This window comes from Hermetia illucens, chromosome 3 (assembly GCF_905115235.1).
Source record: "Hermetia illucens chromosome 3, iHerIll2.2.curated.20191125, whole genome shotgun sequence".
Classification (NCBI taxonomy): Eukaryota; Metazoa; Arthropoda; class Insecta; order Diptera; family Stratiomyidae; genus Hermetia; species Hermetia illucens.
In genome coordinates, this window is record NC_051851.1 from 112,740,345 (window position 1) to 112,884,523 (window position 144,179).

Here is a 144,179-nt window from a genome sequence, read left to right on the forward strand (position 1 = left end):
AAACGATGTTGTACTTGTAAAATAAATAAATACGACCGACACCCTAATAAACCCTTACTAAACGCTACTCCTATCCCCGCATACGCAGGTCATACAATTCATATCGATCTCTTTAGCACTGAGGGACATAGAGTTCTAACTGCCGTCGATAAATTTTCTAAATTTGCCCAGGCTAAAATAATTGCTTCAAAATCCATCGAGGATATTAAACAACCCCTTACAGACTTACTTTTCTTTTACTGTGTGCCAGAAATCGTTGTCATCGACAACGAAGGAGCGCTTAGGTCCGCCTCCATAACCTCCTTATTAGAAGATGACCTTAAAATCCGAATCTATAAGACTCCCCCTTATAAAAGTGAGATAAATGGCCAAGTTGAACGCTGGCACAGTACGCTTACTGAGATTATGCGATGCCTAAAGGAAGAAGGACCACCTAGATCCTTCGAAAATCTCTTGCAGCGTGCTGTTTACGAATACAACCTTACTATTCACTCCACTACGGGAAAAAAACCAGTTGAGCTACATTTCGGCCGAACTCCAAGAATAGACCCAGACGAATTAGAACGAATTCGGCTATCAAATATTGAGAAATTAAGACAGAAACAACAGACGGACATAAAAAACCACAATAAGACGAGACAGCCCACTAAGCAATACGAAACTGGAGAAACTATCTACGTAAAACAAAACAAAAGAAAAGGATCAAAATTGACAGCACGATACAAACAAGAAATTGTTAAAGAAAACAATAATACAACCGTTTTAACTGAATCTGGAAAAATCATACATAAAAGCCACATACGTAACTAGTCTTCCCTTTTCAGGATCTTACCCTACTTGGTAAACGCCAAAATTGAGATTTTGGACTTCTCGAACTCCCAAATCGTCTTGTTTCACACAGGAAGAGCAAAAATACAAGACGGAAATTTTAAATTGATCCACACTATCAACATCGATCAATACGAGCGCTTCGTAACAGATATTGAACCTGTTCTTAATCTCCCAGAAGTCAGGCACTATTCTTTCTCATCTCATTTATCTTACGAGCTCAAGCAAATTCAGGAATTTATTCGAAATCTAAAACCACGAAAAATTAAAAGGTCACTTGATTTTATCGGCAGTACTTGGAAATGGATTGCAGGTAATCCAGATCACGAGGACTTTGTCACTATAAAAGCAAAAATTAACAATATGTTAGAAAATAATAATAGACAGGTTCTAATCAATCAAATGTACACTGAAAGAATCAATAATATTACACAAATTGCAAACGAAATTCAGAAATTATTTAAGGAAAGCAACAAAACAAATTATGATATGATATTAGATGTTAAATTCAGATTGTCAATAATTAAAGAAGAATTGAAAAATATAAACCTAGCAATTCATTGGGCAAAATTAGGCGTCGTTAACTCAATTATTTTATCAAAAATAGAAATGAAATTAGCTACTGACATTTTAGATAAAGAATTTGTACCGTACTCCACAATAGAAGAAGCTTTAGATTTCGCGGAAGTAAAAATAATAACAAATTTGTCATGTTTACTGTACATTATAAATATTCCTTTGACGACTAAGCCTATCTATGAAACATTATTAATTAAAGCTGTAAAGAAAAAACATATTATCAATTTCATCGAATTTAGTAAAATTTTGAAAAATGATGAACAAGTATTTGGCGTAATTGAAAACTGTAAAAATGTAAATTCTTTAACCATTTGTAAATCGGATGAAATTTTGGATATCTCAAACACCTCTTGCATACCAAACCTGATGAAAAGCCTTACAGCCACATGCAAGACAACCAGCAATGCGCACATACCAACCATTGAAGAGATTGCATCCGGTACCATTTTGCTGAACCAATTTACTGGTACAATCGAAGCTGAGCAGATAGCCCATAAACTAAACGGTACCTATTTAGTCAAAATCCATAACACGAGCTTAACGGTAAATGGAAGGACCTTTGTCAATCGCGATATAACAACGATGAATGTGCTACCTGCCATATTACAACCATCTCCAGAAGTTAACACTTACCAGGAAGTACTCTCACTACAAATGATGAAGAATCTCCATATAAACAACACCAGCGAGATTCAACTTATGCGTACCGAAACTAGCATCCATCGAATAACAACATACTCAACACTTACCATAATTGGCGTTTTTATCGCTTTCATCATTTCCTTCCAGTTATGCTTAAAATTCAAAACTAAGAATATCGTTTCAGAAATAAAGGTTAAGCAATCGACGGAACTACCATCACCGGTTCCGACATCATCGTCGTCTTCGAAATCCGATCCAGAACCGCCAACATCAATTCCAACATCAGATCCACGATCAGCAACTACCAAGGTCAGGTTCAACGACATACGATTCTTTTAGCGATTGGGGACTATCGCATTTAAAGCCGGGCGAGTTAACCCGAACGGAAATGCTGCACGCGCAAACACACCTGTGTCAGCACCACATCCAAAAGCGACGTCTGCAACTATTGGGGTCATCGGTGCAATCGAGGAAATCGCATGATTGCACATTAGGCAAAATCAAATTAATTTCTTTTATGTTTCAAAAAATTGTAGTTAGTTGTAATTAGAATGCCAAACAGGCATGAAGCAATAAATTGTTTTTTTTTAATATAACAACCCGATATTTTTATTAACTTATATACGGATAGAAAAATGTGCGTTGAAATTTCTTAGATAAGATGAACACAAAACCTTTATACCCGAAGCGCGAGCTTCCGGTATTCCGACTTGTTGAACTTTAAAAAAAGTGCAAATAGAAAACTCTTTTTTTTTTGCCAAAAAATGTTTTTCCTTTTAATTAAAAATTATTAAGGTGCTTTATGCTCGCTTATGTTAGAATTCGTCCCGAACCTCATCGGAGACTTCAGCCAGAAAGTGAAGAAAAGTGCTTCGGCGGGTACTGGAACTATTACCTGCTATATGGCGTGGTGTTATTGATGCCGTCGCCTATGCACGCATCGACTCTTGATCACCAGTTTCCTCGATAACTTCAGGCTTAAAGCTAAGGATAGCTGTAATCATCATCATCATCATCAACGGCGCGACAACCGGTATCCGGTCTAGGCCTGCCTTAATAAGGAACTCTAGACATCCCGGTTTTGCGCCGAGGTCCACCAATTCGATATCCCTAAAAGCTGTCTGGTGTTCTGGCTTACGCCGTCGCTCCATCTTAGGTAGGGTCTGCCTCGTGTTCTTTTTCTACCATAGGTATTACCCTTATAGACTTTCCGGGTGGGATCATTCTCATCCATACGGATTAAGTGACCCGCCCACCGTAACCCATTGAGCCGTTTTATCCACAACCGGACGGTCATGGTATCGCTCATAGATTTCGTCATTGTGTAGGCTATGGAATCGTCCATCTTCATGTAGGGGGCCAAAAATTCTTCAGAGGATTCTTCTCTCGAACGCGGCCGAAAGTTCGTATTTCTTCTTGCTAAGAACCCAAGTCTCCGAGGAATACATGAGTACTGACAAGATCATAGTGTTGTACAGTAAGAGCTTTGACCCTCTGGTAAGACATTTCGAGCGGAACAATTTTTGTAAGCTGAAAAAGGCTCTGTTGGCTGACAACAAACCGTGCGCGGATTTCATCATCGTAGCTGTTATCGGTTGTGATTTTCGACCCTAGATAGGAGAAATTATCAACGGTCTCAAAATTGTATTTTCGTATCCTTATTCTTCCTGTTTGACCAGTGCGGTTTGATGTTGTTGGTTGGTCTTCGGTGCTGACCTTGCCACCATATATTTTGTCTTGTCTTCATTGATGTGCAGCCCAAGATCTCGAGCCGCCTGCTCGATCTGAGTGAAGGCAGTTTGTACGTCTCGGGTGGTTCTTCCTATGATGTCGATATCGTCAGCATAGGCCAGTAGTTGGGTGGACTTAAAGAGGACCTTACCTCTTGCATTTACCTCAGCATCACGGATCACTTTCTCGAGGGCCAGGTTAAAGAGGACGCATGATAGGGGATCCCTTTGTCGTAGACCGATAGCTGTAAAACTACTGAATATTCCACAACCGATATTAATATATTTTGTATCTTCTAAGGATATCTTCCGTTTTGTAAGTGATTCCTATATCAAAGATTCTTGTAATGTATTCAATAATTGATTTTTTGATCCGGCTAATGAATCTGTATCAAATAGACTTAAGGCCATAATAAAAGTTCAGTTCGTGACTAAAAGCAAAGACTTTTAATTATATCGACGTTAGGACAGGGGTAGAACTTTTGGAGCTCCCCTGTTAGCGTGGACAACGGCTTCCGAGCCGTCCGCCCCTAACTATTCCCATTGCACCGCTATTAATAAAATGTCGTATGAAATGTCATGTCATCTCATTCCGTCATTTACCCAGAAGTTGTCTGTTCATGTAGATGAATTGCTTCTTGTTATATTTAAGCTAAATTTTGTTATTAAATTTCGTCTGATAGTTCATGTAGCATGTATTTTGTCTATGCTAGATTTTTTTTTCGATTATGATATATATATTATATTTTTCGGTTTGTTCATACTCTTTGATTCGTTTTATTTTACTTTGATGTATTTTATTTCGAACTTTATTAATTTTGATTAATCCTCCTTTCACCTTTCATTTATTTAATTCTTTGTAAAAGTATAATCCTCTTCCTTCTTCTTACTATGATAATCTATCGACTTTTGTTTCTTTTCCTTTGTTAGTTCTAGTGTCTTGCGTTTATCCTTCCTTTCTTGTTGAATTTCTAATGGTTTAGATTGGTTAACGAAATGGATGGTGTTGTTATAATATTCTACGGGGTCTAGTACAGGGTGCGGCAGCATAACTTCCTTTTTTAAAATGCGCGCCACTCAGTTAGTTGATGTCATAGCGGAGCGCTGGTGGTCTCGTTCAAGAGGGGATACTGTAAAGTTTTGTCCCGACACGATTCAGTCGCCATCATGCGTTGGAATAGTGAGGAGCCTGCCTTTGCCCTTGAGGTTCACTTTTCAAGCGGATGTTCGGTTATTGCAACACAGCGTGCATTTCGGAATCGCTTTAATTTAGCCCCGTTGGCTCCCGTCCCCGACCGCAACATGTTACATAGGTCACTACATTCAGACAAACTGCAAGTGCGACAAAAGGAAGAACTGGAGTCCCTCGGCCCGTTAGATCACCTGAGAACATTGAAGCAGTGAGAGCGTCACGGCGTTCTGCGCGCAAACACGCATCTGCCCTTGGACTATCCGATCGTTCTGTGAGAAGAATTCTTCGTGATGATCTTCATTTTCATCCCTATAAGATGGCGATAGTGCAGGAACTTTCAGAACGTGACTTCAATTCTCGGATGAAAGCGTGTGAGCTTCTTCTGGGTCTCGTTCCCGAGGGTGCTATTGTTTTTTTAGCGATGAAGCCCATTTTCATTTGTGTGGGTCGGTTACAAGATTTGAAGACCAGCATCCAAGAAGAAATTGCCAACATAACACCTGCTATGCTAACAAGAGTCATGACAAACGCCAGAAATCGGTTTACGCAATGTATGGAGAATGGGGGACGTCACCTATCAGATTTGATCTTCAAAACAATGTAAATAAAAACTTTAGACATGTACCTACATTATAAAAAATAAATAAATATTTTCCGATGCATACAATAATTTTTATTGAGTTTTGAAGAAAGGAAGTTATGCTGCCGGACCCTGTACTTTCTCTTCTCCCTCTAATTCCGGTTCTGTTAGGGTTAAAGTTTGAATTTATTCTAATAGTGAACTATTACATCTGTTCATGGCTGCGGTTCCCGTATGTACCTTTGGTGATGTAAAGTGCTCCTTTTTCAAATAATCCTTTACTTTAATCATAATCAATTCATTTCCAGCGATTATAGGTTTACCCATTGTTGCATTTCTCTCAGTCTTCAAGTTAATGAATGTTATATAATTTTTATTTGCAGTTACTTTAGTGAGTTTGGAAAGAGAAAGTGAAATATGTCAATGTGCACTATTCGATTAATGTTATCTGATGTCTAAGTTATTTTAAATTCTGGCTTTACGGGTTTTCTGTCTGTTCAAATCACAAAAGAATAGCTACGTCAGTAGTAAGCTAAATTAATAAGTGCATCGACACCATGATCTAGTCATAAGCATTTTCGCACAAAACATATTAATTATTACAACAGAATATCAGTTCAAAAAAAATGCTTAACATGCGCTTGTGCCACAATAAATGAATAGGTCATGTATACATAATAGGTAAATTGTAAATTGCTTAGTTATAAGATTTTTTGTATAAAAATAAACGAATAGGAATAAAGGGTCTCATTACAAGCAAAGCAGAGCCGAAACCAGTGTGTTTTCTTCTTGCTTCTTTCGGTGTGCAATAATCTAAGGATTATTGTACTTATCCCGGCAGATAGCAAGCTCATCCTAGCACCACGAAATTTTGCAACAACAGGCTATAAGCATGATCCTAACGAGTTTGGTGGAAATTGCACAATTACTGACAAAGTTATAATAATTTAAAGTTGTTGCTTCTTTGCAAATTCAAGACTTTGATTGTCAATATCATCCGAAAATGGATATTCTCATATAATATTATATATGCATATTTTATGTGGGACAAACGTCTTTATAAAAAAAATACCTGAAACATCCTGCTTCCGGTTTCCCGACTTGCTTCATGAATTTCTTTCCTTTTCTCAAAGCATGCTTCCTTGCTTAGTAAATCGATTCCATGATTAGTATATTTCACAAATTTTATACTTAATTCTTTTAGGTTTCGTGCCACTAACCACCTGTTTCTGATTTGTAAGGTTTTGTGCAAAATAAAACCTTGCCAAAATTGGTTTACTGTTTGTCCGTCTTTCAGTCTGTCACACGCATTTTTTTCGGAAACGGTTATAACGATTGACACCTAATTTGGTGGAAAAGTGGGAATTATGAAAGCTCACGCATACAGTAAGTTACATCATTTTGCGGCGAATTTAAGGGGGGACCCCATACATGCAAAAGGGGGTGTGGGGTGAAAAGGTGAGGAGTGCGGGGTTTGAAAATGATAATTTCTTTAACGGACCCATTCGCAGAAACTACGCAAATGAAAAATGTGAAAAAAATCAAGAGGCTGCCGCTATATGGTGCTTAGGCTACGAAATACCCTCCATACTGATGTCTGTTCAAGAAAAGTTAATAATAGCACATTACTATAATTTCTAGTAAATAACTGTGAAACTCCCTAAGTTCATCCTAGAATCGCGAAAACAATGCTGTAGTGTAGGCTATTTACATTGAGCATGATCCTACTAATTTGCGTGGAAGTCACACTATTATTAATAAAGTAATGTGCAAATTCAAGATTTTGAATTTCAGCATCACTCGAAAGCGGAAGTTATCACATAATATATGCATATATTGCGTGGTAGGTGCTAATGGGACAAATGTCCACCGAAATGTTTTTATAAAAGAATTACACGAAACCTTTCATACCGGAAGCGTGTATCTTCCGGTTTCCAGAGCAGTTTAAATTAAAATCTATGCCATTTAGTGACATTTGTTTGAATTATTATAAAAGTTGGAATAAGGTTTGACATGGTGCGACCAATTAGACCAATTTGTTGAACGAATGACAGTTCAATTGCGTTGCTTAGAATATTGTGTAATGTTCTCCGAAACGCGTATGAGCTAAAAAAAAAGCGAAACGGCCAAGTAAGCTTTTTTTATGTTTTTAGCCAGTTTATTCTCATATAAACTATTTCATGCATGTTCACGTCATAAAAGTGCTACTTTAGTGTTTTCAATGTGTAATCACAACGAAAATATCGGTATTATTATAGTAAACTAACCAGCGTGACTGTTGTGGGTATATGGTGATAATCTACATGAAACTTTTGCATGTAACTGTAAGTGACTTTTTCGTATTTGTTACAGTATGTCATGTCGGATAAAAAATAGAGAAATAGAATTCTTGTTAGAAGACATTCCTTCAATTAACTAGAGTATTTGTAGCGACAATGGTTTTGAGCGATTTGATAGGAGAAGTGTAAACAACCGATGATGACTCTCTTTTGTTAGTACGCTACGATGATTCTATTGATCCCGTAACACCGTAAATTGGGTGGGAGTAATAATCGTTGGCGCAACAATCCACATTCGATCAGAGCCTTGAAGTGTATTAGAGCACTTCATTGAAGACCGTAACGGTACACTCCAGTACACAGTAGGAGGCAATGTGTTCAACATTGCGCTTGCCCGAGATTATTATCCTCATTTGACTCAGGTACTCATTCACAGGTGGGTCGACTGGTATCCGACATCCAATCATGATAATAAATCCCTCCGTCACCAATGAAATTTGAACCGCGATCTTCCGCTAGGACAGTCCAGTGCTCTAACACTTGAACCACCCGAACAAGTGTTTGAATAACCGATGAAACTTTCAAACTGGAGAATTTTACACCTCTTTGACTATTTCGCTTCTTTTGGACACAACATTTACAGGACGTTTTATGTTTTCAAACTAACCTTTACGCTACCCAATCTGGAAAACCTTATACACCTACCATAACAGAAGAACTTGATATTTTTTTGCTTTGGACTTGGAGATAGGCATAAAAATTACCAAGCTGCAGATGTTGCGGGACTTCAGTACCTGATTTGCATGACAAAGTTCAGAAGCTTCAATAGATTTACTTGCCTTTTGAATAACTAACTAACATATAAATTACAATATTGTAATGTCCAAACAGAAACAGAATTACGAAGATTTTGACAAAATTTAAAAACTTAGACCTCTACTCGACATTCTGCATACTAAGTTTCCAAAAAATGACAAGTCATCAGAAAAAGTAACGATTGATGAAAGCATGATCAAATTCAAAAGCAGGAACTGTTTGAAATAATATATGTCACGAAAACCGACTAAACGAGTATACAAGATCTGGATGATGCGTTCACAGTCAGGTTATTGCCTAGATTTTGATTTTTAAACAAGCTAGCAGGGTACGAACGTTGAAATTAACTTAGATGGGAGGGGGATGGCCAAGGATTTTTGAAAAAATGTGAAAGGTAAAAACCATAGTCTATTTTGACAATTATTTTAACAGTCACTCTTTGCAAGTAAAATTACAAGAGGACAAAATTTCCGTCTGTGGATTTGATTGTGATTTTTTTCATTGCCTTGATTGTTGTGTTGTCAATGCTTTTCTAATTTATAAAGAACTAATGTCGTCTTCACAACTGGATTAAGCAAATTGACTTTGGAAGAATTCAGACTAAACGTATGCCAAGGTCTAACCAAGAAAAGCCTGAATCAGTAAGCAGGAACCGTAGTTCCACGGCTTATTTTCCTGGACCTGTATTTATGAAACGTCACAAGCCTACAATCCCTCAGGAAATTCACGCAAAAGGCAGTCGTCGTAAACCTCAGGGAAGTACTTCGAGAAGCTGCTGTAAATGTAGCACTAAAATAGTTTCACTTCCTCCCATATAGCAATACAATACAGCCCCCGTTTGCCTACGTAAAGGAAAAACATGATTTTCAGATTTCCATAAAAAGTATTTTTTATTTTAGTTTTGCCTGTGCAAAAGTTCATTAAAACTTATAACATTAATAAACAAGACACATACTTCACCAAACTCCGCCATGTTATTTACATAACATGCTGGTCCCAAGCCCAGGTAAAATAGAGGCAACGTACTTTGTACTATTCTCAGTGAAACAGAGAAAAAACGCTGAGATCAGGGAAAGAGGTAAATAAAGTATAGTTGGAGTTATTCCACAATGCTAAATCCTGCTTGATCTCTCTTGGTAACAGCTCTCGCCACGAGAATGGGTCCCGCTCCCGTCGAGAAATGAGCAAGAGTTCTTGACTCACTGAAGGCAAGACGTTAGTAAGTTAGTTCGAGCAAAACAAATAGTTGTCTGCATGCTAAATATTAGGGCCCTGGGTATTATGCCCTCATTTAGCTGGACAACCATTTACTTTCCCCTATGTTTGTGGTGAGGGAACAGAGTGGTAACAGTTTGTTTCAGTAGGCGCGGACAGGTCACCTGGGGTGTCTCCGCAGCTTTTTCATTAGCACCCTGTAGGTCTCGTCCCAAGGGTTTATGTCGGCATGCTCACACAACTGTTTAAAGCAATTCTTTTTACTCCTCCAGATGGTTTGCTTTATGCGGCTACGCCTGCCTGTGTGCCTCCTCTTGACCATGATACCGGGCTTTCCCCAGAGTTTCTGGTAGAACCTCCTTGCCCGCAAACCTGTTGCTCGAAAACTTGTAATTTCGTTGTTCGACCAATAGTTGGGTTGCCTACTGGGGAGCAAACGCCTTCTGGGCATAGTAGCATCGCATGCTTCCGTTACCTATCGGGTGGTTTGAGTGTTTTTTCTTTAGCCGTACGATTCAGTGATATGTCGGATTTGGGTGCCGCGAAGAACGTGTCCCCCTCAAAACCTTTCACTATCCAGGCAGGTATATCATCCGATATTCTGCGAGAACTCTTTTTCCAACTGGATCTGCCCTTGTTTTCCATGAAGATTGCCTGGTGGTCGCTGTGAGTGTAGGCTTCATTGACATGCCAAGCAACTTTACTGACTAAAGCGGCACTTACGTATGTCAGGTCCACTACAGACCCCAGGCCCCTTCGCTTGAAAGTGTACGAGATCCCAACATTCGCCATTAACACGTCTAGCTCTGCGGATGCTTTGAGGGAAAGATGTCTCCTCCCCCCAACATTCGTTGTCCGGCTGCCCCATTTAAGAGCCCACGTATTGAAATCGCCTGCTATTATGTTCGGCCAACGTCTCCGTGCTGCTCTGCTCATGCTCGGCAAGTGTAGCGTTGGATGGAGCATAGCAGCTGTAGGTGCAGACCCTTTGCACCTTCGCTCTGATAGAGCCTTCTTCCGGGGGCTCCATTATTTCCTCAAAGGCTTTTTCTCCACAAGCTCATAGTGTTGCTTGGCCCGTTTGGTGCTTGATTCAAATGCTACCACGGTAGTTTCGATATGGCTCACTAATTATGGCCCCCCGATATTTGGCTCAGCAGCTTCAGTCGTAGTCGCCTTGTACCCCGCCTTTTTAATAGTTGATTTTTCGGGGTTTACGGGTTTGAGTCGTTCAGCCTTTCGCGCAGCTTCTTTCCCGGTTTGTGCCCTTTTGTATTTTGAACAGGCGTTACTTGAGTAGCCTGGTTCATTTCATTCACCACCTTCCCTCCTCAAGGGGGCAAGATGTAGTAAAGGTAATGGTATCCTTATCAAGGTATACAACCCAAGTTTTGTTTGTGTATGTACTCAGAAACTTCTTTTATCATTCTTTGGAGCGTTGCTGGGACGTTTTTGAAGCCAAAGGAAATACGATTAAACTCGTAACGTCCTTGTGATGTTGAGAATGTTATTTTTAGTCGATCATGTTCCTTGATCTCTGTTTGGTGAAGGGCTGTGGAAAGGCTCCCCAATTTTTCCAAGATAACTTCTTTGTTAGGTCTAGGAAATTGATCGCCGATTATCTTTTCGTTCAATTTCCTATAGTCTGTCACGATTCGCCATTTAGTTTTACTTGGGTTGTCCATTTTCACTAGTACAATTTATATTAGTGCTTTGTATGGTGAATATGGCCTAGTGATGTTTCATTCTAACACTTCGGAAATTAGTTCTTCTATTTCTATTTCATGGTTCTGTATTTTACAGAACCATACCATACCTCCATTTTCTCTTATGATCTTTTTTTCTCTCCCTGTCGTTTAAATTTTCGTAAAATAGCTCTCTAGATTTTATATTTTCTTCTAATTCTGTTTATGTATTTATTTCTTTTCCGTAGTTTAACATGAATTTTATGTCATTTACTATTATGCATCCACATCATACATTTATTATCCAATTGAGGAGATGTATTACATTGTGGCAAATAATTGCCCTGAACTGTTTGTTTGAGAAGTTCATTAATTAAAAAAAAAATATTTTATGAGAAATTCGGAAGGCATGTTTGACTCGAAGTTTTGAACTTCGTAATATGTTCCAGCTAAACCGTTGATAGGAATTAGATTTAATAATTTTATTTTTTCTTTATTTAAAAGACAATTTTTATCTAGATTTGAAGTTGAAACCATTCTCAGATTTATTACCAGCAAAGTGTTTTCGAGGCATTTATTTGAACATTCGTATCTGTGGGGTTAGGATACTCTTCTCTTTAGCCTTCGTCCCATCCACAGGCGGGGTCGGTTCTTCATGATTGGTTTCGCCATTTGGTTCTATCAAATGCACGATCTGGATGCAACGAGAGGCTTTAAAATACGTTGTGAAACGCCACTTCATCCAGGTTGTGCTGTGAAGTTATTTCATAGCGCAGTTCTCCATTGGCTGATAGCATTGGCCCAAGATATTTAAATGATTCAGTTGTGGGACGCGAAGCAATATTGGTACACCTGTTACATTTCGGACTTTACCTGGTAGATCATGGTAAACCTCTCTCTTACCAATACGATTCGACGAAGGTTATGGTTTCTCCCTCTTTAGCACCGATCATATGTACGGATAAGTTTTCGCAACACATTTGCAAGTCGGGGCCTTTTAGTGTGGGTACTGCCTATTAAATATGCTGTGATCAAATCGTATTGGTAAGAGAGAGATGAAAAGAATATGTCAGCCATGACACTAATGCATGCTCGCCCATATAGCCAAAAGTAGTTTCACGTATTTACTTATGAATAGACAAAAATGTGCCGATCTCACCAACACATTAGCAGGTCCGGGTGGCATGTCAAACGCAGCTGATTCGGTTTTCGTTATATTTCGCTCATGCTCAAGAGCAGAGCAATTTGAAATCGTGCGTACTTGCATTCATTTCCCTTCTTAAGGGGCAAGGGGGAGTATGGTAGCTGTCTAATATCGACCTGTGGTAAAGAGGGCGATGCTTCTCACGGTGTTTCACCATGAGCAATCGGGCAGCGTGTATTGCGTCAGTAATTCCACAGTTCTTGACAAACCCCGCTTGATTCACGGTTATTTAAACGATTCCGCGAATACGGTTGTCGAGAATGCGTTTACAAATCTTCATGATATGGGGAAGTAACCGGATCGGACGGTACTTTGAACATTTTTTTAGGTTTTGTGTGAAACAAAACCTTATTAGAATCGAGACGGTGTCTGTCTGTCCGTCTGTCCGTCCGTCCGTCTGTCCGTCTGTCCGTCTGTCTGTCTGTCTGTCTGTTTGTCTGTCTGTCACATCCGATTTATTCGGAAACGGCTGAACCGATTGTCATGAAAATTGGTGAGAGTATGTAATCTGGTGTTCCCTTTACATGCAGTAAATGGCGCCATCTTGTGTTAAGTCTAAGGGGGGGCTCCCCATACATGTGAATAGAGGGTGCAATTTTTTTTTTCACAGAATGTAGCCATGTGGGGTATCAAATTAGTACTTTCCAAAACTGGTTCAATATTTCATATTGGGTGAAATATGGGGGAGTCAGGGCTCAAAATATGACCCCCAAAAAGTGTAACAGGTCTCGTTCTCAGAACCTATCCAACCGAAAAATCTGAAAAAAATCACAGTGGTGCATCTCTACGAAATCTAGGCCTCCAAATATATCCGGTTCCGATATTTGCACAAATAAAGTTAATAATAGTATATTTCCACATTTAAGAAATTTACCCGGCACCCCCCTTATGTTCATCCCAGAAGTAGTGGCACGCGTGTAACGAAGTACATAATGCACAATTTGGTCAAGTTTGAAGAAAATCCAATTATTATTAACAAAGTTATAGGGGGTGAAACTTTAAATTTTTTGTGAATTTCGTGCACTCTACAACCTGCATGACGTCATCATCAGATATCAATTCGTCAATACCACAACGAAATGAATTCTTGTGAATTGGGTCGCAGAGAATTATTTTGTTTTAGTTTTTTTTTAGTTATTTGCAACCAGACATGTGTGCATGTAGGTATATAATATATGCGTGCTAATGAACTTTGCGGGTAGTGCCTAATTCAAATAGATATAAGAAGTAAATCGGAAATATGGGTACGATCAATTTATATGCGTGCATACATGTGTACAGTATTCGGAAATAGGCAGTTTGTTTGTTTAGGGTGAGCGTAATATCTATGGCTGTAATATGTAGGTATGTCTCGTAGTTTGGAAAAATATGAAAGAGTATGTTGGATTTGTAGCTATATACAGATAGAAAAATGTGCGTTGAAATTTCTTACATAAGATGAACACAAAACCTTTATATCCGAAGCGCGAGCTTCCGGTATTCCGACTTGTTTCTTTCTTTTTCCATATTGGAACTGTGATACTCTCTTCCCAGTCAGATGGTGCTCTGCTTTCAGGTTATTCATGAACGGCGCAACAACCGGTATCCGGTCTAGGCCTGCCTTAATAAGGAACTCCAGACATCCCGGTTTTGCGCCGAGGTCCACCAATTCGATATCCCTAAAAGTTGTCTGGGGTCCTCACCTACGCCATCGCTCCATCTTAGGCAGGGTCTGCTCCGTCTTCCTTTTTTTTTTTTTTCTACCATCCATACGGATTAAGTGACCCGCCCACCGTAACCTATTGAGCCGGATTTTATCCACAACCGACGGTCATGGTATCGCTCATAGATTTGGTCATTGTGTAGGCTATGGAATCGTCCATCCTCATTTAGGGGGCCAAAAATTCTTCGGAGGATTCTTTTCTCGAACGCGACCAAGAGTTCGCAATTCTTCTTGCTAACAACCCAAGTCTCCGAGGAATACATGAGGACTGGCAAGATCATAGTCTTGTACAGTAAGAGCTTTGACCCTATGGTGAGACGTTTCGAGTGGAACAGTCTTTGTAAGCTAAAATAGGCTCTGTTGGCTGACAACAACCGTGTGCGGATTTCATCATCGTAGCTATTATCGGTTGTGATTTTCGACCCTAGATAGGAGAAATGGTCAACGCTCTCAAAGTTGTATTTTCGTATCCTTATTCTTCCTGTTTGACCAGTACGGTTTGATGTTGTTGGTTGATTCCTCTTCGGTGCTAACGTTGCCACCATATATTTTGTCTTGCCTTCATTGATGTGCAGCCCAAGATCTCGAGCCGCCTGCTCGATCTGGATGAAGGCAGTTTGTACGTCTCGGGTCGTTCTTCCCATGATGTCGATATCGTCAGCATAGGCCAGTAGTTGGGTGGACTTAAAGAGGATCATACCTCTCCCATTTACCTCAGCATTTACGGATCACTTTCTCGATGGCCAGGTTAAAGAGGACGTATGATAGGGCATCCCCGTCTTGAGAGCGATCGTGCTGCTTTTATCAGGCCTCGCACAATGGTCAGGGTCAGCTTAGTCAGTCTTATTAGTTTCGTCGGGATACCGAATTCTCTCATGACCGCGTACAGTTTTATCCTGGCTATGCTATCATAGGCGGCTTTAAAGTCGATGAACAGATGGTGTAACTGTTGTCCATATTCCAACAGCTTTTCCATCGCTTGCCGCACAGAGAAAATCTAATATGTTGCTGATTTGCCTGGAGTGAAGTCTCTTTGGTATGGACCAATGATGTTCTGGGCGTATGGGGCTATCCGGCCTAGCAAGATAGCCGAGAATATCTTATAGATGGTACTCAGCAACGTGATACCTCTTTAATTGCTGCACTGTGTGATTTCTCCCTTTTTATGTATGAAACAGATAATGCCTCGTTGCCAATCGTCAGGCATTGATTCGCTATCCCATACGTTGAGCACAAGTTGATGATCCACTTGGTGTAACTGGTCGCATCCATATTTAACCGAGTCGGCTGTAATTCCATCGGCTCCTGGCGACTTATGATTTTTTAGCCGATGAACTGCACGGAATGTTTCTCCTAAACTTGGTGGTGGCAGTATTTGTCCGTCGTCTTCAGCTCCAACTCGCCGATGTTCTGGTTGTTCAGTAGTTCATCAAAGTACTCAAACCCATCGGTCCAATATGCCCATTCTGTCGAGCATCGAGGTGTATAAGGCTTGGTCCTGCTGACTTGTTGTAAAACTTGCGCGTCTGGTGCGGTTGCTCCCTATACTTTTCTAGTTCATAGACTTGTTGGTTCTCCCAGGCTTCCCTTTTCCGTCTGTGAAGTTGCTTCCCCGCTCGACGCAGTTCGTGATAAGTTTTTGCGCGTGCCGGCGTTCTTTGAGAATGCAGCATTACTCGGTAGGCAGCATTCTTCCGTTCCGTTGCTAGCTTACATTCATCGTCAAACCAGCCGTTCCGACTCCTTTTGCGGCTGGGGTTAAGTAAGTTTGTGGCCGTATCCATGATAACGTTCTTCAGATGGTTGTGAAGATCACTTGTTGATGCTTCATCTCCAGGTCCTCTGTTGGCTGCGGTTATTGCGGCATGCATTTTCCTCTTATAGGTGTCGCGGAGGGTTGTGTTGTGGATGGCTTCAGTCAGTGTCAGTGTCAGAGGGGATTCTAAGTGGTATTGTTATTCGAGCTCGGAGCACCATGCCAACGAGATAATGATCCGAGTCTATATTGGCCCCCCTATATGTTCTGACATTCATCAAGGCTGAGAAGTGATGGCGTTCGATCAACACGTGGTCAATTTGGTTGAAAGTGGTCCCGTCTGGAGAGGCCCACGTATGTTTGTGGACCGCTTTCCGCACAAACCAAGTACTTCCAACAATCATTGCGTGTGACCCTGCTAATTGAATAATCCGCAGTCCGTTATCATTTGTATTTTCAGGTTATTGGCTGCTATTATTATTATTTTTTCGAGTTTCAAATTTATTTTTCCAATTCAATAACTTGTACATGGAACTTTATTATACAGATCACACTTATGATTCAGAAGTCATATCAGAATGTTTACAAATCAGGTGTCATTTACTCATATCTATTTTACTTATATTCAAGGTGAGTGTATCAGAATGAAAAATGCTACATTGGGAGTCAAGAATTTGTTTTAAAATTCGAAATGCGTGCGCGTGTGATAATGAATGAATGAAATTGAAAGTTGCAGAGATCAAGAAATTTGTCAACGAAGTAGTTTAAAAATATTGTGATTTAGTATTCAAGTCAAGTTAATGAAAATAAAATTTCACTTGCTTACGAACATTTCCAAGATGTTATCAGTAACGTATTGAAGTCATATCACCTGTACTAAGAATTGATGATTCAAAACTAGCCAAAGGATTCTATATCCGACTTGTAGTCAGATATATTCGAAGAGTCATACTCTAATCATCGTCTGTATGTCTGTCATATGCATTTTTCTCAAAAACGGTTATGCCGATTGGCACCAAAGTTGGTGGGAAGGTGAAAACCGTGAACACATATAAGCTGAGTTACATCGTTCTATTTTGAACTGAAGGGGCGTCTCCATATAAGCAAAAGCGGGGTGTACATATTCCATATCGGATATTAACCGAAAGGTCTCGACTAGTACTTTTCAAATATGGCCTCAGTTCTGGCATTTGATGTACACAGGGGATTCATTCTCAGAACCTATCCAACCGAAAAATCTAAAAAAAATCACAAAGCTGCCACTATACGGTGCCTACCTTGCGAAATTCTCTCCATACCAATATCTGTACGATAACAATAGTATATTACTATTATTTTTAGTAATTCACGTAAGGCCCCTTAAGTTCTGATCTGACTAGACATTCTTAAGTTCACTTGACAATCACGAAATTTTGCACTAACATAAAGTCTAATACCGAGTTTCGGTAGAAGAGATCGCTATGATAATAAGCGAATCATTTGGGTAACATATCCGCAAACAATTATGGATCTACCAGTCATCAAATCGGAATCGGAATGAGATGATGGCAAGAATTGGTATAGAGGTCTCTACATAGTATCCAATCATCTTTCATACTGCATCCCATAAGGTGGACCTGGGAGCGCGAAAGCAGTGGGAAATATCTGGTCATGTTCAAACGAAAATACCAACGTGGAAGGGTTTTGTAGAGTTCTCGGAGCGAAAATGCAGGTCGCTGGAAATTATTGGACGCGAAAACTCACCAAAACGAAAAAAATATATCGTTGAAAAGGCTAAAGCTTAGCATTTACACAACCGCTCAGAAGATCAATGAATGTCCACTTTGCTAAGACATTGATATACAAGTGCGAAAAATCCCAGAAAAGCAACGTTGAAAATCGAATAGAATTCGTGAAATTCCACAACTTATTTCAACTGCCTTAAAAATCTTCGAGTGTACGAGTTCAAATCAACCACTTAGTGAAAAATATGTAATAAAATGGACAATTAGATATTACATTTGTAATGACGTAATCGGGAAAAAGTTTCTACGTCGAAGAGGTGACTACACCCAAGCAAGTCGAGATATAGACTAATCACATCAATCATTCAGCTTTGGACGTTAATAGATCAGGGATCCCAGTATTCTTTCGTGATTGAGGAAGCAGTGAAAATATTGGGAATAAAACGGGATTACCCCAATGTCGTCATAAGAGGCATAGGCTCATCAGCGAGAAAATTTTATGGATAAATCTCATTGATATTACAGGATAAATTTGGAAACTATCAGTACCAGCGCATTCATATTGAGTCGACTGATGTCCGCTTTGCCGTCAACGACCATCAAGGAGGTTAAGTTGCATTGCTGTACTGATGAACTCGCTGATTCTTACTATCATATCAGGGCAAAAATTGACATATTATTAGGAGCCAATGTTCATGGACACCTCATAGAGAAGGATTTTCGGCGGTTACCCTACCGCGCAAAAAACTAAACTGGGATGGATTTTAAACGGCCCGATTACTAACAGAAAAGCCTCACTCCGAAAATGTTGGGAACAAGAGGAAGCAGAATGAAAAAGTTTCCGACTGAAGAAGAACAGAAAATGGAGGACCATTATCGTAGAATGACTAAACACTTGAGGATGGAAGGCATCAATTTGAGCTACCATTTAAAGCAGACCCGTGTGCACATGCGTGCGATGGAAAAGCGATTAATAGCAGACCCAAAGTTGATAGATCAATACAATAAATGCCTACAGGACTATTTGGATCTAAACCATATAGAAAACCGCACCGAGAACTGAAAACAACAATCTGTCTTACTATCTACCCCATCATACAATTATCAAGCAAACAAGTTTTACTTCAAAAGTACGTCGTTTTCAACGCATCCGCCGGAAAATTCAAGTCAATCCTAAGAGCGCAGAATTTCAATGAATCCTCTGGCCTCCACACTCAGTGGACATCATTAGGCAATACCGATTAAGAATGCTTACCTTTGGAACAGCAAGTACTCCCTTCCAAGCAATTCGCATTTTAAAACAATTGGCGGATAATGAACGAGAACGTTTTCCAAAAGCAGTGACGTACTGGACTGACGACTTCTATGTAGACGACTTGATGACTGGGGCCGATACACCTGATGAATTGACTAAACTTATTATGGGTGGATTCAATTGAAGGGAGTGGAATTTGAAACGTAACGAAGTTTTACGAAAGATTTCGGTAAACGCCAGGGGAACCGACTATCCATTGAGTCTTGAAATGGAGGATACAACATAACCTTCTGGAATTCAATGGCACCTGCAACGAGGAAAATTTAACTGGGAGGAAGGATTATCAAAAGCACAGTAGCATTCATAGCGGGTAGGCGGGAAGGCAAAACATTTATGCAAGAATAATCAATGCAGTTTTTCAGTAAGAAGAACTCCCAGCGATCATTACATGGTGGTGGCTCCCTCGATGATTACCTACCTTAACGTGGTAAGGGAGCTCAGTAAGGAAGATCCTCCAGGAAACGGGAGGTGACACCTGAAGCCAAGCGGTAATCAAAACCCCAAGCCAAGGTGTGACTACCGTGCCGAGGGCTGAATGGTCACAGGGGTTAAGATGTGGCCGTAAACGGTGAACTCTGGGTACCAGGCGACCCCCAGTTTCAACTAGCCTTGTCTCGGCAAAAAGGGGCTCTGCCGAGATCGACTTACTTTCCCCGGAAAAATTTAGGCCATGGCAGCCAACTATGAAAAAACAAAAAAACAAAAACATAAACCTACTAAGCAAACACAATTAAACTTCGATCGTGACGATCCAACCCCGAGTGAAGGGGCAACCCTGAGCTCATCGATGGGGAACCTGAGTCTAGATTCAGATTCCTCATTTATTCAAGTGGGAACCAATTCAATTGGGACCCAGTCCTTAACGGACGAGCCGAAGCAGGCCCCTTCTGTCAGTACTCCTGACCCCAGGCTCCAATCGGCGCCACATTACACCTGCTGAGGCTGAAGTCTTGCCCAGGGGTAAGCACCTGTCCACGGACAGCAAACTGCCTTCGGGCAAACCGCCTTCGGGCAAACAGCCTCCGGGCAAACCGCCTTCGGGCAAACCACCTCCGGGCAAACCGCCTCCGGGCAACGCACAACCAAAGAGCTGTGCCAAGGTTCAGGGGAAAGGAGCGTTCGGGGCACCTGCGGCTAAGGGGAAACCGAAGCGGCAGCGGTCCTCGGACGATCCTAACTCTTCGACACAAAAGGCGGCAAAGAGGGCTCGGTCGGCAACGGCTAGGCCTTCATTTGCAGTCAAGGCTTTCGAAGCCGATGGATGGGTAGTGTATGACGACTCTAATCCATCCGGCCACGATTCTGAGCAGTGCGAACAGCTTAGGAGGAAACTCCTCCTAGCTGTAAGGACTGCGTCCGCGCAAGGCATTAAGCTTTGCTTCGAGTCGGTAGGTGTATACCGTAAAATGTTACGGCTGAACTTTGCCGACGAAGACACGAACGAGTGGCTCAGGCAGTACTGCTCCTCCCTTAACGATGTGTGGGAGGGTGCGCGACTAACCTTGAAAAGGGTCTCTGAGTTTCCATCGATTAAAAAGTGCTTTCTCTGGCTTCCAGAAGAAGAGCGAAATGGTGTCGGGGTTCTGGAACAACTTGGTGTACAGAACAACCTTAACACTTCCACCTGGTTGCTGCTAGGCAGCAAAACAGGAGAGAGAAACGATAGGCCGGGAACTTTTCTCACTATCGGCGTTCCCGAACCTGATGTTAAGAAAGTTCGGGAAAAATCGGGTTGCCGGCTCAACTATGGGCTGGGGACCGTCACGTTACAAGTGTCGGCTCCTAAAACCATTGAAGGGGACATGCAGCCCCCGACATCTACATCTGAAACGTCAATGAGGTGCCACATTTCCCAAGTAAATTTGCAGCATTGTAAAGCGGCGACCGCACTTTTCAGTCGTCGGATCAATAGCTGCAAGACTTTTATATACCTCATACAAGAACCGTGGGTTGTTGGTGGGGCAGTCAGGGGCCTAAACTTCCAACATGCTGACCTATTGTATGCCAATGGAAGCGATCGACCCCGCACCTGCATGGTAATCTCCAACGACTTCCAGGCTAACCTGGTTAACGACCTATGTGATGGCGACACCACATCGGCTAAGTTAACCATAAAAAGTCAGCAGGGAGATCAAGAGATATTATGGTGCTCTGCATATTTCCCCTACGACGCAGAAGACGTTCCCAATGGAACATTCATCAGAGCTATCCAATATGCCAAAAGTTGAGGCATGGGGGTAATAGCAGGATGTGATGTCAACGCTCACCACATATGCTGGGGAAGTTCGAACATCAATGCAAGAGGATCGAGACTACTGGAGTATCTAGTAGGAACCGATTTGCAGATCCTAAATGTGGGTAATAAACCCACTTTCTTCAACGTGGTCAGGCGAGAGGTCATCGACATCACGGTGGCATCTCTTGACATCGCGGCTCTGATCGGAGAGTAGAGAGTATTAAACGATATCACAGACGCATTGATTTCGTTATCGGCATGGATCTACCTCCACCCGCTTCATTTCGGAATCCGAGGAAGACAGATTGGGTAATGTATCAAACAGAATTGAGCGCCCGAGTCACGATCCCTGGGAGGCGCATCAAATCCATTGCTGGAAATGAGAAGACAACCCAGATGATCACAACTAGCATGAGAGAAGCTTTCGAAGAAAGCTGTCCACTCAAGATGCCAAAGAAGGGTAAAACACCATGGTGGAACTCGGATTTGGCAAAGCAGAGGAGAACGACAAGGATGCTCCTTAATCGTGCTCTGCAGGGTGAATCAAGCACTAGCTGAAATCGCTATAAAGAGGCACAGAAGGCTCTAAAGAAGAACATAAGATCGACTAAACGATCATCTTGGAGACGCTTTTGCGAAGAGACTAGCTCTCTTGAGGCAACCTCAAAGCTGAAGCGGATTCTGGTCAAAGAACGTAGCCAGAAACTGGGTTATTTACGTTTACAGAATGGGAAGTACACAGATAGCGATGAAGAAACGGCAAACCATTTGCTTGAAGTACAATTCCCAGGCAGCAACCAAAATCTAATCTCGGGGCCAACAGGTGCATACAGCCCTCAACCGAGAGACTGGAATCTGGCATGCAAAGTAGTATCACCGGAGCGAGTGAAATGGGTATTTAACTCGTTCCATAGATACAAGTCTGCAGGTCCGGATGGCATCATCCCTGCGCTAGTATACATTCGGAATATATATCGTGCATGCCTAGCACACGGGTATATTCCAATTAAATAGCAGGATGTGAAGGTGTAGTTCATTCTCAAACCAGGAAAACCCACCTACACAGACGCAAAAAGCTTTCGACCGATCAGCCTAACGTCCTTTCTGCTAAAAGGACTAGAAAGATTAGTAGATCGGTTCATAAGGGATACACACATTCCTAAATGGCCACTTCACCATAGGCAACACGCCTACCAGAAAGGCAAATCCACGGAGACAGCACTCCATGAACTTACGGCAAAAATTGAAAAGGCGATGTCCGATAAAGGATACGCCTTAGGCGCATCCATGGACATCGAAGGTGCCTTCAATTATGCCTCATTTGCGGCAATTTTTGATGCGGCAAGACAGCATGGAATCGAACCGCTGCTAATCAGTTGGATCCTTCACATGCTAGAGTGGAGAAAAATCCACATATCGGTCGGCCAGAAGTCTATTGAAGCAGGATGTCTTAGGGGCTGCCCACAGGGAGGGGTCTTCTCTCCACTGTTATGGCTCTAGGTGATGGATACCCTGCTGTGGCTCCTGGAGGACAAAAAAGTCTTCGCGCAAGCATTTGCGGACGACCTAGCCGTAATAATTACCGGCAAGTTTGCGGACACAGTATGTGACCGCTTGAATGCAACTCTGCATGTAATCCACAGCTGGTGCCTCCGCAATGGACTCACGGTGAACGCTACGAAGACTGGACTAGTTATGTTCACTAGGAACGTCAGGTGGGGCAGCTATGCGCTACCCATCTTAGCAGGGCGGCAGCTGGCACAAACAGTCAAGTACTTAGGAGTACATTTCGACTCCAAGTTAACGTGGAAGCATCATATCCAGGAATAATACCAGAAATCCTGCAGATTGCTCTGGTGCTGTAGGAATGCGATAGGTAAGACCTGGGGACTTTCACCTAAATGGATATATTGGATGTATACATCCATAATAAAACCCATTTTGATGTATGCATGCATCGTCTGGTGGCCAAGACTGAACTTTGCTAACAGCAGGAAGCTGCTAACGCAGATTCAGAGACTTGGTTGCCTAAGTATTACTGGAGCAATGGGTACTACGCCGACTGCGGCACTTGAAGCTATCCTAAATTTACCCCCCATTCACTTGGATGTGAAACGGAAAGCAGCCAACGACGCATATAGGCTCGATACCATTGGGGCGTGGAAAGGCGGCCAATCCAACGGGCATGCGTCTATCTGGAAATTCCTTGAAAAACATCCGGTAGCCCTGATGCCGACCGATCATATGGTTTCCAGATTCGTCTTTGAAAAGACACTTTCGTAATCACCGAAAGAGAAGAATGGTCGACAAGTGGCCATGAGTCTTTTCAGATTACAGACCTAATAATCTTCACCGACGGGTCAGTCACGGAGGATGGATCGGGTGCAGGTGTGTTCTCGGAGAATCCGATTATAGAACTGGCCCAACCCCTCGGAAAAATGACGACCATATTCCAGACGGAGATATATGCCATTTCATTGGCAGCAGAAGAATGTCTGCGACAAAAATGGAGGGGTTGCACCATTCGAATCTGTTCCGACAGTCGGGCGGCATTATCAGCACTAAATGGCAACAACATATCAAGCCAGTTGGTGTGGAGTTGTCATCAGGCGCTGCTGAAACTTGGCCGACTGAACGAAACATTCCTGATGTGGGTACCGGGGCACTCTAACATCGCCAGTAATGAGGGGGCTGATAGACTGGCTCGCCGAGGGTCTGGATCCACAATGGCGGGCCAGAACCAGCTCTTGGAATCCGACCATCTACTGTCAAGTCTACTCTGAAGGGTGAAATTGCAAGGATTCACGCAACCGAGTGGAGAAATTTGGAATTGCCGGCAAGCGAAAATCCTTGTGAAGGAGCCTAGGGCCACTAGAGCGGTATTCTTGTTGGCCATTGAGAAGTGGGACATGAAAACCCTAGTAGGGCTTTTGACGGGACACTGCCCCTTGGTTTCGGCTGTGTGCAGCCAATGTGAGGAGGAGGAGGAGACAGCCCTGCACTTTTTATGCAGCTGGCCGGCATCCTCAGATCTCAGACGAAGACACCTTGGCAAGGTTTTCTTCAATTAAGAACCTGCACACTCTCTGCCTCTTGAGAATGTTCTCAGATTCGCTAAAGCCTGCGAACACCATAGGCGGGAAGCCATTGAATAGGCAACTTACGGGGATAGTACAATGGGCCTAATAATGGCCTGAGTGCTCGGAGCTGCGGCTCCCCCCATTTAACTAAACTAAACTAAACTAAACATGGTGGTGGAGAAAGGGTTTGGTAGTAGAGTTGTTGGTGTTGGTTCAGCAGACGTTTCCCAGGTTTTTTGATCCATCGTAGGTATCAATCCACGTTTCATCCTGGGGCCTATACCACCTTCTGGCTGCTAAAAGAAGGTTCCATAGGAAAAACCAATTGTCAAATTATTAAGTTGAAAACAAAGGTAACACTCCCTGCAATTCAGACCATTTCCCGTTTTGAATTGGCTAGTGTCTCGTTGTTAGTGAAACTACAAGATCATCCTTCACAAGGGCGCTGACATTCCATCATACTATTGAACTGATTTAAGTGTCGTTCTCTCTTGGTTTGGTAATCACCTGGGTCGTTGGAATACATACATTGCAAACTGCGTAAGTGATATGCTTTCAATCGGCGCTGTCGCTCAATGGCACCATATTTCATCAAATAATCAAGCTGATTGTGCACCCCGTAGACTCTCACCGAATCAACTTAAGGATTACCATCTGTGGTGAACTGGCCCAACTACTTTATATTCCCACCAATTTCATTCTCTAAACCACCCCAAAATCACATTACTCAACTGGGAATGAGAAAATCTATTCTCACAAAAGTTTCAAAAGGAGCCGCTAACCTAATCCATCAATTTTCAAGCTATTCCAAACTCATAAGAGTTGTAGTTTATTGCTGACGATGTGTGCCACCTCATCGAACAAACCGGAGTAGATTTGAACATTTCCTGACGGCAGAAGAACTGCAGGAAGCCAAATTGGTATATGTGAAAAATGCGATCAATAAAAACGAAACCAATTGACTCAAAATCATGAATTTTGCAGCTAAACCCTAGTTAGACACCGAGGATACCCTCAGGGGACGGACGGTTGTAAAGTTCGGCTGTTGATACCGCAAAAAAACATCCAATAAAATTGAGCCACCACGGCAAGATGTCTGAAACGATAATCAGCTATTTTCATCGGAAAGCATTACATGGCTCAGCACAATTAACCATCGATGCCTCAGCACAATTAACCATCGTGCCGAATTCTGGATAGTAGGAGCGCCAAGAATAGTAGGAATATCGATTCATAAGTCCATACCGTGTGGTAGAATCAATGCAATCATTAGTGGTGGCTTTAAATAACTCGTTCTGATCCACTGTTCTGGATTTTGTCGGCCCAATTATGTCTTACTACTGCAGCATGCATCGCAGCTAAGTGATTGTTTCCCCCGAAGAGGAAAATGCAAGCATGTACGTATAGAGTGAATGGAGCACTGAAGCGAGACAAAAGCATATTTATCCATTGAAGACATCAGCTAGCATCATATCCTCCCAGCAGAAGATGTCGACTCGATCCAGAATTCTTTTTATTCCGAGTTGTCACAATCTCAGCAGATGCCGGATTTTGCCTAATACTAGCACTGAGTGCCAAGCATTTAGGTTCGGACGATCCTACCTACTTAAATTACAAAGAGAATCTGTGGAGAACTCCCCACAATATCGAGCACGTGTACAGAATGGTATGTTTCTGCATGGTTTGAACCAGCCTGTATGAGAGGAGTACCAGAATATCTAGGGAAGGCGTGAGGGATTTAGGTACAACACCTGGAGCTGACAATATTAAGGGTACTATTACCACCCGCTCGAGACGCCAAATTTCTTTGACTTCCCGAGCCAGTGGCTCAAAGTTCACCTTCTTCCTCACGTATTTCCGTTCAATGGGGGATAGTAATATCAATAGCAACCCGTCTTGTCAACTAACAGCAGGTCAGGCTTGTTGTGCGGTATGTGGCGATCAGTTAGAACTTGCCGGTCGCAATACATGCTGTAAGCAGAACTATCAAGTACTACCTGCCGCTCATATCGGTAAACCGGACATGCTCCCGTGATCAGTCGATGCCTGTATGCAAGGTTGTGATGGATCACCTTACATACTGCATTATGCCTGGTGATGTATTACACCGGTATCATAACAGTACAGCCAGAAATAAGATGGTCCAACGTCTCTAAAGCTGAACCACACATTCTGCACTGGTCGTTCTCCGCCCGTTCTTTCATTATGAGCACTTTAAATGGCACACATGAATCCCTCCGCCTCAGGAAGGAGCTCCTGAACACAGCCATCCAGCCAATTCACGTGTTTATTGCGCATTGTCTTCGATTTTCATTCATCGATACGCTCTTGGTCTGACTTTACCCCACTCAGAGGATTAAAAGATCAATCCTTCAAGTTAAGTGGAGTCAGCCCACAGTCTGCCATACAGACAGCCGCATGCAAGGGACTCGCCTGCTTTTTGTTATGAAAATAAACATGCAGTGAGTCGACTTGGCAATGATGTTGTGCCGCCACGTCAACCACGGGGCAGGTTCACCCGCTCCTGTTCCATGCCATAAAAATTTTTGAACGCATTGTTGAAAACTGCATTCGCGACATCGTGAACCATGCCGAGTTTGTCGATTATTCATGAAGAAACACAGTGAGAATCGTCGCCCTATTTATATCGCATTTCTGGATCAAGAGAACTTATCTACTATGCTCTGCGGCAACACCTGATACTAGGAAAACTCGTGCGCTGGGTTTAATTGCCCCACCACGATCTGTAAAGTAAAGTTCGAAGTGTGGCGGGTGTATCAAAACCGCTTCGTGTTCACCAAGCAAGCGCCTTATTACCAGTCCTCTTTGTTCTCGTTATGGATTCTGTCACAGGGGACATTCAACGTGCGGCGCCCTATGCACTGCTTTACGCAAATAATGTCTTCCTAGCGTCTACTAGCAAAGACGGTCTTGAGCAAGTTGTGCAAAAATGGAATGATCGCTCCATGCAACACGGCTTCAAATGAACTTTTGATAAAACTAAATTTTTAATTACCGGTCCCGCGAAATAGGCGTTATCACTGTCAATGGGAGTGACCGGCCCAGAACTGAACGATTCAAATCTCTGCGATTAATGCTATCAGCCAATGGAGAACTGCGTTGTGAAATTGCTTTGAGAATTAGGGCAACCTGAATGAAGGGACGTTCCATAACCGAAGTCTCAAATTTACCGCAGTGTCATGTCACCCTCTGTGGTTAGTGTGAGTGTTAGCTGACTATAAGAGATTATGAATGGTGTCTGAATTAGTGGCGTAACACACCTTGATCACATTCGGATGTCCGCAATCGATATGGGGTTGCACCGAACGTTCACACTAATGAGAACCCTTTTTCCAAGATTGGTCTAAACATTGAAGTCAATGGTTAGCGACCAAAAGGATAGCCCAAAAAACGGTGGCTTAATATGCTGGATAGGGATTTAAAAGCCTCGTGATTGCATCCAGATTAGGCATTTGACAGAAGAAAATGGTACAACCGATCACGACAGGCCGACCTCGGTTGTGAACGGGACACAGGCTAAAGAAAAATAGAAAGGCAGAGAGATCTAATTTGATGGTATTGGTGTAGGTTATGTGATCCAGTGGAATGGTGTGCGCCGACGTATTGCTAGCTCAACTCAGATGATCACGCAAATAATTTTGTACTCGCCCATTTTCGGTGGGTTGAAGACAAACACCAACATATACGTCAATCATATTTTCTTTACTGGGCAAAACATCGATGGTAATGACGTAAAGTTGCAAGTGGGGTTGACTCCTTCGAATTGATAATTGGCGTTTTTTAAAGTTTTGTGAGAAACAAGACCTGATTAAAATCGGTTTACTGTTTGTCTGTCTGTCACGCGCATTAGAAAAGGTTATAGCGATGGACACCAAATTTGGTACTGAAAAAAGGAGCTGTGAAAGACCACGCATACGGTGAGTTACATCGTTCTATGTGAGATTTAAGGGGAGTCTGCATAAATGATAAATCAGGGCATGTAATACTTTTTTTTAAAAAATATAGGCATGTGGGGAATCAAATAAAAAGTCTCGATTAGTACTTTTCAATGCTTGCCAGTTTTGATATTTAATGCAAAAGGGGGAGTTGGATGGAAAGTGGTCATTTCTTTCACGGACCCATTCTCAGAACATTCCCAATCAAAAAGTATCAAAAAATCATGAAACTGCCACTATACACTGCGCGTCATACCGATAATTGTTTAGATAAAGTTAATAATATAAAACCCCCCTCAAGTTCACCCTAGGATAATGAAATCACAGTAATATAGGTTCCACATATTAGCATGATCGTACCAAATTCGGTGGAAATCGCATCATTTTTAATACGTTTACAGTAGCTTCAGTGTAAATTATTAGTTGTGATTATGTAAATGCCAGTATCATGATAAAGTGAGTAGTTTGACATAATATGCGCATATACATACATCAGGGGGGTAGGTGAATGCATTTACGCACAGAGTATTGGACTCCCGCAACGGTGCGTCGTCGGACTACCAAGTAAACACTTCTCCATCGTCGGAAAGCTACCCTGGCACCGTTTGTCACATTACTTCGGGCTAGTCCCCGAACTCTCCTGCTGCTATATCAGGGAATCCCTTTCACCAACATTAGGCGAGAGGAGAACGGGAACTGTTAGTTCAAGGAACCCCCTGCCATCCGGCTCCTCCATCGGTCGAGCTCTATTTCCTTAGCAACGAGAAGGACCCACATGTAATGGGCAACACGGCTTCACCTCTCAACACTCCTCAGTATCTCTTCAACAATGTTGTCTGGAAGGAGATCCCCTGTGTTTAAATAAAGCTGCTGATGAATCCCACGCCACCATCCACAAGAAAAAAAGTGTGATGGCCATCGTCCATAACTCTATTGCAAAATACACAATCCAGAGATCGGGCGTTTCCAATCTTGTGCAGATAAGACTGAAACTCTCCAATCTACTTAAAAATTGAGTAAATTGAGTCTGCCTCACCATACTTCCGATTCAACCACGCACCTGAGTTTCCAATGAGCCGCGCAGTCCATCTAACTCTAGTTTCATTTTGCCAAGAGCGTCAACCTATACCTCTGCACCGTAGAGCAGGACAGACTGTGTTGAACTCATCAGGAAACGTCACCTGCCAGACGTAGTACCCCCAATGTTTGCCATTGGCCTACTTAATGCCGAAATTCCAGCTGCAGCCTTATTCGCTACTCTTTTGATTTGCTCAGAAAAGCCATCTTTGAGTCAAAGTTAGCCCGAGGTACTTTGCTTCGATTATCGACTCGCCGACCGATATGGGACGCAGGGTCGGAATTCTCTTTTAAATCAGGATGAACACTTCGGTTTTTTTCCAGTACAAGGCTGAAATCACGAATAGTCATCCATCCGCTTACCGGTCGCTTCAATATGCCGAGCCTGCTTTGCGCCTGTTAGACAGTGCGTCCAGCAACAATCGCCGCGGCATCATCTGGGCAACCAACCCGACTTCGACTATTCTAGCATGCCGACTATCATAGGTATCGTTCCAAGGGTTCGGCCCTAGGATGGATCTGTGGCACAGCGGGGTTTCGAATGTTGTTAATTCGATTGACAGTGGCCACCATCGGTGTTCTTCGTGGCGGAGCAGCCCGTGGTTTGAAGAAAAATAATTAAATTTTAAAAATGAATTAGTGAAATGTTAATTTTAAAAAAGAGAGTATACACGAAGTTTTTAGTTCTTCTTCCATTTTCTATGTAGTAAAGTTATTTACATTCTCAAATCAAATAAAGTTTTATGATTGATTTCCTTCTGCGGTTTTAACCCAAAAGCAACAAGTTTGTAGACTTTATTAAAGGATTGGCGAAACCTAGAAGCGTGGCTAGATCGAAACCATATTTATCGCTACCAAGCTGTACTCCTGAAGAAAAGGTTTGACGAATCGAGTTGCATTGAAGTCTTGCGGAAAGCTCAAAATTTCCTCGAGCGAGTTGCATTGAAATCATGCGGAAAGCTCAAGATATCCTCGAGCAAATCGCCTGGAAGACTTACGGAAAACTCAAGAGTGTCTCCAAAGATCCCTGTGCTACCCCGAACGTGACCTTCATCTTCCTCTGACCCCCTGGCATTTCATAGAGCAGGGAACGGTTCCTCAGATAGCCCCTCAATATCCGCAAGAGATAGTTCGGCACGTGGAAAGTATTGTCTAGTGTGCTTAGAATGTCTTTCCATCATTTGGAATTAAAGGCGTTTCTAAAGTCAAGCGTTACGAAGAGCACCACCCGTCGAGTTCGGCGGCTATGTGCCTCTGCTCCTCGAACGGGATCCACGACTTCCATGACATCACCAACTGTGGATCTCCCTGTTCTAAAACCAAACTGCCGGGGAAATAAATTTCCGGCATCGCGTATGGTTGCAGCGAGTCTACTTGTGATGGGCTTTTCAAGCACTTTTCCAGCAGTGTTCAGTATTTATAATGGGCGGTATGAAGACGGCAACTCCCTTTGCTGATCAACGCAAGCCTCGCCACCTTCTAACGAGTAGGTCTGGCCCATGTTGGAATACCATTTTCATGGTATTCTTTTTTGGGGTGGTGTAGGTGATGGCATTGGACAGCAATTGAAACGAACGGTAGTTTTGAACATTCTGCTGAACTTCCTTTCTTTTTGCATTATTGATACGATTATGCTTTTCTTTCCGGCATGTCAAATGGGTTTGTAACTTCTTTAATAACTCGGTTGAAGAACTCACTGAGCCTAGTCTTCTACACAAAACGGAAAAGCAACGTGGAATTTTGCATACAAAGCACTGGATCTTCTAAGGAGGGAATCCTGGAGTGTTGGATATCAATATGGACTCCGGTAAGATACCACAAGCCATTAACGCCTACTTCCCCATTTGAACGAACAACAGCGGACAAAATCAAGCAAATTAAGCCTAAAGCTTTAAATTTGGAAGCACTAGGAATAAATGGTGTACACTATTTCAACAATCTGACAAGTTTGCACGAGAAAATAGTTGAATTGTTCAATAATACTATCAACGGCGACAACATCCTGCCTCAATTTTCCACAGAAGTAACACCTTCTGATCTCCAAAAAAGGCCTAGCGAAGATCCTTCTAATTATAGGCTTATCACATGCCTTCCAACTATATGCAAAATTCTTAAAGCTTGTATTGCGCATCATTATTTGTGAACATCTGGATAGGAAGAATATTCTGGCGAAGAAACGATAGAATCGTAACCTACATGCTGCATACATTGACTATCGCAAATCCCTGATATTAAAATTGGGGCTCAATGGAAGAAATTAAATAATAATCGTGGGCGCAACAATCCATGTTGGATCAGGGCCTTGAAGTGTGTTAGAGCACTTCATTCAAGACCGTAACGGTACACTAGGAGGCAATGTGGTCAGCATTGCGCTGCAATACAGGTAATCAATTCCTACGCCACGAAAGCTATTATCTATAACATAGGCTCAGTGGACAACAACTGGTCTTGAGAATATGTAATCGTATTTTAATCACGAAGAACAATGCTTACCGCACAAAAAGCTATATGGAACGCATGACACCCTCAAGAAAAGAAAGCAGACGAGGTCTAAATGATATAGGCAACATGCACGACAAGATCTTAATGAACAAGTCGGGAAACTGGAAGCTGGAGGTTTCAGGTATGAAAAATTTTTGGGTATTTCTTTTATAAAGACATTTGAGTGTGAATTTGCCCCATTAGTATGTAACACGTACGTTGAAGGCGCTGACTTCAATGAAAAAATGAGGTTGATACAAATAAACCACAAACATTGTAGGGTCGCACATGATTTGCTTGCGCAGACCACTTACAAAACCGTGATGGAGATTGCTATCATTAGTGAATCGTACAGAAATCTTGATAGTGGTGTATGGGTCACAGATTCGACTGGTGAAGCGGCGATATGAGCGTGCGGTCGTCAACCCATACAATATAGCATGGCTCAGGCGGCTAGAGGCTTTGTGTGGGCAAAAATAAACGGTATATTTGTACATATGTTAGACGATCTTGTTCACGACGCAAGGGGAAGAGGTCTAAAGGTAATAGCCGGTGATTTTAATGCGTGGGCTATCGAGTGGGGCAGCAAAGAGACTAACGCAAGGGGGCGGTGCTATTAGAAGCATTTGCCCAGTTGGATGTGGTTCTGGCGAACGAAGGCGATGTAAACATTTACCATAAACGGGGAACTGGTTCAATTGTAGATCTGACTTTTGCCAGCCCTGCGTTGCAAGTTAGCGAGGACTTCACGTACAGCGACCATCAGGCAATCCTCTTTGAACTAAGGTCCGGAGCCACAACACAGGAGACCCGTCCGCCGTTAGCCGAAATCCAAAAGAACACCAGGATGGTCTGCCAAAGCGATGCATGAGCAAACATTCATGGAAGTGTGGCTAGACCTGCTTAGCAAAGCAGGCAATTCCACGGATAGAGCTCTTCATGTTCCACAAAGCATCTCTAAAGCATGTGACGCGTCGATGCCTAAGAGATGCCCGCTAAAAGACCCAATTATTGGTGGAATAGTGAACTTGCCATCCTTCGATTGATTTCCGACAGATCTAGACGAACGGCTCAGAGGGCAATAGGTAGGATCGATCAAGGGCAAAAGGAGCATGCCTATAGGGAAGCTCGCAGAACCTCAAGCTCGTCATTCAGCGGAGTAAGAGGGAATGTTTTAAGGAGCTCTGTTTGGAAGCGGACATAAATCGCCTATAAAATCGTGACAGGACGATTCAGAGGCCGATCATTTCTACAGATCACGTGTCCTAGGCTCTTTTTTGAAAATAATCCAGGGGTTATTTCCCCAACAACGCGTCCCTTGAATGCGAGAGATGTGAGATTTGTAGTCGAATAGGCGACAGCAAAGCCCCGGGTCTGGACGGCATACCGAATAAGGCCCTCAAACTTGCCGTCAAATGTACACCGGATATGTTCGCGGAGCTGTTCGAAACGTGCATGTCCGAGGGTATTTTTCTTGCACCATGGAAGCGGCAGAAACTGGTCCCGCTGCTCAAGGCTGGCAAACCTCCAGGGGACCCGTCCTTCTATATATCTTCTAGACACTATGAGGAAAATGTTGGAGCTGGTCATTTATAATAGATTACTTCCAGTCGTCGAGAGCCAAGGGACCCTTTCAGATAGGCAGTATGGGTTCCGTAAACCCAGATCAACCATTGATGCCATCAAAATGGTTACTGACTTGGCCGATAATGCAATTCACGGAAGGGGTTGTACCAGCAAATATTGTGTGGTGGTGACCCTGGATGTGAGGAAGGCATTCAACTCCATCAAATGGAATCTTATACGAAATTCTCTGGCAACCTTTGGTGTTTCCACCTACCTCGCCACTATAATAGATAGCTACTTGCAAGAGCGGACACTCTGGTATAATACCGATGGTCCAAGAAGTACGTTGTCTCCGCGGGTGTCCCACAGGGCCCTCTACTGGTCCCATTATTGTGGGACATTTTGTATAATGATGTAATTAACCTTCCGGTTCCGGAGGAGGTCACGGTGGTGGGTTACACCAATGACATAGCAGTAGTTGTGGTCGCAAAGCATTTCGAAGATGCTGAGTTGTACTCAAGCGAAGCAATCAGTGTTGTTAATGCTTGGTTAGAGAGTGCAGGACTGGCACTCGGTGAGCAAAAGACGGAAGTGGTCCTCATCACTAAGCGCCGCAAAAGAAATTCCGCCTGCATTAGAATGGTGAATCGTATCATCACTTTTAAACCGGCCATCAAACACTTGGGGTTGATGATAGACAGAAAACTCAATTTTAAGCAGCACATAGAGCATACTTGTAAAATAGCGATCATCACGAGTATGGCTCTGGAATGGATGATGCCGAACGTAGGATGACCGCGGCATACGTGCAGGCTGCTCATAGCCAGGGTGGTGAGTTCCATCATGCTGTATGCAGTCGCAGTTTTGGGGGAAAGGCGCTGCAAGTTTTAGGCAATACACATAAACTGAATAAACTGAAACTGAGTACGGTTTACAGAAGAACATCCGTAAGGGTGTGCTCTTCCGTCAGGACCGTGCCAGAGGATGCAGCGTTCGTCATCTCGGGAATAATGTCGATTGACATCCTGGAAACCGAAATAATGAACATTTTTTAAAACCAGGTCCATCTCTCCCTTATCGCAGGTGATAAAAGCCGAAAGGGAGAAATCCATGCGCAGATGGCAACATCGATGGGACTAGCCACGAAAGGATCGTTGGACTTACAGGTTGATCGCTTCCAGCAGGGAGTGGCTGGAGAGAAAGCATGGGGAGATCAATTATAATCTCAACCAGTTTCTCACCGGCCATGGAGGATACCGTCAATACCTGTACAGGTTTATATTGAATACCTCACCCAATTGTCCAAACTGCGACGGCGTCCCAGAGGACCCAGCGCACGTATTCTTCCAATGTTCTTGGTTCGTGGAAGAAAGGTGGAACTCTATGTGAAGTGCTATCACCGAAAAATTTTGTCCGGAGAATGGTAGCTTGCCAGAAAGCCTGGGATGCGATCAATTCCATGATAGCAGTAATCCAGATAAGATTCTTTTATACTTATTCACTAATTACTTAATTACTTTTCTACCTCTAGTGTAAACTGGATTTTACGATGAGTTTTTTTTTATCGAGGAGATGACCACGTCGATATTGTCATGATACATAATAATAATAATAAATTACAAATCATAAACTTATTAACAGAATATGAATTCACAGTACAATTGTACAAATAAATTGTACTATAGCAATGCACAATGATCCGTGCACTTGCACTAATGACACCGACCCAATATTTTGTAAACTAGAAGTAATAATTTAGGTAGGTAAAAAATTAGTCCCGTAAGAATTTGAAATTATATAAAAGGCGAGAATTCACAAATAAAATTCATTCCATATCTAACTGAGTTCCAGCATTTTTGCTACTCAAAAGGAGTAGCTTTTCAGCTTCTCCTAGATTGGAATTAGAAGTATAGCTTCCTAGCTTCTCCACCTTGCCCACGGGTCAGGCCAGTGCTACAGCGCCCACGCTGTACTGGAAGTCGAGTTAGAGCTATCTAGCTGCTCGCCCCTGATCCCACCACACCTGGCTAGAGCTACAGCGCCTCACGCTGCTCTAGCCCGTAAAACGGGATCAACCAGTTGCGGCTAGGATACCATAACATGGCGACCGTGACATCGGATCAGGAGATCATCGATCAAGCATTTGAAAATTTATTTATGCTGGCAGAGAAGGACGCCCCCCAACCCAAAGCGAAGCGGCCGGAACAGAATATCGAAAAATTAACGCTGTATCCAGCAAACTCGAAGTTGCCGATCACACCACAACGAGTCCAGCAACCAACAGAGCCTGGGTCTGGACCCAAAACCAATATCGCTAGATGAATACAAGCGACGTAATCATCAGCAGCTCGAGCATCAAAAACCGACAAGGCCTAAAAGAGCCGGCAAAAGAGTTAAATTGAGAACAGAATTCGGCAATTGCGGCAAGGATACCATAACAATATTGTCTCTTTTAACAATCGCAAATACGTTGTCTAGATACCTAAATCATACTTTAGGCATTATTCCCATCGGATCAATTTCTTCTTCGACTGATGACATGACGGTAAGTAGTTTCCGAAAACAAAAGTCGTGCATAAGATCATCAGTTGATGCGTACATGGTCGAGGAAGGCCATACCATTCAACGCGAAAATCTTGAGTTTTTGCGTCATGCAAACTGAACTACAACCTTGGACCCTTGAGAGAAGACGGGGCGCGATTATCACAGATTCAGATAACTGCTCCTGGAAATTAATAAGACTCCCCGTAATAATTAGCAGATAATTAGTTTTATATTTTAAGAATTTTAAAATTAATTAAGTAATTAGTGAATAAGTATGAAAGAATCGTATAATAATAATCGTTGCCGCAACAATCCACATTGGATCATGGCCTTGAGGTGTGTTAGAGCATTTCATTCAAGACCGAAAGAGTACACTACAGTACCCTGTGGGGGGCAATGTGGACAGCATTGCGCTTGCCCGAGATTATTACTCTGATTTGACTCAGGTACTCATTCACAGCTGAGTCGACTGGTTCCGACGTCAAATTACGATACAAATTCCACTGCCATCAGTGAGATTTGAACCGCGACCTTATAATCCTAGGAAATGTTTATTTACCTTTAAAACCAAAAATTGTAGTTTGGAGAAAGTTACTCCTTGTCTATTAATTGCAACTTAAGGTTGAAGAACTGGGGAATATATCTGGAGACCAAAGGACAGATTTTCGTAATATAAGACGAGGTAGTAAGGATCCGAATTTATTTAAAATATGTGATAAAGGATCTTCAGGATTCTCCAGACGTTTGCCAGAAATATTTCTCACCTGTATGTGTAGCTTTTTCCTAATCCGACTACCTCAATAGTTGCAATGATGTCTGGAAAACAAAACGTCTTCAACTTGCCCACCAGTAAAAGTTTGTACACGTACTTACAACTACAATCCTGAACCAGTGTGAGCAACTCAAGGAATTAGTTTGTATTACGTTCCCCGGCAACTCTTGTGTTTTAATAACAATTATTGTATTTTGGTTAAAGTGTCGAAATACCATTAAAATGTTCTGGTTAAAGTGCCTGGACACTCAATAATCATAAACATTTACAGTGTTCTAATTGAAGTGCCTGAACACGAAATTAATCTTTTTCGCGTGTTTATATGTATTTAACATTTTGGTAGCCCCTAAAAGAAAGGAACAACAATGGAGGATCTCACATCAATTGAACTGATAATTGGAAACGAAGTTCAGAAAATTATTGCAAATTTCAAGAAGGATTCTTCGGAACGAAAGCAGTCCAGGCATAAGCGCCTTTTGAATGAAGCCTGGACGAAATTCAAATGAGCGGACAACGAGATTCGTTCATTACAAGATATTCCGATCGACCATGAATATTTTATAAAAGATTACTAAAAAGAAATAATGGGCTTGGTACAACAGTACAGTAAGGCAGCAGGGTACGATATGACCAAATCATTGAACTCGAGAGTTCGGTGCGAAATCATCGCAATGCATCAGGGTCGAAACAATCAGTTGTCTTATCGCGAATAAGTACGTCAGCAGTCAGTCCCCCAAAAACTACCATACCAAATTCGATGGCAATTGTCTGAAATGGTGGCAGTTTTTGATTTGTTTTGACAAATTACACCACAACCTTTGTGAACCGTACAAAAGATGTGGTATCTGAAAACAAATGTCTCTAGAGAGACAAAGAAACTCATCGGGCATTTGTCATTAACGGCGGACAACTATGCTACAGGTTAGAAAAGAACGCAGGAGAGAGACAACAACAAGATTTCTGACTCAAGTACATAGCGAAAAACGCGAAAGTTTGCATCACCTGGGTGGAGATACCAACGGTAACGATAACAAATCCTAACTAACAGCAATGAAACGAGGCGAGTTTTTCATTTTCATTCATTCCATATCTAACTGAGTTCCAGCATTTTTGCTACTCAAAAGGAGTAGCTTTTCAGCTTCTCCTAGATTGGAATTAGAAGTATAGCTTCCTAGCTTCTCCACCTTGCCCACGGGTCAGGCCAGTGCTACAGCGCCCACGCTGTACTGGAAGTCGAGTTAGAGCTATCTAGCTGCTCGCCCCTGATCCCACCACACCTGGCTAGAGCTACAGCGCCTCACGCTGCTCTAGCCCGTAAAACGGGATCAACCAGTTGCGGCTAGGATACCATAACATGGCGACCGTGACATCGGATCAGGAGATCATCGATCAAGCATTTGAAAATTTATTTATGCTGGCAGAGAAGGACGCCCCCCAACCCAAAGCGAAGCGGCCGGAACAGAATATCGAAAAATTAACGCTGTATCCAGCAAACTCGAAGTTGCCGATCACACCACAACGAGTCCAGCAACCAACAGAGCCTGGGTCTGGACCCAAAACCAATATCGCTAGATGAATACAAGCGACGTAATCATCAGCAGCTCGAGCATCAAAAACCGACAAGGCCTAAAAGAGCCGGCAAAAGAGTTAAATTGAGAACAGAATTCGGCAATTGCGGCAAGGATACCATAACAATATTGTCTCTTTTAACAATCGCAAATACGTTGTCTAGATACCTAAATCATACTTTAGGCATTATTCCCATCGAATCAATTTCTTCTTCGACTGATGACATGACGGTAAGTAGTTTCCGAAAACAAAAGTCGTGCATAAGATCATCAGTTGATGCGTACATGGTCGAGGAAGGCCATACCATTCAACGCAAAAATCTTGAGTTTTTGCGTCATGCAAACTGAACTACAACCTTGGACCCTTGAGAGAAGACGGGGCGCGATTATCACAGATTCAGATAACTGCTCCTGGAAATTAATAAGACTCCCCGTAATAATTAGCAGATAATTAGTTTTATATTTTAAGAATTTTAAAATTAATTAAGTAATTAGTGAATAAGTATGAAAGAATCGTATAATAATAATCGTTGCCGCAACAATCCACATTGGATCATGGCCTTGAGGTGTGTTAGAGCATTTCATTCAAGACCGAAAGAGTACACTACAGTACCCTGTGGGGGGCAATGTGGACAGCATTGCGCTTGCCCGAGATTATTACTCTGATTTGACTCAGGTACTCATTCACAGCTGAGTCGACTGGTTCCGACGTCAAATTACGATACAAATTCCACTGCCATCAGTGAGATTTGAACCGCGACCTTATAATCCTAGGAAATGTTTATTTACCTTTAAAACCAAAAATTGTAGTTTGGAGAAAGTTACTCCTTGTCTATTAATTGCAACTTAAGGTTGAAGAACTGGGGAATATATCTGGAGACCAAAGGACAGATTTTCGTAATATAAGACGAGGTAGTAAGGATCCGAATTTATTTAAAATATGTGATAAAGGATCTTCAGGATTCTCCAGACGTTTGCCAGAAATATTTCTCACCTGTATGTGTAGCTTTTTCCTAATCCGACTACCTCAATAGTTGCAATGATGTCTGGAAAACAAAACGTCTTCAACTTGCCCACCAGTAAAAGTTTGTACACGTACTTACAACTACAATCCTGAACCAGTGTGAGCAACTCAAGGAATTAGTTTGTATTACGTTCCCCGGCAACTCTTGTGTTTTAATAACAATTATTGTATTTTGGTTAAAGTGTCGAAATACCATTAAAATGTTCTGGTTAAAGTGCCTGGACACTCAATAATCATAAACATTTACAGTGTTCTAATTGAAGTGCCTGAACACGAAATTAATCTTTTTCGCGTGTTTATATGTATTTAACATTTTGGTAGCCCCTAAAAGAAAGGAACAACAATGGAGGATCTCACATCAATTGAACTGATAATTGGAAACGAAGTTCAGAAAATTATTGCAAATTTCAAGAAGGATTCTTCGGAACGAAAGCAGTCCAGGCATAAGCGCCTTTTGAATGAAGCCTGGACGAAATTCAAATGAGCGGACAACGAGATTCGTTCATTACAAGATATTCCGATCGACCATGAATATTTTATAAAAGATTACTAAAAAGAAATAATGGGCTTGGTACAACAGTACAGTAAGGCAGCAGGGTACGATATGACCAAATCATTGAACTCGAGAGTTCGGTGCGAAATCATCGCAATGCATCAGGGTCGAAACAATCAGTTGTCTTATCGCGAATAAGTACGTCAGCAGTCAGTCCCCCAAAAACTACCATACCAAATTCGATGGCAATTGTCTGAAATGGTGGCAGTTTTTGATTTGTTTTGACAAATTACACCACAACCTTTGTGAACCGTACAAAAGATGTGGTATCTGAAAACAAATGTCTCTAGAGAGACAAAGAAACTCATCGGGCATTTGTCATTAACGGCGGACAACTATGCTACAGGTTAGAAAAGAACGCAGGAGAGAGACAACAACAAGATTTCTGACTCAAGTACATAGCGAAAAACGCGAAAGTTTGCATCACCTGGGTGGAGATACCAACGGTAACGATAACAAATCCTAACTAACAGCAATGAAACGAGGCGAGTTCTAACATCTTCGAAAATCATGGATAAAAACCTCTGGCGGCTTCAAATCATCTGAAACATCCAGGTTATGTTTTGCTGAGCACATCCAAAACCAATGTTATGGCTAATAAAGGACGGACTATTAAATGCAGACCAATTCTGGACTCCGGCTCCCAGGTCAATTTTGTGACAGAGAAGCTTGCGCAAAATCTGGGGATTACACCATCAAGGTCAACCCTAGGCTTTGAAGGCATAGGAAAAGGAGAAAGGGAACTTCACCACCGTATTAATATAAAACTTTAGTCACGAATAACCAGGTTCTCCACTCGACTTGAAGTTTACATATTGCCTCATATTGTGTCCATGCAACCAACCAAATTGTTGGATATTTCATCATTGAGAATAGTTGAACCACTGGCCGATCCGGATTTCAATTACCCGCAAAGAATGGATGTGCTACTAGGAGCAGAATTTGACCATCAGCTTTTATCAGCGGGCCAGATTAAGCTAGCCGACAACTTCCCAACGCTTCAAAACACTGCCTTTGGTTGGGTGCTTGCTGGTAAAGTCAATTAGGAGAACCAAACGAACAGTGTAACGTGGGAAGTTTTTAGTGATGATGAAGAACACATTCGAGAGCTCATCGAACGTTTTTGGAAAGTTGACGAATTTTATCATTCTCAAAGTGAATTGCTCACTATTCTTCCTCGATTCCAGTTACCGATATTTGTATTCACTACTGACCTACAAAAAATGTACAGGCAGACAGTAATACATCCAGAGGACAGAAGGTTCCAACGCATCATTGGGAGGGATGACTTCAACCAGTCGTTAAAATACTATCAACTGAACACCGTCACAGCAGCTAGCTAAGGAAACTGCTGCAGAATTTCCGCTGCGGCGGAAGCCCTTCGAGACAACTTTTATGTAGACGACTACTTGACTGGATCTGATTCTATATTAACGGCTATGGAAATGCAACGCCAATTATCCACAGTTCCAGGATCAGCTGAGTTCAAACTGTGGAAGAGTTGTGCGAATCATTCGCGACTATTTAACAGCATCCCAGCCGAAGATCATGAAGTAAATTTTGACCTTGACAATGAAACTAAAAAATCGGTAAAAGCTCTAGAATTGACATGGGTGCCAAAGACTGAACAATTTTTTGTTAAAACCAATCTGGGCGAACCACTTTTTAAGGAATTACAACAACTTGGACAACCTTTTGAAATAACCTGAATACACTTAGGGATTTTCAATTCCCGCGACATGTTTTTTGTGGTGAGAAGCCAAAAAGGATACAAATCCATTCATTCGCTGATGCCTCCGAAAAGGCATACGTTAGATTGCTTTGTGTGAAATCTGGAGTAGCTCCACTTAGAAGATAAACAATATCACGATTAGAATTATATGCTGCGGTGTTAAGTGCACAACTAACAGCCTGAATTAAAAGGGTCTTAAATTGCGAGGACAAACCGACTTTCTTCTGGACAGAAATGGAGATAGTTTTGTCCTGGATCAATTCCTCGTCATCGTCTTTTGGAACCTTTGTTGCTAACAGAGTGGCAAAAATACAAGAATTATCACTTAGCAACTTAGCATCATTCAGCTGTGTTTTTTTGGATCGTTTTTCTTGCACGGGGGTGAACGTCTGTGGCTACCTCCTTTCTCTAGTGATGAGCAGAGCAAACACAGAAGAAGAACAACAGGCAGCGATAGAGCAACAGAAGTTGATGCAGAAGGCATATAAGGGCAATCATGAAAATTCATTTAGGAGATTACAACGGATAACCGCATATTCACTTCGATTCATCAACTATACCAAACACCACTGGAACTGGATGATGCCCTAATGGTAATAGTCAAAGCTATGCAAACCTCAGACTTCAAGGAGGAATTGAGATAACTAACTAAAGGTAGGGATGTTATGAAATCTAGTGTTTTGAGTTGCATGGCTCCCTTTGTTGACGATAAGGGGATAATCGGGGTAAGAGATCGGCTGAATGCTTCAAATTTATCCTGTGAAGCTAAACATCAGATGGTGATTCGCTACAATGATCCATTGACTAAGTTCCTTATGCGAATGATACATGATGATAATTTCCACTGTGGACCACAAACATTGCTCTCAATCACCCGATAACGATTTTGGCCAATCAAGGGTAATCTGAGTAAGATGCTGCAAGTCCAGGCTAAAGGTGCTAACCCAAATTGTGGGAAATCTACCTTATACTAGAGTACAACCAGCCTTCCATATGTGAATAGATTGATTATTGTGGCCGTGGGAAGACACCACAAAAGGCCTATGTTGTGGTATTCTGCTGTTTTGCAGCAAAGGCTGGAAATAGGAAGCGACTTGACAACGGAAACATTTTTTGGACGAAGGGGCACTGCCACAAAACCAGCAACTTCGTCGGTGCATCGGCATCAACTTTCCGATTTGAATTCCACAGTTTACTCTTCCTCCTCTCTTACTGAAGACCGTAGCAACAGCATCGTTTACTTATGAAGAGCTGGAAACATCCATGGTGGAAATCGAAGCAATCCTAATTTTAAAAGCGATATCGCCAATGTCCTCAGGGGTCGTCAACGATCCTTAACGGGTCGCTTACGATACGGGGAGTGGCATCCCCGAAGTGCCCGGGCAAGTAGTTCTGACCCCCTAGCTGGCATAACACGTGCGTCCTAGATAGTAGCTTCAAGAAAGTTTCTCGGTGAAGAGCGAACTGCTAATAAACGTTACACGCCGGGACACACTGGGAGTCCCCGGAGCCGTCGAAAACTCCTTGTTGACCTCGATCAATGATGTGAGCCTAGCTCTGCCAAGGTGGTAGTTGTGGCGTGTATCAGGAGCCAGCCTCTTCCGTACCCTGTTTGGGTAGTGTGTATTGAACCGGTATTAGTAGACCGCGTTGCTCCGAGCGAGCGCTGATCCGTCTAGCCTCTAAAACATCTTGGAAGGCGGTGGAAAAATTAATGAAGGCGATCCACAATCTGCTGAGCAGGGAGGAGCTTCGGAGAAAAGTTACAAATAACGACAGACGCCGCAGTCCATAGCTGACCCTGCGCCGCGATGTAATACCAAAATGGCACTCCCGCGGGGTAAGCGAAGGAGAAGGACGTGGTGTTAGTGAGTAAGAATCTCACATAACCATATGGCAGGAGACAGCGGTAGGTTTTGAACCTTTCACCTTCCAAATGAAAAAAAGACAGACAGACGGACAGGCAGACAGGCAGACAGACATTGATACTATTTTAATAAGGTTTTGTTTGCAAAACAAAACAAAAAAATGTCCTCTGCTGGTTGACCTGGTTGCTTTAACGCCCGGTCATTTTTTAATTGGTGAATCGATAGCAACTCAGGTCGACATCAGAACCGTCCTACTTAAGGCAAATCTATGAACGAGACGGAAGTTTATAACCCACCTTAAGCATGAATTTTGGAGGAGATGGTCATGTTACTATCTGAATGAACTTCAGTATCGGTACAAGCGGAAGGAGCAATCAGTGAACGATGAATTTGTTATGATGGTGGTTATTAAGGAAGGTTACATTCCAGTTCTTCAAAGGCCTCTCCCAAGAATCATAAGAGAATACATGGGTGATGATGGGGTGGTCCAGGTTACAGATGTTCAAACGGCTGAGCTGGAGTTTGGAAAAGACCAATTCACAAACTAGCTTCTCTACCCGCCGAAGATTATTTCAACGTTAACGAAACTGAACAGCCCGTTGAGCCAGAAGAAAAAGCTGTACTTAAAAAGGGCAACGAATTTCATCGAGTGCTGGAATGTTTGCTGTGTTCAAAACATTAATAATTTTACCATTAGCCATTAGTTACTGTTACAAAATTCGACAGTAATCCTGGAATACATTTTGATGGTGTCGGTTCGATCAAATTAGTAACGACAGAATGGAACCTCATCGCATACTATGATATGAAACCTTTACGAAGGCAACTCGCAGCACTGACGAGTGAAACATTTGTCATACAACACTTGTGCCAAGACACACGGGCAGAAGGGCAGACGGGCAGACGGACAGACGGACAGACGGACAGACGGACAGACGGACAGACGGACAGACGGACAGACGGACAGACGGACAGACGGACAGACGGACAGACGGACAGACGGACAGACGGACAGACGGACAGACGGACAGACGGACAGACGGACAGACGGACAGACGGACAGACGGACAGCCGGACAGACGGACAGTGCAAGGATCTCGACGAAGTGACATCCAAAGGAGAAATTTGCACTGCCTTGATGGAACAGTTCAAGTTGGAGGAACTTGCCGAAAAGTCTATTGTGAGTTTGCGGAAAGCCTATGGCAATACTCAGACGGCCACATTGCGATTGCCAGTGGACGCCGCGCAGAAGTTATTGGCGGCCGGGAAGGTTCGAATCGGATGGCTTGTTTGCCGTCTGAGAGAGCAGATTTCTCTAAAGAGGTGCTTCAAGTGCCTCGGGTTTGGTCATTTCGCGAAGGCATGCACCAGCGGCATTGATCGGTCCGATCGATGCAGAAGGTGTGGGGAGAAAGGCCATATTGCCAAAGCGTGCAATAAGGACCCCAAATGTTTATTATGCGAAGCAAGTGAGGGATAAGATTACCGGCATATTGCCGGAAGTGCTAAATGCCCGGAATTTAGGAAGGCGCTGACTTCAATGAAAAAATGAGGTTTATTCAAATAAACCTCAATCATTGTAGGGTCGCTCAAGATTTACTCGAGCAGACCATCTACGAATCAGAGGTGGAAATTGCCATCATTAGCGAGCCCTATAGAAACCATCACGGTGGCGTGTGGGTTATAGATTCGTCTGGTGGAGCGGCGATATGGGCATGCGGTCGACAAGCCATCCAATGTACTGGGAATCAGACATACAGCGGTTTTGTGTGGGCGAAAATAAAAGGGGTATATGTGTACAGCTGTTATGCCCCACCAAGCCTGACACTGCCCGAATTCGAGGAAATGCTCGACAGCTTTGTTCTCGACGCGAGGGGTCGTAGTCCAAGGGTGATTGCTGGTAACTTCAATGCTTGGGCCCGTGAGTGGGGTAGCAGAGAGACAAATGCAAGGGGCCGCAGTCTATTAGACACTTGCGCACAGTCGGATGTCGTTCTGGCCAACGAAGGACGTGTAAACACCTTTCAGAAAGGGGGGTCTACCTCAATTGTAGACCTAACTTTATCAGCCCTGCATTGGCACGTAGAATGTCTTGGTGTGTCAGCAACCACTACACCCACATCGATCACCAGGCAATCTTCTTTGGGCTATGGGTGGAGTCACCGGGCATAAGATCATCATGCCCGAAACCGAGAAAGATGTCAGGCTGGTCCGCTAAAGCTCTGGATGAGCAGACCTTCATGGAGGTGTGGTTAGACCAACCTAATCAAGCAGGCGCCTCTACCAATACCATACCAATACCATTAATGCGGGAATCTCTGGCGAAGATTGGTGTTCCCGCTTATCTTACAGCTAATTTCAACATCTATTTACAAGAACGGAGGCTTTGGTATGACACCGATGACGGATCCCAAGAGTACGTTGTCTCCGCGGGTGTCCCACAGGGCTCCGTACTGGGCCCACTGCTGTGGAACATCATGCACAACGATGTACTTAATCTTTCCCTTCCGGAGGAAGCCACGGTGGTGGGCTACGCCGATGATATAGCGCTGGTTGTTCTCGAAGGTGCTGAGTTATACTCATGCGAAGCGATCAGTGCTGTTAAGGGTTGGCTTGAGAGTTCTGGTCTGACACTTTCGGAGGAAAAAACGGAAGCGGTCCTTATCACCAAGCGCCGTAAAAGAAATTTTGCCCGTATCAAATACTTGGGAGTGATGATAGATGGGAAGCTTAGCTATAAGGCACACGTGCAGTATGTCTATGACAAAGCACCCACTGCGAGTGTGGCCCTGGCAAGAATGATGCCGAACGTGGGAGGGCCACGGCATGCTTTCAGGTTGCTTATAGCTAGGGTAGTGAGTTCGATCCTGCTCTATGCAGCTCCAGTTTGGGGAAAGGCATTGCAGATTACATTTAACGGTAACAAACTGAGTTCAGTCTACAGAAGAACAGCCCTAAGAGTGTCCTCGGCATTCAGGACTGTCTCAGATGATGCAGTATTCGTCATTTCTGGAAAGATGCCCATTGACATCTTGGCAGATGAAATGACGAATATATATAATGCGAAGTCTATCTCTCCTTTATCGCAGACGAAGAACGCCGAAAGGGAGAGATCGCTAAATAGATGGCAAGAGCGTTGGGAACGCTCGGAAAAGGGTCGGTGGACACACAGGCTCATCCCTGGCATCAAGGAGTGGTTGGAGAGATGGCACGGTGAGATTAATTATAATCTTACTCAGTTTCTCACAGGGCACAGAGGATATCGATAGTACCTGTTCAGGTTTAAACTGGATACCTCACCCGACTGTCCAAACTGCGATGGAGTCCCAGAGGACCCAGAGCATGCATGCACTGTCCAAGGTTTGTGGAAGAAAGGAGGAACCTAAAGGAGACTCTAGGAGAGGTGCTTGAACCAGAGAATCTGGTGCAAAGAATGCTAACATGTCAGGAAGACTGGGATGCGATCAACTCCATGGTCGTATCTATCCAGAGCAAACTGCGAAAGGCAGAGGAGATCAGAAAAGCGCGGTTACGTACCCCGCGTAGAGACGAAAGGGGACGAAGCTAAAATGAGCTGACTCCGCCCTGTGATGTAATACCGTACGGCGGTTTAGTGGGTAAGAATCCCACACGCTGGCGTGTCCAGGCCAGTGTCTTTTGAAGATTTCCACCTCCTCAAAAAAAAAAAGACGGACAGACGGACAGACAGACAGACGGACAGACGGAGAGACGGACAGATGGACAGATGGACAGATGGACAGATGGACAGACGGACAGACGGACAGACGGACCTGTGAGGAGTGGCCAGATCTCCCATCAGGCGCGACCCCAGCTGCCGGATTGGGCATACCTATTGATGTGTAAATATGTGTTTATGCACTTTTCTTTGCTGACTGTGCATGGGCTAATGTTTGCTCATCTCTGGTGCGTGGACCAAAATGGCTATGGGAAGGATACCAAGAACATAAAACCACCATGGAAGACGAGAGAAGGAGGAAACTTACGGTGCAAGGGCTCGGAACCCCAGTGCCGGCGGCTTTTGGAAGTGAGCAAGCGGGCTCCCGGTCGTCGATATCCCTCGACCGCAGTGCCTCGGTGGTGGACAACTTGGCCACCTTGGAATATAATTCTACAAGTGATTTGGATCTGGAGAAGGAGGTTTTCAAGCGAAGTACGACCTTACCGAGAAGACCAATAACAAGACCAAACAAAGATGAACTAAAAGCAGCTTTTTGGACAACAAAAACCGTGACAGCACCCACCGCACATGTTCAAATGCTCGACAGCAGGAGGTGCTCCAGGAACAAGGAAGAGATCCATTCAAAAGAAGCTCATCAACTTTGAGATCTCCACCAATGCCAAAGACGATGAAGGATAAAGTACAGGCCAAAAGTGAAGGACCATGTTAAAGGAGTAATCCTGCCGGGACTTATAGGGAGCAGAGTCCCGATCCGGAGGAATTACCCTTCACCCACCTTGGGGCAAAAATAGTTGAGCTTCCCGAGTTTATCTTGGACAAGCACAACCTGCACCAAGCCATAAAGAATATAGTGGGGGTTATTAGAGTGCTCTACAATAGATAATAGATTGAGCAAAAGAATAATAGGACACGCCGAACCCTGCTGTGCCAACAGTATCACAAGTGACCCAAGTGACGCCTAACCGTACTACCATCGAATCCCAGCGAAATAAGTGAGCACGTGAAAAAGAGGGGGATCCTATAAATAATCAGCAGGCGCCTAAGCGAAAAAAAGGCGGACAGGACATCCTGAAAATCAACACCAACAGCCCAGAAGGAGGAAAGCACACAGCGAATCTAGGAAACCCCACCTGCGTTGCGACGCCCAAGACGAACGAAAACCATGGATGGGCTAAAGTTACCAACAAAAAAGCGAAACGAAAAGCAAAAGTGCGAACTCGCCCCGATGCAATTGTTATCTCCACTAAGGGCAATCTGTCCTACGCGGAGATACTCAAGAAGGTCAAAGCTGATCCCGATCTAAACGATCTGAGCGGAAATGTAAACAGAATCCGAAGAACCCAGAAAGGGGATCTCATGTTCCAGCTGAAAAGATCCAGCGGTGGCAAAACTGATGACTTTCGCACTCAAGTGAAAAACTCACTTGGGGAGAATGCCGCAGTGCGTGCCCAAAAACATGAGATATATATATAATACAATGTAAGGATCTCGATGAAGTAACATCGAAAGGAGAAATTTGTACTTCTCTGAAGGAGCAATTCAAGTTGAAAGAACTTACCGAGCAGTCTGTTGTGGGCCTACGAAAAGCCTATGGTGGTACTCAAACAGCCACAATACGAGTACCAGCGGAGGCAGCGCAGTTGTTGTTGGCTGCCGAAAGGGTTCGGATTGGATGGGTTTTCTGCCGTTTAAGAGAACAAATTTCACTGAAGAGGTGCTTTAAATGCCTCATGTTTGGGCACTTCGTGAAGGCATGCACTAGCAGCATTGATCGGTCCGATCGATGCAGAAGGTGTGGGGAGAAAGGCCATATTGCCAGAGAGTGCAATAGGGACCCCAAATGGCTACTGTGCGAAGTAAAACAGGGACAGGATCACCGACATATTGCCGGAAGTGGTAAACGTCTGGAATTTAGGAAGGCGCTCACTGCAATGAAAAAATGAGGTTTATTCAAATTAACCTGAATCACTGCAGGGTCGCTGATGATTTACTTGAGCTGACCCTGAGATGGAAATTGCCATCATAAGTGAACCATATAGAAACCGTCACGGTGGCATATGGGTCAAAGATTCGGCTGGTGGAGCGGCGATATGGGCTTGTGGTCGACAGGCCATTCAATATACTGCAAGTCAGGCAGCCAGTGGTTTTGTGTGGGCGAAAATAAGTGGTGTATATGTATACAGCTGCTACGCCCCACCAAATTTGACACTGTCTGAATTCGAGCAAATGCTTGATAATCTTGTTCTCGACGCAAGGGGACGAAGTCCAAAGGTGGTTGTTGGTGATTTCAATGCTTGGGCCATAGAGTGGGGCAGCAGAGAATCAAATGCTAGGGGGCGCAGTTTAATAAAAGCTTTCGCGCAGATGGACATAGTTTTGGCTAACGAAGGTGTTGTAAACATCTTCCTGACCTTTGTCAGCCCTTCGGTGGCGCGTGGTATGTCCTGGTGCATCAGCGAACGCTACACCCACAGCGATCACCAGGCAATCTTCTTTGAGACATGTGTCGAGCCTCAGTCCATAGAGCTATCATACCCGAAAATGAAAAAGATTTCAGGCTGGTCTGCAAAATCTTTGGATGAGCAGACCTTCATAAAGGTGTGGTTAGATCAACCTGATAATGCAGCCACCTCTACGGAAAGAGCCGTCCATCTGGCTCAATGCATCGCCAAAGCATGTGACGCGTGCATGCCTAGGAGGTGCTCATTCCCCAGCAGAAGACCAAACTACTGGTGGAATGATGAATTGACCGGTTTTCGATCAGCCTGCCACCAAGCCAGAAGAGCGGCTCAGAGGGCGGTAGGTAGAGTCGATCAGGGGCAGAAAGAGTGCGCTTATAAGGAAGCCCGCAAAATCCTCAAGCTCGCCATCCAGCGTAGCAAGAGGAAATGCTTCAAGGAGCTCTGCTCAGAAGCGGACGTAAATTCGTGGGGGAGAGCTTATGGAATCGTGATGGGACGGTTCAGAGGCCGTTCATCTCCGCAGAACACGTGTTGAAAGCGACAGAAGTTGGTACTTCTGCCTAAGCCTGGTAAACCTCGAGGTGAACCATCGTCATACCGACCCATATGTCTTTTGGACACGGTGGGGAAAATGTTAGAGGGGGTAAACTATAATAGATTACTCCCGGTTGTTGAGAGCCAAGACGGCCTTTCAAATCGGCAGTATGAGTTTGGAAAAGCCGGATCAACCATTGATGCCATCAAATTGGTTACTGGCTTAGCCGAAGATGCAATTCACGGAAAGGGTAGTACTAGCAAATGTTGCGTGGTAGTAACCCTCGACGTGAAAAATGCATTCAATTCGGCCAATTGGAATCTACTACGCAAATCCCTAGCGAAGGTTGGTATTCCCGCCTATCTCGCTGCTATCGTCGATAGTTACTTAACTGAAAGGAGGTTCTGGTATGACACTAATGACGGACCGCAGGAGTAAGTTGTTTCCGCGGGTGTCCCATAGGGCTCCGTATTAGGCCCACTGCTGTGCAACATCATGTACAACGATGTGCTTAATCTTCCCCTTCCAGAGGAAACCACAGTGGTGGGTTACGTTGACGACATAGCACTGGTTGCTGTCGCAAAGCATCTCGAGGATGCTGAGTTATACTCAAGCGAGTCAATCAGTGCTGTTAAAAGTTGGCTAGAGAGCTCAGGTCTGGCACAGACGCAGGAAAAAACAGAAGCGGTCCTCGTCACGAAGCGCCGGAAGAGAAACTACGCCTGTATAAAAATCGGGAATCATATCATCACTTCCAAGCCGACCATCAAATACTTGGGAGTGGTGAGAGACAGGAAGCTCAGCTATAAGCAACACGTACAGTATGTTTGTGGTAAATCATCTACTGCCAGTATGGCCCTGGCGAGGATGATGCCGAACGTGGGAGGGCCACGGCATACCTTTAGGTTGCCTATAGCCAGTGACCTCAATCATGCTCTATGCAACCTCAGTTTGGAGCGAGGCATTGCAGATGTCAGTAAACACTAACAAACTGAGTGCAGTATACAGGTGGACAGCCTTGAGGGTATCCTCTGCCTTCAGGACTGCCTCAGATGATGCAGCATTCGTCATCTCTAGAATGATGCCGATTGACATCTTGGCAGATGAGATGACGAATATATACCATGCGAAGCCAATCTCTCCTTTATTGCAGACGAAGAACGCTGAGAGGGAGAGATCCATAAATAGATGGCAAGAGCGGTGGGAACGCTCGGGAAAGGGTCGGTGGACTCACAGGCTTATTCTTGCCATCAAGGAGTGATTGGGGAGACGACACGGTGAGATTAATTATAATCTCACCCAGTTTCTCACGGGACATGGAGGATATCTGCAATACCTTCACAGGTTTAAATTGGAGTCCTCACCCGACTGTCCAAATTGCGAGGGAGTCCCAGAGGACCCTGAGCATGTATTCTGCCACTGTCCGAGATTTGTGGAAGAAAGGAGGAATTTAGAGGAGACTCTTGGAGAGGTGCTGGTACCAGAAAATCTGGTGCCGAAAATGCTAACACATCAAGAGAATTGGGATGCAGTCAACTCCATGACCGCATCTATTCAAGATAAATTGCGAAAAGCAGAGTAAAGGAGAAAAGCGCGGTCACATGCGTCGCGTATAGAAGAAATGGGATTAAGCTAGAGTGAGCTGACTCCGCCCCGTGATGTAATACCTTAAGGTGGTTCCGCGGGGCAGGGAGGGAGTCGGGGGTGGTTTTAATGGGTACAAATCCCACACGCTGGTGTGTCCAGACCAGTGTCTTTTGAAGATTTCCACCTCCTCAAAAAAAAAGACTGACAGACGGACAGATGGACAGACGAACAGACGGACAGACGGACAGACGGACAGACGGACAGACGGACAGACGGCTTGTGAGAAGTGGCCAGATCTTCCATCAGGTGTGACCCTAGCTGGCGGATTGGGGCATATCAATTGATGTGTGAATATGTGTTTATGCGCTTTTCTTTTCTGACTGTGCATGGGCGAGTGTTTGCTCATCTCTGGTGCGTGGACCAAAATGGCTATGGGAAGGATATCCAGAACATAAAACCACTATGGAAGACGTGAGAAGGAAGGAACTTACGGTGCAAGGGCTCGGAACCCCAGTACCGGCGGCTTTTGGGAGTGAGCAAGCGGACTTTCGGTCGTCGATATCCCTCAACCGCAGTGCGGCGGTGGATAACTTGGCCACCATGGCATCTAATGCTATAAGCGTTTTAGATTTGGAAAAGGAAGTGTTCAACTGATGTATGTATGTATGTATGTAATCGAAGAAGGACAACAGAAACAGCAACAACATCGACCGCTGATATTCAAGAGCAGCACGAAGAAGAAGACCCATTCAGAAGAAGTTCATCAAATTTGAGATCTCCGCCAATGCTAAACATCAAAAAGATAAAACGGAGGGAAGGCAATGAATGCCAAATGTGAAGGACTATTTGAAAGTAGTAATCTGGTTAGTACTCATGGAGAGCAGAGCCCTGGAGCAGAGGAAGTACCCTTCGCACAGCTGGGTGCAAAAATAGTGGAGCTGTCTGGGTTCAGTAAGGACAAGCGGAACGTGCACCAAACCATAAAAACTATGGTGAGAGCTATTAGAGTGCTCTACAGCAAATCACAGCATAGGGAACGAAATTCTAAGGGCAAGTCGCAATCTGTTGCCCCAGCAGTGTCACAGGCGACCCAAGCGACACCTAATCGTATCGCAATCAACCTGCCACCAAACAAGAGATAGCGAGGAAGAGATGTGGATCCTCTGGGAAATCAGCAGGCGCCTAAGAGGGAGAAGGCCATACAAATAGTTCCCAAAAAAAGCAGCGAAGAGAAAACAGGTTCCCTAAGTGTGAGTTCCGGCAATCGAATCGAGAAAAGGGATGGATGGACCAAGATATTGAACAAAAAGGCGAAGAAAAAGGCAAAAGTACGAATTCGCCCAGAAGCGATTGTAATCTCCAGCGATGGAAGTTTGTCTTACGCGGAAATACCGAAAAAATATCAAACCTGACCCCGACTTAAAAGATCTAGGCGGAAATGTCAGGAAGATTCGAAGTTCATGTTTGAGCTGAAAAAAACCAGCTTGGAGAAACTGATGGCTTCCGAACTCAGGTTGAGAACTCATTTGAGGAGAATGTCACAGTACGGACCCAAAAACACAAGGTTTATATACAGTGCAAAGATCTCGATGAAGTGACATCCAAAGAAGAAATTTGCACTGCCTTGATGGAACAGTTCAAGTTAGAGGAACTTGCCGAATAGTCCATTGTGAGTTTGCGGAAAGCCTACGGAAGTACTCAAATGGTCACATTGCGATTACCAGTGGCCGCCGCGCAGAAGTTATTGGCGGCCGGGAAGGTTGGAATCGGATGGGTTCTTTGCAGTCTGAAAGAACAGATTTCTCTAAAGAAGTGCTTCAAGTGCCTCGCGTTTGGCCATTTCGCGAAGGCATACACCAGCGGCATTGATCCGTCCGATCGATGTCGAAGGTGTGGGGAGAAAAGTCATATTGCCAAAGCGTGCAATATGGACCCCCAATGGTTATTATGTGAAGGAAGTGAGGGATAAGATTACCCGCATATTGCCGGAAGTGCTAAATGCCCGGAATATAGGAAGGCGCTGACTTCAATGAAAAAATGAGGTTTATTCAAATAAACCTTAATCATTGTAGGGTCGCTCAAGATTTACTCGAGCAGACCATCTACGAATCCGAGGTGGAAATTGCCATCATTGGCGAGCCCTATAGAAACCGTCTCGGTGGCGTAGGCGTAACAGATTCGACTGGTGGAGCGGCGATATGGGCATGTGGTCGACATGTGCATGTACTGGGGGTGATACATTCAGGGGTTTTGTGTGGGCGAAAATAAAAGGGGTATATGTGTACAGTTGTTACGCCCCACCCAGCCTGACACTGTCCGAATTCGAGGAAATGTTTGACAGTCTTGTTCTCGACGCAAGCGTTCGTAGTCCAAAGGTGATTGTTGGTGACTTCAATGCTTGGGACCGTGAGTGACGCGTCCATGCCAAGCAGGTGCTCATTCCCCAATAGAAAACCCACCTGCTGGTGGAATACTGAACTGGCCAGCCTTCGATCAGCTTGGCGCCGAGCCAGAAGAGCGGCTCATAGGGCGGTAGGCAGAATTGGCCAAGGGCAAAAACAGCGCGGCTATAAGGAAGCCCGCAAAACCCTCAAGCTTGCCATCCAATGGAACAAGACGGAAAGGTTTAAGGAGCTCGCTGAGTTGTTCGAAGCGTGCAAGTCCGAGGGGATATTTCCTGCATCTTGGAAGTGGCAGAAAGTGGCACTACCACCTAAGGCTGGCTTGGTCGAAGATGCAATCCACGGAAAGGGCAGTACTAGTAAACATTGCATGGTAATGACCCTGGATGTGGGGAATGCATTCAATTCGACCAATTGGAACCTAATACGGGAATCTCTGGCGAAGATTGGTACTCCCGCTTATCTTGCAGATTTTGATGATGGACCCCAGGAGTACGTTTTCTCCGCGGGTGTACCACAGCGCTCCGTACTGGGCCCACTGGTGTGAAACATCATGCACAACGATCTACTTAATCTTCCCCTTCCGGAGGAAGCCACGGTGGTGGGCTACGCCGACGATATCGCACTGGTCGTGGTCGCAAAGCACCTCGAAGATCCTAAGGTATATGTGAAGCGATCAGTGCTGTTAAAGATTAGCTAGAGAGTTCTGATCTGACACTTGGGCAGGAAAAAACGGAAGCAGTCTTCATCACCAAGCGCCATAAAAGAAATTTTGCCCGTATTCAAATTGGGAATCATATCATCACTTCCGGTAACACAACGCTAACAAACTGAGTACAGTCTACAGAGGATGAAGCATTCGTTATCTCTGGAATGATACCCCTTGACATCTTTGCAGATGAGATGACGAGTATATATAATGCAAAGTCTATCTCTCCTTTATCGCAGACGAAGAAAGCCGAAAGGGAGAGATCTCTAAATAGATGGTGAGGGTGTTGAGAACGTTCGGGAAGGGGTTGGTGGTTACACAGGCTCATCCCTGCCATTAAGGAGTGCTTCGACAGACGGGAAGCTGCGATTAATTATAATCTTACCAGTTTCTCAAGGAACATGGAGGATATCGCCAGTACCTGTTCAGGTTTAAACTAGATACCTCACCCAATTGTCCAAATTGCGATGTAGTCCCAGAGGACCTAGAGCATGTATTCTTCCACTGTCCACGGTTAGTGGAGGAAAGGAAAAACCTACAGGAGACTCTAGTAGAGGTGCTCGTACCAGAGAATCTGGTGCGAAGAATGCGATTAACCGCGAAAGGCACAAGAGACTAGAAAAGCGCGGTTACGGAAGCTTTGTAGAGACGAACGGGGACCAAGCTAAAATGAGCTGACTCCACCCCGTGATGTAATACCGTACGGTAGTTCCACGGGGCTTGAGGGGAGTCGGGGGTGGTTTTAGTGGGTAAGAATCCCACGGCCAGTGTCTTTTGAAGATTTTCACCTTCTGAAAAGAAAGAGACGGGCAGACGGACGGATGGACAGACGGGCAGACGGGCAGACTGACAGATGGGCAGACGGGCAGATGGACAGACGGACCGAGGGACCGACGGACCGACGGACAGACAGACAGCTATTGAATCGATTTTAATAAAGCCTTGTTTCTCACGAAAACCTTAGAAAAAAAACTTTCTTGTATGGTCTCTTCCCTTAGGAGGGTCATCCCTTGTGTCGAATCCGAGGGATGGATTTTTTTTGGCATCAATTTTATCTAGATATAGTGTAGAATATATTGGCAAAGTGATTTTTTGATACTCGGGGTCGTTCGGCAATTACAGTGTTAAACAGGTAAAATGGCACATGCCAAGTTTATGCTGGTCGCCGTAATAAAGGCCGTATTTATCAGTCCGAACGACTTTCGAATGATTTCGATAAAATTATTAGAATTGAAGCCGATTTCTTTATGTTTATTCAAGAAACCTAAGGTTTATGGACTAGGTATAGCAGATTAATGGTCAGTTAAGATTTTATGGTTAAAAATTGCATTCTACTTATTAAATGGGCTTTCCTGGAAACTGCATGCATAAAAACTACTACCACCATAGCCCAAACTTTATCCAGGGAAATTCTTTGAAATGTTCATGACTTATTCAGAACATATTTCTGCCGTCTGCCAACTAGGATAATTGCGATTCATTCTAGTAGTTTCTTTTATTCCTTGAGAAAGCCTTGAAAAAACACCGAAAGTTACAAAAAAAGGTTAGCAACACACCAAAAATTTTGCTTTCAATATTTGTTAATAATTCTAGTTTACGGACTGTGGTTAAGTCCGCACGTGATCAGCATGACAGCAGCAAAACACCTTTTTTCGTAGATGGGTGTATATGTTGCTCTGTATTTCAATACTAAACTATGCTATCGGGCTGGAAAAATTACTACACATGCTTAAGATACTATTAAACAAATGGTAAAAAAATCGCATTTCTACCTTTATTCAGTTCTTCACAAAAATTTTCTAAAAAAAAAACCGAAAAAAAGACAGTCTTTACACGGGATGACCCCCTTAAATGGTGATCCCAGAATATAGGCGTGTGTGGTACTAAACGAAAGGACTCAATTAACATAATGCTTTGCCAAACTGTCCCTATTTTTGATATTGGGTGGAACATATAAGCGGGAAACGCAATTAAGATGCGTGCGTAGTGCACACGAAACTAGCTCCGATCCGCACGCAGTTTCAATGTAAAATGAAGTACAATTTCGCTCCATGTCGGTGGTGATTTGTTGTGATGATGGATTACATCATTTGAAATTTCACAGCGTTTTTATATGCAACGCTGCGGGACTAATGCCAATGACATTAATAATTCGCACTTGCAAGGCAAATGGTGCCTTTCCCAGTTCTCAAAACGAATTCATTCAAATTAATTACATTCAAAAATAACTTTAGAAAACAAAAAGCCTCGCCAAATTGTAAATGACGTGAAGTGTCAACAAGCTATATCTGACACTCATCTTAAAAGTTCAATTTTCGGAGCTTTTTTGCCGTATTGCGTATGGGATTTGTTGTATATTGCTTCATATTCGTATGTGCAATGAACATCATTTGGCAGCCCTTTCACTGCTAAAGTATGCATTCATTCCGCTGTTGTGTTTCCTGCTTGAGGGCCCAAAATGTAGGTTTCAAAAGAGAAACAGGTCTCATTCTCAGAAACCATCCAACCGAAAAATCTGAAAAATTACAATGGTTCGTTCATATGAAATCTTAACCTCAAAACACATCGTGTTCCGATAATTGTCTAAATCAAGTTTATAATGGTATATCACCATATTTTAGAGATTTGCCCGAAAACGCCCTTAAGTTTAAGTATAAGAATACAGGGCATAATTCTGGGAGGTTTGAAGGGAATCCAACCATTATTAAGAAAGTTATATCAGGTAAACATTTAGTTTGAGATTGAGTACATCGTCGTACATGACATTCCACAATAGTAGGCGAAATATAAAGCCCCGCGGGGCACCCACGTAGAAGACAACGTACTTCCGGGGTCTGCTAAATAACTATCGACAATAATTGCGAGATAGGCTGGAATACCAGTCATGGATTTCTGTATTGGGTTCCAACTGGCCGAATTGAATGCAGCCTTCCCGTACTGGGTTATTTCCACGCAATATTTCCAGGTACTACCCTTAGCGTGAATTGCATCTTCGACTAAACCAGTAACCAATTTGACGGAATTAATGGTTGATTTTGCTTTACGTATATAAATCTCCCGGATGGCACAATGCCAGTCATACTGCAGAAACCTGAAGCGGGCAGGTTCGGGGATGAGTCCGCAAAGGACTTATGACTAATGGGTGTCATCTCTTACGTACGCAGTACTACGGGATCTTCTGTCGCTTCGAATGGACTACGCCACACGCAATCCGAACCTTACAAAAAACTTGGCTGTTTACTTTCCAACCAGGACAGAGTGGAAGCCCGCGGCCTGTTATAAGGATGTGAGTTAGTATCCTTCACCGATGGATAAAAGGTGGTGGTCTGTGAAGTCGTTGTGGGAACTTTCTCGAATTCATACAGCGTAGTCGAGTCGCAGTATTCTGGCGATACTGGAAGCCTGTCGATGGCTGTGGTACGATCCGAGTCCCAAGGGTAATACAAACATTCTGACCGAAAGCGAAGCGGCCATTAAGGATTTGTACTCAGTGGTTATGGCCTCCAGGCTGGTGAGGTAGTGCAGTGACGTGCTAGACAGTTTAGCCTATTGGAGACTATTCTACCAGACTCAATATATCCTTCAATTTGTAGAGGCTGCGAAGAGGAGGGAGAAATTCTGAAGCACTTCCTTTGCGAGTACTCAGTCCTAGCTAGAACCAGGCTACGGTCTTGAATTATATAAAATATAGATTTGAAATAAATATCGAAGTTAAGGTTTTTAGAAATGAAAATCAACCAAATTCCAGCTGAAACAAAACCAATCTCATTCAAGCATTTGAAGGAAGGACATAATTCAAGTCTGTAGAATTCATTCGTGTAAATTAAGTTTAATACAAATGGAAATTTAAGAATACAAAAATAAATTCATTGCCATCATAGTTCGAAGAAATTATATTACAACCCACCTGAAATTTTTTGCTCTAATATATATATGTATATAAAGACTCTTTGAGACAAACGGTGAAAGAGAATATGTTGTAGAGCCCATAATAATAGTAATATTCGTTGGGGCAACAATCCATAATGGATCAGAGCCTGTGTGTTAGAGCACTTCATTTAAGACCGTAACAGTACACTACAATACAGTGTAGGAGCCAATGTAGTCAACATTGCGTTCGCCCGAGATTATTACCCTGATTTCACCCAGGTACTCATTTCCAGCTGAGTCCACTGGTATCCGACTTCAAATTACGATACAAATCCCACCGCTACCAGTGAGATTTGAACCGCGGTATTCCGTATGACAGCCGTGTGCTCTAACCACTCAGCTATCTGGACAGAGCAGATAGTATGTATATATGAACCTGCAGTAATATTAATCGTTAACGGTGCAACAGTTAGTTGGTAAGGAAATTCAGATATCCTGGTTTTGTACCGAGGTTAACCAATTCGATATCCCTAAAAGATGTCTGACCTTCGCCATCATTTCATCAGAGCCACAACATTTTTTCTACCATAGATATTGCACCTATAGGCTTTCCGAGGTGCATCATTCTCACCAATACAGATTAAATGACCGGCCCACCGCAACCTATTGAACCGAATTTTATTCACAAACAGACGGTTATAATATCGCTTATAAATGTCTTTAGGCTAGGGAATCATCTATCATCTTGAAGGGGTTGAAAATTATTTCAAGAATTCTTTTCTTAAACGCGGCTAAGGACTCTCATGTGCGGGTATAGTTCTCTGGTTATGCTATCGTTGCTGGCCGTGAATTCGATGAAGAGCTGGTGCAACTGATGGCCATATCTCGCATGAGTCGACGATATTCTGGGCATATGGCGCTATATGGCTTAGAAAGATAGCTGCGAACAACTTATATATGGTACTCAACAACGTAATACCTCTATAATTGTTGCACTGCGTGATTCAACCTTTTTTTTTCAACAAAATCATATTAAAACCGGTTCGCTGTCTGTCTGTCTGTCACTTTTCTAAGAAACTATTATATCCATTGAAATGGAATTCGGTGGGAAGGTGGGAACTGTGAACCCCCGCACAAACGGTGAATTACAGCCCTCTACGCTGAAATTAAGAGGGCCCCCATATACGTAAAACAGGGATGCGCAATTTTTTGTCACTGAACATAGGCATATCAAATGAAAGGCCTCGATTAGTACATTTCGAGAAGGTTTAATTTTGACATTGACTGCAAAGGAAAGGAAGGAAGGGGCCGAGAAATGTCAATTACTATAAAGATCTGTTCCCAAAAACTACTTATCCGGAAAATCAAAAAGGTTGTGGGCGGCCACAGGCATGATATTTAGGTCCCAAAATATTCTCTTCTCTTCTAGAATATCTGCTCAAAGTTCATATTTCATAATAGTGTAATATTAAATTTTGAAAATTTGATGCGGACCCCTTTTCCGGTTTCCGACTTGTTATGTATGGAACAGATGATGCTTTGCTGCCAGTCGTCAAGCATTTAATTCTATGCCCCTAACTTTGAACATAAGTTGATGTACCGCTTGGTGTAGTTGGTCGCCTCCTCGTTTAACCAGTTCGGCTGTAATTCTATCGGCTCCTGGTGAATTATGGTTCTTACTCCGATGAATTGTACGGGCTTATCCTCTATGTTTGGCGATGACAGTAATTGTCCGTTGTCTTCCGTTAGCGGATCCTCTTGTTGAGCAGTTCATCAAAGTACTCAATCTATCTTTTCAATATCCACATACGATCAGAAATTTCCGTCCTTTACTCGATAGGACGACCATCGAGGAGTATATGGCTTCACTTGCCGACTTAGTAAAACTTGCCCGCCTTCTTCTTATACTTTTTGAGTTCATAGACCTGGTGCCCTCCCAGTTCTCCTTTTACTGCCTGCGAACCCGCTCCTCCACTTGACAGAGTAATATTGATTGGAAATCATAAATAGATGTGCAAAAACAATATAAAAACGATTAAGTTTAGATAAAAGCACAATTCTCTGTAAATAAAGTTGAAACAGAATTGTGATGAAAATTATCTTATTGGCGAATCATCATATTAAAAAACAATTTTTATAATAACGATAATTTTATATAAATATATCTATCCAAGTGTAATGGCTGTAGCTGTTTGAAGAAACCCAAAAAGACCATGTGTGTTAATTATCGTCAACCACGAAGGCAGAACTATCCCAATAACGAGAACTTGAATTGCAGGTCCGCTATGGCTTAAGTGCAGTTCATTAAAGTGTCCCATCGATACGTGCTTTCATACTTTTATGCTTGCAGGCTTGGGAATCGAGGCCGCTTTCTTTTGGACACTTCAGCCCTCCGGTCGATTTAATGTCTGTTTGTCAGTCTGCTTCTTTTTTCATCGTTGAAAAGTAGGAAGGTTCAGAATCTACTGCTGGCTCCTGCCATGCAGTTATGTGACACTCTTGCTCCCTAAAAACTTCTCCTTCACCTTTCACTATTCCCGGGGGACTGCACTAAAGAAATGCGCCGCAAGGTTCGCGTTGGTTCTCTCCTTTTCTTCCTTCTGCGGAATTCTTCCTGATTAAGCTGCTCGTGAAAAGTTTCTATCACTTACTCAATTTATTTCCAAGTCTCCATTTCCAAGTTTCTAGCATGAACTCTACAATATTTTAAGATGATAAGCGCCTATCTGCGACACCGGCCAGTTTTATTCGGTGCATAGTAACATACTGCCATATTCACGCATCTTGTCCAACTATAAGTTTATAATTCGATTCATATCTTTTGCCATTCTGCGATAGATTCCCGCCGAGCTAGCTAACGTCAATATGCGCTAGATTCCCCGGCCGTATAGGTTTCATTGCAGAGATGCCTACCTTCGTTAGCTAAGATACTTATGGGGAGCATTCCTGTCAATAAGCATACCGCTTCTGCTGACGTTGATAGGTAAGCACGGCGTGTCCGGAGTGTACTCAGCCGATACGCCATTCCTATTTCTACAAGCAAAACCTTATTCAAATCGGTTCAATGTCTGTCTGTCCGTCCGTCTGTCCATCTGTCCGTCTGTCCGTCTGTCCGTCTGTCCGTCTGTCCGTCTGTCCGTCTGTCCGTCTGTCCGTCTGTCCGTCTGTCCGTCTGTCCGTCTGTCCGTCTGTCCGTCTGTCCGTCTGTCCGTCTGTCCGTCTGTCCGTCTGCTCGTCTGTCCGTCTATCCGTCTGTCCGTCTGTCCGTCTGTCCGTCTGTCCGTCTGTCCGTCTGCCCGTCTGCCCGTCTATCCGTCTGTCCATCTGTCCGTCTGTCCGTCTGTCCGTCTGTCCGTCTGTCCGTCTGTCCGTCTGTCCGTCTGTCCGTCTGTCCGTCTGTCCGTCTGTCCGTCTGTCCGTCTGTCCGTCTGTCCGTCTGTCCGTCTGTCCGTCTGTCCGTCTGTCCGTCTGTCCGTCTGTCCGTCTGTCCGTCTGTCCGTCTGTCCGTCTGTCCGTCTGTCCGTCTGTCCGTCTGTCCGTCTGTCCGTCTGTCCGTCTGTCCGTCTGTCCGTCTGTCCGTCTGTCCGTCTGTCCGTCTGTCCGTCTGTCCGTTTGTCCGTCTGTCCGTCTGTCCGTCTGTCCGTCTGTCCGTCTGTCCGTCTGTCCGTCTGTCCGTCTGTCCGTCTGTCCGTCTGTCCGTCTGTCCGTCTGTCCGTCTGTCCGTCTGTCCGTCTGTCCGTCTGTCCGTCTGTCCGTCTGTCCGTCTGTCCGTCTGTCCGTCTGTCCGTCTGTCCGTCTGTCCGTCTGTCTGTCTGTCTGTCTGCCACAGGCATTTTCCTCAGAAACGGCTATATCGGTTAACACGAAATCTGGTGAGAAGGGGGGAACTGTGGACCCTCAGACATGCAGTGAGTAATATCCTCCTACGTTGAGATTTAGGGGGGGGGGGTCCCCATACATGTAAAAGGGGCGTGGAAAATTTTTTTTCACCAAATATAATCATGTGGGGTCTCAAATGAAAGGTCTCGATTAGTACTACTCCGAAGCCTGTATTAGTTTTGAAATTTGTTAGAAAGACAGGGAGTGGGAGGGGTAGAAAATGATGATTTCTTTAACGGAGCCATTCTCAGAAGCTACTCAACCGAAAAATCTGAAAATAATCATGAAGCTGCTTCTATGCGGTGTCCAGGCCTCAAAATACTCTCCATATCGATATCTGTTCAAATTAAGTTAATAATAGTATATTACCGTATTTTTGGGAAAATTGAGTAAAACCCCCATTAAGTTTATGTCAGAGTTATAAAAGTTGGTAGTAGTATAAAATATAATATGAAGCATATTATTTCCAAGTTTGATCAAAATCATGCTATTAGTAACAAAGTTACAGTAGCTCAAAGTTGCCTTACCGTGTAAATTTACACCCCAAGTACTAAATCTGATATGCTAAATGCATATTCTTAACGGGCTATGTACAAATGGTATAGTTCTACACTCAAATATACCCACACAAGAAACAAGCAAAACCTTTCATACCTGAAGCGCCCAGCTTCCGGTTTCCCGACTTGTTCTACAGTGTAGCTGATTTTCCAACTCAGTTGTCCATACTGCAGCTGTATAGAGTAACGCAGAACTAACTACCCTTGAAAGAAAAAGACATCGTCTTTGTCTTGGCTCGTCAATGCTCGGCAGTGTTCTTGAAATGGTTACGGCTATAGAAGAGTCTTTATTTGCTGCATACTCAATGTGTTTCCTGAAGTTAAGCCCTTTGTCGATCATTAATGCCAACTATTCAAGTGCTGCTGGGAGTAAATTATTTGTTTCCCAACTTTAATTTTCCCAGATGCTTCTCTCCATCTCTTCCTGAACTACTTATGTTTTACTTTCAGCAAGTAATAGGCCGGAATACTTTAACCACGAATTAATCTTCTATATCTCTTCCTTTGCATAAAACCCGATCTCGTCTAGTGACTTTGCTGCTATTGAAACCCCGGTATCATCTATAAAACCAATAGTTGCCAATGGTGCAGCTAGGAGCAACCCATTATATATAACTTGTTCAAGTTTGCCAATGATATTGACCAAACCTATCAGTGAGTTTACTCGACTTAGGAATAAGTATTAACTTTTGTAGATTACTTTCTTCTTTCGCTTTCGCATTTATTACATTCACAAGCGGGGTCGGCTGGTTGTGAACGACTGCGACATTGCGTTCTGTCAAAGGTCTGATCTGAATGCCATCGCGCGGCTTTCAAAGCGTCATTCAGTGTATCATGCCACCGTTATTTGGGCCGGCGTTTTGATCCCTTCCCATCGACGTCGATTTTCAGACTAATGATGCCAAGTGAATTTTCATCAGCAGGAATTACGTGACCATACCATCCAAAATACCTCTCGCAACTCTTCTACATCATCATCGTCAACCGTGCAACAACCCGTAACCGGTCTAGACCTGCCTTAATAAGGAACTTCAAATATCCCAGTTTTGCGCCGCGGTCCACCAATTCGATATCCCTAAAAGCTGTCTGGCGTCCTGACCTACGCCATTGCTCCATCTTAGGCAGGGTCTGTCTTTTTCTACCATAGATATTGCCCTTATAGACTTTCCGGACTAGATCATCCTCATCCATACGGATTAAGTGACCCGCCCACCGTAATCTATTGAGCCGGATTTTATCCACAACCGATTTAGATAGATTTCGCCGTTATACAACGGCTACGGAATCGTCCATCCTCATGTAGGGGCCAAAAATTCTTCCGAGGATTCTTCTCTCGAACGCCGCTAAGAATTTTTTGCTAAGAACCCAAGTCTACGAGGAATACATAAGGACTGGCAAAATCATTGTCTTGTACAGTAAGAACTTTGACCCTCTGGTGAGACGTTTTAGGGGGAACAGCTTTTGTAAGCTGAAATAGGCTCTGTTATCGGTTGTAATTTTCTACTCTAAATAGGAGAAATTATCAACGGTCTCAAAGTTATATTCTTCTATCTTTATTCTTCCCGTTTGTCCAGTGCGGTTCGATGTTGTTGGTTGGATGGTTCTTGGTGCTGACGTCGCCATCATATACTTTGTCTTGCCTTCATTGATGTGCAGCCCACGATCTTGCGCCGCCTGTTCGATCTAGATGAAGGTAGTTTGTACGTCTCGGGTTGTTCTTCCCATGATGTCGATATCGTCAGCATAGGCCAGTGGGTGGACTTAAAGAGGATCATACCTCTCCCATTTACCTCAGCATTATGGATCATTTTCTCCAGGGCCAGGTTAAAGAGGACGCATGATAGGGCATCCCCTTGTCGTAAACCGTTGGTGATGTCGAATGGTCTTCAGAGTGATTCTACTGCTTTTATCTGTCCTCGTACATTGGTCAGGATCAGCCTAGTCAGTCTTATCAATTTCGTCGGGATACCGAATTCTCTCATGGCCGTGTACAGTTTTACTCTGGCTATGCTATCGTAGGCGGCTTTAAAGTCGATGAATAGATGGTGCAACTGGTGTCCATATTCCAACAGCTTTTCCGTCGTTTGCCGCAGAGAGAAAATATAATCTGTTGCTGATTTGTCTGGAGTTAAACTTCTTTCATATGGGTCAATGCTGTTCTGAGCGTATGGGACTATCCGGCTTCGCAAGATTGCGGAGAATATCTTATAGATGGTACTCAGCAAGGTGATACCTCTATAATTGCTGCACTGTGTGATAACTCCCTTTTCATGTATGAGACAGATAATGCCTCGTTGCCAATCGTGAGGCATTGATTCGCTATCCCATACCTTGAGCACAAGCTCATGAACTACTTGGTGTAACTGGTCGCCTCCATATCTAACCAATTCAGCTGTAATTCCATCTGGCGACTTATGATTCTTTAACCGATGAATTGCACGGACTGTTTCTTCTATTCTTGGTGGGGGCAGTATTTGTCCGTCGTCTTCAGCTGGCGGGACCTCCAACTCGCCCATGTTCTGTTCAGTAGTTCATTAAAGTACTCAACCCATCGCTCCAATATGCCCATTCTGTCGGAAATCACCGGCACTTTTCTAGTTCATAGACTTTTTGATTCTCCCAGGTTTCCTTTTTCCGTCTGTGAAGTCGCTTCTCCGCTCGCCGGAGTTCGTGATAAGTCTTTGCGCGTGCCCGCGTTCTTTGAGAATGCAACATTACTCGGTATACGCCATTCTTCCGTTCCGTTGCTAGCTTACATTCATCGTCAAACCAGCCGTTCCGACTCCTTTTGCGGCTGGGGCCAAGTATGTTTGTGACCGTATTCTTCATCTCCAGGTCCTCCGTTGACTGCGGTTATTGCGGCATCCATTCCCTCTTATAGTTGTCGCGGGGGACTGTGTTGTGGGTGGCTTTAGTGTTCACTCTCACGTGATTCTCAGAGGGGATTCTGGCTGGTGTTGTTATTCGCGCTCGGAGCACCATGCCAACGAGATAGTGATCCGAGTCTATATTGGCCCCCCTTATGTGTTCTGACTTTCATCAAGGCTGAGAGGTGACGGCGTTCCATGAGCACGTGGTCAATTTAGTTGAAAGTGATCCCGTCTGGAGAGGCCCATGTATGTTTGTGGACCGCTTTCCGCGCAAACCAGTTACTGCCAAAAGCCATTTCGTGCGACACTGCTAATTGAATAATCCGCAGTCCATTATCATTTGTATTTTGGTGTAAGCTATGGGAGCCAACATATTGCCTGAATACGGGCTCTACTTGGCTGTTAAAATGTCCAAGCATGATTTTAATATCATATCTAGGACAGGCTTCGAGGGTTCGTTCTACTGCCTCGTAGAGGGTATTCTTTTCCGACTCTGCAGTCTCCTTTGTAGGGGCGTGAACGTGAGCCTTATATTGGGTCAGGGTATCGGCAAGCTGCTCAGCAGCTTCATCTCTATTTAGGGAGCGCACGTTCCATGAGAAAATGCGTAAATCATTATTCCTTTGTCGTTGCCGAGTTCGCGGTTATGTAATCCGTCCGTTGTGGCTTCGTAACAAGTTGTTTTCCGTGTAGGGTTGACAACCCTACACAACCGCAAACCTGGAGGATCAGTTGATACAATTTGTCCCGTTTTTAGGCGCGGGAGACTCGCCTTCATCCTTCTCCGTCTGCAGCTTTTCGGCAAGAAAGAGCTCCCAGCGGTCACCACGTGGAGGTGGAGATAGCGTTTGGTAGCAGAGCTATTCATGTTTGTTCAGCAGGCATTTCCCAGGGTTTATGCTCCATTGTGGGTACCGATCCACGTTTCGCCCTGGGACTTATACTACCACTTGACCACCAATTTTTGTACGGTCGGCAAAACCTCACGTCGATCGCGGATAATCTTATTTCAGATGTGATCAAGGCGTGTTGCGCCGCAAGCCTAACGCAACATCTTCGCTTTCACGAGACCCCGTTCATTGTATTTGTTAGTCTGTCAACGCACTGAACCATGGAGGGCGGCAGGTGGATGAAACTGCGGTAAATTTTAGATTTGACATTTTGTTGATTCAATACCACTTCATTCAATTTGCGCTCATGCGTGAAGTAGTACCATTACGCATATATTTAAGTCAGTTCTGGGCACGTTACTGCCGCTGATAGTGGTAGTGCCAGTTTCAAAAGGATCGAACTTTACTTTTCGGATCGTAGTAGAGCAAATCTGGCTTGTTTCACGGTTACTTCAATAATTTCACAAATACGGTTGCGAAAAATGCGTTCAAATGTTCATGGTATGAGATAGCAACCAAATCGGACGGTAATTTGAAGATTTTGTTGGACTACCTTTTTCCATATTGGAACCGTGGTGCTTTTTTGCCAGTCAAATGGTGTTCTATTATACTTTTCTCAATAATCGGATTGAAGAATTCACTCAGCTTTTCAGAGCTCAGATGCGATGTCGTCAGATCCTGTTTCTTTCCCGGATTTCATTCCTTTTATTGCTTCTTCGCCATCATTGGCGCCGACAGGTGGAACAGTTACAAATGTTGGCATATTTGGCATATTTCGGGAGCAACTTACCCGCTTCATCAGTATAATTGTTTTTAGTAGCTTTGCATCTATATGTCTATCAATCAATTATTCATAAAGAATAAATTCTTTCTTTGAAATCTGCTCGTAATATTTTCGTCATCTATCTGTCGTGCCTCATCGGTCGATAACCAAAGTACCGTTATTGTAATTAACGCAACAGAAGTGTTAAATATCCTGTATACACTGCTATCGGCTTTTGGCAAGTCGATACAGATCTCTCTCGTGAAAACTTTGGTAGAGGCGTTTCTCTTCATGAGCCTTTGTTTCGACAGCTTCATTTCAAAGCCAAGTATATCGGTCGATGAACCACTTACCTGGCTTGGTGACCTTGGTGGTCGCATACGTCGCTCTGTAAATCGTGTTTTTAAGTTGATTCCACGATCCTTCTGCATTCATCTTCTTCTTTTTCTTCAGCCTGTGTCCCGTTCACAAGCGGGGTCGGCTCGTCGTGATCGGCTTCGCCATTTGGCTCTATCGAATGCCTGATCTGGGTGCAATTTCGAGGCTTTCAAATCCCCAACTAGCGTATCAAGCAACCGTTTTTTAGGTCTACCTTTTGGCCGTTTACCATCGACTTCGATGTTCAGACCAATCTTGGCAAGTGAATTCTCGTTTGCACGAATTGCGTGACCATACCATCGAAGACGCCTCTCTCGCAACTTTTCCACGATCGGTGCAACCCCATGACGTTCGTCTCACTGTTTTATCGGTGGTTTGATTCGCAAGACGGTAATCAAAGGCTGATATTGAGGTAAAATAGTCTCGCGCAAGAAATGTCACGGATTTCACTACACCGCCAGTCACTGAAGTACCTTGCAACTTCTAGCAATTCATTCACGGTTTTCGCTTATTGTTTCGCACAACGTTTGCAGTCAACTTTCACCGTCTGCGGGTCTATCTGTTTGTCTCTCTAGCTATCACACCCAATTTAGTCGGAAAAACTGAACCTATTATCATGAAATTTGTTGAGAAAGTGTGGTCTGTAAATCCATTTACATGCAATGAGTTGCAATATTTTGTCTTAAGTCTTAATATAGGTGAAAGGGGGGAATGAATTATTTATTATCAGAATACGTTTATTGGGGGCATCAGATGAAAGGGTAGCACTTTTCAAAACTGACATAACTTTTAACATCAGTGAAGCTAGTTATAATCAAAACACGAAACAGGCACAATCACAGTGATCTGCCCAGAACTGAGCGATTTAAATACCTCGGGTCAATGCTATCAGCTAATGGAGAACTACGTTATGAAATTGCTTCACGCATTAATGCAACCTGGATGAAGTGGCGTTGCACAACTGGTGTTCTTTTTGATTGACGTATCCACGAACGTCTCAAATTTAAAAGTTACCGCAATGCCATCCGTCCTGTCGTCCGCTATGGTTCTGAGTGTTGGCCGACTATAAAAGACAATGAACGGCGTCTTACGGTAATGGAGACGAGGATGCTTCGTTGGACTAGTGGCGTGACACGTTTTGACCACATCCGAAATGAAGGCATCCGCGATCGTTATGGAATTGCATCAATCATGGAAAAATTGCGAGAAAGGCATCTTCGATGGTATGGTCACGTAATTCATGCTAACGAGAATTCACTTGCCAAGGTTGGTCTGAACATCGAAATCGATGGTAAACCACCAAAAGGCAGGCCGAAACAACGGTTGCTTGATACGTTGGATGGGGATTTAAAAGCCTCGAGATAGCACCCGGGATAGTTCTCATGGCCGACGATAGTCAACCTGGATAGTCTGAATTCTGCAATATCATTCACAAAAAGAGGTGATTCCAAGCCCAAATCAAGAGATAGGATTTGAGGCCATATACACAATACTTTTCTCAATAAAATTAAAATAAAATGCTATGCGCGAGCTCAATGCTCATGTCAGTGAAAAGGAACATGGCAACCGACGACATGGGAGTAAACGCTTCGGTGCACGTATTGAGGGTAGCGAGCCCTTGCCAGTACATGATTGACTAAATTTTTCCGCAGTTTTTTAGTGAGAACAGTAAGATGCAAATCGACTGTATTCTTTTCAGACGCTGCCATTTTCTCAATTCCATCGTGTTTACAGTTGGAACGATATATTCATTACTGTCGAATTTCGATCAGGAGACGGCGGAAATAATTCTAAGAGGTTTCAACAGCAAAGTTTGCTCATCTGCCTCTTACGCTATCACTTCAGGATATTCTAACTGTCAATCTCATAAAAGTTTAAAATGAACGAATGGGGGGAGTACTGGGCGGTATTGAAGCCAAAACTCTAGAAAGCATAGAGCAAGTACCTAACACTCTAGCTCAGTGAGTTTTCAAACAGGTAATTGATAAGTACAGACGAATCTCTGACTGGCAGGAAATCATAACGGTTCTAATATGGAAAAGAAAGGGAACCCGACGGAATGTTCAAACTCAACTCAATACCGCTGCACGATTTTTCATAGGGGTGAGATATATTAACCTCTCTACATTACTTTCTTAGGTTATATTGCATGCGTCGGGAAATTACCACGTATCAGAGGAGTTCATGTGCTCTGTTAAAAACCTCTACCGAGCAAGTTGCAGCGACGAGTGCAACACTTGATACTTGTCGGGAAAATGCCAGGTAGGCGACTAAAGCTCGTTGTCTGTGACGTCGTTTGTAACTTGGTTTGCAATATCAGTATGATAAAGCAACATCAACAACCGCGCATCACACGATCTATATTATTTAAAATTTTCGAGCTTTATGAATTTCTAGTGGAGCTGCATGCCCCTTGGTAGACATATTGCAGCTTGGTTGGCAAGCAGAGTGCCCGAAGGTAAAAAATTAGGTGTAAGTTAGCCCAAAAACGAAAGGTTACACTGGGTAAGAAAACTTGTTTATCCCTGAATCAAATACCTTAAACCTATTGAAGTATAAGAACCGGATGTTTTGGGTCCAAAATTATTATGTAAAGTATATTACAAGTTCGCAAAAGTTAAATAGCTAAATAGTAAACATTTTATTAATTTGTTGATGCGTACCGTTGTAATTAAAGTTTTAGAGTAATTGGCATAATAATCCTAAAATTATTTGCCTGAATATCTACCAACCTGGTGGCTTGAAACGCACGGAATTCTGAGAATCACTAGTTTATTCACTAATCACATGGTTTACTTTATATAACATTCTTACACTAAATTATAGTTTTTTAATTAAGAACACGTTTAATTAAAACATTTTACTTTTGATATTTTTAATTAATTTTACTTTTGATATTTATTAATAACTATAAAACTAAATTTAAAGAATGCTTCGCTCCTCGAATTCTGACTAATTCAATTCAATTATTTTTTCAACACTTTTTTAAAAATCAATTGAGCCGGCAAGGCTTACCTCACACAACGATTACTCCATATGAAGTAGTCCCGATCTTTCAAATCGGCCTCATGGCGGGTTGTACCCTCTCCCAGTGCATCTGCTATCGCTCCGTCACAGCACTCTGCTCCCAGCTGAAACCTAAGGGTTTCGACAAAAAAACCGTGGCAATGCTACTCGGCTGGCGTCGACTGGAGGATATCAAACAGAACGCGGTATGCTCGCTTCCTTCCAGTGACGTCTGCTTTTCGCAAGAAAGGCTTCAGCTCATCCAAGGAGATCTTCTTGGGTTTGCCACCGACGTCCACCCTGAACGAGTGTTCCCCACGATTGACTATCTTGTAGGGGTCCTCGTATGATGGCTGTAGCGGCTTCCGGAAGGCATCAGCCCTCACCAAAATGTGGGTACAAATTTCCAGGGCTCAATTAGTATTTTTGAAACTGGTTCCATATTTGATATCGGGTGAAACATTGGAGAGTGAGGGCTCCAAATATGACCATCAAAAAGTGTAACAGGTCTCGTTCTCAGAAACTATCCAACCGAAACAATCTGAAAAGAATCACAGTGGTGTATCCAAATGAAATCTAGGCCGCAAAATACATCCCGTTCGGATATCTGCATGAATAAAGTTAATAATAGTATATTGGCATATTTGAAAAATTTAACCGGAAAACCTCCTTAAGTTCATGTTAGAACTACAATTTGTATAACGGGCGACAAAAGGCACAATTTGGTCAAGTTTGAAGTGAGCACAAAAGCGTATATATGTATACTTATATAAAGTACGGGTATTGAATACCGCTTATTTAATGTACAAATAAATCTATCTGAATTAGGCACTACCCAAAGGTTCATTAACATATACATATGAATAAATAAATGTGCCATAACTGGTTAAAAATGTAAACCGAAATGTTTCCCTGCGACCCCACATTTATATGAGCTCACTCTGCTGCGGTATTGACGAATTGATATGTGATGATAACGTCATACACGATTTAGAATGCACGAAATAGCCGTAAAATGTAAAAGTTTCACCTACTGTAACTTTGTTGATAATAGTTTGATTACCTCCAAACTTCAAAGTTATGTCTTATATTGTTTCCGGGGGTGGGTTTCCGAGTTAATATCTAAAATATAATAATATACTATTATTAATTTTATTTGTGGAGATATCGGAGTGGATATATTTTGAGGCCTAGATTTCATTTAGATACATCTCCGCGATTTTTCCAGATTTTTCGGTTGGATAGGTTCTGAGAATGACACCTGTTTCACTCTTCTGTGCTCATGTTTTAGGCAGATACTCTCCTATGTTTCAGCTAACATCCGAAATAATGTAACATGAACTCACATTTTATGTTTATTGCAAAAAATTCGGTGTTTCTTTAATTGCTCTTTCTTGCACTTCAATTTTGTCTGCTGATCTGTTGACATATTATAAAAGTGCATTCAGTAATTGAGGATCAGTTGCAGAGGAAGCCATAACAAGCATAAGTGGTATTCAGCCCTATTGATTAGATTGATGTGAAACATCTCTTAAGCCCATAACAACTCTCACATCGAGTCCTCCAGGTTTCCTTTTTCTGTCTGGTAGAAAAGGAACATCCATAATTTTCAAGTACTTAAATAGTGTATTACATACATGGAATTTTACACGCTAATGGTGACCATTTTGAAAACCGACGATGCAGGAGCTGATTTTCTTGCATTTTTTCTCTCACTTCTATCTATGTTTTGATTTATTATGAGCTGCCACAGATATAATCCAATTTAGAATGCTGTCATACAGTGCTTCTAAAAAATAGCTTCCATTTTGGAAAATAGTTAAATTCACATAAATTTCTGATGCCATTCGGGATGCCCTGTACATTCATTCTGAAATGCCCTATGATATCAGCACTATTCAGTAATTAAAGTAATAATAAATAAACTACAGTCTAGATGATTGTGTAAGGAATACTGCTGCATCACAATGTACTCTCTTCAATACAGCCTAATTTGCGAAAATTCCTGGCACTATTTGACAAACGTTGTATTCGTCGAAATCGAAGACGACAAAGGGTGTTTGAAAGTACCCACTTTTGCATTGAGTGCGACATAATTACATGGCACAACGTAGCAGCGGCAGCGTGGCCCTAATAACATGTTTAACATTTGTGCCCCGGCACCCTAGGATTAGCTCAACAACTGTCGCTATTATTTCTTCTCACTTTTTCACCATCAGTTCCTCTTCACCCCTACCCCATTTTTTGTTTAGACATGATTTAAAACCACTGATTCGGAGATTTTTTACGCATTGCCTTGAGTAAAAGGAAGCAAGTATTGAAACGACTCTAAAGTGCAACAGTCGCAGAGATGGTTGCTCTGGGCGAAGGGGCGATTTGACAACCCTCAATCAACTGTGAGGCAATTTCGTTACATATTTCTTTGTCCAGGACTAGGTTCAGATAATTTATGTTATCACAAAGGATTTCCATTAAGCATTAAGAGCACCCTACACTTTGTTGATCCTGATGATGATACCAAAGAGGAATATGTGACCCATTCAAATCTAAACTCATTTCATTACACATACACGCAATATATTATAAAACACAGTAACTGTCGCAGCCAATGTTTGTTTTGCTTTTTTCGGTTCATTCAGATATTTTGAATTGGAGATTACTTTGAAAAGCAATCCTTACATCACTTCGAACACGGTGTTAAAAGTCCATTAGATAAGAACCATTGTAGTGTTAAAAAGATATCATGAATCAAATTGAAACGGTGATGTCAATTTTACAGTCAGCAGTCTCTTGACTGTCTACCCATTTGCATTCTGATATTTATAGGCATGAAAAGAAAAGGCATGACTCTTGATAATTCGAAGTTCGCGGGGTCATAAAAAAACTTCTATTTAGCAAGTGTCAAATTGTCGAGAGATTCGAATTAATGAAAGGTACGAAAAAAAGTTCAAATTACCGAGGACCGCAAAAAAAGTAAGATTGACATATATGAAATATGTAAAAAATTGTAAGAATGTTTACATATTCTGTTTGCTTCAAGCTACCAAGTCTTGCGATATCCACAACATTCATCAGAGTATATAAGGCGTCAAATACTTCGGGTCCAACTACCGCAGATAAATACAAATACTACCGCATATGTATACATTCAGCAAAGGTACTATCCCTGGAGAGAAAATTGACGCAGCTTTTCCAGGGATGTACAGGCTTCCTTCAGCGTTACAAGTTGTAGTTCCTGATCTTCATCGTCGTCAGTTTGATATTCATCATATGTCTCGGGATCTCAGTGTCAGACAGGACTCCTCATACTGCTATGTTGTTGTCAGCTCAAACATCATTTTCAAAACGGACGTCCGCTACTGTAGGGTGTGAACTGGAGAACATCGGCACCGAAGATCTGATGGCTCATGTCCACAGGTCATGTCATTCATATAGGAAATACTCCGTGGATTCCGCTTCCTCATTACAAGAGGGACATGTATCATCTTGAATATATCCTATTCTGAATATATGTCAAGCTAGTGGATTATGGCATTTGATATTTCATAACCATCTACGCCACAGTCACCAGGTATCCAAAGTAGTTTAACCGTATTGATTCTAGAGGTTTCTGCATTTCTGAATGATTTTCGAGGTGACCAAAGGACTACTCAACGCCCTCAATGCAACCTGGCTAACACTATGCTCTTCAGCCGCTCGTCAATCACCAAGTTTGCCGCCCTTAGGATCGCATATACTTCTGCTTGAAAACCCATTGTATATTTTTTCAAAGGAAAAGCTACTTTTCGCATCGGCCTAATGATGGCAACGTATATCCTCATTACCACATGAGGCCTGAGCCCCCATGTCGAGGCAAAGCTTCGCCTGCATAGCTCATGAGCTGTGAGAGCTCATTTCAACTTTACCTTCAGAGAAGCTTTTTATTTAGAGTGACTCCCAGATATTTCAATTCTTTGGAGAGTTGAAGGGTTCTACTCTTTATTTCTGGGAATCAAAATTCATCCAGTCCACTATTGTGCTTTTATTTTGATTAACTGAAAGTCTATGCCTGAGGCACCAACTGTTTATCAGCTCAACGGTACGTTGTACGACGCACTCCCACTCCTCTATACTTTCTCAATCATCAACGCAGCTGTAAGAGTTTTCAATGCGCTGTAGAACTATCTTCTTCAGTGCGGTTTGATGTTGTTGTTGGCTGATTTTGGTACTGATATATTTGTCTCGCCTTCATTGATGTGCAGCCCAATATCTCGCGCCACCTCGTCCATTTGGATGAAGGCAGTTTGTACGTCTCAGGTCATTCTTCCCATGATGTCGATATCGTCAGTATAGGTAGCATTTGGGTGGACTTAAAGAGGATCGTACCCGTCGTATTTACCTCAAAATCACGGATCACTTTCTCCAGGGCCAGGTTAAAGAGGACGCATGATAGGGCATCCCCCTGTCGTAGACCGTTGTTGATGTGGAATGGTCTTGAGAGTAAACCTGTTGCTCTTACCTGGCCGCGCATATTGGTCAGGGTCAGCCTAGTCAGTCTTATTAATTTCGTCGGGATACCAAATTCCCCTAGGAAGATAGCGAAGAATATTTCATAAGTGCTACTCAGCAATGTCATACCTCTATAATTGCTGCACGGCGTGATATCTCTCTTTTTATGTATGGGACCGATAATACCTTGCTGCCAGTCATTGGACATTTGTTCATTGACCCACACCTTGAGCATCAGTTGATGAATCGGTTGGTGGAATTGGTCGCCTCTATATTTAACTAATTCGGCTGTAATTCCATCTGCTCCTGGTGAATTATGATTTTTAAGTCGATGAATTACACGGACTGTTTCTTCTATACTTGTTGGTGGCAGTATTTGTCCGTCGTCTTCAGTTGGCGGGACCTCCAACTCACCGATGTTCTTTTTGTTCAGCAGTTCATGAAAGTACTCAGCGCATCGCTCTTATATGCCCTTTCTGTCGGAAATCAGGTTTCCCTCTTTATCTCGGCAGGATGAGCATCGAGGTGTGTAACTCCGCCATGCTATTAACATAGTGTGCTGGTCCCAAACTCAGGTAAAGGAGGAGGATTTGAGGCAACGTACTCTGTACTATCCTCAGTAAAAAGAAAGTAAAATGCAGAGATCAGGGAAAGAGATAAATAGAGTATAGTTGTAGTTATTTTACTATGCTAAATCCTACCTGATCTCTCTTGGTGACAGGCTCCGCGACATGTCGACCAAGAAAATGCATACAATGTCGTTACAAACATGATGATCGGATTGAGTCACAAGCCTCGGAGAAATGCTAGGGCATCCACCCCATTCGACGCGGCAGGACGGGCCCCGTCCTGTCGAGAAATGGGCAAGGGTTCTTGACGCACGGACGGCGTCAGGACGTAAGCAAGTTAGTCCGAACACAACGAACAAAACAAATACGTGTCTGCATGCTAAATGTTGTCGCAAGAGCCCTTAGGAAAAGGCGCATTGATATCTGCTCTCTGCAAGAAATCCGATGGTCTGGCGCCAAAAGCTGCGACATTGAACGCGAACACGGTAAAAGTGGCTATAAACTTCTGTATTTTGGTAGGCCACACACTCAAATGGTGTTGGCATTACCATCTCAGAGGGTTTCCGTGATGCCATTAAAGAAGTCGAACGATTTGATGATCGGCTGATGAAGCTCACCATTATATCAGCTGATCGCACTATTCGCTTCTTCACCGGTTACGCACCACAGGTAGGTCGACCTGATGCCGAGAAAGACGCCTTCTGGCAACTTCTCGATGAAAAGACTAGTCACGTGCCTGCTGACGATTATATAATCATTGCCGGCGACCTTAATGGTCATCTGGGTGAAAAGGCAGACGGTAACAGGTGCCATGGAGAAAAGGGGTTCGGAGCGCGCAATGAAGGTGGCGAGCGTATAATCGATTTTGCGGACACCCATGACCTTGTACTTATGAACACCTGGTTCATCAAACGATTGTCCCATCTTCCTACATTTTATAGTAGGAAAGTAAGTAAAACGCAAATCGACTATATTCTCATAAGACGCCAACATTTTACCAGTGTCACTGATTGCAAAGTCGTTCCCTATGAGACCATCGCACCTCAACATCGGTCGTTGATTACCATCCTGCGAATTAAGCCACCGCTAAAACAGCGTGAGGAACGCACTGGCCCGCCGCGCATTAAATGGTGGCGATTTGGTGAGAAGAAAGAAGAAACGATCTCACTCATACGATTGCCGACCATTACGAATGTGGAAGAATCATAGAACCAAATGAAAGACACGATCCACAAAGTGGCCTCTGCACCAAGCCGGGTAAGCAGTACATCAACCGAGATACTTGGCTCTGGAATGATGATGTTGAAATCAAGATCCGTGAAAAGAAACGCCTCTACCACAAATTTCTCGACGATAAAACGCCTGCTAATTGGCAAATTTATAAGAATGCCAACCGGGAAGCAGAGAAAGCGGTTGCTGTCACCCGAACGAACCATTTCAAAAATCTTTACGATAAACTGGACACTCGGGATGACGAGATAGATCTGTATCGACTTGCTAAAAGCCGTAATGAACGCACACAGGATATCGAACACTTGTGTTGTGTTAATGACAAGAACGGTACTTTGCTTACCAACGGTCGAGCCGCAACGGATAGATGGCGAGAATACTTCGAGCAGATTTCAACTGAAGAATTTACTCATCCTCCACTTCCACAATCATTGCCCGCATTTAGACCAGTCCCACCTGTCAGCGCAACTGGTGCTCTGAGGTGGCGGGGAGGAAGACGGGGCGGCAACCCTGTCGCCTGAACCAAAACCAAGTGGCCGAGGAGAACCTTCACATGGTAGCACCGGGAAATGCTGTATCGCATTGGCTTGCCGGCCGTGATGCAGTAGGCGAATGCTCCAAGGCCTAGCTAGGGCGATCAGACCCGAGTCTGCACGGGGACTCATCTGAAGTAGCTTCGGTCACGAAACCTTACCAGGGGTATGCTGGTACCATGGGAACCGAGGTAGCCCCTGGACTCTTATACTTCAGGAGAATTCCTGTCGTATCTGAGTACAGCTCGGTTGGTTGCGGTTGGCCCCCTAGTGGGAGTTTCATGGGGGCTGTGGTTGTGCTCGAGCGAGAAGAGACCTTCGGGCCTCGACATGGTGTTGCGTATCAATACGGGTGCCGTACTCCTTAGTTCGGTAGAGATTTAGGTAATTCTTGCATCCACCAGTATGAATGCTAAGCCATGCACTTGGTATAGACTGGTACCGTTGCGCTTGTCTCAGCGGGGCTCTGATTGTGGTCACAAAATCAATCCGTGTCTGAAGAGGACCGTAGGATTAAGTCTCCACGACAGGTACCTACGTAAAACACCGAGGACTTAACTGTCAGCGCAACTGAAGTCGTGGAGGCAATAAAACAACTAAAGCTGAGGAAAGCAACAGGACCTGACGACATCGCATCTGAACTCTGGAAAGCGAAGAGTTGGGACCCAACACTGTGGCTCAATGAATTCCTTAACCGGGATATTCAGGAAGGAAGAACACCATCTAACTGGCAAGAAAGTACCACTGTTCCAATATGGAAAAAGAACGGTAACCCAGCAGAATGTTCAAATTACCGTCCGATCCGGTTACTTTCCCATACCATGAAGATTTTTGAACACATTCTTGACAACCGTATTCGCGAAATCGTTGAAATAACCGTGAATCAAGCCGAGTTTGTTAAAAACTGCGGAACTACTGAGGCAATACATGCTGCGCGGTTACTCATGAAGAAATACCGTGAGAAGCATCGCCCTCTTTACATTGCCTTTCTGGATCTAGAGAAAGCGTTTGACCGTGACCACACGAACTCATCTGGTATGCTTTACGACAACACTTCGTGCCAGAAGAACTCGTGCGCTGGGTTCAATTGCTCTACCACGATCCGAAAAGTAAAGTTCGAAGTATGGCGGGTGTATCAAAACCGCTTCGTGTCTCTGTTGGTGTTCATGAAGGAAGCGCCCTCTCACCACTCCTCTTTGTTCTGGTTATGGACACCGTGACGTGGGATATCCAACGTCCAGTGCCCTACACACTGCTTTATGCAGCTGATGTTCTAAGCATCTGATAGCAAAAATGACCTCCAGCAGCTTGTTCAAAAATGGAATGATCGCTTCATGCAACACGGTCTCAGATTGAATTTAAACAAAACTGAATTTTTGACGACCGATCCCCATGAAACAGGCACAATCACTGTCAGCGGCAGTGATCTGCCCAGAACTGAGCGATTTAAATACCTCGGGGCAACACTATCAGCCAATGGTGAATCGCGTTATGAAATTGCTTCACCCATTAATGTAACATGGATGAAGTGGCGTTCCACAACTGGTGTTCATTGTGATCGACGTATCAACGAACGTCTCAAATCTAAAATTTACCGCAATGTCGTCTGTCCAGTCGCTCTATGGTCCTGAGTGTTGGCTAACTATAAAAGACAATGAACGGCGTCTTACGGTGATGGAGACGAAGATGTTGCGTTGGACCAGTGGCGTGATATGTTTCGCTCACATCCGAAATGAGGATATTCGCGATCGTTATGGGGTTGCACCGATCGTGGAAAAATTGCGAGAGAGGCGTCTTCGATGGTATAGTCACGCAATTCGTGCCAACGAGAATTCACTTGGCAAGATTGGTCTGAACATCGAAGTCGATGGTAAACGACCGAAAAGCAGATCTAAACAACGGTTGCTTGATATGCTAGATGGGGATTTGAAAGCCTCAAGATTGCACCCAGATCAGGCATTCGATAGAGCCAAATGGCGAAGCCGATCACGGCGAGCCGACCCCGCTTGTGAACGGAACAAAGGCTGAAGAAAAAGAAGAAGATGAGCATCGAGGTGTGTATGCCTCCATCCTACTGATTTGCTGGTAAAACTTCCGAGCCTGGTGCGGTTGCTCCCTGTACGTTTCTGGCTCACAAACTTTTTGGTTCTCCCGGGCTTCCTTCTTCCGTTTGTGAAGTCGATTCTCCACTCGTCGCTGATGTTGATGCTTCATCTCCAGGATCTTTGTTGTGTGGTTATTGCGGCATCCATTTTACCCTTATAGGTGTTGCGGATGGCTGTGCTCTGGATCGCGTCAGTGTTAACTCTCACCTGATTGTCAGAGGGGATTCTGGGTGGTGCTGTTATTCGACCTCGGAACAGCATGCTAACGAGATAAGGTTCCGAGCCTATATTGGCCCCCCTGTATGCTTTTGCATTCAGCAAGGCCGACAGGTGGCGGCGTTCAATCATCACGTGGCTAATTTCGTTGAAAGTGGTCCCGTCTGCAGAAGCCCACGTTTCTTCGTGGACCGCTTTCCGCGCAAACCAGGTAGTTCCAACAACCATTTCTTGTGACACTGCTAATTGAATAATCTGCAGTCCATTATCAGTTGTCTTTTGATATAAGCTATGGAAGAAAACGTATTATCCCAACTTGACTGTTAAAATCCCCAAGTATGTGTTTGATATCATACCTGGGACAGGCTTCGAGGGTTCTTTCTACTATCTCGTAGAAGGTGTCCTTTTCCGACTCTGCAGTCTTTTTTGTAGAGGGGTGATCGTTTACGGGGCAAGCACAGAGTACGTAGCCTTTCGCTTATATTTTTAAAGCCGATAACAGCAGAGATCATTTTTTGGCTGATTAAGAAACCTACTCCAAGCATATGGTTTACTGGGTGGCTACTATAATATATAGTGTAGTGACTCTTCTCCAGGAAACCGATCCTTGTCCATCGCATCTCCTGCCATACTGTTACATCGCCCCAAGTCAAGGTGTCGGCAAGCTGCTTGGCAGCTCCATCTCTGTACAGGGAGTGAATGTTCCATGAAAAAATGCGCAAATCGTTATTCCGGTTTCGTTGCCGGGTTCGTAATTGTGTAGTCAATTCAGTTCGAGGCTCCTTTTGTCACTTCGTGACATGTTCTTTTCCATGTAGGGTTGTCAACCCTAACTAACCCCCAACCTGGAGGACCAGTTGGTACAATTTGTCCCCTTTTTAGGCAACTCGCTATCCAGATCGACTGGTAAGTTGTTGGGAATGATTGAATGCCTTTAAAATATCTTGGTTTTGCGGCTTTTCCTATGATGAGTGGCTTTAACTTTTCTGACCCTTCCATGTTCACAGCCATGGAAGTTTTCATATTTTAAAGTGAATGTTTTGCCCAGCATACATTTGAAAAATAGATCAGTTTCTCCAGTATTAAAAATGTTGCAAGGTTTATAATTTTCGATTACTTGACTCAATTCTCCACGTCAATCAGAGCACACTCCTTCATCAAGGCTTGCGCTTTCGCCCCAAAATTTTTTGAAATAGACATTTTACCTTTTCTTAAAATTAGTCAGCCATCTCTCACTGCACCTTTGCCTTTTAAAATTAAACCGCCCACAGGAACATTTTCACTTCTACATTGCTTACCGCTTTCCTCCTTGATTGGCTGCCGCATTCACCATCTTTTCTGTATTTTCTAAAATGGTGGCCAAAGTATTGGAATGAATCTTAAAATGTTTTGCCACTTCCATCTTTTTCGAACCACTTTCAACCGCCCGGATTGATTTTTTTCACTAATTGAAAGGAACTTGCATTTTTTCTTTTCGCTCATGTTTGACGCACCCGTGAAACCTTCTGAAGGTAAACTGGCGACCTATGCTGACAAATCTGTGCAGATTCGAATTGCCGAGAGTTCAGCCGGAAGAGCTTCGAATTAGTATTCTGGTTGGTTTATCTTGTCTGTCAACTTCAGATTACTGAGTGTACCAAAATGTATTGAAAAACAACGAATTGCCGAGAGAATCTAAAGGGAACGAGCTAATGCTTCAAAAGATCGAGAATTTCGAATTACGGAGAGTTCGAATTGGCGAACACCGACTGTATATGTTTGTATGTATTCATACACACAAAGCCTTTCTCTTTTTGACGAATTTTACAAAAACATTTTTGTACCAATATTCAAAGTAAGTATCATTTCTGGTCAGATGGGATTGAAGGCAAAAGTTAATGTTGATTACGTTGGATGTAGGTTTGATTGCAGGGTATTTAATGATGATAATGGAAATTTTTAGATCACAGACAGCGTAAACTCTATAAGAAATTTGGCGCTTGCATCATATTAATTTTTAAGGGTTTGTCTGGAACAAAACCTTATTAAAATCGATTCAATGTCGCTCTGTCCGTTTGCCTGTCTGTCCCGCTGTCCGACTTTTTTTTTTTTTGAGGAGGTGGAAATCTTCAAAAGACACTGGCCTGGACACGCCGTGAGAAACTGAGTAAGATTATAATTAATCTCACCGTGCCGTCTCTCCAACCACTCCTTGATGGCAGGGATGAGCCTGTGTGTCCGCCAACCCTTTCCCGAGCGTTCGCAACGCTCTTGCCATCTATTTAGCGAACTCTCTCTTTCGCCGTTCCTCGTCCGCGGCAAAGGAGAGACAGACTTCGCATTATACATATTCGTCATCTCATCTGCCAAGATGTCAACAGATGTCTTAACAGCACTAATCGCTTCGCATGAATATAACCCAGTATCTTCGAGATGCTTTGCGATAAAAACCGGCGCTATATCATCGGCGTAGCCCACCACCATGGTTTCCTACGAAAGGGGAAGATTAAGTACATCGTTGTACATGATGTTCCACAACAGTGGGCCCAGTACGGAGCCCTGTGGTACACCCGCGGAGACAACGTACTCCTGGGTTCCGTCATCGGTGTCATACCAAAGCCTCCGTTCTTGTAAATAGCTGTTAACTATAGTTGCAAGATAAGCGGGAATACGAATCTACGCCAGAGATTCCCGTATTAAGTTCCAATTGGCCGAATTGAATGCATTTTTCACATAAAGGGTCACGACTATCCAATATTTGCTAGTACTGCCCTTTCCGTGGATTGCATCTTCGGCTAAGCCAGTAACCATTTTGATGGCATCAATGGTTGATCTGGCTTTACGGAACCCATACTGCCGATCTGGGAGACCTCCCTGGCTCTCAACAACTGGGAATAATCTATTATAGATTACCCGCTTTAGAATTTTGCTCACAGTGTTCCAAAAACAAATAGGTCTGTAGGAGGTTGGCTCACCTGGAGGTTTGCCAGCCTTAGGCAGTAACACCAACTTCTGTCGCTTCTATGATGCAGGAAATATCTCCTCGGACATGCACGCTTCGAACAACTCAACGAACATGTCCGGTCTGGATTTCACGGCAAGCTTTAGGGCCCTATTCGGCACGCCATCCAGACTCGGAGCTTTGTTATCTCCTATTCTAGCGCAGATTTCCAGCAGCTCGTCACTGGTGACTGGCGGTATTGTCGTGTCGTTCAGAGGTCGCTGAAAGCTGTCTATGCCCTCCTCCTGCTGAGGGAATAACCCCTGGATAATTTTTAACAAGAGTGATCTGCAGAGATGATCGGACTCTGAATCGCCCCATCACGATTCTATAGGCACTCCCCCACGGATCTACGTCCGCTTCTAAACAGAGTTCCTTAAAGCATTCCTTCTTGCTCCGTTGGATGGCGAGCTTGGGTGTTTTGCGGCTTCCTTATAGGCGCACTCTTTTGCCCTTGGTCGATTCTATCTACCGCTCTTTGAGCCGCTTTTCTCGTTCGGTGACAAGCTGATCGAAGGCTGGCCAGTTCAGCATTCCACCAGTAGTTTGCTCTTCTACTGGGGAATGAGCACCTCCTCGGCATAGACGAGTCACACGCTTTGACGATGCGTTGGGCCACATGGGCAGCTCTTTCCGTAAAGCGGCTGCTTTATCATGTTGATCTAACCACACCTCTATGAAGGTCTGCTCATCCAAAGATTTTGCAGACCAGCCTGAAATCTTTTTCGGTTTCGGGCATGATAGCTCTTGGCCCTGTGGCTCGACACATGTCTCAAAGAAGATTGCCCGGAGATCGCTGTGGGTATAGCGTTCGCTGACGCACCAGGACATACCACGTGCCAGCGCAGGGCTGACAAAGGTCAGGTCTACAACCGAGCCTGACCCCCCTTTCTGAAACGTGTTTGCAGCACCTTCGTTAGCCAAAACCATGTCCATCTGCGCAAAATCTTCTAATAAACTGCGCCCCCTAGCATTTGATTCTCTGCTACCCCACTGTAGAGCCCAAGCATTGAAATCACAGCAATCACCCTTGGACTTCGTCCCCTTGCGTCGAGAACAAAATTATTAAGCATTTCCTCGAATTCAGGCAGTGTCTAGCTTGTTGGGGCGTAACAGCTGTACACATATACCCCGTTTATTTTCGCCCACACAAAGCCACTGTATGTCTGATTCCTAGTACATTGTATGGCTTGTCGACCTACTGCATTGATGGGATCGATCAATGCTGCTGGTGCATGCCTTCGCGAAGTGCCCAAACATGAGGAATTTAAAGCACCTCTTTATTGAAGTTTGGTCTCTTAAACGGCAGACAACCTATCCAATTCGAACCCTTCCGGCAGCTAACAACATTTGCGCCTCCTCCGCTGGTACTCGTATTGTGGCTGTTTGAGTGTCACCATAGATTTTTCGTAGGCCCACAACAGACTCCTCTGTAAGTTCTTTCAACTTGAATTGCTCCTCCAGATCAGTACAAACTTCGCCTCTCATTGTGACTTCATCGAGATCCTTACATTGTATATACATCTCATGCTTTTGGGCACGCACTGCGGCATTCTCCCAAGTGAGTTTTTCACTTGAGTGCGAAAGTCATCAGTTTTGCCACCGCTGGATCTTTTCAGCTCGAACATGAGATACCCTTTCTGGGTTCTTCGGATTCAGTTCACATTTCCGCTCAGATCTTTTAGGTCGGGATCTGCTTTGACCTTTTTGAGTATCTACGCGTAGGATAGATTGCCCTTACTGGAGGTAACAATCGCATCTGGGCGAGTTCGCACTTTTGCTTTTCGTTTCGCTTTTTTGTTGTTAACTTTAATCCATCTATCGTTTTCGTTCGTCTTGGGCTTTCGCAATGTTGGTCGAGTTTCCTACATTCGCTGTACACTTGCCTCCTTGTGAGCTGCTGGTTTTCAGAATGTCCTGTCGCCTTTTTTTTCTTAGGCGCCTGCTGATTATTTATAGAATCTGCCTCTTTTTCACGTACTCTTTTATTTCGTTATGATTCGATAACATTACGGTTAGGCGTCATTTGGGTCACTGGTGATACTGTTGGCACAGCGGGGTTCGGTGCATCCTTATTATTCTTTTGCTCCATCTGCGATCTATTATAGAGGACTCTAATATCCCTAACCATATTCGTTATGGCTTGGTGCATGTTGTGCTTGTCCTTAATAAACTCGGACAGCTCAACTATTATTGCCCCAAGCTGGGTGAAGGGCAATTCCTCCGGATAGGGACTGTGCTACCTATAAGCCCCGACAGGAGTACTCCTTTTATACGCCCCTTCATTTTTGGCGTTTATTGACCTTGCCTGCACTTTATCCTTCATCGTCTTTGGGATTGGTTGAGATCTCAAAGTTGATGAGCTTCTTTCGAATGGACCTCTTCCTTGTTCCTGGAGCACCTCCTGCTGTCGCGCATCTTGAACATGGTGGGTGCAGTCATGGTTTTTGTTGTCCAAAAAGCTGCTTTTAGTTCATCTTTGTTTGCTCTTGTTATTGCTCTTCTCGGTAAGGTCGTACTTCGCTTGAAAACCACCTTCTCCAGATCCAAATCACTTGTAGCATTATATCCCAAGGTGGCGAAGTTGTTCACCACCGAGGCACTGCGGTCGAGGGATATCGACGACCGGGAGCCCACTTGCTCACTCCCAAAAGTCACCGGTACTACAGGTCCCGAAACCCTTCACCGTAAGTTTCCTCCTTCTCTCGTCTTCCATGGTGGTTTTATGTTCTTGGTATCCTTCCCATAGCCATTTTGGTCCACGCACCAGAGATGAGCAATCACTAGCTCATGTACAGTCAGAAAAGAAAAGTGCATGAACACATATTTACACATCAATAGGTATGCCCCAATCCGCCAGTTGGGGTTGCGCCTGATGGGAGATCTGGCCACTGCTCATAGGTCCGTCGGTCCGTCTTCTCGTTGGTACCTATGCCCGTCTGTGCATCTGTCCGTCTTTTTTTTATTTTGGCTGGGGGAAATCCATCATGGATACGCATCTGGAATCTAGGACACGCATGCCTCCCATATTTTCTCCACACTCTCTCCGCGGCACCACCGTTTCGGTGTTGCTTCGCGGGGCTGTTCAGTTCTTACCTGTTGACTCTAAACTAGCTGCTACCGCTTTGCGTGGCGTTAATTGCAGCTGCTTCCCTTCTATGTCTCCGCTGTACTTCTGCTGCTTTTAGTTGCTAGGGGATCCGTTTCACCATTGCAACTACTGCGTCCCATGTTGTATTTGATTGCACCATGTACCTTATCAGATTTTCCACCGTTAAAAGGGTATTTAGCTCTGTTTCAAGCTTTCTCCTTGATTTAAATCTGGGGCAGGCGAAGAAAACAATCGGACGATTCATCTAGACCGAACCTATAAAGGTAACTCCTGTATCCACCGTCTCCGGTTAAGAACTGAGTCAGATCGTAACTCGTCTCACCGTGGTTCCGCATAGTCCACATGTTTATGTCTGGGATAAGCATGTGTAACCACCGGCCACTCTCCGCCTGATCCCATGCGGTTTCCCATGCAGCCAGTGAGCGTAAACGCTCACTTTGCTTGTTTAGGCTTGCTCCCTGATTTTCGTACAGTCCCTCATCGGTTAGAATATCTATCTATCACCGCTTCCTGCCCAATAAGCTTTAGGTGGGGTTTCGAATATTATTCCCAGGTATTTCAGCGACGGCTGAGAGCTAACAACATGCGCTCCGATGCAAGTTTCAGAAGTTCTCTGTTTCCTCCGCTTTGTAAAGAGCACCATCTTCGTCTTGCGTTCGGCAAGCTCCAGCCCGTGGTCTTTAAGCGAAGACTTGACCATCCGTATAGTCTCGTTCGCATATATATGTACTTCGTCGGGGTGATTTGGTGACCGCTGCAACGTCATCTGCGAATCCGACGACAACGGCTTGTTTAGCTACTGGAAGCCGTAAAACGCCATTATACATTAAGTTCCCTAGCAGAGGGTCCAGAACAGACCCCTCCTACCGTTATTACATAGATCTTCGCCCCTTCGTCCGAATCATAAAGAAGCTTTTGCTCTCGGAAGTAATCGAAGATTATATTTAATATATATTTTGGTGTTTGTGCCGCGATTAGCGCATCGATGATATGGTTCCATCTGGCAGAATTGAACGCGATCTTGATGTCAAGAGTCACCAGTGCGCAGTATTTTTCTTCGTCGTAGGCTTTTCTGACTAGTTCAGAAACTAATTTGGTAGCATCAACCGCTGACCGAAACTTCTGGAAGCCAAACTACCTTTCGATAAATTACTTCCACTATCAATTAATGGATATAACCGGTTATAGATTACCCGCTCGAGGACCTCGCCTATTGTATTCAGAAGACAGATAGGTCTATAGGATGTTGGTTCACCTATCAGCTTACCTGTCTTCGGGATCAATACAAGCTTTTGTATATTCCACTCTGCGGGGAAGGATCCTTCTTTTAAGCTGTTTGTAAATACCCGTGCAAACATGCTTGGTGCCATTCTCATTGACAATTTCTGCACCTTATTGGGGATTCGCTGCGACATTCCGGACCCTTTTCACTGCTTCTAAGACTTCGTCTGTGGTTACTGGAGGTATGTCTTCGGCGCTCATTGGGCAGATTGTTTCCGGAGGTTGGGGGAACAATGTCAAAACTATCTCCCACAGTAATCTAGGGAACATAATAGGTTGATGACCAACCTGTTTCTGGTTTCTTCAAGTGAGGATTTATTGTTCTGGGTCCCTCTTCAATAGTAATATATATCGCCTGGTGGTCGCTATGCGTGTATTCTTCGCTAACGTGCCAGTGTAGATGCTTGACCAACGAATCACTTACAAGAGTAAGATTTTTAACGGAGCCTAGCTCTCCACGCCTAAAGGTGTTTACGCTTCCGATGTTTGCCAGGGTGACGTTTAGGCAAGAGAACACCTGGAGTAAGATCCTTCCCCTTTCATTTGTTTTCTGGCTTCCCCACTCCATTGCCCAAGGGTTGAAGTCGCCAGCAATAATTTTGGGGTTGCGATCTTTGGCGTCTCTCGCCAGTCTATCTAGCATGTTGCAATAGTCTGGTATTGTCATACTTGGGGCGGCATAACAGCTGTATATGTAGAGGTCATCGATCTTAACCCTTACAAAATCGTGCTCGCGGTGCTCCATTGCTTGCTGTAAGGCTCGATTGCCGCAAGCCCACACCGCAGCCTTTCCACCTATGCCTGTTTCCCAGACGTGATGGAGGCTTTTGTATTGCTCGCAGACAATAGCAACATCGATTTCCTCTTCATATACTTTCTGTGCTAGCAGGTCTTGGGTGGCTTGGCAGTAGATTCAGCTGAATGACTCTCACTTACGTAGTGTACTAAAACCTATCCTATAGGCTGGACACCTGGTGCTACCCATTATATGGTTACAATCGTGATTTTTGGTTTCCCTGCATAGAAGGCAATGCGAGTTTTTCCTTTGTCAAAGGATTGTCCTCTCCACATCTTCAACACAGTTTGGATCTATCAATGGTGCTAGTGCAACCCTTCGCCATATGTCCGAATCCGAGGCATTAAAAACACTTTTTTAGAGACGCAAACAGCGCTTTTGTAGCTGAGGTCATAGACATAGTCAAGGTCGCTGTCTGCGTTCCACCGTACGCTCTCCTTAGGCTCTTGATCTCCGTTTTCTGCACGTCCTCCAGTTTCAGTCGGTGTTTGAGCGCTGCACAAACTTCCTCCTTGGTAGTGACCTGTTCAAGATCTTTCCATTGTATCGCTACCATTGGCCGACTTACGCGTATGGTTGCTTGCTCGCCGAGTGAAGCCTCTATATTTCTTTGAAGGATCCTTCTTTTCCTTCGATAGTTCGAATAGCAGTTCTCCTTTTTGTGTTCGCAATGTAATACGAATACATTGCTGCTAAGCTCCTTCAGCGTAGGATCAGCCTTAACCCTTCGTAAAATATCACCATATGACATACTCCCTTTTGCTGTTATTACCAGTGTTTCTTGACGATTACGTTTTGTAATTATTTTTCCTGCTTCACCCCGCTCCTTCCTTGCTTTAACCAAAGTCCAACTTGGGCTCGGATCCCTTTGGCTGTTGGCTCCTTTTTCTCCAGCATTGTCTGATATTTTGGCGGCCGATGTCGGTTTCTCTTGTTGGTTCTTCTGTGATATTTGCTACGCTGGAAGTGGAATCCTTTCTTTGGTTTGATTACCTACCGGTTCTTGGCGGTGATCTTAGACTGTCCGTCTGTCCGTCTTTTTTTTCTTTAAGGAGGTGGAAATCTTCAAAAGACTCTGGCCTGGGCACGTCAGAGTGTGGGATTTTTACCCACTAAAACCGACCCCCGACATTGGAAGAATACGTACGCTGGGTCTTCTGGGACCCCGTTGCAGTTCGGACAATTAGGTCCGGTGTCCAAATTAAACCTGTACAGGTATTGACGGTATCCTCCATGGCCGGTGAAAAACTGGGTGAGATTACAATGATGTGATCTGATACTGATGGAAGGGAGGCTGTTCTTCTGTAAACCGAACTCAGCTTATATGCATTGCCTAAAATCTGCAGCGCGTTTCCCCAAACTGGGACTGCATACAGCATGATAGAACTCACCACCCTGGCTATGAGCAGCCTGCAAGTATGGCGTGGTCCTCCTACGTTCGGCATCATCCTTGCGAGAGCCATACTCGTGGTGGATGCTTTTTCACAAGTATGCTCTATGTGCTGCTTAAAACTGAGTTTTCCGTCTATCATCACCCCCAAGTAATTGATGGCCGCCTTGGAAGTGATGATACGATTCCCGATTCTAATGCACACGTAATTTCTTTAGCGGCGCTTAGTGATGAGGACCGCTTTCGTCTTTTCCTCCGCGAGTGGCAGTCAAGCACTCTCTAGCCAAGCCTTAACTACATTGATTGCTTCGCTTGATTATAACTCAGCATCCTCGAGATGCTTTGCGACCACAACCAACCTATGTCATCGGCGTACCCCCACCACAGAGCCTCGCGGAGACAACGTATTCCTTGGGTCCATCCTCGGTATTATACCAGGGTGTTCGCTCATGCAAAGCGCTGTCTATAATAGCGACGAGGTAGGTGGGAACACCAATCGTCGCCGGAGACTTTCGTATAAGGTTCCAATTGGCCGAGTTGAATGCATTCCTCACATCCAGGGTGACCACCACACAATATTTGCTGGTACAACCCGTTCCGTAAATTGCATTTTCGGCCAAGCCAGTAATCATTTTGATGGCATCAACAGTTGATCTGGGTTTACGGAACCCATACTGCCTATCTGAGAGGCCCCTTGACTCTCGACGACTGGGAGTAGTCTATTATAAATAACCCGCTCCAACACTTTCCCCATAGGGTCTAGAAGACATATGGGTCTATAGGAGGACGGTTCCCCTGGCGGTTTGCCAGCCTTAGGCAGCAGCACCAGCTTCTGCCGCTTCCACGGTGCTGAAAAGATACCCTCGGACATGCACGTTTCGAACAGCTCCGCCAACATATCTGGTCTACATTTGACGGCAAGTTTAACAGCCTTATTGGGTATGCCGTCTAGACCCGAGGGTTTGCTGTCGCCAATTTGACTGCAGGTCTCCAGCAGCTCGTCCCTGGTGACTGGTGGAATCGGCGTTACATTCGGGGCACGCTGGAAAGTGTCAGTACCCCCCTCATGTTGGGGAAATAACCCCTGGATTATTTTCAACAAGAGCATAGGGCACGTAATCTGCGGAGATGATCGGCCTCGGAAGCGCACTGTTACGATTTTATAGGCGCTACCCCACGGATTTATGTCTGCTTCCAAACAGAGCTCCTTGAAACATTCCCTCTCACTCCGCTGGATGGCGCACTCGAGGTTCTTGCGAGCTTCCCTATAGGCGTGCTCCTTCCGCCCTTGATCGATCCTACTTATTGCTCTCTGAGCCGTTCGTCTGGCTCTGTGGCAAATCGATCGGAGGCTGGCAAGTTCACTATTCCACCAATAATTGGATTGGATCATTCTAGTGCAGAATGAACATCTCCTAGGCATCGACGCGTCACATGCCTTAGAGATGCTTTGTGTAACACGAAGAGCTCTATCCGTGGAGGTGCCTGCTTTGCTAGGGAGGTCTAGCCACACTTCCATGAATGTTTGCTCAACCTTCGCTTTTGCAGACCATGCTGGTGTTCTTTTGGATTTCGGCTTCCGGGGTGCCGATATCCTGACTTGTGTCTCCGTCCTTTGTTCAAAGGTGATTGCCTGGTGGTCGATGTAGGTGAAGTCCTCGCTAACTTGCCAGGACATGTTACGTGCCAGCGCAGGGTTAACGAAAGTCAGATCTACAATTGAACCAGTTCCCCCTTTCCGATAAGTGTTTACATCGCCTTCGTTGGCCAGAACTACATCTAACTGGACAAATGCTTCTAATAAGCACCGCCCCCTTGCGTAAGTCTCTTTGCTGCCCCACTCGATAGCCCACGCATTAAAGTCACCGGCTATCACCTTTGGACCTCGTCCCCGTGCGTCGTGAACAAAATCATCTAACAGTTCTTCAAACTCAGGAAGTGTGAGACTCGGTGGAGCGTAGCAGCTGTATACGAATATACTGCTTATTTTTGCCCATACAAAGCCACTAGCCGCCTGACGCATGCTGTATTGTATGGCTTGACGACCGCACGCCCATATCGCCGCTCCACCAGTCGAATTTGTGACCCATACACCACGGTAGAGATTTCTGTACGGTTCACTAATGATAGCAACCTCCATCGCGGATTCGTAAGTGGTCTGCGCAAGCAAATCTTGTGCGACCCTGCAATGATTAAGGTTTATTTGTATTAACCTCATTTTTTTCATAGCAGTTAACGCTTTCCTAAATTCTGGGCATTTACCACTTCCGGAAATATGTCGGTTATCCCGTCCCTCCTTTTCTTCGCACAAAATGCATTTGGGGTCTCTACTCCTTGGCAATATGTCCTTTCTCCCCACACCTCCGACATCGATCGGACCGATCGATGCCGCTAGTACCTTCGCGAAGTGTCCAAACATTAGGCATTTGAAGCATCTTTTTAAAGAGATCTGTTCCCTTAGCCGGTAAACAATCCATCCAATTCCCCGCGGCCAACAACTTCTGCGCTGACTCCACTGGCAGTCGCATTGTGGCCGTTTGAGTACCACCATGCGCTTTTCTTAGGCTCACGATAGATCCTTCGTTGAATTGCTCCAGCTTTAATTCTTGCTTCAAGGCAGTACAGATCTTCTCTCTAGATTTTACCTCATCGAGATCCTTGCACTGGATATAAATCTCATGTTTTTGGGAACGAACCGCGACATTCTCCCCAAGTGAGTTTTTAACTTGGTTACGAAAGCCGTCAGTTTTTTCCACGGTGGATTTTTTTCAGTTCAAACATGAGATCCCCTTTCTGGGTCCTCCGGATTTTGCTGACATTTCCGCCTAGGTCTTCTAGGTCGGGGTCAGATTTTACCTTCTTCAGTATCTCCGCATACGTTAGATGTCCTCTGCTGGAGATTTCAATTGCCTCCGGGCGAATTCGCATCTTTAGTTTCCTGTCTCTTTTCTTGTTCACGACCTTAGTCCAACCATCGCTCTTATTTTCTCTCGGTTTCGCTTCGCTAGCCGACGTTCCTACTTTAGACACTTTGGGCCTTTCTGAACTTCTAGTTCCGTTTGTTGGACTGGTCGAGACCCCTTTCTTCCTTTTTGGTGCCTGTTGATTCCCCAAAGCTTCGCCTTCTTTATCTCGGACCCGCTTACTTGATCGAAGATCGATGACCTTGTGCTTTGGTGTCACTTGATTCGACTGTGACACTGTTGGGGCAAGAATGTCCGGCTTTTTCTTAGGCTTTCCTACTTCTTCCTGGGAACTACTTTAAAGCACCCTAATGGCTCTCACCATGTTCTTAATAGCTTGGTGCACGTTGCGCTTGTCCTGGATGAATTCGGACAGCTCAACTATTTTAGTCCCAAGCTGCATAAAAGGTAGTTCTTCTGGCTCAGGGCTCTGTTCTCGGTGAGTCTTGGCCAGATTACTCCTTTTACTGACTCCTTCGCATTTTCCAATTACTGAGCTCCCAGTGACTCTCTTTTGCCGGCTTTGGGGTTAGAGGCGATCGTAAAATTGATGAGCTTCTCCTGAATGGATCTATTTGTTGTTGCTGGAGTACCTCTTGATCAAATCCGATGGGTGTCGAAATCGCCTTTTTTGGCCAGCTATCTCCTTTTAGTCCATCATTCTTTGCCTTTGCAATTGGTGTTCTTGACAGAGTTGTGCTTCGTTTGAACACCTCCTTCTCCAAATCTAAAACACTTGTAGTATTAGATGCAACGGTGGCCAAGTTGTCCACCACTGCGCTGCGGCCGAGGGATATCGACGAGCGGGAGCCCACTTGCTCACTCCCAAAAGCCGCCGGTACTGGGATTCAGATGCCCTGCACCGTAACTTTACTCCTTCTCAATTCGTCCATGTTGGTTTTATTTTCTGGGTGTCCTTCCCATAGCCATTTTGGTCCACGCACCAGAGATGAGCAAGCACTAGCCCATGCACAGTCAGAAAAGAAAAGTGCACGAACACATATTTACACATCAATAGGTATGCCCCAATCCGCCAGCTGGGGTCGCGCCTGATGGGAGATCTGGCCACTCCTCACAGGTCCGTCTGTCCGTTTGTCCGGCTGTCCGTCTGCCCGTCAGGCTGTGAGTTCGTCTATCCGTCTGTCCGTCTTAAAACCAGACGCGAAGTCCTCGCTAACTTGCCTGGACATGTCACGAGCTAACGCAGGGCTGACAAAAGTCAGATTCACAATTGAACCAGTTCCCCCTTTCCGATAAGTGTTTACATCGCCTTCGTTGGCCAGAACTACATCTAACTTAGCAAACGCTTCTAATAAACACCGCCCCCTTGCGTTAGTCTCTTTGCTGCCCCACTCGATAGTCCACGCATTAAAGTCACCAGCTATCACCTTTGGACCTCGTCCGCTCGCGTCGTGAACAAGATCGTCTAGTAGGTCTTCAAACTCAGGCAGTGTGAGGCTCGGTGGTGCGTAACAGCTATATACGAATATACCGCTTATTTTTGTCCACACAAAACCTTCAGTCGCCTGACCCATGCTATATTTTATGGGTTGACGACCACACGCCCATATCGCCGCTCCACTAGCCGAATCTGTGACCCATACACCACGGTAGAGATTTCTGTGCGGTTCACTAATGATAGCAACCTCCATCGCGGACCCTGCAATGATTAAGGTTTATTTTTATTAACCTCATTTTTTCACTGCAGTTAACGCCTTACTAAATTCTGGGCATTTACCACTTCCAGCAATATGCCGGTTATCCCTTCCCTCCTTTCCTTTCCGTCTGTTCGTCTTTTTTGTTTGAGGCGGTGGAAATCCCCAAAAGACACTGGTCTGGAAACACTAGTTTGTGAGATTTTCCCCACTAAAACCACCCCCGACTCCCTCCCTGCCCCGCGGAACCACCAAAATTTCCTTGGATAGATTTTGGGCTGTGATGGTAGCAAATTCTCAACATGCAGTTTCGAGAAAGATGCATTTAAAAAGTAAAATACGATTTTTAACTATAAGCCGGATAAATGGGGGGCAGATTTCAACGGAAAATTTGTTCAATCTCCACTTCCACAAGCATTGCCCACATTTGGAGCGATTCCAAACGAGGAAGCTATAGAACGAATGAAATCGGGGAAAGTAACGGGATCTGACTATTGACAACATCGCATCTGAGCTCTGGAACGCGAAGAGCCGGGACCCAACACTGTGGCTCAGTGCATTCTTCAGGAAGGTAGAACATAATCTGATTGGCAAGAAAGTACCACCGTTTCATTATGGAAAAGGAAAACAAATTCAGCGGTATGTTCAAATTACCGACCGATTCGATTGCTGAAGAAGATTTTTGAGCGCATTTTTGACAATCATATTCATAACATCGTTGAAATAACCGTGAATCAAGCAAAGTTTGCCAAGAACTACGGAAGTACTGACCGTGAGAAGCATCGCCCTCTTTACATTGCATTTTCGGATCTCGAGAAAGCGTTTGACCCTGCGACATACCAACTAATTTGGTATGTTCTGCTGCAACGGCGAGTGCCGAAAGAACCCGTGCGCTGGGTTTAATTGGTTTACCCTGATCTGGGAGGTAAAGTCTCAAGTGTTGCAGGTATACCAAAACTGCTTCGTGCCCCAGAACTGAGCGATTTCAATATCTCGGGTGCATGCTATCAGCCAATGGAGAACTTGGGCTAATGGCGTAACACGCCTTAATCACCTCAGAAATGAGGATATCCGATGGTTTGGTCATGTAATTCGCGCTAACGAGAATTCACTTGCCAAGATTGGTCTGAACACCGAAGTCAATGACAAGCGGCCAAAAGACCAGGTAGCGACCAGCTGGGTACGCTTATTCGTCTCTATTGAAACCAGGTTCTAGTCGCGTGGCTACATTGGGAAGCGGCGTTGCTTTTCAAATATGGGAAAACAGAGAAATACATCAAAAACGCTTGAGAACTCAGAGAAGGTTTCGTTTTCCGATATCTATGTAATCAATGCAATTCATTTTCGATGCAGTAGTCCCTGCATTAAGGCTTCCTATTAACGAAAACACAGGTCACACCATGCAAATGTATCCAAACATTAAACAGTTCGAATTAGTTAAGGAGCTTAAAGCTGCCACATTCACTACGTGGGTAAATTTTTACTAGAAGATGTTGTAAAATCTAGTTGGCTCCCTAAAACATATTATTTTTACATTAATTGGGGACCATGGAGGTCAAATTGACCATAAAATGCCTTTCTTGTTGTTTTTCCTGCTTCATTTCATTTTTAAAAGTGGACGTAAACTTTTGTCATACCCGAAAAATCATTTTTTGGCCACAAGTTTAACTTTTTTTTCCAAATCATATGAGTTTTTTTTTCAGATTTTTTAACACATTTAAATACTTTATTCTTCAAAACAAATCGAAGAGTTCAAAATTCGCAAATTTTAGGGTGGACGTAAACTTTTGTCATGCGCTGTATATTTATGTACATTTCCAAAATTCCCAATTGTTGATCTATTGCAGGTAATATTATTACTAACAGAAATTCATTGGGCATTTTGGTGGGAAATCCTAGTAGACTTTTTTTGAATGATATAAGTCCAATTTCATTTTTAATCAAAATATTTGGTTGTAGAAGTCCGGTTTGAGCTAACGCTATATTATCTTGAATATAATCAAGCTTAATTTGATGTTAAATTAAGTTATTGGCTACGGTTCTGGTGGATAGGCTATTTAAATAAGTTCGACCATGCACAACTCTGTAGTTTTCTATTACATATTTTCTTTATATATTTAAAAATGTTATCGGTTGCCCTGTTACGTTCAAATGTCTGTAATCCTGTGTTATGGTCAAGAGTAGAATGAGAACTACCTTCATCAGAAATGGGGCACATGGTCTTCCAGGAAAGTTAGTTCTTGGTTCCTTGTGACATATTTTGCAAATATGCAGCCGAACACGCAGCAATCACTACAATTAGTCTGTCGTAGTATGTTCGTAATATTTTTTTTAGTTCACTTGGAGTTTCTAATTGCTGTTTTAATTTATCTAAAGATTCCTGTTTTAAATATTCTTAGTAGAATTTAAAACATTGTTATTTTGGTTGCCCCATTTAATGGTAATAGTGAGAAAATAATCGTGTTTTAGTCCATTTATGAACCGAACTACATCCTGATACTAATAGTCGTGGTATAAAAAATGTACTCCTGCAATACACTTTTGGCAAATTTTCAAAACTGAATTTTTTACTACGTTCCAAGATTAATGTAAAAATTAACGCTTTTATCATTCAACCAAGAAGTGTCCTCTAATGTACTTCTTCCTCGCCTTGTAATATTAATGTTGAATTTTGATATTATATTCTGATTTTGGGGAGCTTCTTTTACTGTGTTTCGACGTTATCCTAGACGGCATCACCCAGAGACTATTCTGTTTAGGCGCTGGTCAAACTCGCGCACTCGGAAAGCGGTTACATTCGTTCCGGTCTGCCGAAACTTTATTCGGAAACGACGGGGCTCCTGCTTCTACAAAGGCTACAGCACTACTTACTCACTTATTCCAATTTAAAACACCCCCTTACTAATTTTCTTTATTAACAATCTAAACTTACTTACTGAACTTTATTACTGTTTAATTTGTGAATGTTCTAATTTACTTGAAAGTGAACGGAGAAGTCGAGCGTGTGATTTGGATTCGCGGTAAACAACTTTCGAGCCATGCGGAGTCTTGCAAAGCATTGAAATGTTGACCCTTCCGTGTTCATATAATTAAAGGAAAATGTTCTTGCACATAATATAAGAACATATGTTTGTGTTTTCTTCGTGGCAAATCGAAAACCATTGCTGCTTATGCAAATCGGAATCGTCTGTTGAGTGACAAAACGACGAAAGAGAAGCGTGACGAGGTCAAATAAACCATTTTGCATATGATGTGATGAAACGGCGGAAGGGGCTAAATGCACAACTCGAGTAGATAAGATTTGTTTTTTCTTTTTAAGATTTTGTGTAAAACAAAAATCAATTCACTGTCTGTCTCTCTGTCTGTCACACGCACTTTTCATCAAAATGGACAAACCGATCCGAACGAAACTTGGTGGACATATTGGAACTATAAAATCCCACGTATACGGTCGGTGACATAAATTTCCGTGGAGTTTAAAGGGGAGCTGTAATCTAATGTAAAATTTTTTTCATCGAATATAGTCATGTGACAGTTCTCGGAATACTTTACTTTCCGAATCTAATATTAGTTGTGTGGATTGTAAAATGCGGAAGTAAGGAGTCAAAATGTAAATATGTGTGTGTGTGTGCATGGTGGGGGAGAAGCTACAGCTTCTGAGCACTCAGGGCGTGTTGGCCCATTGTACTCGCCTCCCCCGTCTAACGGAATATTCCGGATTCGTTAACGTATCGCAGGATTTCCGTTAGTGGATGTGATGCTTCCCGTCGCAATTGGAGGACATCGGCACCAAAGATCTGATGCCTGATGCGTCCATAGGCGGGGCATTCACATAGGAAATGCTCCGTGGATTCCGCTTCCTCATTGCAGGAGGGACACGTATCATCTTCGGAAATTCCTATTCTGAACATATGCCCAGCTAGTGAATTATGGCCTGTCAGAATGCCCACAATACACCTGCAAGTCCTCCTGCTTTTCGACAGGATAAACTTTGCGGTACGTATGTTGGGCTCTGGCAGGAAAAGTTTGGTGTGTCGGGCAGCATTTAAGCGCTACCAACTGTCGTTATGGGAAACTTGTTCCCAGTTTTTGAAAACAGATTTAGCCAATGCTACTGTTACTCCAATTGCTGGCTCCGGTCCCGGCATAGGGGAGATTGACCCCTCTTTCGCTAAAGCGTCCGAGATTTCATTTCCCTCTATGCCACAGTGACCAGATACCCAGAGTAGTTCCACCGTATTGAATCTAAACATAGAGTTCAAACGGTTTCTGCATTCCTGAACGATTTTCGAGGTGATCAAAGGACTGCTCAATGCCCTCAGTGCAGCTTGACTGTCACTGCAGATTGCGATGCGCCTGCCCTTCAACCGCTCGTCAATCTCCCAATTTGCCACCCTTAGGATCGCATAAACTTCGGCTTGAAAAACCGTTGCATATTGTCCCAAAGAAAAAGCCCACTTCTCGTTTTTATTCGAGAGGTAGACTCCGGCTCCAGAACCGTCTTCTGTTTTTGAGCCATCGGTGTAGAATCCGTATATCCCGCCACGCATTCCTCTGGGTCTTCCCAGTCCTCTCTACGCTTCAGGGTAACTACATATCTTCTACCAAACAGATGTATGGTGACACGAGAATCGGAAGGCATTGTAAGAACTGGATTTAGTCCTCCCAGTAACTCTTCCAATGCTCTGTGCCCCCCACATCCGTTGTTTTCCCATAGATCTAATCGAATTAGCCTATGAGCTGCTCTCATTGCAGTACTTTGAATAAATATATCCAGGGGCTGCAAATTGAGTAGTGCATTCAGAGCTGCGCCGGATGTCGTGCTCATGGCACCAGTGATACCCAGACAAACAGTTCTTTGCAGTGCGTCTAGTTTACGGTGAAAACCTTTTTGTCTCACCTTAACCCACTACACTACGGATGCATATACGAACGTCGGCCTAATGATGGCAACATATATCCACATTACCACATGAGGCCTGAGTCCCCATGTCGAGGCAAAGGTCCGTCTGCACAGCCTATAAGCTGTGAGAGCTCGTTTCATCTTTACCTCTACATGTTTGTTCCAAAGAAGTTTTTTATCTAGAGTGACCTCCAGATATTTCACTTCTTCGGAGAGTTGAAGGGTAGCACACCTCATCTCAGGAAGACAAAGTCCATCCAGTTTTCTCCTTTTTGTGAATAAAACCATCAGCATAAGCTTGAGCGTGTATTGACAAATTTTGCAGTTCGCGTAGCAGTGAGTCGATCAGCATACTCCACAGAAGCGGCGAAAGCACACCTCCTTGGGGGCAGCCCTTCGTCGCTTCTGCAGTCAGGTAGCGATCGACCCCTACCTCAGCGCACAACAATCTTTGCGTTAGCATAGCATGGATCCACTTAATTAAAGCATCATCAACAACATGCGCTCTGGCGGCATCACAAAGTTTTTGAAAAGGCGCACAGTCAAAAGCCCCTTCAATGTCCACGAACACCCCCATCGCGTACTCACCATTCAAAGTTGCATCCTCTGTCTTTGTGACCGAAGAATGAAGAACAGACTCACAGGACTTTCCACGTTGGTAAGCATGTTGGTTTTCACTAAGTGGGTGGGACCTAAGTGCGTTTGCACGAATGTGACGCTCCACCAGTCTCTCCAAACCTTTCAACAAGAATGAAGTCAAGCTGATCTGTCTGAAGTTCTTTGGATTAGAATAGTCATCTTTCCCAGGTTTCGGTATGAAAAATACCTTAACCTGTTGCCAAGAAGAAGGCACGTAGCCCAGAGCAAGACATCCTCGAAAAATATTTCTTAGAGGTCGCTCTAAATGTTCCATACCCTCCTTTAGCATTGCCGGATAGATGCCATCCATGCCAGGTGCTTTGAAATGTTCAAAGGACAGTATGGCAGCTCTCATCTTTTTATGGGTAACAACCGCTTTCGCAGTGTTCCAGTTCCCCTTGCAACACTTGCGTGTTGAAGGGGTTGCAAGAACCGTCAACTCTCCCCCTACCACTTCTCTCACCCGTTCTCCCGGGTGGTGCACTTCCAGGAGGGTCTGTACTGAGTCCAGTCTGGAGCTCGTGAAAGTACCGTCGGGTTTTCTAAGAGAATCCAACTTGGCCGACTCATCCCTTTTGAGGACTCTGCACAGCCTTGAAGTCTCCCTTTCGCCTTCCAGTTCCTCACAGTACGCTCTAAAGGAGTCTCGTTTAAAGCACCGCACAAGCCTCTTATATTCACGTTGTGAGTTCCTGAAATTTAACCAGTCTTCGTCCTTGTTACTTTTGCAAGCACGTTTTAGAAGTCGCCTGGTTGATTTCCTGAGTTTTTGCAGTTCTCGGTTCCACCAAGGAACCGTTTTACCGCTTTGGCCTCGGGAAATAGGACAAGCCTCTTCATAGCACTTTAAAAGTGTGCCGTTCAGAATTTTCAATTCATCTTCCAGCACCAAAGGAGTCCTTAGTCGCCTAGTGAACTGTACTTTAATGCCAAGAAGTGCATTGAACTTTTCCCAATCCGTTTTCCTAGGGTTCCGTCTTTGTACTGCAGACTGTTCGCCCGCAATAGTCAGATTGAATTCTAGATATCGGTGATCTGACAGTGAGACCTCGTCTAGCACTCGCCAGTGTGTAATCAACTCTAACAATTTTAGGGTACAGATTGTTAGGTCAATTACTTCTTCTCGGTCCCACGAACGTAGCGGCGCACACTACGTTTGCAGCCATAAGACCAGCTGAGGTGATGAAATCAAATAGCTTCTCTCCTCTTGGTTAAGTTCTTGCGTCGGTGGAGGATACAAAGAATCATAGGGTAAATAAGCGGAGGCAACTATGATGTTTTTCCTCTCGCCATTTATTTGGTATTGTATGATGACCGTAGCTAAGTCCTGGGAACAATATTGTCTCAGCATAGTTGCCTCTAACCGTCTTGACATCAGGACGCAAGCTCTCGGCCTTATGGATCTTTCGTCGTAGAAGATCCTAGCCCCCTTTACTGATCCAATGCCACAGATTCTGTTAAATCGAACCCACGGTTCTTGCACCAGGAAGATATAGGGGAAATCCTGCAGCTTTGTCATTCTCGCTGCCAACAGGTAGGAGAGAGATTTGGCATGCTCCAGGTTGATTTGACCAACCTTTGTGTTTTTCGACATAAACTTAGTCTATTGTCGCTGACAGAAGAGTCTGGTGCGTCCAGTGTGGATCTTACCGGGGTTTCCAGTTTATCCCCACCTTCCGCCGGAGATTCCGCTTCCTTGTGTCCGATTTCTCTGGGCGTTACCGCGCCTAGTGGTACAGCCACGTCCATGTCCTCATTCCCAAGGTGCTTCATCTTCCTTCGCAGTGCTCTCTTCTGCCGTCGGCTTCGGGCCTTTCCAGGTTCACGGTGTCCGGACCGCTTGGATCCATTTCCACACACCGGCTTTAAGCCAGTAGCGTCCACGTCACCAGTTTCCCGTTCTTCCGCTCTTCCTGGTAAGGATGAAGGAGAAGGTTCTGACAGGCAGAATTCAGCCGTAGTCGGATTTCCAATTTCTCCCAATTTGAAAGTTTCCGTACTTCCCTTTCTGGCTAACTTCGCCGTAGGCACCAAGTGCAAACTTTCCAGTGAGTCGGAAAGCATGCCTTCTACAGATTGATCTGTAGGCGAGTATGAATGTGGTGAGGCCTCCAAAATCCGCGCCTCGGCCGCGACATGATTGCTCACGGTCGCGGGTGGATTCGAAGTCTGTGACTTCTTACCACTTGGAGAGTTTAAATCCATCGTTTCCATATTCATATTTTTGGACACCCTTAGTGTAGTAGTAAACTACTATAGGCTCCCCCACCACGACAAGGTGGTGTCCGAGGGGGAGCAAAATGTAAATACTTAAAGTGAAACGTGGGAAATGATGCACTCAAAATAGGTCCCACTCTCATATCTGATCAAATAAACCTATTGATAGTGTATTACTAACTTTTAGAAATTATCTAGAAAACCCCCTTAAGTTCATCCTAGGAATATCAACATAGAGCCAAATTTTATAGAAATCTGCCCATTCGTTCCAAAATTATAATCATCATCATCAACGGCGCAACAACCGGTATCCGGTCTAGGCCTGCCTTCCTTGTTAAGGCAGGCCTAGACCGTCACCTTGAACATAAGTTGATGAACCACTTGGTGTATTTGGTTGCCTCCATATTTAACCAATTTGGCTGTAATTCCATCGGCTCCTGGCGAATTTTTAAGCCAATGAATTGCACGGACTGTTTCTTTTACACTTGGTGGTGGCAGTATTTGTCCGTCGTCTTTAGCTCGCGGGACCTCCAACTCGCTTTCTATTCCATCCAAGATACAACCGTTTCCGAGAAAAGTACGTGAAACATACAGCCAGATGGACAGACATCATCATCATCATCATCAACGGCGCAAAAACCGGTATCCGGTCTAGGCCTGCCTTAATAAGGAACTCCAGACATCCCGGTTTTGCGCCGAGGTCCACCAATTCGATATCCCTAAAAGCTGTCTGGCGTCCTGACCCACGCCATCGCTCCATCTTAGGTAGGGTCTGCCTCGTCTTCTTTTTCTACCATAGATATTGCCCTTATAGACTTTCCGGGTGGGATCATACTCATCCATACGGATTAAGTGACCCGCCCACCGTAACCTATTGAGCCGAATTTTATCCACAACCGGACGGTCATGGTATCGCTCATAGATTTCGTCATTGTGTAGGCTATGGAATCGTCCATCCTCATGTAGGGGGTCAAATATCTGCGGAGGATTCTTCTCTCGAACGCGGCCAAGAGTTCGGAATTTTTCTTGCTAAGAACCCAAGTTTCCAAGGAATACATGAGGACTGGCAAGATCATAGTCTTGTACAGTAAGAGTTTTGACCCTATGGTGAGACGTTTCGAGTGGAACAGTCTTTGTAAGCTGAAATAGGCTCTATTGGCTGACAACAACCGTGCGCGGATTTTATCAACGTAGTTGTTATCGGTTGTGATTTTCAACCCTAGATAGGAGAAATAGTCAACGGTCTCAAAGTTGTATTCTCCTATCCTTATTCTCCTTCGTGTTTGTGTTTGACCAGTGAGGTTTGATGTTGTTGGTTGATTCGTCTTCGGTGCTGACGTTGCCACCATATATTTTGTCTTGCCTTCATTGATGTGCAGCCCAAGATCTCGCGCCGATAGCCGCCTGCTCGATATGGATGAAGGCAGTTTGTACATCTCGGGTGGTTCTTCCCATGATGTCGATATTGTCAGCATAGGCCAGTAGTTGGGTGGACTTGAAGAGGATCGTACCTCTTGCATTTACCTCAGCATCACGAATCACTTTCTCGAGGGCCAGGTGAAAGAGGACGCATGATAGCGCATCCCCTTGTCGTAGACCGTTGTTGATGTCGAATGGTCTTGAGAGTGATCCCGCTGCTTTTATCTAGCCTCGCACATTGGTCAGGGCCAGCCTAGTCAGTCTTATTAATTTCGTTGGGATACCGAATTCTCGCATGGCCGTGTACAGTTTTACCCTGGCTATGCTATCGTAGGCGGCTTTAAAGTCGATGAACAGATGGTGCAACTTTTGTCCACATTCCAACAGTTTTTCCATCGCCTGCCGCAAAGAGAAAATCTGATCTGTTGCTGATTTGCCTGGAGTGAAGCCTCTTTGGTATGGGCCAATGATGTTCTGGGCGTATGGGGCTATCCGGCCTAGCAAGATAGTGGAGAATATCTTATAAATGGTACTCAGCAACGTGATACCTCTATAATTGCTGCACTGTGTCATATCTCCCTTTTTATGTATGAGACAGATAATGCCTCGTTGCCAATCGTCAGGCATTGATTCGCTGTCCCATACCTTGAGTACAAGTTGATGAACTACTTGGTGTAACTGGTCGCCTCCATATTTAACCAATTCGGCTGTAATTCCATCGGCTCCTGGCGACTTATGATTTTTTAGCCGATGAATTGCACGGACTGTTTCTCCTAAAGTTGGTGGTGGCAGTATTTGTCCGTCGTCTTCAGTTGGCGGGACCTCCAACTCGCCGATGTTCTGGTTGTTCAGTAGCTCATCAAAGTACTCAACCCATCGCTCTAATATGCCCATTCTGTCGGAAATCAGATTTCCCTCTTTGTCTCGGCAGGATGAGCACCGAGGTGTATAAGGCTTCATCCTGCTGACTTGTTGGTAAAACTTGCGCGCCTGTTGCGGTTGCTCCCTGTACTTTTCTAGTTCACAGACTTGTTGGTTCTCCCAGGCTTCCTTTTTCCGTCTGTGAAGTCGCTTCTCTGCTCGACGGAGTTCGTGATAAGTCTCCGCGCGTGCCCGCGTTCTTTGAAAATGCAACATTACTCAGTATGCGGCATTCTTCCGTTCCGTTGCTAGCTTACATTCATCGTCAAACCAGCCGTTCCGACTCCTTTTGCGGCTGGGGCCAAGTATGTTTGTGGCCGTATCCATGATAACGTTCTTCAGGTGATTGTGAAGATCATTTGTTGATGCTTCATCTCCAGGTCCTCTGTTGACTGCGGTTATTGCGGCATCCATTTCCCTCTTGTAGGTGTCGCGGAGGGTTGTGTTGTGGATGGCTTCAGTGTTCACTCTCACCTGATTGTCAGAGGGGATTCTAGGTGGTATTGTTATTCGAGCTCGCAACACCATGCCAACGAGATAGTGATCCGAGTCTATATTGGTTTTGGTTTTGTTTTACACAAAACTAAATATGCCGTAATGTGCTTTAATTATATGATAAATTATGTCATCTTTTATGAGTAGTTTTGAGGATGTCGTACAAAAGAGTCTGAAGACTTGTGTGCGTCATTTTCGTCGAGTTTACTTCACATTTCAAAACATTAGAATTACATAAGTCGCGAAACTTGTCACTGCCTTGCTGCTCAATGAACTAATGCTTTACCATATGCCTTTTATTCGCTCTATGTAAATCGAATGGAGAACCTTTCTCGGTATTTACAACAACACGGAGTAGCATATCGTCAGTGACCGTAAGGTAAAGTAGCCCAACGAAACCTCGTTGATAGTGTGGGAAACCACATTTTCAAACTTGTCAGCTATTCTGAATAATCCTAGGGAAAATTTAATGGGTGTTTACAAGTAATAATAATAATCGTTGGTGCAACAATCCATATTAGATCAAGGCCTTGAAGTGTGTTAGAGCACTTCATTCAAGACCGTAACGGTACACTACAGTACACTGTAGGAGGCAATGTGGTCAGCATTGCGTTTGCCCGAGATTATAACCTTGATTAGACTCAGGTACTCATTCACAGCTGAGTCAACTGGTATCCGACGTCAAATCACGATACAAATTCCGCTGCCACCAGTGAGATTTGAACCGCGACCTTCCGTACGACAGCCTTGCGCTCTAACCACTCAGCTATCCGGACATAGTTTACAAGTAAATTTTTAAAATCTTCACATGTTTCAACCGAGGTGCTAGTTGAACGAAGTTGAAGGAAAATTTGACCGAAATATAGACATCTCCCATTTGCATGTATGGTGAACCCCCTAAATCATTACAAAACCATATCATGTAAAGAGTTTCACAAACTGCATAATACTCCAACCGAATCTTGTGACAATAGATTAGACAAATAGGCCTACGTTTCAGTCCATTTTAATAAGGTTTGTTTTAAAGAGGGCATAGCAAATATTTTTTCCTTTGAGTAGCTCTATATACTATTAAATAAGAATTCGGAATTTCCACCTCCTGTAACCATGACAGATACCAAATTCAAAGAAAACAAAAGAAACAGATATTCTACGTGGAAATCAACATTTGTATGTACATAAATACCCATAGTGATGATACGTATAATGGATTTGATGATATTCATTGATAATTTGTCATATCAATGGAGGAGACAAATAGCTCGGTCTGTCAACAAATTAGCGATTTGACTTAGTTATTAATTGAAACACTTTACAGCCGGGGACGTAACTGTCAAGAGTCTTTTAGTAGAAATGGAACAGACGTGTTTAATATAGTCACAACAGCTTTTATTGGATAGATTTATACTTACGCATGTATTCAAGATGGAAAGAAATTCTTCAGTTTATTCTGCATCTAAGATGTCTAGATTGCTACAGTATGCATTGTAAATAATGCCCACGTATTGTATGTAATTATATGTATACATGCAGTCAAGAAGCGCTGGCGCTATTTACTTTATTTCTTTTTTGCTTGGTACGAAACCACTTCCATATCTTGGTCCCTTTGAAGTGAATATTAGCTCAAAAGTTGGAGTTATCATGTTACTATCTTTAATAACTCTAAAAGATCTCTACAGAAGATTAGTAGTTAGAAATAAAAAATCATTATCGGATTATCCACAACAAAAGATTTTAAGTTACTATGAAGTTAATTGTCGCGATGCCAGCAAAGTCTCGGTCGATTTATAGAAGTTTGTTTCAGTTTCGTATCCATCTTAATCAAATCCACTGTCTCGCAACCCCATTTTGGAATCACAAAGAAAATATTCATCCGCCAAGGCGGCGAGCATTGACGGATCAAATGCTGAAGTTTTTGTCGTATATCGCCTATAAACTGAGGATTTACGAACGTACGGAAAAGACAACTAATTTGATCGAGTCATTATGGGGTTATTTTTAAAATCTTGGCCCGTGAAGTGAAATTCCGCGGAGCTCACTCCCTTGGCTTCGCAGATACACTTTCTTGAGGCCAACGCGACATAGCGAGTTTAACACGATTCGTCAACGATCCAGCACACAAATAAATTGAGAAAAAGCCTTAGATTGTAGGAAAATGGGCACAGAGACAAAAGCAGTAATTGCTCTGGATGCTGATTCATCAAATGGTGAACTCCTAGATATTCTGTGGCTGTTGGCTGATAATTAGCGGGATTAGCGGCTGTTTCTTGTCTCGGTTATACGTTCATAGTCTGTTTCTGAAACAATTTTGTATAAAATTGTCAAAGTTGCGTCCGAATTCGGGGTTCATGTTTATCAGTTCAAAAAATCTTGGTGGATTCTTGGAAAAAGCGGATTACAGATGTGGATATAGACATATGTATCGAGAGGTACAGCCCTTTTCAATTTAGAAAACGGAAACAGATGCGGTTGACAGCATATTATGTTATTGGATCCAATCTGTTAATTAACCTGTTGAAACAATAATTCCCGAGCTAATTTGGCAGCTTTTCCTAATAAGTTCACAATTGCAACCGTACCTGGACTTTCGTTCTAGAAGTTCAACTAGTCTTGTGAGTCTTGTGTGTCTTGTCGCCAGCAATAGGAGAGTAACGTTGCTTCAGGGAAAACTGGGATTTTGTAGAGCTATTTACGTAGCTTCAGTTTGTGGTGCAAATCGAGGGTTCGACCCAAGAAGCCGTTGTAAAATTAAGCTAATTTTGGAAGCATCAAGGCATTCGATGAGTGCAATGAGCTTACGGGTTACACAACACGTTCGGCTAAAAAATAACGAGGGCCGCATAAATGCATGATTCCACACTCAACATTGATGAGCTCATCGTAAAGGAGTAGGAATTTGGCACAGCCTTGCGAAGGAGATGCATCGATATTTGTTTTCTACAAGAGATTCCATTTTATAGCGGAATAGTAAAAGGCAACTCTATATATAAGTACAACAAGTCAGAATATCGGAAGCAGGACGCTTTGGGTATAAAAGTTTTGTATTCATCGTTTGTGAGGAACTTTATATGCACGCTTTTAAAGTTTTGCTGAAAACACAGTGCGGGGGCCGGAACCGCTCAATCATTCAAAGGATCCGTTTTCAGGGACAACCCAACCAAAAAATCTGAAAAATGTAAGGTGATCTACGTACATAGTATCTAGGTCTCATTGCAATATCTGCCCTAATAATGTTAGTAAAAGTGACTTATTATATTCTGCAAATTTACTGCAAACCAAAACCGTTCAATTTTGCAGCAGTGTCAGTTTAAATCTGAAGCATGATTCTGGATACTGGATCTGCTGCAAAACTTATTATTATTAACAAAGTTATAGTAGGTAGGTCAAAATATTCCTTCATATACAGTCGAACCTCTCCAAGTCAAAGTTCCTCTAAGCCTTATTCTTAACTCAATTTTTTTTGCCTGTTCCCATTAGTTTCCTATATGTACAAAATTCACCTTCTAAGTCCAAAATTACAACTCCTTTTAAGTCGAAATCGAAGGATCGATTCCATGGTGCAAACCATTTATTTTTCAATGTCCATGCATGTCGGGTGATGTTCATAAATTAACGTGGGACTTGGAAATTTCAATTGAAGGAAGGGTTAAAAGTGGAGGTCCGAATAATTTTCACCTCAGGCCCAGCGGTCGTATTTCGGTGTCCGATTTGCGCAATTTGTGCATAAATACTGATGTGCATGTTTAGTTTTCCAGGATTTAAAAATTTGTATAAAAATACAAATGATTGAGAAAGATGCTAAAAAGGCAAACCTAATGTTAAATTTCAAATCCTCTTTAGTATTTTATCTCCCATTTAAGGAGATGAGAGCCGAAGGATTGGAAACTCTAGTTTTAGTGAATACCAACCAGTTGTTTGGTGTTTTCGAAGGGTTCAGTTTAGTAGGAGGCAGCAATCTCCCCATAGGCGGACCAGTATTGGAGGAAAAGCCCCTAGAATTTGCAGAAAGTTTGATTTATCCTGTTTTTCTCGACGGTTAGCTACAGCGATTCAAAACTGGACATGGCTTTTATAACAAAAAAAATATCTAGAGAAAGTATAGCAATCAAGAAGTCGCGGATGACTGCTGGAGATATAAATGATAAGTCTTTTTTACAAGTGCATACCAAATCGGTGGTCAAAGGGTAGTCTAGGTCCTAGGGCGAAATGTGAATTGGTATCCACGATGGAGCATAAAACCTGGGAAATGCCTGCTGAACCAACATCAACAGCTCTACTACCAAACCCTATCTCCACCTTCACGTGGTGAACGCTGGGAGCTCTTTCTTAACGAAAAGCTGCAGACGGAGAGGGATGAAGGCGAGTCTCTCCCGCCTAAAAATGGGACAAATTGTACCAACTGGTCCTCCAGGTTGGAGGTTGGGTGGGGCTGACAACCCTACATGGAAAACAACTTGTTACGAAGCCACAACAGGAGCCTCGGATTGGACGGATTATACAATGACGAACTCGGCAACGACAACGGAATAACCTCGGCGCAAAACCGGGACGTCTGGAGTTCCTTATTAAGGCCGTCCTAGACCGGATACCGGTTGTTGCGCCGTTGATGATGATGATACCAAATCGCACTTTAGTGCTAAAAGAAAATACATCAAGCATATGTTACCAAAAAAGGCTAACTTTGGAGATTAGAGCCAAGTTGAAAGTTTTTTGGAAGTTCTCTATAACACAGAAAGATAACAGATCGCATAGTTTTCGACAAATAAGTTACCTTGCCGTCAATTATGTGCGGCGGTCTTGGACGACAGGGGATATTTTTACAAGTTGGTTATCGGTGAGGTTCAACCAAAGGTCTTGGGAAACGTTTAGTACTTCTAAATGCGTTACCAGAAACGTAATTTCATGAAAGCTCTGTCGCTGATATTCTTGATGAGAAAGTTATAGTGAAAATTATGATGATGGTAATGAAACTACAAAAGAACACCTGATAGCGAAGAAATCAACTAATCAATTCCTAGTTTGCAAATAGCAATTTTCTCAATGCTGAATATAATGGGTGGAGTACTATATTCTAGATGGCGAATATAATTTTTTTGATAAAAACCGCTCAGGCAAAAAATAACAGACTGCTTTAAAAATCGGTTTACTGTCTGTCCGTCACACGCATTTTTCTCTGAGACGGTTATAACGATTGACACCAAATTTGGTAGAAAGGTTGGAACTGTGAACGCTTACACAACAGTGAGTTACATCCTTTTATGTCGAATTTAAGGGGGATCTCCATACATGCAACCGGGAGGAGTACATTTTTTTTTCATCAAATATAGTCATGTGGGGTATCATATTAAAGGTCTCGATTAGTGCTTTTCGAAGCTGGTTTTAGCTTTTAACATTTGTTGAAAAGGTGGGGAGTGCAGGGAGTTAAAAGTTATCATTTCTTTAACGGACCCACTCTCAGAAACTACCCAACCGAAAAATCTGAAAGAAATCAAGAGGCTGCCACTGTATGGTACTTAGGCTCCGAAATACCCTCCATACTGATACCTGCCAAAGTTAATAATAGTAGATTACTATAATGTTTAGAATTTGGCAGGAAAACATCCCTTAAATTCATCCTAGAATCACGAAATTTTACAGCAATGTAGACTACATCATCACACAGCATGATCCTACCAAATTTGGTGAAAATCGCACTATTACTAACAAAGTTATAATAGGTCAAACCTGTCGCTTCTGTGCAAATTCAAGACTCTGAATGTCAATATCACTTGAAAATGGATATTTTCGCATAATATATGCATAGATTAGATACTACATACTAGTGGGACAAATGCACACTCAAATCTTCTTATAAAAGAAATACACAAAACCTTTCATACCTGAAGCGTCAAGCTTCCGGTTTCTCGATTTGTTATTTAACTATTGCAGTAAGTTTTTGAACTATTATACATTTTATGTACATGCATAATTGGCTTTTGTATGGACCTTTTGTGTTGAATATATGTACACATACATACATATAACATATGTAAGGGGGGTTTCAGCGAGGAACCAGACGCACGGCTCCCTCAACTCGGCTGCCACACGTCAAAACGGACCCTGCGCGCCTCGCCGCGGTTGCGTTTTCTTGCTGGACGCAAGAAGATCTGTTTGACTGTGCCGCCGACATTGAGGCTATAATGATGTCGGCCTCGCTCGAGGACTTCGAAGGGGTCCTCTAGTGGAGAGAGCAGCTTGCGTCTCCGACACACGTAAGTACGAATCGCGAATATCTAAAAAGAGCCAAAAAAGGAAAACAGAAACACGGTCCGGGCTCATTTTCTTTTCTCATATTTTATACGTGAGGAACTAAAGGATCCCTCATAAGTCATGCCCCTTTTTGTAGATAAGGGAATGCCCTTCGAATGCATATGAATACACACTTGTACGCACTCGAAGGTGTACGTGCATGGACATGTTTATGTGCAGGTCGGGGAGGTGGGAGGAAAATTCCCATCCGTGGACAAAAATGGCTATACCACGGTGACCCAGAATAATAAACTAGTACTGGTGTACGCAGATATGGAGCTGCTGGAGCTGAAAGGTGCGAAGAAAGCAACACCGAAAACTTCCGCAGACAAGTCAAAAATTTACTTAGGGAAACTGTTGGCTTGCGTGCTCAAAAGCATGAGTTCGCTATACAATGCAAGGACCTAGATGAAGTCACTATTGAGGCGGAAATCTGCACTGCTTTATCAGAGGAGTTCAAACTGCTCGACTTGCAGGAGGCATCCGTTGTAAGCCTTAGAAAGGCATATGAATGTATACATACGGCGATCATCCGGCCACCAGTGCGCAAGCTGCTGGATGTCGGGAAGGTCCGTATTGGATGGGTAGTCTGTAGCCTTAGAGAGACAATATCGTTGAAGAGGCGCTTCAAGTGGACATCTGGCGAGAGTATGGACTAGTACGGTTGACTGGCCTGGCCGATGTGGACGCTGTGGAGAAGCAGGTCACATTGTTCGGGAATATAACAGAGATCTCAAATGCATATTGAGTGATGAAAAGGAGAGCCTGGACAGCAAACCACTTACCGAAAACAGCAAGTGTCCCGAATTCAAAAAGGCTAAAGGCCCCACTGGAAATGAGGTTGAACCTAACCTCAATCACTGTAGAGCCGCTTAAGACTTGCTCTCGCAGACCACCCATGGATGACAGATTCAAGTGTCTATAATAAGCGAAACTTCAACAATAATGTATGGGTAGCCGATCCTACAGGTGGGGCAGCCCTGAGAGCATGCATGGGATCAAGCCACGTATGACGCAGTCCCCAAATGGCTTCGTATTTGCAAAAATGGATGGCATATAAGTCTATAGCTGCTATGCTTCTCCAAGTTTTACGTTGGCTGAATTCGAGGACATGTAGACGCAAAAGTATAGAAACCGAAAGTCATCGTCCGTGACTTCATCCATACACCACAAAGTGGGGAAATTCATTGACAAATGCAAGAAGGCGCATATTGGCTAACGATAGCCATGTTAATACTTACCGGAAAAGGGGGTCTAGTTCGGTTGTGATTCTGACCTTTTTTAGTTCTTCACTAGTTCGCAATAGGTGCCAGAACCTCAGCGAACACTATACGCACAGTGATCCTCAGGCAATAGTCTTTGAAGAAGAGCAAGTAAACCAGCCAGGTCAACCGTCGACGCTATAAAACTGGTCACTGGCTTAGATGAAAATGCGATGCATGGAAAAGGTGGCAATTCTTTTGCGCAGTGATTATCCTTAACGTGAAAAATTCGTTCAACTCGTTTACCTAATGATGTTTTTGGCGCCGATTTTTGTATCTAGTTACTTAACTGCGCTTGTCGACAGCTATTTGACAGGTAGAAAGCTCTGATTCAGAGAATACCTTGTCACCGCGGGTATTCCAAGGGGCTCTGTTCTTGGATCGCTATTGCGGAGCGTCATATGTAATAATATACTCAACATCTAGTTGCTAGCCATGCCACAATAGCGCACGGAGAGGAGGCCACAGAGGCGGTGGTTGTCATGAAACGGCGTAAGGAAACCACTACTCGTATCAAAATGGGAAGGCATATCATTTCTTCATAGATGCGAGTCTGAATTTCAAACAGCACCTACATGTTTGTACTAAGGCGTCCAACGTTAGCATTACACTGGCAAGGATGATGCTAAACGTGATATTCCTGTAGGCTGCTTGTAATTATAGTATTCTGCTATATGCAGTGCTAATTTGCGCAACTGCATTGCATACCGCATACAATGTTCAAAAGAAAACCACGGTTTATAGAAACACCGCATTAAGAATGTGCTGTGGTTTTAGAACCATCTCAGACGAAGCTACTTATGCAGTAACCGGAATGTTGCCGATCTACATTTTGGCCGAAGAGATGACGCGCACCTGTGATGATTCCTCCTCTGATTAACACGTTAAAAAGGCCAAAAGGCGGAAATCGTTAAGCAGGAGGCAGCAACAGTGGGAACGGATGGAAAAGGGTCAATGGACGCAGAGAAGACATGGTTAGGTTAACGTAATATTTCGCCGTGGTTCCGTGGGGAAGAGGACAGAAATTGGGGGTGGTTTTAGTGGATAAAAACCCAGACACTGGCATATGTGTACCAGTGTCTTTGGAAGATTACTACTTCCGGAGAAAAAGAAATGAAAAGAAAATAAGTCAGGAAACTTTAAGCTGGACGCTTCAGATATGAAAGGTTTTGTGTATTTCTTTTATAAAGGCATTTTGGTGTACATTGCCCCAGTCGATTTTTTTGCAACACAAAACCTCAAAAAGGCGGACATACAGTAAAGCGATTTTAATTAAGTTTTGCTTTATATGCTGTCCATATTCCCCTCCCCCCCCCCCCCCCCCCCCCCCCCACGAATGCCGCATTTTCCATGCTGTTCTTCCAAGTTATATCTTTTTAATAGCTGGGATTGTAATCCCTGTATTACCAGGCCCATAAAAATCACCGTCTCCGCATCGCTCCTGTTTTCTCTTGCAGTTTTTCGAGTACACTAGAAAACCTTTACTTCATTCCTAACAATATTGAATTTTCTTTCAATTTAACCCACAGTTGCTTTAGAAACGCCAACATTTAAGGCAATCGCTACATGACTTGACTTTCCCTCTTTCAAAAGAAATACGCTTTGCATTTTCTTTTCTGACTATATCTTCTTTCGAGTTTCTGATAATTAACCGTTATTATTGTATATACCAATATACAAACTTCCAACCTCACAAATAACTATTCTGAACTTCAGCTCTCCATTTTGCGGGAAAAAAATACAAAAGCACTACAATCTTTAACAAGTCGGGAAAGTTGAAATTGGGACTGATTTATAAATAGCTAGGTATGTAAAGCTCAATAATTTGCAGCTTGGTGAGTATTTAAGGTCTAGACGTTGCATATGTACAAGTATCACCATATTTTCTTCCCGATTTTGTGAATGGGTAGTTTCTTGGAATGGACCCTTGGAAGAAATGACCCCTATGTAACCCCTCCGAGCCGGCAGAAAAAGACAATGTTCAGGGTAGAACGATGTAATTCACTGCATACGTGAGTGATCTTCAATTTCCAGTGGCCACCGAATTCAAAGAAGAAGAACAAGATATAATATAAAGGAGATTTGTTAGCAGCATCTAGGATTTTCTGACCCCTTAGTTTGTAAGGGCCTTTGAAGTGTTTATATATTATATACCATTTGCAAGTCCGAATGACTCAAGCGATTAGAGCGCTGGGCCGTCGTGGCGGAAAGTCGTGGTTTAAATCTCATTAGTGACAGAAGGATTTATTATCCCGACTGAATGTCGGATACCAATAATCTCGGGTGAGTGCAATGCTAACCGCATTGCGTCCTACAATGTACTGTAGTGTACTGTTACGGTCTTGAATAAAGTGCTATAACACACTTCAAAGCCCTCATCCAATATGGATTGTTGCGCTAACGATTATTATTATTGTTTGCAAGTCAAATAAACGTTCTTACAAATTAAATTAACGCTTCAACAAATTAAATTAAAATTTTATAAAGCCAAAAATGACTAATTAATTGTTTCTTAAGACAAGTTATTGATTGGTTGGGTGAAATTCATGGTCTGCCAAATGAGAAAAACGCGAATAAAATACTAAGTAACGATTACAAAATTGAAATTGACGTTCTTGTAAATAATAACAACATTGTTTTTCCAAGTTAAAAAATATCCATATTTAATCTTATTTTTAAAAACTTTTAGTCCCACCCGTCTCCAGCTGCCGCACTCGGTAGTTGCATCATCATATCCATATAAAAATTGGAGCAATCTGACTGTGATACGTTTCCAATTCCCAAGTGAATCAGGACATGGAGTTTATGTTCTTATAAATTATTTGTCAAACCTTCGCATACGTGTCCCTTTACTTTCGAAAAAAACCTTGTAAATTGGGTCCAGCGTTGGAGAGCATGGAGGTAAAAATAAAATTAACTAACCGGCAGTACGTATAACGTAAATGACTTCTAGTGGATTTTTGCTTTATCCATTATCCCCAATGCTTCCGGGAGATGCCAAGTTTTGCCAATCTATTGTTGACCGTCGACATACTTACAATGAACCCCTTTGCAGAAAGTTGGCGGCTTGCTTCCTTGATGGAAATTGATGGGTTTCTTTCCACGCTCGCTTCAAGTTGGGCTAACACTTCACCTGTCAGTTTTTGAGTAAAACAAAACCTTATTAAAATCGATTCACTGCCTGTCTGTTTGCCTGCCTGTCTGTGATACAAACTTTTCTCCAAATCAACTAAACCGATCCGAACGAAATTTGGTGGGCATAGGGGAACTATGAAATCCCACACATACAGTGAGTGACATAAATTTACGTGCAGTTTAAAGGGGGCCTCCCCATACATATAAAGGAGGGATGCATTTTTTTTTTCATCGAATATAGTCATGTGGGGTATCAAATAAAAGGTCCTCATTAATACTTTCTGAATATGATATTAGTTTTGACATTAATTATAAATTGCACGAGTAGGAAGTCACAATGTACACACTGAAAGTGAGACAGGATCCATTCTCAGAAATTACCCAACCTAAAAAAAAATCAGGGAAGGTGCGCTTATATGAAATCCAGCTTTCAAAATATGCCCAATTCCGATAAACGCTCAAATAATCTTACTAATAGTATATTACCAACTTTTCGAAATTTACTGAAAAACCCCCTTAAGTTCATGCTTGGAGTATTAAGTTTTGCATCAGCACTGAGAACAGTATCCTGCCAAGCTTCTTGAAAATCTGGCTATTAGTGTCAAAGTTATAGCAGTTCAAACTTATCAATTTCGTGCGAATTTGCCGCATCCTAAGCTATACGATTATGATGCTCACGTCATAATTAACGAGAACAAATCGGGAAACTGGAAGCTGAGCACTTCAGGTATGGAAGATTTTGTTTGCTTCTCCTGTGACTATATTTGAGTGTAGAACTATCCCATTTCTACCTAGCTCGTTATGTATATGCATTTAGCATGTCAGATTTAGTACTTGGGGTTGTAAATTTACACGGTAAAGACAACTTTTAGCTACTGTAACTTTGTTGCTAATAGTATGATTTTGATTAAACTTGCTTCATGTTCTATTTTATACTACTACCAACTTCTATAACTCTGGGATAAACTTAAGGGGATTTTACTCAATATGGAGGGTGTTTTGAGGCCTGGGCACCATATGCAGGCAGCTTCATGACTTTTTTCAGATTTTTTGGTTGGGCAGTTTCCGAGAATGACTCCGTTAAAGAAATCACCAATTTCCACCCCGCCCACTCCCCGCTTTTCTAACAAATCTAAAAACTAAGACCGACTTCGAAAAGTACTAATCAAGCCCTTTTATTTGATATTCCACATGACTATATTCAGTGAAAAAAAATTTTACACCCCCCGTTTTTACATGTATGGGGACTCCCCTAAATCTCAACGTAGAAGGATGTCACTCACTGCATGTCTGGGCGTTCACAGTTCTTACCTTTTTACCAAATTTCGTGTCAATCGGTACAGCTGTTTCTGAGAAAAGTGCGTGTGACAGACAGACAGACAGACGGACCTGTGAGAAATGGCCAGATCTCCCATCAGGCGCGACCCCAGCTGGCGGATAGAGGCATACCTATTGATGTGTAAATATGTGTTCATGCACTTTTCTTTTCTAACTATGCATGGGCTAGTGTTTGCTCATCTCTGGTGTGTGGACCCAAATGGCAAAATGGCGGGAGGGACGAATTGAGAAGGAGTAAAGTTAGGGTGCAGGGCTCTGAACCCCAGTACCGGCGGCTTTTGGGAGTAAGCAAGCGGGCTCCCGGCCGTCGATATTCCTCCACCACAGTACCTCGGTGGTGAATAACTTGGCCACCGTTGCATCGAATACTACAAGTGTTTTAGATTTGGAGAAGGAGGTGTTCAAACGAAGCACAATCTTCCAAGAATACCAATTGCAAAGGCAAAGAATGATGGACTAAAAGGAGATAGCTGGCCAAAAGAGGCGATTTTGACAGCCATCGGATTTGATCAAGAGATACTCCAGCAGCAGCAAATTGATCCATTCAGGAGAAGCTCATCAATTTTACGATCTCCTCCAACATCAAAGCCGGTAAAAGAGAAAGCTCATGGGAGCTCAGTAACTGAAAAAGGTGAAGGAGTCAGTAAAAGGAGTAATCTGGCCAGGACTCACCGAGAACAGAGCCCTAACCCAAAACAACTAGCTTTTATGCAGGGGACTAAAATAGTTGAGCTGCCCGAATTCATCAAGGACAATCACAACGGGCACGAAGCCATTAAGAACATGGTGAGAGCCATCAGGGTGCTTACAATAGCTCCAAGGAAGAAATAAGAAAGCCTAAGGAAAAGCGGGACATCCCAGCCTCAACAGTGTTACAGGCGACCCAAATGATACCCAAGCACAAAGTCATCGACCTTCGCTCAAGTAAAAGAGTACTAGACAAAGAGGGCGAAGCTTTGGGGAATCAACAGGCTCCAAAAAGGAAAACAGGAGTCTTGACCAGTCCAACAACGAAACTAGAAGTTCAGAAGGGCCCAAAGTACCAAAAGTAGGAACGTCGGCTAGCGAACCGAAACTGAAGGAAAATAAGAGCAGTGATTGGACTAAGGTCGTGAATAAAACAAGATATAAGAAACCAAAGGTGGCAATTGTAATCTCCAGCAGAGGACATCTAACATATGCGGAGATACTGAAGAAGGTAAAATCTGACCCCGACCTAAAAGAACTAGGCTAAAATGCCGGTAAAAGCCGGAGGACCCAGAAAGGGGATCTCATGTTTGAGCGGAGAAAATCCAGCGTGGGAAAAACTGACGGCTTTCGTAATCAAGTTATAAATTCATTTGGGGAGAATGTCGCGGTTCGTTCCCAAAAACATGAGATCCATAGACAGTGGAAGGATCTCGATGGGGTAACATTCAGAGAAGAGATCTGCATTGCCTTGAAGGAACAATTTAAGTTGGAGGAATTCAGGGAAGAATTTATCGTGTGCCTAAGGAAAGCTTATGGTGGTACTGAAACGGCCACAATGCGACTGCCAGTGCCATCGATCGGTCCGATCGATGTCGAAGGTGTGGGGAAAAGGGACATATTGCCAAGGACAGAAGGGAAGGGTTAGCCGGTATATTGCCGGAAGTGATAAATGCCCAGAATTTAGGAAGGCGTTAACAACTGTGAAAAAATGAGGTTAATACAAATAAACCTTAATCATTGCAGGGTCCGACAACATTTGCTTGTGCAGACCACTTACGAATCCGTGACGGAGATTGCTATCATTAGTGAACCGTACAGAAATCTCTACGGTGGTGTATGGGACACAGATTCGACTGGTGGAGCGGCGATATGGGCGTGCGGTCGTGAAGCCATACAATATAGCATGGCTCAGGCGGCTAGAGGCTTTGTGTGGGCGAAAATAAGCGGTATATTCGTATATACCTGTTACGCCTCACCGAGCCTCACACTGCCTGAGTTTGAAGACCCGCTAGACGGTCTTGTTCACGACGCAAGGAGACGAGGTCCAAAGGTGATAGCTGGTGACTTTAATGCGTGGGCTATCGAGGGGAGCAGTAAAGAGGCTAACGCAAGGGGCGGTGCTTATTAGAAGCATCCACCCAGTTGGATGTGGTTGTGGCCAACGAAGGCGGTAGAAATACTTATCCGAAAGGTTCAAATGTAGATCTGACTTTTCTAAGCCCTGCATTAGCACGTGACATGTCCTGGCAAGTTAGCGAGGACTTCACATCGCCACCAGGCAATCACCTTTGAGAGCATCTCGAAAGCATGTGACTTGTTGATGCCTAGGAGATGCTCGTTCCCCACTAGAAGACCTAAATATTGGTGGAATTGTGAACTTGCCAGCCTTCGATCGATTTGCCACAGAGCCAGACGGAAGGCTCAGAGGGCAATAGGTGGGACTGATCAAGGGCAAAACGAGCATGCCTATAGGGAAGCTCACAAGAACCTTAAACAAAGGGAATGTTTTAAGGAGCTCTGTTGGGAAGCGGACATAAATCCGTGGGGTAGCGCCTATAAAATCGTGACAGGGCGATTCAGAGGCCAATCATCTCCGCAGTTCACGTTCCCTATACTCTTGTTGAAAAGAATCCAGGGGTTATTGCCCCAACAAGACTGGGGTACTGACATCTTCCAGCGCTCGTGAATGTGACGCCGATTCCACCAGTCAACAGGGACGAGCCGATCGAGATCTTCAGTCGAATAGGTGGCAGTAAAGCCCCGGGTCTTGACGGCATACCCAATAAGGCCCTCAAACTTGCCGTCAAATGTAGACTGGATATGTTCACGGAGATTTTCGAAACGTGCATGTCGGAGCGTATCTTTCCTGCACCATGGAAGCGGCAGAAGCTGGTGCTGTTGCCTTAGGCTGGCAAACCTCCAGGGGCACCGTCCTCCTATACACCCATATGTCTTCTAGATACTATGGTGAAAATGTTGGAGCGTGTTATTTATAACAGATTACTTCCAGTCGTCGAGAGCCAAGTATGAGCTCCGTAAAGCCAGATCAACCATTGGTGCCATCGAAATGGTTGCTGGCTTGGCCGAAAATGCAATTCACGGAAGGGGTGGTACCAGCAAATTTTGTTTGGTGTTGACCCTGGATGTGAGGAATGCATTCAACTCGGCCAATTGGTACCTTATACGAAAGTCTCTGGCGACGATTGGTGTGCCCACCTACCTCGCCCTCCATTATCAATAGCTACTTGAAGGAGCGGACAATCTGGTATGATACTGATGGTGGACCCAAAGAGTACGTTGTACCCGCGGGTGTCCCACAGGGCTCTGTACTGGACCCATTACTGTGGAACATCATGTATAATGATGTACTCAACCTTCCGGTTTCGGAGGAGGCCACAGTGGCGGGTTACGCCGATGATATAGCACTGGTTGTGGTCCTAAAGCATCTCGAGGATGCTGAGTTAGGAGGATGCTCAAGCAAAGCAATCAGTGTTGTTAAGGCTTGGTTAGAGAGTGCTGGACTGGCACTCACGGAGGAAAAGACGGAAGCGATCCTCATCACTAAGCGCCGCTAAAGAAATTACGTGTGCATTAGAATCCGGAATCGTATCATCACTTCCAAGGCGGCCATCAAATACTTGGGGGTGATGATAGACGGAAAACTCAATTTTAAGCAGCACATAGAGCATGTTTAGTGGGTAAAAATTCCACAGACTGGCGTGCCCAGGCTGGAGTCTTTTGAAGATTTCCACTTCCTTCAAAAAAAAAAAAACGACAGACAGACGGACAGATAGACAAGCATTGGACCGATTTGAATAAGGTTTTATTTTGCAAACCAAACCTTAAAAATTGCCATTCGTGAAATATTAAAATTCCATCCATGAAGAATCTATTTCTCCCCGCCCTTTTTAAGGTTTTGTGTAAAACAAGACCATATCAACAACAAGTCGGTTTACTGTCTGTCTGTCACACAAATTTTTCTCGGAGACGGTTGTAGCGATTCACACCAAATTTCTGGCAAGGTGGGAACTGTGAAGGCTCACGCATACAGTGAGTTACATAATTCTATATCGAATTTGAGGTGTTCCCATACATGCAAAAGGGTAGTGTGAATTTTTTTTCATCAAATATAGTCATTTGGGTTATCAAATGAAAGGTATTGGTAAGTACATTTCGAAGCCAAAGGTTTCACACTTGTTGTAAAAGTGGAGAGTGTGGGGGTCAAAATTTATCATTTTATTAACGGACCCATTGTCAGAAACTACCCAACCGAACTATCTGAAAAAATCAAGAGGCTGCACTATATGGTGCCCGAAATGCCTTCCATACTGATAAAGTTAATAATAGTATATTGCTATATTTTTTAGTAATTGGCTGCAAAACCGCCCTTAAATTCATTATAGCACCAACAATAATGTACGGTATAACAAAGAGCATGATCCTACCAAGCTTGGTAGAAATCGCACTATTACTTCTAATAGTTCAAAGCTGTAGTTTCTTTGCAAATTCAAGACTTTGAATTTCAATATCATCTGAATATGTGCATATATTACATACTTTATACAAGAAATATACAAAACCTTTCATAGCTACAGTGTACTGTAGTGTACCGTATCGATCTTGAAGGAAGTGCTCTAATACACTTGAAGGCCCTGATTCAATATGGATTGTTGCGCCAAAGATTATTATTTTTTCATAATTGAAGCGTCCAATTTTTAATATTGGCGACAGCCAGAGCTAAAATCAGTAACACTATTTCCACTTATATTACCGTCACTCAATGCAACACGACAAGATAAGGTAACTACTAATGACAAAATCTATAAACAAATTTTCTAAAACTAATTTCTTGTTTTTCTTTTAAGTTTTGTGTAGATATTCATTCAAAAATTAACGTTAACACAGTTAAACTGCATAAAGAGAACCACAAACTCTTGTCGTTGATGCACTTACAGGGCGGAGATTAGAAAAAACTTTTCGTGTAATATTCATTAGAAATTACCGGTGCTTATTGTCATTTGTCTAATCGTTTACAACAAATAATACGTACTTATTTAACCGCTTGTTATTTGTTGAAACAAGATGAAATAAATTTTAATTTAATTTTTTAATTTGAATTATTAAAGGGTTAATTTCATTTGTCGAAGCGTTAATTTCATTTGTTAAAGAGTTAATGTTATTTGTTAAAGCATTAATTTCATTTATTGAAGGGTTAATTTCATTTGTAAGAGGGTTAATTTCATTGCAAATGATAGATAATTAATGATGAACTTTTACGTGATACAACATACAGGCAGTTGTTCTTTTCACACCTTCTACTTGTTTAGTAAGCATAGCTTAGACAAATACCATCCTAAACGAGTTCCAAGTTCATGTTGCTTTGCATGGTGAATTTGATTTCTTCCGACTACTTATAGGCAAGATTTGAAACACAAATATACAACCGAAGATGACACGTTAGCATAGTTGAAGTTTCGGAAGATATTTGTTAGTTAGCAAAAAAAGAAACAAGTCATACCAAAACAGTACTTCATAGTGCGCTTTTCTCTGAAAAATCCCAAAAAGCTTAGCAACGATGGAAACGTTATTAGTTAAGTCCATGTTTCTCCTTTTCCATGAGTCCATTTTCTTACTGTTGTTTATAATCTTGATGACCTCTGATCTCCCTTGTTTCGCCATGCGCTATTGCCAACATTATATATTGGATGTTATTCTTCTTTGCTAATTCGACTTCTTCGACTTCTATGACTTTGGTCTGGACCAATCCTGCGTAGGCCATGTCACAGTCTGGGTAAGAGATGTCATACGCATTTTTCTCGGAAACGGTTATACCGATTGATTTGGTGAGAAGGTGGGAACTGTTAACTCCCACGCATAGAGAGAACTTATTCCTTCCATCTTTAATTTAAGAGGGGTCTCCATACATACAAAAGGGTGGTGAACATTTTTTTTCACAAAATATAGTCATGTGGGATATCAAATGAAAAGTCTTAGTTACTGTTTTCCAAGGCTGGTCTCAGTTTAAACATTTAATGCAAAAGCAGGGAGAGCGAATACCGGAAACTGGTCATTTCTTCCATGGACTCATTCTCAGAACCTACTCACCCGAAAAATCTGAACAAAATCTCCAAGTTGCCACTACACGGTGCAGGCTCCGAAATACCCTCCGTACCGATATTTTTTCAAATAAAGTTTATAATAGTATATTACCATAATTTTTAGTAATTGACAACAAAACACTTCCTTACGTGAATTAAATTTTGCAATATAAAGTATAATATTAAGCCTGATCCTACCAAGTTTGGCGGAAATCGCAATTACTAACAAAGTTTAATAGGTCAAAATTTTCCCATTAGTGCAAATTCTAAGACTTTGAATGTCAGTAGCACAAAATCTTTCATACTGGAAGCGTCCAGCTTGAGAATTTCGAGAAAAGGAGTAAAATTCATGATCACTAGTGTCGGGGGACGGTTTGAGTTTCAAAATTTTGTGTTTTGTATTTAAAGAGACGACGTGCTTACGGGGAATATTGTACACAATCAGGGCTTCGTACATTATTTACGTATTTGGTTCTCGTCTTCCATAAAAACGCATATGATTTACAGTAATTTAGATGATAGCCCTAACTTCTCATCTAGCTAACTGGATATAAATACTTATAGTAAACATGCTGTTGAATATTTATTACCTCTAATTGGAAAAGATATCCAAAATTTTCACTTTCTTTGCACAAACATGACGTGACTGCAGCTATTTGATTGTTTAGCTTGAAGACCAGACAAAAGGTGTACGCTTGGATCCTTGCACTACTATTACACAAATATGGTCTACATCCGAATACTTCTGCTATCATAAATTACTGAAGTGTAGGTAGAAGTAAGAAAGTTTATGTCAAACTGCACTACTGAAACTAATGTATGTGAACCAATATACATACACACTGAATTTATTTTCTTTCTGCTTAAGGCTGCACACTCCATGGATAGGAGAAAACGTATTCATGTCAATACAAAATAACTTGAGCGTCTAGACTCCTATTTAAATTTTGCAGGGGAACATTTACAAATGTGGAGAAGTTAAATTTTATTGATGTAATAAACTTCAATTCATAGCTTTATACTTCTGCAGTTATATATAATACAAGAAACTATTGAAGGAAAGGGAAGACTGTCTTCTCTGTGTATAATATCTGAATGTCACTAATACTGAAACCACAACTCCTCATGAATCCCCCAAATTTGTTCATGCACCGTATCCCATTTATTCGGATTTTATTTTCTTTTTGACCTTGTAGGCATTAATTCCTACTCACATCTTATATCCTTTATTCCTTGGATACTGATACTGATTGACAACTGACCACAATGCCTATCTAAATATATATGTATATGCATCGGGGCCAGGAGACTTTTCATCATAGAGCGAAAGTCTCGGAAAAATTACGTTAGATCAGATTATGTCAAAGGAAGTCAAAGGGATACTTTTAATCAGATTAGTTACTGATTTTACTTCCTTTAATTGAAAACCTTGCACATACGCGTAGATACTTTACTGTGTACATATATACATATGTATGACTATTGGTCCATATGTATACATGCAGCTCCCAATGTGAATATACTATATATAAACACTATGCGTACATATTTCTCCAGGCATATCGAATTTAGTGGATGTGATTCGTGAAACTAGGTACAATTTCTCTAAGGCTAATAATGCAGATCGCACGTCCATGCAAATAGACACTAGCAAGTATCTATGAAAATTTTAACAAATCTGATGTAAGTACACAAACGAAAGTTCACATTTATCGATCGAATTTTCGTCAAGAATCCTGTTAGAAAATAATCAATGGGGGTGGCTTCAAAACTTTAGATATGAGTCGACACGGTAGCTATTCCATTTATGTCATGTTGTTTCGGATTTACTACATATATATGAATACTTGCCATTCGTTTTTCACCTGATGTATTACGTTCGAACCTTCCTATTTAGTAACATCATTTCTACGTTAATGTTCAAAGTAATTTCTACTTCCGAAAAGGGATTTACCCTCCATCAAAACCTTTCTTCAAAATATACCACAAAGTCCAGATTTTTATTAAATTTTTCCATAAATGAAATTCCACGAGAATCTTAAAAATTCTTCTGTAAACTTGAAGAAAAAGACTTTTTACAAAGAAATCAGTGGCATGGCGGATAAGAGAATATGTATATTAGTAATATATACATGCATGTTAGCTATTCGGTATGGAAGCTGTTTTCCGAATGCTAAAATTTTACAAGTGATATTTCTCGCAGAAAGCTAGAAGGGAATTTCATGGGCTAATTATATTACAAAACCGACAAATAGCTTGCTATCTTCAAAGAGCATATAGTGACAGATGTGTTCTTTCGTAAGGGAAGTGGTTTTATTTTAAAGACTCCTTAATATGACAGCAAAAGTGACAACTGCACTCGCCTACATTTTATCGAATATTATGAGCGAACACTCAAATCCGTTATTACGAATGCTTTACCTTCTTCACCTTTATCATTTTCAAATTTAATTTCTTATGTAGTGAAAACTATTAAAATCGACTGTCTCAAATGGAGCGATGGAGTAGGCCAGGACGCCAGGCAGCTTTTTAAGGTCTTGTGTAAACACAAAACCTTATTAAAATCGGTTTACCGTCTCTCTGTCTATCTGTCTGTCCGTCTGTCTGTCCGTCTGTCTGTCTGTCTGTCCGTCACACGCATTTTTCTCGGAGACGGTTATAGCGATTGACACCAAATTTGCTAGAAAGGTGGCAACTGTGAACGCTCCCACATACAGTGAGTTACATCCTCTTATGTTGAATTTAAGGGGGGGTCCCCATACAAGCAAAAGGGAGGTGTAAAATTTTTTTTCATCAAATATAGTCATGTGGGGTATCAAATTAAAGGTCTAGATTAGTACTTTCCGAAGCCGGTCTTAGTTTTGACATTTCTTGGAAACGTGGGGAGTGCGGGGGGTTGAAAGTGATCATTTCTTTAAGGGCGCCATTCTCAGAAACTACCAAACCGAAAAATCTGAAAAAAATCAGGAGGCTGCCACTATATGGTGCCTGGGCTCCGAAATACCTTTCATACCGATATCTGTTCAAAGAAAGTTAATAATAGTATAATAATAATAATCGTTGGCGCAACAATCCATATTGAATCAGGGCCTTGAAGTGTGTTAGAGCACTTCATTCAAGACCGTAACGGTACACTACGAGGCAATGTGGTCAGCATTGCGCTCGCCCGAGATTATTCCCCTGATTTGACTCAGGTACTCATTCACAGCTGAGTCGACTGGTGTCCGACGTCAAGTCACGATACAAACTTCACTGCCACCAGTGAGATTTGAACCGCGACCTTCCGTACGATAGCCTTGCGCTCTAACCACTCAGCTATCCGGACAGTAATAATAATAGTATACTACTATAATTTTTTGTAATTGGCTGGAAACCCCCCTTAAATTCATCCTAGCGGCACAAAATTCTGCAGTGATGTAGGCTATAATGTAGAGCATGATCATACCAAGTTTGATGGAAATCGCTCTATTACTAACAAATTTATAATACGTCGAAATTGTTGCTTCTTTGAAAATTGGAGACTATCAATGTCAATATCACCCGAAAATGGACATATGCATATATTACGTGCTATGTACTAAGAAATACACAAAACCTTTCGTACCTGAAACGTCCAGCTTCCGGTTTCCCGACTTGTTTTGAATTGGTGGACCTCGCCGCAAAACCGTGGTGTCTGGAATTCCTTATTAAGGCAGGCCTAGATCAGATTTCGGTTATTGCGCCGTTGATAGTGGTGATGACCCAGAGCATTTGCGCAAGGTGGATTTTTAGTCAATTTCGAAAAGTTGCTGATATACTATTTATAGGTGTATTTGAGCAGATATCGTAGTGGGACATACTTCGAGGCCTAGATTTCATGTTAGCCCATCATCCAGATTTTTTTCTGATTTCTGCGTTGAGTAATTTCCGAAAATGAATCCTGTCTCACTTTGGAAGTGCGCATTTTGACTTCTTGCTTGCGCATTTTTAAAGTTTTGTGTAAAATAAATCCTTATTAAAATCGGTTTAGGTGGAAATTTTCAAAAGGTCTGGACACGCCAGTGTGCGGGATTCTTACCCACTAACACCACCCCCGACTTCCTCCCTGCCCCGCGGAACCATCATAAGGTGCATTACGGGAAGGAGTCAGCTCATTCTAGCTAAGTCACCTTTCTTCTATACGCGACGTACGTGACCGCGCTTTTCACCCCTCCTATGTCTTTTGCAATTTATTTTAGATAGATGCGATCCCGCATCCCAATTCTTCTATTATCCTACTATATTCGGCACCAGACCAGACCAGACAGATCTCCGACAGTGGAAGAATCCATGCTCTGGGTCCTCTGGGACTCCATCGTAATTTGGATAGTCGGGTGATGTTTCCAATTTAAACCTGTGCAGGTATTGGCGATATGCTCCTTGCCTCGTGAGAAACTGAGTGAGATTAAAATTAATCTCACCGTCTCGTCTCTTCAATCATTCCTTGGTGGCAGGAATGAGTCTATGAGTCTATCGACCCTTTCTCGAGCGGTCCCAGGTAACTATTTATGGACCTCTCCCTCTCAGCTTTCTTCGTCCGCGATGGGGCGAGATTGGCATCGCATTGTATATGTTCGCCATCTCATCTGCCAGGATGTCAATCGGCATCATTCCAGAGATGACGAATGCTCCATCCTTTGTTGCTTGTAGCTGAGCTTCCTGCCTATCACCACCCCAAGTATTTGATGGTCGGTTTGGAAGTGATGATATGATTCCCGATTCTTCCCATGCTTAGTAATGAGGACCGTTTTTGGTTTTTCCTCCGCAAGTGTCAGACTAGAGCTCTCTAGCCAACTTTTAACAGTACTGATTGCCTCGCTTGAATATAACTCAGCATCTTCGATATGCGTAGCGTAACCCACCACTGTAGCTTCCCTTGGAAGGGGAAGATTAAATACATCGTTGTAGTTCCAAGGTAGTGATCCCAATAGGGACACCTGCGGAAACGACGTACTCCTGGGGTCCGTCGTCGATTTCATAACAGAGTCTCCTTTCAGTTAAATAATTATCGACGATACCAGCGAGATAGGCGGGAATACAAACCTTCGCTAGGGATTTCAATGCATTTTTCACTTCCAGGGTTACCACCACGAAATATTTGCTGGTACTACTCTTTTCGTGAATTTGATTTTCGGCCAAGCGAGTAGCCAATTTTATGGCATCAATGGTTGATCTGGATTTACGGAACCCATACTGCCGATCTGAAAGGCCGCCTTGGCTCTCAACAACCGGGAGAAATCTATTATAGATTCCCCGCTCTAACATTTTCCCCACAGTGTCCAAAAGACATATGGGTCCGTATGAGGATGGTTCACCTGGAGGTTTACAGGCGTAGGCAGAAGTATCAATTTCTGCTGCTTCCATGGTGCTGGAAATATCCCCTCGGACATACACGCTTCGAACAACTCAGCGAACATGTCCGGATAGATTTCACCGCATGCTTAAGGTCCTTATTTGGTACTCCGTTCAGGCCAGGCGGTTTATTGATCCTATTCTACCGCCGATCTACAGCAGCTCGTCTCTGGTAACTGGCGTCACATTCAGAGGTGGGTGGAATGTGTCGGTGCCCTTCTCTTGCTGGAAGAATAACGCCTGGATGATTTTTAACAAGAGGGTAGGACATGTGATCTGCGGGGATGAACGGTCTCTGAATCGTCCCGGCACGATTCTATAGGCACTCCCCCATGGGTTTCCGTCCGCTTCTGAGCAAAGCTCCTCAAAGCATTTCCTCTTGCTTCGATGGATGGCGAGCTTGAGGATTTTGCGGACTGCCTTATAGGCGCACTCGTTTTGTCCCTGATCAACTTTACCTACCGCTCTCTGCCGAGTTCTTCCAACTTGAATTGCTCCTTCAGACAAATACAAATTTCCCCTTTTGATATCACTTCATCGAGATCCTTACATTGTGTGTAGATCTCATGTTTTTGGGTACGTACTGCGGCATTCTGAGTGAGTTTTTCGCTTGAGTGCGAAAGTCAACAGTTTTGCCTACGCTGGATGTTTTCAGCTTCAACATGAGATTCCCTTTCTGGATTTTTCGCATTCTGTTCACATTTCCACTCAAATCTTTAAGGGGGTTCAGCTTTGACCTTTCTGGGTACCTCCGCGTAGGACAGATTCCCCAACGTAGAAACTACGAAGCTTAGTGGATATTTCATTAGATCGTTTGGAATTCTTCTCATAAAGGAAGTTTACAGGTGCCCAAACGCTGAAGTCGGAATCAAATTTACTGCGTGTAGCATTTCTGAAAGTATCTGAAAACATCATGATGCATCATGCTCCACGAAAGCTTTTATGTGCTTTTATGGTGGATCCACTAATTAGTCTTTCGTGATTCCCGTAATAACTGGCATTCGCATGGCACGGCCCCTTTGAAACAGTTTTATGGGATCTGCTGTTAGGAATCGTTCTTGTCCGAAGTCAGGTTCAATGATTGGGGCAAATAAGGTATTGGACCGCCGCCAAATTCAAACATGTCTACAAAATTATTCCCAAAGTATACTGTGTCCCTCTATAAGTGAGATTTTATATTATTGTTTTGTTTTGGAAAGGAAACTTGCCGTCGACAGGCAATCCATCATTTCTTTGATCAATTCGTCGGTACAATTGAGTAAGCGTGCTTGCCGTTTAGCCAGATGAAGTTAGTCAGAAACAACAGGCCCTTGAGCTGTCGACGAGCCACTCATGATGATTACTTTGTGGAACAAATGCCTCGACATGGGAGAAACCATATGCAACGTAGCGTAATTGAGTTTGGATCATCTTCGAATCGAGCAATATTCAGCTGGACCCATTTAAGAACCATAACTTGATCTTTGAATCTAGCATTTCCGGGGGCCCAAGTGTTCCTGTATTTATAAATCCCAATGATCCCAGATGGTAGTTGAGCGGTACGAGAACAATGTTGCGATTCATAAAATATTTGGGTCCTGCGAAATTTTTGCTTTGACTAGAAAGCGGGTAGAACCCTCCCCGGTGTAAATAGACGATTGCTGGTGGACTACATATGTTGAGAAAAAGACAGTCTTCAGACACATCCCTTGGCTCGATTGTTGGCTGAGGACACATGAACCCATCGTGTGTTGCACTTAGTATCCCGTCCCATGAGTCGATTGGTTGAGGAGATTTGAATCGCAAGTCACCGACTGGAGGTTTTGCATGTGGTATGCCCCGGAAGGCATAAAATATTCTTCCCGAACTCGACGTGAGATAAGTACCGCGAACTTTTCCAAGAGCTGTCGTTAGTATTACGTCACGTCCGTGGTTTCTGGAACAACAGAATCTTCTACTGCTCTTGAATAACAAATTAGTTGGATAAAAATACAAATAATTGCAAGGCCAACAATTTATGACACTGGTGAGTTACTACTGGACTCACTTGGCCTATATATGGACTTTTAATGGGAAATTTTGGTTCATTCTGGTAGTTCATAGTTTCAATTTTAAGGAGTGACAAAAGAAATAGGCGCGTTACAATCATTTAAAGTTGATGTTGAGGGCTATTCAGCGAAACACAATTGATTAAATAATATAGAATTATTGTAGTTGACACACCTTTCCGACTTTACTAGTATATTAGATGCATGGTTATTGTATAACAGGGTGAGCGCGATGTTATTAATTTGACATGCGGTGGGTTGTCAGCCCTACGGAAACCCCCAATTTGGAAGACCAACTGGTACGTTTTGCCCTGTTTTTAGACGCGGGAGACCCGCTTCCATTTTCTCCGTGGAGGTGGAGATAGGGTTTAGTAGTAGAGCTGCTGGTGTTGATTCAGCAGACGTTTCCCAGATTTTATGCTCCATCGTGGGAGTTGGAAAAAAATCACAGTGATGCTGATGATCTCTACGAAATCTAGTCCGCACACCCCTTTCCAACATCCGCATAATAAATTCAACCTAGAATTTCACAAGCAATAGTATATGCGATAATATAGGGCATAATTCTGAAACAAGTCGGGAAACCGGAAGCTGGACGCTTCAGGTATGAAAGGTTTTGTGTATTTCTTAGTACGTGGCACGTAATATATCCATATATTATGTGAGAGTATCCACTTTCGGGTGGTATTGACATTCATAGTCTTCAATTTTCAAAGAAGCAACAAATTTGAGGTATTATAACTTTGTTAGTAATAGTGTGATTTGCACCAAACTTGGTACAATCATGCTCTATATTATAGCCTATATCGCTGCAATTTCACGGTACTAGGATGAACTTAATGGGGGTTTCTAACCAATTACAAAAAATTGTAGTAATATACTATTATTAACTTTATTTAAACAGATATCGGCATGGAAGGTATTTCCGAGCCCAGGCACCATATAGTGGCAGCCTCCTGATTTTTTTCAGATTTTTCGGTTTGGTAGTTTCTGAGAATGGCCCCCTTAAAGAAGTGATCACTTTCAACCCCCCGCGCTCCCCACCCTTCCAACGAGTGTCAAAACTAAGGTCCGCTTTGAAAAGTAATAATCGAGACCTTTGATTTGATACCCCACATGACTATATTTGATGAAAAAAAAATTTACACCCCCCTTTTGCATGTATGGGGACCCCCCCTTAAATTCGATGTAAAAGGATGTAATTCACTGTGCATGAGCGTTCACAGTTGCCACCTTTCTAGCAAATTTGGTGTCAATCGCTATAACCGTCTCCGAGAAAAATGCGTGTGACGGACAGACAGACAGACAGTCAGACAGACGGACAGTACACCGATTTTAATAAGGTTTTGTGTTTACACAAAACCTTAAAAATGGAGGGGAATCCGATTATTAACAAAGTTCTAGAAAGTCAAAGTTTTGCATTTCAATATGTAAACTTACTCCACTCTGACGTACATGACGTCATCAGGAAATATATAAAGTGAACTTATATGAACGGCGGGGTCCATGCTCACATTTTAGTATCCTTTTTTCAAAAAACCTTACTAAAATCGGTTTACTATTCCGTCCGTCTGCCTGTTTGTCCATCATACCCATCTCCTCAGAAGCGAAATGTGTGAAATGTGAAATGAAACATTGTTCTACGTTCAGATTAAGGGGGCCGTAACTTTTTTTCATCGATAACGCCTTGTGGGGCGTCAAATGAAAGATTGCGATTAGTACTTTTCGAAGCAGTACTTTTCACATTGATTGCAAATGGGAGGAGTGCGCGGATCTGTAAAGGGTTAATTACTTCAAGGACCCGTTTTCAGAAATTACCTAACCTAAAAGTCTGCAAAAAATCGTGGTGGTCCTAGAATATACGTAGGCTTCAAAGGCTTCAATATATCATATTTTCCGAGTTTTCACTATCTCGGCAGATGCCGGATTTTACCTAATACTAACACTAACTGCCAAGCATTTAGGCTCGGATGATCCTACCTACTTAAAAACTAAAGGCGCACTGGTGGTGGTGGCCGGTGGTAGATCAGTGGGAGAATCCGTCGAGTACTCCCCGCAATATCGAGCACGTATACAGAATGGTGTACTTCTGCATGGTTTAAACCAAACTCTGCGAAAGTCCCAGGGCATCAAGGGAAGCCATCAGGGATTTAGGTACAATACCTGTAGCTGACAATATTATGGGAACTACAACCACTCGAGACGCCGAATTTCTTTGATCTCCCGAGCCAATGGTTCATAGTTCACCTTCTTCTCCACGTATTTCCGTTCGATGTTGCAATTATGGGGGATAGCAACATCAATAATATACGCGGAGCGACCTGTCTTGTCAACTAACAGTACGCCAGGCGATCAGTCAGAACTTGCCGGTCCCAATACATGCTGTAAGCAGAACTATCAAGTTAATAAAAAGAAAAAAAGACCATTAGCTTTTAAAACTGCGAGAAATCTTCTTTTCATCGACCCTATAAGTTTTTCGGTGATTTCCGCAGAAATAGAACTCTAAACATCGTTTATGCGATATTCTAAATCCTTTTTGTTTCTTATCTCCCTTTTTTGTAGCTCCTTTTCGACATGTACCCACAGGTGCTCCATCCATGAATCATTCATTAGCTTTGTACTGATGAAGGGAGTAAGTTGCTCCCGAAATATATATACATAATAAAATAAAATTGTAGTTGGGATTAAGCTAATGGTCTATTAATTTTAGACTTAAATACAAACAGAAGGCGATATCTAACATTTTAGAGACCATAGCTGTGTGATTTGGGTCGTTGTCATGAACTAACATGATTGCAACCCCAATATTGCTATCGTAGCTGGTGTGTATTGCCTTGCTATATTTAGGTAGCCCACTTTAGTGAGGTTTTCCTGGATTATAAATAGGGACACTGGTCCTTTAGCTGCCATAGCACTCCACACCATAATGCTGTCGCCGTTTTTAACTGTTGGCACAATACAAGCGTCTTCTAAGGCAGTGCCTTCTCTTCTCCACAACAATTGCGGGCCATCATACCTAAATCCTAAATTTCGACTAGTGTTTAATTGTTTTCCAAAACTCTTCTGGCTTATAAACGAACCCCTTTCCCTCAAGTCATTTTTAAGGTTTTGTGTCCAACAAAATCTTATTAAAATCGGTTTACTGTCTGTCTGTCTGTCTGCCCATCACACCATGTACCATGAAATTGCAGTAATATAGGCTATAATATAGAGCACGATCGTGCCAAGTTTGGTGGAAACCGCACCATTATTAACAAAGTTATAATAGGTCAAAGCTGTCGTTTCTTTACAAATTTAAGGCTATGAATGTCAATATCACTGGAAAGTGGATACTCTCACATAATATATGCATATATTACGTGAAACCATGGTGTCACTAAAGGGCCAGGACAGGATAGGATATTTCAAGTAAGTATACCGGAAAGAGACAAATTTGATCATCTACTTGTTTGTTAATAGTAGAAAGATTTTCCCAAATACTATATCCTTATATTATTGCAGAATTTTGCACATCTAAGATGAAGTTAAGCAAGGTTTCTAGTAAAATTTTAACATATGCCGGTATATTGATGCCCAGAGAGAGTGGAGCCCGCTTAAATAGAATCAGTTGTTTTGCGTTTAACCGGGGTGTGCCGGAACTCGGATGAATGCGGTATTGTCCTCTTCATAATTGCAAAAATGTTGCGTTTATCCGTCAAGACGTCAATTTTAAAAAATCGCCTCAGAACAAATGAATTTTATTTTATTAAGCAAGGAAAACAAAATATAAAATTTAGTCGTTATTTAAAGAAATGAACACCGTAAATTATTCATAGAAATAGGGCAAACGTAATAAACGAAGGTTTAATTTGTGTTTATTAAGAAATTCAGTATCTTCGATTGCATTTTATTGGTCGGCCTGTCGCGGGATCTGTCACCAAGAGAGATCAGGTGGGATTTAGCATAGTGAAATAACTCCAACTATACTTTATTTATCTCTTTCCCTGATCTCAGCATTTTATTTTTGTTTTACTGAGGATAGTACAAAGTACGTTGCTTCAAACCCTCCATATCGTAAAACAATGCGAATCGTGAGTAGAGACCATTAAGCTAGACTGTTACCGAACAGAATCCTTTGGACTGTAGCACAGATATTGTATAGTCCGGACCTTAGATCGAGCATTTTCAGAGATTAACATACATTTTGCCAGCCTAATTGCGTCGCTAAAATTACTACTGACGCTACCTTCATATTTTGTAGTCCCCATGTCTGCTTCATATTATCCGACAAGGTAGTTCCAACTTTTTTTACTGTTTTCTAATAGTGTCTTCAACGGTACGACTACACCGATTATGAAGCACGCTCGTTCTTCATTGAGAAGCCGAAATTGATCAGATCTATTGTGATCAACACTACAATCCTACAGTAGTTTCAACCAATAATTTTCCACTAAGCTATATTTCAACACAAGGTTTGGGTGGAGATTCTTGCAAACGAAGTTGTGTTCGTTGGATGGATATACTGGATGATATCCTTTTCACAAACGCATAACCTACAACTAAAATTGGTAATTGAGGGGTTCTGTGGATCTGCCGTTTATATATTTTGTTGGGAGCGTAGCCTCAAAAGTATGACAATGAGAAAGGAGTTCCGCGTTTTAAATAGCGGAATAGAAAGGAAGCGTAATGCTGACCACATTGCCTCCTACAGTGTACTGTAGTGTACTGTTACGATCTTGAATGAAGTGCTCTAGCACACTTCAAGGCCCTGATCCAATATGGATTCTTGTACCAACGATTATTATTATTATAGAAAGGAAGACTAAATGCCTACCCTAATCCATCATCCGATTACTGAAACGAAATAGCATAATTTTACTTTGTAACCAATATATTCAATATGTAGCGTTCGCGAAGAATATATCTTATCTAGTTGCTAGATTCGAAAACTCATTGTTAGTTTCTACTCAAGAAAGATTCAATAAAATAAATCTTCTTTTTCTCCAGTCTTTGTCTGGTTCACAAACAGGGTCGACTGGTCTTGATCTATTTCCCCATTTGGCTCTATTAAATGCCTGATCTGGATACAATTGCGAGGCTTTTAAATCCCTATCCAGTCACTGTTGTTTGGCCGACCTTTTAGTCGCTTATCACCGACTTCGATGTTCAAACCAATTTTGGCAAGTAAATTCGTTGGCGCGAATTACGCGACGATCCATTCGACGGTCGAATACCCTCATTTCGGGTGTAATCAAAACATGTCACGCCACTAGTCCAATATCACATCTTTGCCTCCATTACCACAAGACGCCGTTCATTGTCTTTTCTAGTCGGCCAACATTTACAGCCATAGAGAGCAAGGACCGACGACATTGCGGTAAATTTTAGGTTTGAGAGGTTCGTTAATACGTCGATCACAAAGAACACCAGTTGTGGAACGCCACTTCATCCAGATTGCCTTAATGCGTGAAACAACTTCATAATGCAGCTCTCCATTGGCTGATAGCATTGATATCGTAAGAAAAGAAATGGTTAGACGCAAAAGTGTGTCAGAACTAAGTGCGGGCACATCCATGGTTAAAGCTTTGTGTAAAACAAAGTCTTATTAAGATCATATACTTCCAAATGCAACATGAATATACACTTATGCCTTCAGCTACCAAGTGTGGATTGTTGTGAAAAAACTCATTATTTCAAGAAACAATAAAGGAGCACAGAAAGTGGTTGAAGTTGCAAGTGTAGTTCAACAAGATTTTCCACAACAGTTTTTAGTACCGATTAATTTGAGTATCCCATTTTCACTTGAGGATTGCCTTGTTCTGCTACTTTAGATTTTTGTTGGTAACAATCTTGACAGAATTTCAGACTTTATCCAAAGTTGAGCGAATGCACAGTATATAATATCACAAATAAACAAAGTCTTTGGAGGGCTTAGTGATTCCAGCGAAGACTCATGTTTACGATTAGTGTGAATGAGCAAAATTGAAACCCGGACACCGTCGTACGAAATGCATAAATTTTCAAGGAGGGGTTAAAAGGAGTTGTATGTGTTTTGTATGTTTATAGGAATGTAATGTAGTCTGTTGAATATAAGAAAGGATGCAATGAGACTATTCCTGAAGGCGAATGATAAAAGAAATTCTATTTTCATAAGTAAAATAGAAATGCGGACATAGCTAAAATATCGTAATAGTGATAATAAAAGGTCATATAATTCGGGAAACCGGAAGCTGGACGCTTCAGGGATGAAAGGTTTTGTGTATTGATTTTAAAGGTGTATTCGGGTAGGCAATTGTCCCATTTGTATTTAGCTCGTAATGTTTATGTATCATGCTCAGATTTAAAGCCTTAGAATGCAATGGATTTACACAAAAGTGACAACTCTATATAACTCTGTTAGTAATAGTGCGATTTCCACCAAACTAGTAGTATCGTGCTCTATAGTATACCCTTTATTACTACTTGATGATTCTAGGATAAACTTAAGGGGGATCCCAGGAAATTTCTAAAAAATATACTTATGAATATAGTAATATACTATCATTAACTTTGTTTAAACAGATGCCGGTACGGAGAATATTTTAAGCTCTTGATATCATGTGCATGGACCACACTATTTTTTCAGATATTTGGGTTGGGTAGCTTCGGGGAAGGGGGCCTCGAAGTAACTGACCCCTTTCGGACGCCTCAATCCTCCCCTTTGCAACCATTGTCGAAACTAAGATCATTTTCGGAAAGTACATGATTATACTCGGTTAGAAAAAATTTTACACCCCCGCTTTGCATATAGCCAGGGAACCATGTTACTCATCTGGAATTGTCATCAGGGGCTGCTGAAACTTGGCCCACCGAACGAAGCATTCCTTATGTGGGTGCCAGGGCACTCAACCATCGTTGGTATCGAGAAAGCTGACAGATTGGCTCACCAGGGTTCAGAATCTACGATGATGGGAGCAGAACCAGCTTTTGGCATCCCGCCATCTATTGTCATGTCTACTCCGAAGGGTGAAATGTCAACTTCTGCCGGCAGGCAAAAATCTTTGTGAAGGAATCCGGAGCTGCTGGAGCGGAAGCTTTCTTGTTCCTTAAGAAGTGGGGCATAAGAACCCACGAATCCATGGAAAAAATTGGAGTGTTGATCTCGGCCATCTGCAGCCAATGCGATGAGGAGGCGGAGACGACCTTGCATTTCGTATGCAGCTGCCCGACCTCAAACGAAGGTACCTTAGTAAAATTTTCTTCAACGAAGAATCTGCGCATTTTTGCCTCTAGAGGATGTTCTCAGATTCACGAAAACATGCGAACGCCTTTCGCGAGAGACCGAAGGATAGGCGATTTCCAGGGATAGTACAATGGGCATAGCAAAGGTCTGAGTGCTTGGAACTGCAGCTCGCTCCACTAAACTAAACTAACTAAAACTATGTTACTCACCAAGGGATTTCCCTTTCTACCAAATTTTGTAGCAATAAGAGTAACCGTATGATGATGATCATTTTGAAACTCAATTACATATTCAATTCTAGGTATTGACGAAACGTCGAAACGGTCGAATGCCTATAATCAGTATTTTTAAAGGCAGTGCCTGCTGCAACATTTGTTCCAAAAATAATAAACTGGCTCAGAACATATTACCATACACACCATATAACAGTTTTAGCCTTAGAAAACGGAATTTCTCTGCAAGATTTCGTAGTGGTTAGTTGATCCCACCTCAATACAAAACTTTTTCAAGAAAGCAGTATTCGTCAATCTGTTGCGATGTGAGTGCTATGGAGACATTACACATGAGGAAATTGTAAGGGTAACGATGGAATGCAACACCGAAATAAGGAATTTCCAGAAATTGAAAATATAAAACTAATTCTAAAACTTGGCTTTGGAATGATGATGTTGAAATGAAGGTCCGTGAAAAGAAACGCCTCTACCACAAATTTCTCGACGATAAAACGCCTGCTAATTGGCAAATTTATAAAAATGCCAACCGGGAAGCAAAGAAAGCGGTCGCTGTCACCCGAGCGAACCATTTCAAAAATCTTTACGATAAACTGGACACTCGGGATGACGAGAAAAGTGGAAAAATGAGCATGAATTGAAGAAGTCGCCTTAAAGAAATCAACTGAGCTACATTTTATACAATAAAGATCGCTGAATTTCCTAAGTGATTTAATTTTCCTTTATTATTTTTGTTCTGTTTATATGAATAATTTCCACTCTTCATATTTTTAAATAACAACCGAATTTTGCATTTTGATTTCTGTGTGCAATGAAATAAATTCTCTAATTCGTAAGCGTTCTTCTTTTCAAACCCACGTCTTGACGGAGAAACCCAATAATTTGCCATTTACATATTTAAAGAAGAGGTGATTGCACAATATTGCATTTATCCGAGTTCGGGCTAAATGCACAAACGGGTTAAATGGAAAATATTTTGAAGTTACGATTGATTGCATTTAAGCAGACTCCGATGTGTTCCTAGAAACCCAAAAATCTCCTAATAATAAAATTTTGTTTCAGTGTCTATTCAAAGTCAAAGTCAAAGTGAGCTCAGAGCATAAATGAAGACGCCATCTACGAAATTAAGAATTTATGGGTTAGATAATGTACGGGTCTCACACAAATTTAATTGAAACGGTTCCCTTCAACTTTTTCGCTAAAGTAAATCTACATCTAGGGAAACTCCAAGTTCCAAAGAAATTATAATTGTTTTTCTTTATTGAAGTCTGAATCTCAATTTAGCAGCAGCTAAAATTCTAATCACGCCTAAAACAGGATATGCACATATCTAATTAACGGGCGTATCTCTGCCTTTTCAATTTTCCCTTTTTCACCCTCAATTTACCTATCTTTTGAACATGTGGTGGACGGCCCATAAAGCTATTACGACAGTTTCAAAAAATGCCGCCGACTTTAATTTCACACTTCCGATTTGCTGCATGTTTGGAATTCAAGATGATCCTACAAATATTTTTTCATGACCATTTTTTCCTACGCTTGAAGGACTCCTCAAATAGAGGCTCAAATTCAAGAACACTGAGTTCTTTTATAAAACAGTAAATAGCACGTTGGTGGTCTAGCTCAAAAGATGTCTGGTCGTTTCTACAATTTTACGACAGGTTGGTTGGTTCAGATCAACGAGTAGTAAATGCCATTTCACTAGTGAGTGGGACAAATGAGAGTTTTTTCAAAGGAGTCGTTTGAGGTTTGGAAAAAATATTGAAAAACTTGTTTCGAGGTTCAACAACTAGTTAAATGGTCGCTATAGCGTATTATTAATGTGAAATGGAGACAGGAGAAATTTTCACAACTTTCTGACAATTCTTTCCTTCCGTGTCCTGGCTGGGTAATTTATAATTCAATAATTCAGTCTATTATTATATTATTATAGCACATATACCACGGCGATGTATGTGACGATGCGAGAGTGTGTTGCTTCACCCCGATTGCCTAAAACCCTTTAAACAGCGACGCGGTGGTTGAAATTCTTCAGAGAGAAGTATCTAGATTGGAAATTCTATACATATAGTATAAATTGCAGATTGAAAGCAAAACCCGCCCATCTGGGGGGAGGGGTGTGCCACTGCCCCCCCCCCCACCGGGGTGTAAATTTTTTCGGAAATCGATTAAATGGTCGATTCACAACGAACGTTGTTTCGTGAAAATTGTTCGTACAATATGAGGTATAATAGAAGTCAGTGAGGTAAATAATAATGGAGCTATGGTCAAAATAATGTAAATATTATACCTAAATTTTTCATATAAAAATCAATTAAAACTAAACCTGGTTATTGGCGAGTGCTGGATGAAGTCTCACTCTCAGAGAGACTGGTAGAGCGTCACATTCGCGAGAAGGCGTTAAGGCTGCACCCACTAAATGAAAACCAACATGCTTACCAAAGTGGAAAGTCCTCTTCATTTTTTGGTTTCAAACATAGAGAATGCAACTCACGATGGGGGTGTTCGTGGACTTGGAAGGGGCTTTTGACTGTGCGCCTTTCCAAAAGCTCTGTGATGCTGCCCGAAAGCATGGTATTGGCGAAACTCCAATAAACTAGATCTCCGTTATGCTAACGCAGAGATTGCTGTGTGCTGAAGTGGGTGTTGATCGCTACCTAGCAACGGAAGTGACGAAAGGCAGCCTTCAAAGAGGTATACTATCGCCACTTCTGTGGAGTTTGCAGATCAGCTCACTTCGATGCGACCTGCAAAATCTTCCAATACACGTTCAAGCTTATGCAGATGACGGGGATGTACTGGCTATTGGTCGAGATCTCGGAATGGTGTGCAGAAGTACACAACGCACCATTGATTTGGTTGAAAGTTGACGTCTCACGCATGGATTTTGAGTAAATCTAAATAAAACCACAATGGTATTATTTACAAAAGGAGGAAATTGGATGGTCTTTGCCTTCTAGAGATGAGGGGCACAACCCTTCAACTATCCGAGAAAGTGAAATATCTGGGAGGCCTCAGGTAGTAACGTCGATATATGTTGCTATCATTAGGCGGATGTTCACTTGTGCGTTCGTAGTTTTATGGATTAAGGTGAAAGAAATGGGCTTTCGCTGTTAACTAGCCAGTTCTTTGCAGCTGTGTGTCTGGCTATCACCAGTGACATGAGCACCACATCCAGCGCAACTCGGATGCATTACTCAATTTGCAGCCTATGGATTTGTTTATTCAGAGCACTACAATGAGAACAGCTCATAAACTAATTTTGAAATCAAGAAAAACTCTTCATACATTCATGATGTATTCTCCGAACTCCACTTATGTCAAACACGACAAAAAGTCTCGAAGCGACATTAAATGCTAAGGGTGGAGGAGTGTTTAAAAATGGTGATTCGGTCAGTGCTCTTAGAGAACAGAGCCCTTACATGGAGGAACTACTTTTCATGCAGCTTGGAGCGAAAGTAGTTGACCTGTCCAAGTTTATGAAGGACATGCATCAAGTTATCAAAAACATGTTGAAAGCGATTAGCGTTCTCTATAATATCGCAGAAGGAAAAAGGAGCAGCAAAGCAAAAGCTGAAATCGGCCGCCCAAACAGCGATCCAAGTGACACCTACCCATTGTGCCACCGACCTGTCACCAAATAAAAGAGTGCCGGAGAAAGATAGTGATCCTCTAGGGAATCCGCATGTTCCTAAGAGGAAAAAGGCACTTTAGTAGTTGCAAAGAATGGAACTACAAGTACGGAAAAGAGGAAGCGTGAGCGCATATTGCGACCGTGGGAAACCGCAAGTTAAAAACACACTTGGGGAAAATGTCACAATATGGGTGGAAAAACATGAGACCTATATACAATCGAAGGATCCCGACGAAGTAACATCCAAAGAAGGAAATTTAAACAGCGTTAAAAGATCAATTTTAGTTGGGGGAATTGGGTGCAGAACCCATTGTGAGTCTGAGGAAAGTTAGTGAGTTAGTAGTAAGAAAAAGAAACAAAAAGAAAAGCTTAAATTTTTCGTGAAATTCCATATTTCGAGAACCAGTTGTCGTCTTTTTTTGCTCGGTGAGTTTTAGTCTGATTTGTTTTTAGACCAGCTTTTTCTTGAACTGCTTGAATCTAGATTTTAATTGCTGGTTAATTTAATTTCTTACTTATTAATCCATAAAGCCAATTCTTGATACTCCCTAGAACGCCCTTAATCCCCAAAATCCACATATCTACAAGGTATCTTGTGGATAATGAAACTCTCTAATGCATCTAATTTTATCATTTCGATGTCGCGTTTCGTTAAGAGATTTTTTACCTGGACTATAGGTACCCGCCATTTGACTCGTCGATGTTTAATTAAAATTATTATGGGAATGGGGGAAAGCTACTACACGTTTAAGAATGGATACTTAAAAACCATCGAGAACGTCAACATGGGTAATCTGTTATCACCACTTATCAGCGATAGCTTTATGGAGCGAATCGAGGAACGTGTAGAACAGCTTGGAATTTTACTAAAATTCTGGGCTAGATATACTGATGACCTTATTGCAATTGGGAAACGAGGCCAGCCTGAAACCATTTTCAACAAACTGAATACCCTCCATGGAATTCATCACTAACAGCAGCAAAAAAGAAACTGGAGGAAAATTGAACTATTTAAAAGTAGAAGCTGGTCCATAAGTAGACTGGATTAAAATTCTCCAAGGAAGAGAGCAATTGGTACTCGAAATATCGGTATATGGGAAATGAAAGTTCTTATTCGCCATTGCAGAAAATTTCTAGTCTCTTATTTTTGGTTTTTTCTTACTAAGAAACAAACGACACACACACACATGTTTTACAAAACAACCCACAAAAGTAGAATTAGCTATGGTAGTACTCAAACTGATAAAATGGAGGCGGCACAAAGCTATTAATGGCAGGAAAAGTTCGAATCGGATGGGTTGTCTGCCGTCTGAAAGAGCAAACTTCATTAAAGGGGTCCTTTGTCCGGATAGCTGAGTGGTTAGAGCACAAGGCTGTCGTACGGTAGGTCACGGTTCAAATCTCACTGGTGGCAGTGGAATTTGTATCGTGATTTGACGTCGGATACCAGTCGACTCAGCTGTGAATGAGTACCTGAGTCAAATCAGGGTAATAATCTCGGGCGAGCGCAATGCTGACCACATTGTCTCCTGTTGTGCCGTTACGGTGTTGAATGAAGTGCTCTAACACACTTCAAGGCCCTGATCCAACATGGACTGTTGCGCCAACGATTATTATTACTATTATTTGAATACCTCAACGTCATCGATCGGACCAATTTTTTTTAATTAACATCAAATAAAAAGTTCATGGGAGAAAGGCCATATTGCTAAGGAATGCAATAGCCACACCAAATGCCTATTATGCGAAGAAAAAAAGGCATGGGATAAGCAACATATTGCCGGAATTAGTAAATACCCAGAATTCAGAAGATCATTGACAGCGATGAAAAAATGAGTTTTTTTTTTAAATAAACATTAGCGAGAACTACCCCCGCAATGATCATCATCAACGGCGCAACAACCGGTATCCGGTCTAGGCCTGTCTTAATAAGGAACCCAGACATCCCGATTTTGTGCCTAGGTCCATCAATTCGATATCCCTAAAAGCTGTCTGGCGTCCTGAACTCCATGACTATATCTCAGGCAGGGTCTGCCTCATCTTCTTTTTCTACCATAGATATTGCCCTTGTAGACTTTCCGGGCTGGATCATCCTCATCCATACGGATTAAATGACTCACCCACCATAACCTATTGACCCGGATGTTATCCAGAACCGGACGGTCATGGTATCGCTCATAGATTTCATCGTTATGTAGGCTACGGAATCGTCCATCCTCATGTAGGGGGCTGAAAATTCTTCGGAGGATTCTTCTCTGGAACGTGGCCAAAACTTCGAGTTTTATTTTTGCTAAGAACCCAAGTCTCCGAGGAATACATGACGACTGACAAGATCATTGTCTTGTACAGTAAGAGCTTTGACCCTATGGTGAGACGTTTCGAGAGGAACAGTTTTTGTAAGC

The 144,179-nt window shown here is 43.0% G+C and overlaps 1 pseudogene; it reads right to left on the reverse strand.

Annotated features, from left to right (window-relative positions):
• Positions 1-129,653: 129,653 nt before the first annotated feature.
• Positions 129,654-130,765, reverse strand: LOC119652110 (annotated as a pseudogene).
• Positions 130,766-144,179: the final 13,414 nt, after the last annotated feature.